Genomic DNA, 141429 nt, shown 5'->3' with positions numbered 1-141429 from the left:
CCTAGACGATATCACCAACAAGGATGCAACCGATTTCAATGATTTCCTCACCTCCCTTGGTTTCACTGCCCCTCCGCCCACCCCTACCCATGATAAGGGGCATACTCTAGATATCATCAGCTTCCTCGATCTGACGGAACACAAAACTTCTGTCGAAGAAGAGCGTTGGGAACATGTCCCCTGGTCTGATCACCTTCTTGGCTCCGTCTGCCTTCCCATTTTCATGTCCCATCTGGGCACTCCTCCCCGAGCCACAAACTATATCACCTACCACAAAAAAATCACGAGTGAACAGTTCTGGTCCCAATTTCTCAACCAACTCCCTCCTTCTCCGGACCATACCGACCCTGATTCCAACTGGCACAACTGGGTAACCCTTTCTGAATCCACTTACCACGCTCTCGCTCCTCTCTGTACTAAACCTATCTCCCACTCTCGCAAAGCTCCCTGGTATCTACCATATCATAGGGAACTGAAGCAGAAATGTCGAGCACTGGAGCGTAAATGGAAAAAATCGAAATCCCCTTCTGACAAACAATCCTGGAGAGACAATATCAAGTTCTACAACACGGTACTGACAAAAGCAAGAAAAAATTTCTATGGTGACAAAATCACCAGATCAAAAAACCAAACTAGTAACTGTTCAACATCTGGCGTAATCTAACCTCAAAAAATGACTCCTCCTCCCCCCTCTCTCCACCATCCGCTAACGACCTAGCCAAATTTTTCAACGATAAGATCATTACCATAAGAAGCTCTTTCCCCCCAACTATCTCCTACAATTCTCTACCTCCCAACAACTCCAACCCTATCCCAGCTGATAGATCCTGGACTGCCTTCGAAATAGCCTCCGAATCCCAGATCTCTAAACTTTGTCTCAAATTGAAATCCTGCAAATGTATCCTAGATCCTTTCCCATCCTATCTTTACGATAACATTCCTGCGCAGTCCATCTCCTACCTCACCTATCTTTTAAACACTGCCCTACTATCTGGCCTGTTCTCTACAGAAATGGGACACATTGCCTTATCCCCTCTTTTGAAAAAAGCTGATCTCGACCCTTCCTCACCATCGAACTACCGCCCCATAGCAAATATCCCCCTCCTAACCAAACTGCTTGAGTCCATAGTCGCTACCCAGCTATCTTCTTATCTAGAGAGATTCTCCATTCTCTCTCCCTATCAACATGGCTTTAGATCCAGCTTCAGCACCGAGTCCCTCCTTGTCTCCCTAATATCAAAGGTGCAACAACTACATTCTCGAAACAAATTCGCTGTTCTGTTACAATTTGACCTCTCTGCTGCTTTTGATGTCGTCCACCACGACATACTACTTTATCAACTTTCCGAGAAAGGAATTGATTCCACTGTTCTTAATTGGTTCTCTAACTTCCTTCGCTCTCGCTCCTACACTGTCAACTCTAATGGCACCATGCCCACTCCTTGGTCTCCTTCTTGCTGTGTCCCTCAGGGATCACCCCTATCCCCTATCCTTTTTAATATCTATTTGTTCTCATTGAAGCTCTTCCAGCTTTCCCCCCTTGAAACTATCTACACATACGCCGATGATATCCTTGTCCTTCTTGAAACAGACCAGAACCTCACCAACCTCCACGATAACATAACATCCTGCATAATGAGACTCCACTCCTGGTCCTTCTCGGTACAGATGAAATTAAATGAATCAAAAACAAAATTACTCTGGCTCGGCCCAAAGTTAGAACACCTGCCCACCCTCTTCGCACTACCCTCAGGCGCTGCCTTACACTTTGAGATCTCAAGCAAGGTCCTTGGCATCATTATCGATTCCTCTCTCTCTCTCAACGACCACCTCAACGACCACCTCAACTCCTTGACAAAATCATGCTTTTTCAGCCTCCACATGCTAAGGAAAGCAAGACCTTTCTTCCGCCAAAAACATTTTGCCGTCCTTGTCCAATCCATCATCCTCTCCAAACTTGACTATTGTAATGCCATTTACCTGTGCTTAACAAAAAAAAGCCTCCAAAGACTCCAGCTTATTCAGAACACGGCAGCCAAGCTGATCTTTGCAAAACGTAAATCTGACCACGTCTCCCCACTCCTGGCCAATCTTCACTGGCTCCCAGTGATTTCCAGAATCCAATTCAAATGCTCTTGCCTGGCTTTTAAGATTATTCTCGCCATCCTTCCTTCCCTAATCCCACTTTCCTTCAACTCCTCGTGCCCTGACTCCACCAGGACCGCCCATAAATTAAAACTATCCTTCCCCTCCCTACATGGTATTCTCCACGCAGGTAAACTGGGAAAATCACTTCTATTCAAAATCACAGGTCTCTGGAATGACCTTACTATCCCGCTGCGGAACCTGAGCTCCCTCCACTTATTCCGCAAGCAACTAAAAACTTAGCTCTTCTCTAACATGTAATTTCTTTTTTCCCTTACTTTACCACTTGATCTATAAACTTATGTAGACCTTTTCCTACCCTTTCTCATTTTTAAGTTCTTGTAAACCGTGCCGAGCTCTACTTCCATGGAGATGATGCGGTATATAAACTTAAAGTTTAGTTTAGTTTAGATTATATAATGTAAATTTGGTTCCTAAGGAACTGTAATGGGGAGAATAGGGAGGATTAATATTTTAGTGCAACCTGATTTAAGCATCTAACTTTAGGTGTCATTTATAGAATCAGGGCCTATATGTGTGTAAGTACTACTATTCTATAACACTCATATAGTCTATTAAAAGTCTTTTAAAAGTAGTATCAAGAAGGTCACGTGATGCACTGAGCGGAGGCAGACACGCGCTGCCTGGGCTCCCGAGTCCCGAATCGCGCGGTTGCCAGCCGCTAAAGGAACGCCGGAGGTCAGCGCTTTGAAGCGCACAGTGCACCCGCTGTATGGACAGATTTCTGTCCTCGCCCGCGCCGCAGATGTCTACTCGCATGCAAAAAAAGGACCGGGATCGAGCACAGAACGGCGGAGACAAAATGGCGCCGAGCAATCTCACCCCGGCAATACAACAAATAGCGCCGGAGGCGCTAACTGCACTCACCCAGGCGGTAACCACGGCTATGCAACCTAGTATTGACAAATTATCTGCACAACTTTTAAAATTGGAAAACCTGCTCACAGAGACAACTAGCAGAACAACTGCTTTGGAGACCAGAGTTTCAGGAATCGATGATATACAGAGATCCCAGGACACTGCAATACAGGACCTACAGACCCTGACCCAAAAGCAGGCGGAGAGACTGGAGGACCTGGAAAATAGATCACGTAGGTCCAACTTACGCTTTTTGGGTTTTCCAGAAACAGTTGCGGGTCCGAAGCTGCTACAAACCCTAGAAGTATGGCTGACAAATACCTTTTCCTTGCCAGAGAGCTTGGGACCTATCCGCCTAGAACGGGCACACCGCATGGGCAGGGAACAGGCCCGGGAGGCGAGACCTAGAATGGTCATAGCCAAGCTCTTAAATTATAATCATAAAGCGGAAATTCTGCGTAAATATAAACAACTCCGGGAGACCTTAAAATTTGAAGATTCGGAGGTCCGCATCTTTCAGGATTATTCCGCAGCCCTGACCGAACGCAGGAAGCAATTCTACCCGATTTGTTCTTCACTGGCAGAAAAGAAAATACGCTTCCTTTTTCTATATCCAGCCATTTTGCGAATACAACATCAGGGGCAGTGGAATGTTTTTGATGTAGCAGCGGAGGCAGCCCTCTATGTGAACACCCAGGTGCTCCCCCAGTCGGACCTTACCTGACTGAGAGAGGGGCTCAGGAATGCACATGCCTCCTTCTGATTGTGGACTTGTGAATCTGAAGTACTGGCACCTCTTTGGCCCCCCGAGTGGGGGGAAATGACACTTTCACCAGCATACTTCATATTTGGGTCTATGGTTTGCATTGATCTAAACTTACCTGTTCAGTTTTACGGTTTATGGGATAGTAGACTGTGGAGGGGCTATATCCTATTTGTTCTGGTTGTTTTCAGTATATTCTATGGTATAAGATAATATTCCTTTTGGGGGGCTCGGGGCCTGGTGTGGCATTAATTTGTGATCCTTCACACCTTTGGGACCGCTTCGGGGCGGACCTTTAGTTGTGACCACACACCATGCGACAGGGGGAAGGGAAGGGATGGGAGGGTGGGGAGGGCTGGGGTTGGAGGGGGTGGAGTCCTATGCTATTGTGGATGTATGTGAGTATGTTTAGAATGTTAGAGAGAGCGGGTCTGGCTGTTGCGATGAGAGTCCTGCCAGCCTTTCTGTTCATTGCATGGCGGGCACTCGGACAGGTCCTGAGTGCCACATGTCTACCCTGGGTGAGGCTGGGCACCTGGGGCAGTTTCTTGATAGACATGATACATTTTCTGCATTTAATTTCTCCTCTCTTAAACTATAGCTAATAATCTGAAGATAGTATCATGGAATGTATCTGGCATCACTTCCCCCATTAAGAGAACGAAAATTTTAACACAGCTGAAACGTCAAAATGTTGATATAGCCTGCCTACAGGAAACCCGCCTGACGGATACAGAACATCAGAAATTGAGGAGGTCATGGGTAGCTGCAGTTTATGCAGCCTCCTCCACACAAAAGCGAGCGGGGGTAGCAATCTTAATCCGTAAGACACTACCACACACAGTACAAGTGGTTGACATTGACCCTCAGGGCAGATATATTCTGATACAGGTGACAATAGGAACATATTCCTTTTACCTTATGAATGTCTATGCACCTAATATTTATGATCATTCTTTCTTTGAGGGCATTACAAAATTGCTTCTGGAGCGAGTCACAGATCCAGTTTTCGTGGCGGGAGATTTTAATCAAGTCATGGACCCGAGTTGTGATCGCTCTCTGCCAGGAAGCAATTCCAGTCAGTCCCAAAGAAGAGGCCTACCCTATCTTTGTGCGACTCTAGATTTAGTCGATCCCTGGAGATTATTACATACCACAGAACGAGATTATACACATCGCTCCAGAGCCCACAACACACAATCTAGAATCGATTACATTCTTACCACGAGTAGGGCGTTCTTGAATGTAGATGCAGCAGTCATAGGGCCGGCGGTAATTTCTGACCATGCGATGATTTGGATTGATGTGAATGTAGGATTTGGCATACGGGGCCCTGTACGCTGGCGCTTTCCTAGTTACCTATTCTCTGATGACCATTTCAGAACTTATTTAACATCTAAGTGGGAAGATTTTCTGGACTTTAATGGTCAGCATTGTACGAACCCGACGTTGTTTTGGAGCACAGCTAAGGTGGTACTCAGAGGAGATTGTATAGCGTATGTTATAGCGCGCAATCGCCGTCTGTCACGGGGCATTCTTCGGCTGGAAAAGGAATTAGCAACTGCCAAACGTCAATATACACAACACCCGACCCGAACTTCCAGGGAACACTTGATATCAGTAGAGACGACCCTTAATTCTTATATACACGAGCGCACAGTCAAAATGCTGTTGTATCAAAAATACCGCTATCATCGCTATGGCAACCGCGCTGGGAAGTTATTAGCACGGTTGACAACACAGGCTAGGGGTCCTCGTTATGTCATGGGTTTGAGGGATGATTTGGGACGTCCGCAGCATTCTTCTGCACAAATAGCACAGATTTTTCAATCTCACTTCCAGAAGATTTATGGTCGCCAGGACTCGGGAGATGAACCCCTTATTCGGGACTACCTAACAGATTCTGGTCTGTTGTCGCTCTCTGAAGCAGATATAGAGTTCCTTAATGCAGCCATTACCCCAAAGGAATTACAAAAAGCAATCCAGCAACAAAGAAATTTCTCTGCCCCAGGGCCGGACGGCTTTACGGCTGAGTTTTATAAGCTTTTAGCGGTACAGCTGGGCCCCGTCCTACGGGACTATTACGCTCAAGCAATACAAGATGAACACTTTCCCATAGAAGCGAACGAGGCTCTAATCACTTTGATATTGAAACCTGGAAAAGAAAGCACTGCTCCCGAGTCCTATCGTCCAATCTCTCTTTTAAATGTGGATATTAAAATTCTTTCTAAAATATTGGCTGATAGATTGGCAACTCTACTCCCGAATATCATTGCCCCGACACAGGTGGGATTTGTAAAGGGAAGACAGGCGGTGCATAATGTTCGCAAGGCACTATTATCCTTAGCGTACACTCAACATCATCATACCCCGATGCTACTCCTAAGTTTGGACGCGGCGCAGGCTTTTGACCAAGTTAATTGGACATATCTCTTTGAGGTGCTGAGCTTCATGGGAATATCGGGTTGGTTCGCCACAGCGTTACGCACGTTATATTCGGCACCACAGGCGAGACTCCTGGTTAATGACATTATCACGGATCCAATTTTCATTGAACGTGGTACCCGACAGGGCTGTCCCTTATCCCCTCTCTTATTTTTGTTATACTTGGAACCCTTTCTGCGTACAGTGTCCTTAGACCCTGATATTGTGGGAGTGGATTTTGGAGCTCATTCGCTGAAGGTGTTAGCTTTTGCAGATGATTTATTATTTATGCTCACCAATCCTGTTCACTCTGTTGAACATCTACTGCAGGCGCTAAATGAATTTAGATTTTATTCAGGCTTTACTTTGAACTACCAGAAATCTGTTGCTTTAGCTAGCCCGGTGACACTACAACAGACGTGGAGTGCTCACTTTCCTTTTACCTGGGCGGCAACCTCGATTCGTTACCTGGGGGTTTGGATTCCGCGAGACCTTAAGACTCTTTATGATAGTAATATCTCCCCGCTGCTACATGACACTCTGCAACACTTACAAAACTGGTCCACCTTCCCCCTTTCCGTAGCAGGCCGGGTGGCCCTCTTTAATATGGTGCTCTTCCCCAGATGGCTGTATCGTTTTCAGGTCCTACCGCTGCTTTTATCATACACTCACAATGCACGTCTCATCAAGGGTCTCCAAAGATTTCTCTGGGGGGGCAAACGACCCCGCATGCAATTTCTTAGGATGTGTTTGCCCAGGGACAGGGGGGGATATGGATTGTTAAATGTACGATGGTATGCTATGGCATGTCAGATGAGACACATTAATGACTGGTTTAGGGGGACATCTGATTTTTCTGCCACACCACTGGAGTTGTCTTTGTTGGCTCCGTACCATGTAAGTTACTTTTTGCATGTGGCGGACCCGAGGATACGTCCTTTGGTGTCATACTATCCGATATTTACGCCGGCACGGCGAACATGGAAATGGGTGTGTAAAACTGCTAAGTTGTCTTCTGGGGTCTCCATGTACTTACCCATTCAGGGCAATGGAGCCTTTCAGCCTGGATTACAAAATACCTCCTTTCAGAGGTGGAGTATGCAGGGACTTCAATATCTTTTCCACCTGTTTGGGGAGGAGGGGAGAATGGCACCTTTTGCGGAATTACGTCGGACTTTTGCTTTACAGCCCACTGACTTGTTTGCTTATTACCAGATCCGGCATTATGTACAGTCTCTACCGGAGGTCCACCTTACTGAGGATAATAGAGAGGCCCTTTCGGAACTCTACAGCCTTTCGGCGCAACAAAGAATTCCTCTTCGTTTTCACGTTGTGGGGGTACGGGATTGCCAACCTGGCCCTAACTTGGATATTTTAGCGACAACATGGGCAGAGGACTTGCAATGTACACTCACAGCCCATCAGTTACAACAGGTCTTGAAACATATCCAAAAGGTATCTCCTAATATTACCCACTGGGAACTGCAACTGAAAATTGTTTTAAGACTCTATATTCCGCTGGAACGTGCAGCCCGGATGGGGATCACACCGTCACACTCATGCCCGAAATGTGACCATGCTCATGCCTCTTTGGGTCATATGCTTTGGGCCTGTCCTAAAATTTTACAGTTTTGGAGGCACCTGGGACAATATATAACGCTGCTTTGGGGGAGGCGTTGGTTACCGCAACCGAGAGCATTGTTTGGATATTACAATATAACCGCACCTAAACCCAAGGGTATGACGGCTTTCATTACCAGAGCACTCTTGATGGGGAAGAAAGCCATTCTCACCAACTGGCTGTCTAGCAATCCTCCGACTTATGCCCACTGGAGATCCTTGATGATAATCCACGCAACGCTAGAGCGGAGACTAGTAGGAGACTTGGATCGTGGTCCGGGTCGTAAATTTCATCAGACCTGGGAGTGTTTCTGGCAGGATCTCACCCCACATGCACGTAGTAGACTTTTGAATATTTAAGTCGGACTTGGACTCTCAGGTTTTTGATCCGGCACTGGACTCCGGGGATGGGGAGGGATGGGTGGGAGGGGGATAGATGCATCATTGTTTACTGCACTATACTACTGATTGTGTTGAGTGCTTATTGTTGAAACAATAAAAAACATTTGAACATAAAAGTAGTATCAATAGACAGGTCAACAGCTTGTTAATTGCTACCTCATTTATTCATTTAATTCCTCCAAGCATATTCTCAATTTTCTCAATGTTTTCTTCAGAGACCTCAGTGATGTCACCCATACCTAGGGTTACCAGACATCCGGAAAAACCCAGACATGTCCTCTTCTTAGAGGACTGTCTGGGTGCCTGGACAGACTTTCCAAGCTCAGCAGTTTGTCCAGGTTTTGGAAAGCCTCAACAAGCTCCGGTCGCATCTGAGCATGCGTGGATGATGTCACACACAACCACGCATGCTCCAGGTCCTCCAGATGCGGCCAAAAGTTGTCAGGGAAGAAAGGAGGCTTTGTGGGGGGCGAGGCTGGGGGTGGAATGGGGCGGAGCTGGGGCAGAATGGGGTGGGGCTGGAGGTGAAGCAGGGTATGGCTGGGGCAGAACAGGGTGGGGCTGGAGGCAGAACAGGGCGGGGTCATGTGTCCGAGGTTTTCTGGAGTAAAATATGGTAACCCTACCCTTATCAGCTCCAAATTTCATTGCTGATAGGGATTTAATCATCCGATCGTCACTGGTCATACACTTACTTTTCTAATTTTAAACTTTAAGGATTTCTCCACTTAATCACTTTATTTAATATAAAGAAATCAAAAAGCCACTTAGCTTTGCTTTATCTTCAAATCTTATTGTAGAGAGAATTTCAATGAATCGTCATTGCTGAATCCCTATTTCTGAAGAAACATGAACAAATTGAGAGTATGCAAAGAGGAATTAAATAAATGAATGGACTATTCTAATATAAATAAAGAAGTGTGAAGGAGTGATTAAAGGCTGAAAACTAATCGCTTGAATAATAATAATGATAATAATAATAAATAAATAATGAATAATAAATAGTGGACGTCAGTATGAGCCTTTCATAGATCAATCGAAAATGTAGGCTCGGGCTATATCTCCAGAACATAAGTCCAAATGAGAGTTTTAGTCCATCTTAACCACTATTTAGTGCTGAAATAGAAAAAATGCCTAATAAACATTACCTTCATGGAAGAGGACCACTACAATATAAAAAATGATGAAAAAAATAATTAAAAATGTGTATGTGAAATGAAAAATAAAATTTTTTAAATAACATCAATAAACTCCCCAAAACATCACAATGTTGTAAAATCCTTAAAGTGCAAGTGCTTCAGAAAAATTTGTGCAAACGTGCTAAGAGAAACCTCATGAAGATATGTAAATTTAAAATTCAAAGTACTGCTAAAGTGAAAAAAATCAAAAATATTCCAATTCTAAAACATGCATGCACAAACTGAACCTAATTTTAGACACCCTGATAAGCAGGGTGCAAGCATGGTGCAGGGAGGAAGGTTTTATATTTGTTAGGAACTAGGTGACATTCTGGGAAAAGAGGAGCACTGGGAAGGAGGCCTAAGATTCTGGTTGGCCCAGGTACCTAAGGCCCCTCCCCATATTTTGCTTTATCTCTTAGGAGGGGTCTTAGATACCTGGGCTAATCAGAGCCTTAGGCCCCTCCCCAGTGCATGCCAAAATTCACCGGGAAGGGTAAGGCCCGCCATTTTGGAGTGGCGGACTTATCGACCGGAGGGTGTATGCATCCCTCCTGCTGGACTTTCATCTTTGAAGGTATGGGGGACTGTGTGTGGGGGCTGAGGGATGCTTGGGGTCTATCATTTAGAGGGAGTGTTGCCAACTGGGGGGCGTTCCGGGGGAGGGTGGTACCAGGAGGGAGTGGGCATCCATCCTGCTGAGGGATCTGTCGGAAAGGAGGGGGCCTCAGCGGTTCTGGCAGAGGGAGTCGGCATCCCTCCTGCCAGCCGACTTGGCGGGGAGGGTTTGAAGATTCCATGCTGGGGCTGCTCAGCTGATCATGACAGGGTGATTCCCTTGCAGCAGTTTTAAGTATAATTTTGTGTGGTTTTCATTTTTATACAAAGGAATAAAATTAGCCTTGTGGACACACAAAATGTATTAATTCATTTTTGGACCACCCTAATGTCTAGCCCTATGAATGGAAATGAGAGAGATCTTCTGACTGGAAGAGAAGTATTGCATAGGAGGAGTTTACATATGCAGGAAGTGTTTAACTCTGGGCATCTGGGGGCCTCAGCACCATTTTGTTTGAGTTTACAATGAATCCTAATATGAACGGAGTAGATCTCTGATGCAGCCGGTAGGTGAAACAGGGAATTCCTGTTGGATTTGAAGCTTTGGAATTTAACTCTGGAAGGTGTTAAACAGGAATCTGTGGAAGGTACAGATGTTGTGGAACCAGAATTCGGATTACAACTAAGTACTCTTTTTTGCATTTTGGATTTTTAAATCTAGAATTTGGACTCTGAATTTCATCATTGGTGAACATAGTTAAAGCCTGGTTTTCAAAGCTGTTTGTAAGAACTGAGCATGAACTGTGTATTGATGTTTGAACTGAAGTATGAACTGTAATATTTATGTAAACTGAAACATTGATATGAAGGGGATTTTTTTTCTGACCCATGAAGCTGAACTTAGGTCTTTTTTTTCTCTTCACATTATTTTTCTGAGCCACCTGTAATGCGTGTAAACATTTTACTGGTAGTCCCCAAAACACAATATTACAATAATCCAACTCAGCAAGAACTACAGTCTGAACTGCTTTCCTAAAATCATACTTTATCAAATATGATCAAAGCTGACTTAACATCCACAACTTAAAATAAGTTTTCTTAATTACACTCTGTACATGTGCCCTGAAATTGAGCTGAGAATTCAACAAAACATCTAAATAGGTCACACTTTCAGCAATTTTTACCTGACTATGTAGCACATTTATTGTCATCAGCCTGTTCTCATGACATTAACATGACTTTAGTTTTAACAACATTCAACATCAAGCTGTTATTAGTCATCCAATCCCTGACTAGTTCCAGAATTTCATTTATTCTAATTTCTGCTTGCAATAAAGTGCTTTCTGTAGGAAAGAAAAATTGAATATCATCTGCATATACCCTGTAGGATATACCATGATGCTTCATCAATTTACATAGTGGAGTCAAATATACACTGAACAACATTGCAAACAATGCAGATACCTGTGGCATTCCCACAGACATTATCCTAATGTGGGAAATATGCCCCTGCACACATACCTCTTGTTTTCGGTCTTTCAGGAATGATACAAACCAGTGTAACACAGTCCCCTGCATACCTCAGGCCGAACATCTTTTTAATCAAATATGATTTAAGGTGTCAAAGGCAGCAGAGATATCTAAGAATTAAATACCTGGTTCCTTTGTCAAACCCACACCTAATTTCATCTAACATTGTTATCAACAAAGACTCCGTACTATGTTCCTTACGGAAACCATATTGATGTTCATCCAACACCTTAAATTGAAACAGATGATCATTCAACTGACAATACACAATTTTTTCTACTATCTTTGTCAGAGTTGGTAAAACTGAAACAGGCCTAAAATTAGTGATCTGGTCTATCTCCAATTTAACATTCTTTATTACTAGCTTCACAGTCGCTTTTTTTCAATATCTCAGGTAGTGCCCCTTCTTTCAACATCAAATTCACCATCATTGTAACCAAAGATATAATTTTTGTTCCCAAATCTCTCAAAATCATGGGTGAACAGATATCCTGTGTAGAGACTGAAGGCTGACATAATTACAATGCATTAGAAAAAATTTTCTGATCAATCAACAAGGGTGTGAAGTAGTGCTGCCCAATTCAGGAAAAAAAAATTTCCGATTCAATTCAGCCTATTGAATTGGTTTTCGATTCGATTCGATTTTCCTTCCCAATTGGGTGTGTTTTTTTTTTTTGTTTTTTTTTCAAACATCCTGGTGGGTTTATTTTATAGTGACTCACTACTTACAAAGCAATGGTGTCATATTGTAATCACAGAACAGAAAATAAAATTAGTTTTTCTACCTTTTGTTGTCTGGTCATTATTCAAATTTTATTGGTCTCAGGCTCTGGTTGTCTTCTGATAACTTGCTTGCCAGGGTCTCCTTCTTTCTTCTTTCTCCTTGCTAACCATCCATCTTCTATCTCTGTCCTCCCCTTCCGCTTCCATTCCCTCCCCTGGAGGTCTGGCATCTTTCCTTTTTTTCGTCTCCCTCCACAGATCCACCTTTTCTCAACTACCCTTTCATCCAGCATCTCTCCCTCCTTCCCCACCACCCCAGGGTCCACCATCTCTCCCTTTCTTTTACCAACTACTCTCCTATCCAGTATCTCTATCCCCCCCCCCTCCACACCATCCCTTGTGTCCAACTTCTCTCACTTTCTGTTCCTTCCCTCCCTAAATCCCATTGTCCATCATCTCTCTCCCTCTCCTCTATTTTCAGACCCATTTCTTCCTCCCCAAAGTCCAGCATATGCATATCTCTTTGAACTCCCCCTTCCCTCCCTCCGTGTACTTCTACACCAGGGCCCCCTCCCCTGAAAGTCTGTCCCCCCTAAAGGCCTGCACTCTACCCCTAAAGGCCTGTTTCCCCCTTGAAGGCTTGTCCCCCCCTTAAAGGCCTGTCTCCCCCTTAAAGGCCTGTCCCCCCTTAAAGGTCTGCATCCCATCCCTGAAGGCCTGCCTGTCCCCCCTAAAGGCATATCCCTCCTGAAGGCCTGCCTGTCCCCCTTGAAGGCCTATCCCACCCCTGAAGGGCTGCCTGTCCCCCTTGAAGGCCTTTCCCCCCCAGAGGAGGGGCGGGACCGCGATGGATGAAACAGCTCCCAAGCCGTACAAAGATTGCTAGCACCGCGATCTTGTTTGCAGGCTGTTCCTCGAAGGTAAACAGTGCGGTGAGGCCAGGGGTGGAAGTCGGATGCCATGGGGGGTGAAAGTCGGATGCCATGGGAGGTGAAATTCGGACGCCAGGGGGGTGGAAGCCAGACGCCAGGGGGGGAAGCTGACAGCAGCACTTCCCGACTGACCCTCCCTCCTTGCCCTCTAAAGCAGGTGCAGCAGCGGCCGGCCAGCAAGAGCAGCGCTGCCGCTCCTGCTTCTAGGGCGAGGGAAGAGAGTCAGGCGAATCGGGAAGCCGATTTTTTTTTGTTTGTTTTGAACCGATTCGAATCGATTCACCCAAAGTGAATCGGTGAACCAATTTGAATCGTGAATCGGGCAGCACTAGTGTAAAGTACTTTTGTGCACGAAAGAGAAATGGGACTTGAGTGTGATAGTATGTGATGATCTTAAGGTGGCCAAACAGATTGAAAAGGCGACAACAGAAGCTAGAAGGATGCTTGAGTGCATAGGGAGAGGAATAGCCAGTAAGAAAAAGGAATTATTGATGCCACTGTATAAGACTGGTGAGACCTTATTTAGAATATTGTGTACAATTCTGGAGACTGCACCTTCAAAAAGATATAAACAGGATAGAGTCAGTCCAGAGGAAGGCAACTAAAATGGTTGATGGTCTATGTCATAAGGCTTATGGGGACAGACTTAAAGATCTCAATATGTATATTTTGGAGGAAAAGTGGGAGATATGATAGAGATGTTTAAATACCTACGTTTTTACCAGCCCACTGAGGCACTCTGATTAACTTGAAAATGCAAAAACGTGTATTTTAATAGCAATGTTCCACTATATCACACTTCTTTGTAATTTATCTTAACACACATGGGGAATCTCAGAACGCCACCTGTATAATGAAATGCAATACAATACAGTGTGGCAGCACTCGTCACTGGCTCACCCAGTCGTGTGAAACTAACTTAATCTATACTCTTTTTGAATTAAATTTTTACTTTTTATTTTATAAATATTTTTGAATGCTTTCCTATTTTTATAATTAATTTTTGCATTCAATCTGTTTAATAAATACTTTAAAAGTACCTTACGAATTCATATTGCTTCATATCCAATATTTTTCAAGGGTTTTCATTTAACTACTTTTCTATCATATTTTTCATTTACATCTCTATCATTTTCAAATTCATTTCCATATATTTTCATAAATTTTCATTTCCCTAAACATCAAACACTTAGCTTGTTTGTTCAATGTCGCTGTTACACTATGCCCCACCCTACGTGGCATTAAGGTGAGTCTCTTTCAATTGATAAAAAACTCCAGAGTGAGGCATAGAATGAGGTGAAGAGGTGAAAGGCTCAGGAGTAATCTAAGGAAATACTTTTATAGAAAGGGTGGTAGATGCGTGGAATAGTCTCCCAGTATTTCAGAAAGCTCTGAAAAGCCATTCTAGATTACATTCTTCTTCTATATTTATGTACTAGACTTACTTTATTGTAAACCATATCGAGCACCTTTTTGGCTGAAGATCCGGTCTATAAAATTAAGTTTTAGTTTAGTTTAGTTTATAGTGGAGATAAAGAATGTGTCTGAATTCAAGAAAATGTGGGACAGGCATATGGGATCTTTTAGGGAGAAGAGGAGATAGTGGATGCTGCGGATAGGCAGGTTGAATGGGCCATGTGGCCTTTATCTGCCATCATGTTTCTGTGTTTCTAGTGTGCAGCAGCATCTAAAAAAGCAAATAGAATGTTAAGAATTATCAAGAAAGGAATGGAAACCAAAAATGAAAATGTTATAATGCCTTTGTATCATTCTATAGTACAGCCACACCTCGAATATTGTGTGCAATTCTGGTTGTCGTATTTCAAAAAAGATGTGGAGGGGCATTTTCAATAGGACGTCTAAGTCCAACTATAGATGTTTCCTGCAAGACATCAAAAATCAGAGAAATGGCCTTTTTAAAAATAAAAAAATAAAAAATTACCTACTTAGATGTCTTTGGAAGTCAGGATGTTCAATCTTAGTATGTCTAATTTTGTTCGCCATTTTTTACCACAAAAACTTCTAAGTTCAAAATGTTCAAATCCAGATCATTTGGACATGGAAAGGGCCAGCATTGTAATATACTAATAGAGCAGTGGCACTGCTATGAACTTCACATAATAAGTGCCAGAAGTAAATCTCATCACAGCCCCCTTCTAATGGCACTGCTATGAACTTCACATAATAAGTGCCAGAAGTAAATCTCATCACAGCCCTCTTCTAATGTATGGTGAGCCCTCCAAAACTCCTCCCAAACCTTCTGTACCCACATGTCTACCAGCCCAATAACCCTTATGGCTGAAGGTGGCACCTATAAGGTAGTACAGTAGGATTTTGGTGAGCTTACACTTTCCACCATAAATGTAGTGGTTAGAGGCTTATAGGCCTGGGTCCTCCTCTCTATGGCTCATTAGCCCACCCACCAGGCTACTTAACACACCTGTGCAATGCTCTACTAGGATTTCCCATACCAGATGCTGCTGTTCTAGAGACAGGTACGTACTGTTACATTCAGTTGTTTTTTTTTTTTTGGGGGGGGGTGGGAGGGGGGTTAGTGACCACTGGGGGAATGTGAGAGAGTCATAACTTAATCCCTCCAGTGGTCATCTGGTCTGTTTGGGTACCGTTCTGGCACTTAGATGCTTTTAAAACAGGTCTAGCTCAGAACCCATCCAGGACATCTTGGGAAAGGTTCAATTATTACCACAAGATGTCCAAGTCTAATCATGCCCAAAGCTCACCCAGAATGTGCTTCCGACACACCCTCTTTAGTTTTGGATGCACAGTGGCTAGGATGCCTCACAAGATGTCCAGGAAAATGGTTTCGAAAATCAGTACTTGAATGTCCTAGTGATTAGGATGTCCAAGTGCCAATTTATACGTTTTTTGGATGTCTTAGTGTTTTGAAAATGACCCTAATTATGGAATTAGAAAAGATACAGAGAAGGGCAATACTGTTGAGTGCATTTTACCTCACATCTCCTTAATTGGAGACTCTTGGTAAAGGCAATATTGCCGAAACACTGCCAGTGTCGAGTCTGTACAACTAGCACCGTGGACTTAGTCAATAAAGCTTGCTTTGGATCATCCCTAGCTGTGTGGTTGATATCTTCTCCTCACGACTCCCACTTATGGATTGTTCTCGTTGTAGAGGCCTTCTTGGGCTTTTCTCTCCAGTGCTGTATATCAAAACATAGAAGAGACAATCCCTGCTCAAAAGAGCTTACAGTCTAGCCAAGACGGACAAACTGGACAAGAAGGTGCATTAATGCACAGTGCTCAGGTGGGGGAATTACAGAGGGAATGAAAAGACAGATATTGGTGCTTAGCAGATGGGTTGGAGTTTAGAATTGAAAACAATTTCAAAGAAGTGAGCTATGAGTCTGGATTTGAATACTGTTCCTGCAGTGATTCAGTAATAATGCCTGTGAGTAAAGTTGCCTTTAAAGGCAATGCACAGTAGGATCCATTCTCTGGTCTCATGCTGAGAACCAGAATCGGCCAGGGAAGAAGCAGCTCCCTGGGACAATAAAGGCATGGAGACAATTCTCGCAGTTGTTCTCTGACTGAATATCCTAGTCCTGTTCTGGGTTTGCAGAAAAGGGTTTCTGAAGGTGGGAGACCCTATCCCTGGCCCAGAAACTTTCAGATCGTTAGAATTCAGACACACCCCTCCCCCTTCCCCACACCCTCCCCCCGATTTTCTCCATAGGCTATAATACTTACAATTCCATGAAGTGCCCAAAAAAGCAAACAGGATGCTAGGAATTATTTTTAAAAGAATGGTTAAAACAACTAAGAATGTTATAATGGCCCAGTATCACTCCATGGTGTGACCTCATCTGGAGTATTGCATTCCATAGGCATCGGAACATGGGAGGCCACAGCCCAAAATTGCCAATTTTATGTGCCACTTTTATCCCTGGTGGTCGAGAGGTGCAGCAGGCAGGAGCGAGCTTTCCGGTTCCTGTCTCGCTGCTTTCCCAGTCGGTCGCTGCAGATTTCTTCTGCCGCTGAACGCCAATGAGCGGGAGAGCGCTTTGCTCCTGCTGGCCACTCAGCGGTTTCTTTGACTGGCTCCTGCAAATTCATGCATGTGTGACCAAGGCCAGGTGTTCTTGTAGGAATGAATGTTGAGAAACATACAGTGTGCTTTGGGTAGTTTAATTTTGTGGTTAACTATTATGTATTAACATAGTAACATAGTAGATGACGGCAGATAAGGACCCGAATGGTTCATCCAGTCTGCCCAACCTGATTCAATTTAAATTATTTTTATTTTTTATTTTTTTTCTTCTTAGCTATTTCTGGGCGAGAATCCAAAGCTTTACCCGGTACTGTGCTTGGGTTCCAACTGCCGAAATCTCTGTTAAGACTTACTCCAGCCCATCTACACCCTCCCAGCCATTGAAGCCCTCCCCTGCCCATCCTCCTCCAAACGGCCATGCACAGACACAGACTGTACAAGTCTGCCCAGTAACTGGCCTAGTTCAATCTTTAATATTATTTTCTGATTCTAAATCTTCTGTGTTCATCCCACGCTTCTTTGAACTCAGTCACAGTTTTACTCTCCACCACCTCTCTCGGGAGCGCATTCCAGGCATCCACCACCCTCTCCGTAAAGTAGAATTTCCTAACATTGCCCCTGAATCTACCACCCCTCAACCTCAAATTATGTCCTCTGGTTTTACCATTTTCCTTTCTCTGGAAAAGATTTTGTTCTACGTTAATACCCTTTAAGTATTTGAACGTCTGAATCATATCTCCCCTGTCTCTCCTTTCCTCTAGGGTATAAATATTCAGGGCTTCCAGTCTCTCCTCATATGTCTTCTGGCGCAAGCCTCCTATCATTTTCGTCGCCCTCCTCTGGACCGCCTCAAGTCTTCTTACGTCTTTCGCCAGATACGGTCTCCAAAACTGAACACAATACTCCAAGTGGGGCCTCACCAATGACCTGTACAGGGGCATCAACACCTTCTTCCTTCTACTGACTACGCCTCTCTTTATACAGCCCAGAATCCTTCTGGCAGCAGCCACTGCCTTGTCACACTGTTTTTTCGCCTTTAGATCTTCGGACACTATCACCCCAAGGTTCCTCTCCCCGTCCGTGCATATCAGCTTCTCTCCTCCCAGCATATACGGTTCCTTCCTATTATTAATCCCCAAATGCATTACTCTGCATTTCTTTGCATTGAATTTTAGTTGCCAGGCATTAGACCATTCCTCTAACTTTTGCAGATCCTTTTTCATATTTTCCACTCCCTCTTCGGTGTCTACTCTGTTACAAATCTTGGTATCATCTGCAAAAAGGCACACTTTTCCTTCTAACCCTTCAGCAATAAGATTCTATTGTGTGTGTATATATGAAAAATGAATGGAAAAAATGGTATTACAATTAGTACTATTATGGGGTGGGGTCTGGGGCGGAGCTTGGGCAGGGTCTGGGGGCAGAGCTTGTGGGCCCTCCCCCCAACAAAAAAGCGTTCTGCTGCCTATATTGCATTCAATTCTGGTCTCCTTATCTCAAGAAAGATATAGCGGTGCTAGAAAAGGTTCAAAGAGCGACCAAGATGATAAAGGGGATGGAACTCCTCTCATATGACGAAAGACTAAACTTCATAAATTTTGAAAAATGTCACATAGTAAATACAATTTAAGCTCTTTTATAGGGAAACCCTCAAATTCAAACACCTGGAGTCTGAAAGGTATACAAAGATTTTGTAATTTACACCCCCTCCCCCTTTATAAAACCATTCAGCCACGGCGGTAACAGCTCTGATGCTCCTAGAACTCCTGTGATTGTCAGAGCTGTTACCTCCATGGCCGGCACTAAAATCCGCACTACAGTTTTGTAAAAGGGGGGTTATTGAACAATAACTCAGTTACCTCCTTTGATAAGCTCACAATTTTTTTTATCAATTAGTTACACACAAATAATTAACTTTGAAAAGAAAATTAGAAACGATACAATCAATTAATTCCACTGAATTAGAACAAACAAAGTTCAACTTAATATATAGTCCACATTTGGGAGAACAAAGTAAGAAAATAAAGATCCCTCCCAGGAAAAAGGGTAAATTGTAATATAATTATAAAGAATAGAGCAGTAAACCTTGGCTAATTATTCATAGACATGAGTTATCCTGTACTTTCCTAAGTAGCATCAGAAATCCCTTTTCCTTCTAAGAAAAAAACGCAGCTGTTCTGGGTCAAAGAAAATATACTTATTGTCTTGATAATTAATTAAACATTTACAGGGAAACCTCAACTGAAAGGAGGTTCCCAAAGAAATAACTTTAGACCTATATTGCAAAAATTATTTCCTTCGAATTTGAGTCCATCTTGAAACATCCAGGAAAATGTAAATTTTTTCACCCAAATAGAAAATCTGTTTTGAATTAAAGTATAGTTTCAAAATCATGTCCTTGTCTTGAAGAAAAACGAAGGATACTATCAAAGTAGCACAACCCAGAGTTTCAATTACAGAGGATTTCAATACCTCCGAAATTCCTAACTGTGCTTGTTCTTCCTCTTCTTTCTTTTCCATCATAGTTCGTTAAGGAAATAAAGTTTTTGTATCGGGGGGATATTAGATTCCGGAATTTTCAAAATTGAGGTCAAAAGATCTTTAAAGATCTAATCTAATCTAATCCTTAGGTTTGTATACCGCATCATCTCCACGTTCGTAGAGCTTGACGCGGTTTACAGTAGGAGAAATAGGAAGGAACTACAACAGAGGGTTAGAGGTAGAAGTATGAAGAAAATTTACAGGACTTGGGATGCCAAGATATAAGAGTTTCCTTGATTCCTAAGTTGGAGGGAGACTTACATTTTTTGAGAAAAGCCAGGTCTCTCTTGAAGTCATATATTTAGGTATAAGAAAATTCAATAGCCTTAAATTCAAGCTCCTAGTTTGGTTTTCAAGATTTTTAATTTTCCGTAGATAAAAAGTTTTATCTGTAACTTGTTTATTAAAAGTTTAGACTTCTAGCATAGTTTGTTCAATCACTCCTATTTTCTGATTTTGCTGTTGAATCTGAGTTTCAATTTGACTCATTTTTATTGGAAGGCCAAGTGTTAGTGATATAACGTTGGTACATACCAAACGCAGGTTTTCTGTTGCTGACCAAAGAGAATCTAGGGTTACCACTGATGGCTTGAGAAGCGGCTTGAGTTGGACCAAATGAGACTGATCTTATTCCAGCCACTGAACTCCTTCGTGGCTCATGTCTCCTCCCGACTCACCACAGTTCTTCTTTGGGGCTCCTCCCTCAGTCAGCTTCAACAAGATTAAAGGCGTTGAAGCTTCTGCCTCTGAAGCTGCCAGCTGCAACGGGTTTTCCCTCCCTTCCACTCCCATGGAGCCCTCTAGTCGGAGATTTGTTGGAGTCTCATTTCCAGGTGCAGGGGGAGGGTCAGGTCCAGCTGGGCTCAGTGAGAATTCGCTGTTTAAGCTGAACCTTTCCTGCGGCTCTGCAGCAGGAGAAGCCCTTCACCGAGGCGACTGCAAACGATGTCATTACAATCTGACGCGGTGTAGTTGTAATAGACAGGGGTAGAGGGGTGATCATCTGCCTTCCCCTTCTTTTCAGCATCGAGGAAATAAAGCCAACGTAATGGTAGGAATTTTAAGACTCGCCGAAACAGGAGCTCACAAACACGCGTCCTGCTCTGTCGCCATCTTAGTTGTTCTCAACTCACAATTTTTTTTTTTATATTTACAACTCAGATTGGCAATAACGTCTGCCATATTAATATATAATTGCAAAGCTTCCTCTCTGAAATTCTTGCAATTTTATCTGATGCATTTATTCAAGACAACTCTGCCTCCCAATATTACAGTTTCTTCATTTCTAAGTTGCAATATCATAATCTGCCTTTGCAACATTTATGGAATGCTGAGTTTTTAGTCTCACTCAATGATTCCCAGTGGATGGTATTCTGTTACAAAATTAATAGACCACTAGTTTCTGCTCCCGTGCTACAGTCATTATTCTTCATCATGCACAAAGCTTTATGGCGTACCAAGGGGGGGGGGGGGTGGAGGAGGCGGTCCACCCCGTGTGCACGCCCCAAGGGGGTGCACAGCTGGCCACCCACCGGGGAATAGGCTGCTGCCGAGTTCTCCCTCCCTGCTTCTCTTCGCCACAGCCGACCAACTCTCACCGACCGACGTCAGTCGCTGCCTGGCTGGCCCGGAACGTCCTCTCCAACATTAGAATTGACGTCGGGCGGCAAGAGTTGGTCGGGTCCGCGGGGAAGAGAAGCAGGGTGAACTCAGCGCTGGCCTGTTCCCGATGGCCAGTGGCAGCCTTTCCCCGGCGGCAGTGGCAGCAGCAGGTTTCCCAATGGCGGTGGCATGGGGGAGGGCAGGGAGAAAGAAAAAAAGAAAGGGGGGGGAGACAGGGAGCCAGAAAGAAAGAAAGGGGGGGACAGGGAGCCAGAAAGAAAGAAAGGGGGCAGGGTGAAACAAAGAAAGAAAGAAAAAAAATGGGGCATGGGGAGAGAGAGAGAAAGACAGACATAGAGAAAAAAAGGGGGCATGGAGAGAGAAAGAAAGAAGTGTGAAAGAAAGAAAGAAATGGGGCACGGAGAGAGAGAGAGAGAGAGAGAGAAAGACAGACATACAGAAAGAAAGGGGGCATGGAGAGAGAAACAAAGAAGGGGGCAGGATGAAACAAAGAAAAAGTTGAGGGAGAGAATGAGGTCTAGAGGAGAGGAAGCATACAGGAGGCTGAAAGAAGGGAAGAAATATTGGATGCACAGTCAGAAGAATAAAGTGACTGATGAAATTACCAAACAAAGGTAGGAAAAATGATTTTATTTTCAATTTAGTGATCAAAATGTGTCCATTTTGAGAATTTATATATGCTGCCTATATTTTGCACTATGGGCCCCCTTTTACTAAACCGCAATAGCGTTTTTTAGCGCAGGGAGTCTATGAGCGTCGAGAGCAGCATGGGGCATTCAGCGCAGCTCCTTGCGCTAAAAAACGTTATCGCGGTTTAGTAAAAAGGGAGGGGGTATATTTGTCTATTTTTGTATAGTTGTTACTGAGGTGACATTGCATAAAGTCATCTGCCTTGACCTCTTTGAAAACCCGCGGAATATAAATGATAATTAACATTTTCTCTGCGTACAGTGTGCTTTGTGTTTTAAAAATTTTATTATTGGTAGATCATTTTGACTTGGCCACGAAGGTAAGGGGGAGGGAGGGAGGGGAGCTGCTGAAAGACATCTAGTAATCCTTGCAGGCTTGACTGTGCAGGGAATTATTTTTGTAAACTCATGTTTTGTTATGTGACTGACATTATTTAAACTTTAATTTCTATGAATGAATAGAATGAAAATGATATAAAATTACTTGCTTGTTTTTATGTGCATGTGCTGAAGGAAAGTGGAGAGAGAGTGGGCTGAGGACGCTGAAGGGAAATGGAGAAGAGAGAGTCAGGAGAAGATGCTGATTTATATACCGACAATTGTACAGAATATTGTTTCTTTTTATACTTTAATATAATAAGTTCAATATAAAACAATTCAAGGTTTGTGGGGATGGGGACCAAACTTACGGGGATTAGTCCAATAAAATGGTATTTTCTTATTTCTCATTATTTGTTTTATTTTTATTTGTTAATTTATAAAGTGGTGATTGTTATGTATCAGTTTTTTCAAATTTACATCTACTGTCTTTATATTTTGCACAGTATTAGAGGCATGTATTACTGTTTTTGTGGTGTTGCGGTGTTGCATTGTATGCAGAGTCTGGTTTCTTGGCAGTTCATTTTAACTTTTGTCTACATATTTCTATTTTTAGTTTGTGATTATTCCATATTGGGCGAGAGTGTATCTGTCTGTGTGTATGAAAGGGACATGGCTTTCTGATAGCATCGACTGTGCAGGATCAATTGACTGCGCAGGATCTGCCTTGTTTAGTTTTACAATGTATGTGTTGGTGTTCTAGTGCTCACTGCAGTGTTTAAGATGCTGCCTTTTCCTAGGAACACTCTTGTGCGATATGTGGATTGTTACTAAAAAAATCATATTTTTCATATAGATGGGGGTGTGTCAAAAAATGATGGGCCCCGGGTGTCACATATGCTAGGTATGCCACTGTGAACATCCATTAGACAAAATAATTTGCTAATAATTAGTTTGTTAATAACAATCTCCCCAACTTATGTTGGTCCTGTAATACAAGTTTAGGTGCATTGGAACACATTCTCATGTCCTAATTTGCAAAAATTTCTGGAATACGTTATGGGACAGAATTAAAACATTATTAAATGTTTATGTTTATTAAGAACTTTATATACCGCATAACAGCCCAAAAGGATCTAAGCGGTTTACAATACACAATTCATATTCATCAAGAAAAGAACTCCATTAAAAATAGAAAAGGAAAGATTAAGAGCAAAAGTTAAAAAAATTTTCAATAAAATATCATAGCAAATATATCAACAATAACAATTCTAATAATAAAACAATAAAACACAGATCACAGTCCCAAACTCTGTTCTAAGTTGAGAAAGCCAATTGGAAAAAATGTGCTTTTAAATGTCTTTTAAATTTTATATATGACTAGTATTTTAGCCCGTTACATTAACAGGTGCTAGAATATATGTCTGTCTGTCTTTCTTTCTGTGTCTCTCTCCCTCCCGCTGTTTTTCTTTTTGTCTGTCTCTCTCTCTGGCCCCCTTTGTCTGTCTGTCTTTCTGTGTCTCTCTCTGCCCCTGTGCCTTTCTTCTTTTCTTTCTGTCTGCCTTCCTCTCGCTGTCTGGCTTTCTTTCTATCCATCTGTCTCTCTCCCCCCCACACTTTCATGTGCAGCAGCCACAGCAGCATTCCCTCCCCCTCCATGTCTCTGTGCAGTAGCATTCCCTTCCCGCCACTACTTCCCTGTACAGCAGCATTTAGATCCCCACCTTCCCTGTGCAGCAGCCACAGCAGCACCAGCATTCCCTCCCACCCCACACCACTTCCCTGTACAGCAGCAGCGTTTCCCTTACCCCCCTTTCCCATGCCTTGGTCTTGACTGCTCCCTTAGTCCCTTGCCGCCCTCACCCTTCCCTTCCCGCAGTCCGACCATCTGCCGATTCCAGCAGCGTGTACAGCACTTTACACACGCTGCTTTGGAGCCTTTTACTGCCTTGATTTACTCTGGCACGTCCCTGATGACATCATCAGAGATGCGGCAGAGCAAATCAGGGCAGTAAAAGGCCCCGAAGCAGCGTGTGTAGAGTGCTGCACACGCTGCTGGAATCAGCTGGTTTTGAGTCGGGACCGCGGCTGGAGTGTTTAGGCTTCCCTTCCCGCGAGGTGTCACCACGGCTCCTCTCGATCCCGCCAGCGTCATAAGCCTTCTCAGACGCTGGTGCAGCTGGTGAGAGGAGCCGACACGGAGAGCAGGAAGTCCAGCGCTAGCGGCGAGTGGTAGGTGCTGGAAAGTAAGTCTGGGGACTCGCGCATGCGCACTCCTGCAAGGCCACGGACCTACATCTCACAGATCAGGGAAAACGGAAACACGCAGTTGAGTGAGCATGCGCGGCTAGTGTTTTATTATATAGGATTATTCTTTTCTCAAGTCTATGGAAAGATTATTCCATAACCGTGGAACTAAATAAAAAAATGCACAATCTCTAGTTAATGCAAGATGTGCCTTCGAAATATGAGGATCGACTACCCTATTGTCATTCAGAGATCGTAATAAACGCCTTGGGGGAGTGAAGAATAGCACCAAATTAAAAAGATATGAAGGTTGTAACTGGAATAATGCTCTATGTACATTCCTCACTTACATGTAACATCATGTCCTATAGATCGCTTTGTTTTGAAAAGCGTGTGTCATCTGAGCAATTGTATCACATCTTAATTGCTAGTGCTTTGGAAACAATTATAAAGGAATGAAAGGATAACAGTAAAGTTTCTTTTACTTTTTGGTGGAATCCCATATGTCTCATTCTCAAATATAAAACAAAAATTGCTGAAAAATCTGGATTGCTCAGCAAATTACATAAAGTGTGGGAACCTTTAGAAATGCAGAAAACAACTAAGCAATTACACTCTGTGGTTTGACTGCCAGTGATAGTTATCTTTGCATATCAATGCTAATGACATTGATGTTTGTAATCAAAAATGCTGTTTTATGGCCTACACTGTATGTATGTTTGTTCATGTTTTATATTTAAAAACGTTAATAGAGATGGTTTGAACTTATAAAATAAAATAGAGTGTAATCATTCTGTTCGTTTCAATGCTGTATACCGTCTTGAACTGAAAAGGTATGACGGGATATAAATAAAGCTATTATTATTACCTGTAAGGATTGTTCTCTGTAGACAGATCTTCCAGCCACTGAACTGGTAGGGACATAACAGCAACCCTGGTGGGATCTGCTTCACCAGTGGGATCACTGTAATGTCACAACCACTTGTGTGGCTGCAAGATCCTCTGTCCATGGAGAAAACTTCAGCCCTCAAAAGAGAACCTCATCTCATCTAGTTCGCTCAACCGCCTTCTGTGACGTGCTGTGGAACTATACCAGGACATATCAAATGTGCTCATTGCTGCACCTCATAAAAGTGATTATCAGCAGCTGCATTGGTCGGTTCATTTTCAAAAGAGAAAGGTGTCCAAAAGTGGCATAAATGGGCAGACAGACAATTTTCTCACCAAGCCCTTCCAATTCAATATTTTTTAAACCTATTTTTTAGACAAATATCTATGCTCATGAGCAGTAGGACATCTATATCTCAAGGGGATATGTTAGGGGGGGGCGGGCAGACTTCTTAATTGGACATTTTTTTCTGCCATAATCGAACATTTCAGAAGATGTCCAGGGCACAATTTGAATGTCTGAGGCTAGACCTGTTTTAAAAACAAATAAGGGAGAAAAAGGTGCCCAAACAGACCTGATGACCACTGGAGGAATGAAGGTATGATCCCCCTCCACACACACACGCATTCCCCCAGTGGTCACTGACCCCCCTCCCTCCTATCCCCCCAAGATGTGAAAGAAATAGTATACTCGTACCTCTCTCTAAGACAGCTTCAGATATTATGGCCAGTCCTAGTAGATCAGCAAATAGGTGTCTGGAGTAGCCTGGTAGTCAGTGCGGTGGTGCCCAGAGAAGGGGACCCAGGCCCATATCCCACCCTAACTAGTACACATGGTGGAAAGTGTGTGCCCACCAAAACCCTTCTGTACTGACATATACCTGCAGGCATAAGGGCTATTTGGGTGGTAGTCAGGTGAGTACAGTAGATTTTGGTGTAAATTTAGAGGGCTCCCCATACAATGTAAGGGAGTTTTAGTGAGATGGGTACCTGGAACTTTTTATGTGAAGTTCACTATAGTGCCCCCTAGGGTACCCCACTGCTCTGCTGGGATGTCTGTGTGACCAGTCTGCTAAAAATGCTGACCACTCCTACCTCCCAATGGCTTATTTTGTGTGTTTTGCATTTGGACATTTTGTTTGGGGTGTTTTTTTTATAAATCTTTATTCATTTTTAAAACTCACAATAAGTGTAACATAAAATACAATCATTTTATACTTTAACATCACTTAATATATCATCAAATTCAAACTCTCATCAAATATTCCCCCTCCCTTATACCCAACAATTATTCATAAGCAAAAGAAATCATGAAATATTCTCACCCCCCACCCCACCCTGGACGTGTGTGAACAAAAGGGGAAAAAAATAATATGTATTCTATGCAGTAATTTCAATCTTTCATCGAGCTGAGAATTATTTACAAGTTTTTTTTTTAAGTGCACTATGCTTAAATTAAATCTTAAAGTGCTAGAATATAATGCAACTATTTAACAAGAAGTCCAGCACTTATCTTTTTGCTGTAAACTTTAGCCGGTACTCTTGTTCAAAGGATTTAATTTAAGCACAGTGCACTTAAAAAAAAAACTTCTAAATAATTCTCAGCTTGACGAAAGATACCATCTCCCTGCTTTGACTTATTAATAATCATTGCAGGCATCTGAGAGCTAGAGAGATTTCAAAGAGAATATTTTGACCACAATTATTAGTCATAAGTCCTTTGAATTTGTTTTCTTTTTAAGTTTGAGGACTTAGTCCATTGTGACACATTGAGTAATTTCAATCTTTACAGTATCTTGTCAATGGCTCCCAAATAATCTGAAATTTCTTAAAATTTCCCTGCTGTATGGCAATTATCCTTTCCATTTTGATTTTTTGAAAATGGTCAAAAAAAGATAGACACACTAAAGATGAACATGTCTACTGTCTAGAAATGGTCATTTAAAAAAAAAAACCAAAACCCAAGAGAGACATTTTGCAGTTTCAAAAATGTGCATTTTCTTTACCTGATATTCAGACGCACTGCTGAAAACATATTGAAAATGGCCCTCTATCTGTTCCTTTCTCTAGAATCAGAAGGAGCACATTTAGATCATATATACATTCTTCCCTGATGATCAAAGATACCACAAACCACACCATGAAATGTCAGCCACATTGTTCTGAATGCACCTACTCCCAAATTAAACAGCACTGCACCCCTGTGATGGCAATGCCAGTGGGATATAATAAAAGTAATTCTATGAACTGGCACCCCAATTTAGGCACAAAGGGCCTGATTTTCTATAGTGCGCCTTACAATGCCTACATTGTAGGCGTGCAAGTGCGCGGTTGTCAGTCAACTGCTAGGCATGTGTTGTAGAATTTATTTATTTATTTATTCAATTTTCTATACCATTCTCCCAAGGGAGCTCAGAACGGTTTACATTAATTTATTCAGGTACTAAAGCATTTTCCCTGTCTGTCCCAGTGGGCTCACAATCTATGTAATGTACCTGGGGCAGTTTGTATAGGGTATGAAATGTAGGGTGTAGGCATTTTGCAGGCCTACATTTCACACATCTACCACGCACATCCAGAGGCGTATAGCAACATGTGAGCATGCACAAGGCAACTTCTGGTGTAAACCACGCCTACCCCTGCCATCATTAAGCACCTTTATACCCCTGAGGTAGGTGCATTAGTACAGCATGCCTAATTTTTTTAAAAATATGCTCTGCCATTGGCAAGTTAGGTGGCGGTTGCGCTCCTACCACCACCTAACTTTAGTGCGTGCTATAGAGAATCAGGTCCAAATAATGTGTCTAGTTTATAATAGCACTTACACACATGATTGGTGGCAACTAAATAAATAAATAAATAATATTTGGCAGTTTTATGCCTAAGTGCTTGGCACTATTTTATAAACAGTGCCATTTTCCATATGACGTCTAAATCCAATTTATGATATGAAATGAAATGAAAAGTGTTAAAAAAAGTGTGGAATAGCCTATAAGTTTTGTGGCTCCAAATCATTCTTTTCTTGGTTGGACTGAGAACTTTTCAGCAGCCTCTCGTACTTATAATTTCCTAAAGTGCTACCCAGAATGCAGTGTTTTACAGTGAGTGCCTGCTGTAGAGAGCTTATAGTCTAATTAAGACAAACATTCAGCTTTCAAACCTGGCAGAAACAAGCACATTATTTACGTAGCTCAAATCCTTTCTGTCAGATAGACAGCAATCAGTTCTGATCTGCAGCAGCATATCATCACCTTAGGCACTAAAAGTGGGTGCCACAGGGATTCATACTATCACTTGTTTTATTTCATATCTACCTTGAGCCTCTAGCAGAGCTGCTTTGGTTGATAGACACAAAATTTTACATCTGGGCCAATGATGTGCAGCTACTTACGCCCACTGAACCAGATCTACCCAAGTTTTTTTTTGTTTGGTTTTTTTTTCCCCAATTCTTTATTCATTTTTTCATCCTACATCAAGTACATAATATTACATCAATTGAATCATACACATCACTTGAAATTCTTTCTATTGTCATCTTAAATACATAAAATATCTTCCTCCCCCACCCACCCTTTTCACAGATATTATAATCAAAAAATAACATACATGTGCTATATTCATAGATATTGATTAAACCTATATTATAACTATATACCACCCCCTCCCATAATTATACTTATACTTTCAATGTAAAAAGGCGTCTAATCATTACAATAAGTTGTCAATGGCCCCCAAATCTTCTTAATATTATAATACCCAAGTTTTGAGTAAACTGCCTGCCTGTTTAACTACAACTCAGGAATAAGTAAAAACAACAACATCAACAAAAAAACCCAACAACAACAAACTCTGCCTAAACCCAAGTAAAATAGAGGTTCTGTGGGTTCCTCACACAACTGAATAGGTACCTGACTTCAAAATCCCTTTTAGGATGTATGAATTCCCCCTAAAATCACAGGTCAGAAATCTTGGGATACTGATAGACTCTCCATGCACTCTGATCCCGCAAATTCAAACAACTTTTAAAAATTGTCTTTGTCGCTTGCAGCAGCTACAAAATCTATCTCCATATATTGAAAAGATGAGTCTGACCTCAGAGGTCCATACCAAGATAACATCACAACTAGATTACGAGTCAAACCAAAAAGAGCTTGCATCTTCTCCAACTAATTCAGAATGTTGCAGCACCACCGATAGAAGGCTGCAACTAGTGTGACCACAATATCTTTCCTACAACATAAGAACATAAGCACACTAACAAGCAGGCAACCTTAACTGACAATTAACTAACAACTAACTAACTAAGGGGAGCTCAACTCTTCAGAGAAGCAGCATCGGGAAACCTCCTTCCTGCACTGATACTGCCAGGGAGCAAGAGACCTGCTCTGCCCTGCCCCCCCCCATCCACAGGGGAGCTCAACTCTTCAGAGAGGCAGCATCGGGAAACCTCCTTCCTGCACTGATACTGCCAGGGAGCAAGAGACCTGCTCTGCCCTGCCCCCCCCCCCCCCCCCCCCCCCATCCACAGGGGAGCTCAACTCTTCAGAGAGGCAGCATCGGGAAACCTCCTTCCTGCACTGATACTGCCAGGGAGCAAGAGACCTGCTCTGCCCTGCCCCCCCCCCCCCCATCCACAGGGGAGCTCAACTCTTCAGAGAGGCAGCATCGGGAAACCTCCTTCCTGCACTGATACTGCCAGGGAGCAAGAGACCTGCTCTGCCCTGCCCCCCCCCCCCCCCATCCACAGGGGAGCTCAACTCTTCAGAGAGGCAGCATCGGGAAACCTCCTTCATGCACTGATACTGCCAGGGAGCAAGAGACCTGCTCTGCCCTGCCCCCACCCCCCCACCCCCATCCACAGGGGAGCTCAACTCTTCAGAGAGGCAGCATCGGGAAACCTCCTTCCTGCACTGATACTGCCAGGGAGCAAGAGACCTGCTCTGCCCTGCCCCTCCCCCAATCCAGCGGGGAGCCCAACTTTCGAGGAGAGAAGCGGCAACGGGAAGCCGCCTTCCTGCACCGAGGGTACCTGATACCTGCGCTGTCCTGCCCCTCCCCTGATCCAGCGGAGAGCTCAACTCTTGAAACAGAAGCGACAAAACAGCACGTTCCTCTGCGAAGCACCCCAGCAGTGCACCAAACTGATTAATACTTGCATGTCTAACTATTCGCTAGATCCTAGTGCCTGCATGATTTAAGCTCCTGCATGCCCTAAGCTCTTACACAACTTGCCAACCAAAATATCTGCACGCTTAGTTATCCTAAGTCTGCCTTACCTTATAAGCACCTAAGTCTGTATATGCCAATTCTGTATATGCTTACTCTGTTTATGCAAAGACTGCTTACCTTATAATCATCTACGTCCACACCCAAGTCTCTCTACCAATCTGACAAGATCTCACATACCTATCCTACCTAAGTCTGTCTATACTGTCAAGATATACTAAGTCTGTTTTAGGTACAGTCTGTTTTAGGCAAAATCTGTCTTAGGTAAAGTCCTCACAGACAACCCAGTCTGTACCTCTTCTTATGCTGCCACTTACTCTCTTCCCTTACTCACTCTCTTAATCACTTCCCCACCCCAACCCCTCCTCCCCAGCTCCAACATGCACAACCCTACACAAAAGCTCTTAGCCTGTCTCTTCCTCTACCTACTAGGCTCTAGAAGTTGGATTTCAATAACTTTAGCCTTCGAACCCATCTCAACTTACTCTACATGGAATAGAATATTGGGGCCCGACAAACCTCTTCGCTCATTTCATTCCCTTCATAACTGTACAGAATCTGGCCCTTTCCCAATCTCAGTTGTCAACACCTCTCGCCATTCCTCCAGGCCAAGACCCAAAAGAATACGATCCCTAAAGAACCTACAAAATACTGAGCCCCCCCCCCTCCCCTAGAACAATTCATCTTCTCCGGGGCATACCTGAACATCCGCTCAGTCAGGAACAAATCCCAACTAATCAAAGACTGGCTAGAAGAAACCCACCTAGGCATTCTTCTTCTTACCGAAACTTGGTTAATTTCCGATCAGGATGCAATCATTAGGGAAATCCTCCCACCAGACTACAAAATCATTCCCCTATCTAGAAACTCTAAAAGAGGAGGCGGCCTAGCAATAATTCTAAAAGACCACTTTGATTTCTAAATCCTAGACTCCAAACTAACTAATGACCTGGAAATTCTCACATGCAAAATATCCAAAACTGACTGTAAAGACAACCTAATCGTCACTACATTCTATATACCCCCCAACAAATGGAACAAAGCAAAAGATGACTTCTATGAATTCCTCCTTACAAATTCGATAGCCGGCACCTACAATCTCCTTGCCGGTGATGTTAACTTACACCTCGAACAGGAAGAGAACTCCAATGTAGCTGACCTCTTCTCCTTCCTTACCTCACTAGGTTTCTCCAAGCCTCCCCCGACTTCCACCCATAGGAAAGGGCACCACCTCGACCTGATCACCTTTCTCTCCAATGTCCCTACCACCCCCAGCTTATGCCTCATAGGAGAAACATGGGCTAATACGCCTTGGTCAGACCACCTCCTTTGTAACTTCAAATTAACTTGGATCAAAAAACTACCTGAAATGAAAACTAGGACCAACCCTAAAAAGATGATCTGGTCAAGAGGCCAATTAAACCCAACAGACTTCTGGTCTCACTATAGCCCACCTTCCAGCCCCAACCCAGAACCTAATTTCATACGTGATTGGAATAATTTCAGCATTCAGACTCTAAACGAAATCGCACCACTGAAACTTCGCAAAAAAACTCTCCGTCCCTCAGACAACTGGTTCGATGCTGACCTTATAACTTTAAAACGAGAAGTACGTAAATTAGAAAGAACATGGCGCAAAACTGAGACAGATTATGCCAGACTCAACTGGCGACTAAAAGTCAAAGAATATAAATGAATCATCAAAGAAAAGCGCTCTAAACACTACTCCCAAATAATCAATACTCCCTCACTGAACAGCAAAGAACTTTTCAAAATAGTCAACTCACTATTCGATATTGACCAATTCAAACGCTCCAACTCAGACCTTCCACCCTCCGCCACTACCCTAGCCGACTATTTTACCAATGAAATTCACACTCTGAAATCGTCCCTCATAATCCCCAGCACAGACCTTACAATCAACCAACCGACCCTAGGACCTGATAGTTCAATAGCAGACATAACCTGGAACCACTTCGAAAGCCCAGACTGGAACCTATTCCTCAAGCTCTACTCCAAATATGCAAATTCAAACTGCCTACTGGATAGCTGTCCCCCCCTCCATCATGAAATCTGCCCCTCCCTCATTCAAAATTGAACTCCTCAACTGGATATCCTTTTGCTTGTTCACCGGCCATTTCCCAAAAGAACTCGGCCACATCCTTGTATCCCCGATTATAAAAAACCCCAAGGATTCTACCTCCTCGGCTTCCAATTACAGACCCATTGCCAACATACCGCTACTCCAAAAAATTACGGAAGGCCTAGTCAACCATGAACTCATGAACCACCTTGAGAAGTTCAACATTCTCCATGATTCCCAGTCTGGCTTCTGCCCAAATAACAGCACAGAAACTGTCTTAGCCTCTCTGACTAATTACCTCCTCCACTTATTCTCTCTGGGAAAAAGTGCCTTGATACTCCAGTTCGACCTGAGCAGTGCCTTTGACCTGGTTGACCATGACATTCTACTCAGATGCCTTGACTCCATCGGCATCTCCAGTCAGGTCCTAAACTGGTTCACAGGATTTCTAAAAAAACGCTCTTACCAAGTACACTTCAATGGGACCTTCTCCCAACCCTGGCACAATCCCTGCGGAGTTCCTCAGGGCTCCCCTCTTTCACCCTCTCTATTCAATGTCTACATGGCTTCACTAGGTCATATGCTATCCAACCTAAAACTAAAATCATATATCTACGCAGACGACATCACTATTATCATTCCCATTACCTCGCTTTCACAAGAGATTGAACAATTCACCTCATCCATCCTCACCAAGATAGAACAATGGGCCACTCAATTCAAATTAAAGCTGAACCCAGAAAAAACCAAAATTTTCCTGGCCAGTCCCAACAACAAGCTAACAAACACCTCCCTGAAACTTAACGGGTTAGACTACCCAATTAACCCCACAATCAAAATCCTTGGAGTCATCCTGGACCGCTGCCTTACTTTCGAAGCCCACACCAATGCTCAGATTAAAAAATGTTTTGGTACCCTCTGGAAACTCCGCACCATCAAACACTACTTTGACTTCTTCTCCTTCCGATTACTGGTCCAATCACTAATCCTGAGCATCCTAGACTACTGTAATATCATCTACCTAGGTTCATTTAAAAAAATCATCAAACGCTTAAGACTCGTTCAGAATGCAGCCGTTCGACTCATCTATAATCTCAAAAAATCTGACCATATAAGTCCCTTCTACAAAAAACTGCACTGGCTGCCTATGGAGGCGAGGATTATCTTCAAATTTGCTTGCCTCTGCTTCAAAACCCTAACAGGCTCGTCCCCAATCTACCTATCAGATCACTTTGTCCATCCGGGCCCCACCCGCACACGTAACGCCCACTTGTTTGCCTTCCCGTCCCTAAAGTGCTGCATCTACAAGAGATTCCTCAACAGATCCCTTGCGTTCCAGGCATGCAAATGGAACAAATGTCTATCCACTCTCATCTCTAATTCTCCCTCCTACCAAACTTTCAGGAAGTCAATCAAAACTTATCTCTTTGACAAATATCTCTGACTCCCGCCCTCCTTGTAACTCTACTTTTAACTATGCCTTGTACATCCCACCTTCCTGCACCTCCCACCTACCTGCCTTCTCCCTACCTGCACCTCCCACCTACCTGCACCCGACTTCCTAAGCCACGCCGATTGACTTGTTTATAACCTCTCTATCTCCTTCTTGCCTGCTCCCGACTCGCTAAGTTATATTGATTGATTGACTTATTTGTAAATTTCGCTGTAGATGTACAGTCTCTTTTCATGTAAACCGCTCTGAACTATTCTGGTACTGCGGTATACAAAAATAAAGTTATTATTATTATTACTCTATCTCCCAGACCAAGAACTAACTAGCTACCTCTATCCCTCCAACCTCAACACTTTCTGACAACACCTAACAGCCCCCATCCTAACAAATATTTAAAAAAAACCCCAAAAAACAACTTTTGTAAATGGCAGGTAGAACTAGAAGCAGCAAGACTTCTATCAATACAGGCCGTCCAGTCACCGAAAGTACCCAGGGGATGGCTACGGTCTTCGTACAGATGGAAGGGAAGCCAGGACGGAGGGCAGAGGTCTCTGTACAGACCGAGGCCATCCCCTCAAAGATGTCTACAGTCTCCACACAGATGGAAGGAATGGATCAGCCAGATGAAAGCCTTTTGCTAGAGCTGAGGGGCCTGAGAGAGGAGGTTCAGCACTTAAGATGTATCCGAGACGACGAGACCTTCATCGACGGAGTCATCCAGGAACTGTCTCAGATCGCCGAACAGGAACCTGACAAGACCATCCTAGAGACACCCAAAGCATCCAAACCTGCAAACTTGAGACCAACTGTCAGAATACAGGAAGTGGCTGGGGACGCTGATTCCTGGCAGCTGGTGACTTCCTCCACAGGAAAACGCAGAAGACCTTATTCTGTCTCTTTCTCTCACATACAGGGCGGCTCTACATCGACACCACAAATCACCCTGAGGAACAGATACCAGCTGCTACAGGAAGGTCCTGACAACGAGGAACAGGAAGTTGTTCAGCAGACGGTTCCAGTTCCGGAGTCAACAGATCGGCCCACCCCTAAGAAGCGCAGAGTGGTGGTCATCGGGGATTCGCTGCTGAGGGGCACCGAGGGTCCAATTTGTAGATCAGACCTGCAATCAAGAGAGGTCTGCTGTTTGCCAGGGGCCAGGATCCGGGATGTAACCGCTTGCCTGGACAGACTCATCAAGCCCCGTGACCACTTCCCCATGATTCTCATCCACGTCGGAACCAACGACACCGCCAGGAGCACCCTGGAGAGCATACCTGAAGACTTCAGAGCCCTGGGTGAGAAGCTGAGGAGGATGGATGCGCAGGTGGTCTTCTCCTCGATCCTCCCAGTAAGGGGCAAGAGCAGTGCCAGGGAGAATCGCATCCAGAAGGCAAACGACTGGCTTGCAGGGATGGTGCAAGGAGATGAACTTTGGGTTCTTGCACCATGGAGAGGCATTGCAAGGACTACAGGGACCAGACGGGTTACACCTGACCAGAAGAGGGAAGAACGTCCTTGGATACCGTTTAGCCCGCCTACTACACAGGGCTTTAAATTAGGTAAGTTGGGGGAGGGTACGGGCACAAACAACCTACCTGGCGATCTTAGCTGCCAAAACTTTTTTGAGACTAAGGTAACTAAACACGGATCTGGGTCAGGGGAGAGTATACACACTTTCGAGTCTGGGGTTGGCTTACATTATAATTCTGGGTCACATTGTAATTCTGGGTCTAAGGGAAGTACACATTGTAATTCTGGGTCTAGGGGGAGTACACATTGTAATTCTGGGTCTAGAGGGAGTACACATTGTAATTCTGGGTCCAGCGAGAGAACACACATTGCAAATTGTACTAAAGGAGTTCAAGTAGCCCAAGCGGGAATACCCCCACAGGATACACACATTTCCGAGTCTGGGATAGGAACACACTGTAGTTCTGGGTCTGGGGAGTCCGGGATAGGTGCACATTGTAACTCTGGGTTTAGGGAAAGTACAAAACATGCGAATAATGCTAAAGGTGTCCAAGTAGCTCAAGCGGGAACATCCCCACTGAGACGTAACAAGCATACAACATGGAGGGCTATGTACGTAAACGCCCACAGTCTGGGAAACAAGATCCTGGAATTAGAAACAGAAATGAGGAATGCCGACCTGGATGTGGTGGCGATATCTGAGACCTGGCTCACCGACTCCCACGGGTGGGACATGGTCATACCGGGTTACAACTTGCTTCGCCGAGACAGGGAGGGCAAAATGGGAGGAGGTGTAGCATTATATACTAAAGATGACATTAAAGTCACCAGAATCACAGATGTACGGTACACTGGGGAATCTCTTTGGGTAAATTTGGCCAGAGGGAAGGACAAATGCCTGTATCTTGGCGTAGTATACAGACCCCCAAGACAACAGGATGACCAAGATATGGAATTAATCGGAGATATAGAGAATATCACCTTGCGTGGGGACATAGTATTGTTAGGTGACTTCAACATGCCTGATGTGGATTGGGTCACGCTTTCCTCTGCTTCAGGCAGCAGCAGGAGGCTATTAAACTCCTTGAAGGGAGCAAGACTAAGGCAACTGGTGTTGGAACCAACAAGGGATCAGGCAATCCTAGACCTGATACTTACTAATGGAGAAAGTGTCACAGAGGTCTCGGTGGGCGACACATTGGCCTCCAGCGACCACAGCATGGTATGGTTCAATCTCAGGAAAAGTTTCACTAAATCTACCACACTGACCAAGGTCCTTAAATTCAAGGACACAAACTTCAAAGACATGGAGAACTTCGTTCACCAGGCGCTACAAAGCCAAGCAGAAACCGATAACGTGGAAGAAATGTGGTCAACTATGAAAGCCACCATACAGGAAGCAACAAACCGCTATGTTAAATCGGTAAGTAAACGGAGTAGCAATAAAAAGCCACAGTGGTTCTCTGCAGAGATCTCGGATCTCATCAAGGAGAAGAAAAAAGCATTCATCTCGTACAAACAATCAGGGAAACAGGACTCTAGGGAAGTCTATCTGGCCAAGTCAAAAGCCGTCAAAACAGCAGTTAGGGAGGCCAAATTCCACATGGAGGAGTCTCTAGCGAAGAACATCCAGAAAGAAGATAAATCTTTCTTCAGGTATATCAGTGACAGAAATAAGAACTCAGGCGGGATAGTACGTCTTAGGAAACCAGACGGAGACTATGTAGAAGCGGACTCGGAAAAAGCCCAACTGTTAAATGAATACTTCTGCTCAGTCTTCACCCATGAGACGCCAAGACACGGCCCTCAGCTACAGACAAGGGTTGACGCAGATGACCCGTTTAGTAATTTCGAGTTTATACCCAGCGGTGTGTACTGCGAGCTGTCAAAGCTTAAGGTTAACAAGGCAATGGGGCCTGACGACCTACACCCCAGGGTGCTCAGGGAGTTGTGTGATGTCTTGGAGGAACCGCTATCCGCGCTCTTCAATCTCTCTCTTAGTACGGGTAACGTCCCGTTGGACTGGAAGACGGCTAACATCATTCCACTCCACAAGAAAGGCTCCAAGATAGAGACAGCAAACTACAGACCGGTGAGTCTCACATCAATAGTGTGCAAACTAATGGAAACTAATCAAACGCCAATTGGATACGATCCTGAACGTCAACATGGATTTACTAAAGGGAGATCCTGCCAATCCAACCTGATCAGCCTCTTTGACTGGGTGACGAGGAAGCTGGATGTTGGGGAGTCCATAGACATCGTATACCTAGACTTCAATAAAGTATTCGATAGCGTACCACACCACAGGTTGCTGAGCAAGATGAGTTCTATAGGATTGGGCGACACATTGACGAAATGGGTTGGGAACTGGCTTTTAGGTAGGCTTCAGAGGATAGTAGTGAACAGCACCCCCTCCGAAATGATGGAGGTAATCAGTGGAGTGCCACAGGGCTCGGTCCTGGGCCCGATCCTATTCAACATCTTTATAAGAGACTTGGCAGAAGGGCTGTGAGGTAAAATAACATTATTCGCCGATGACGCCAAACTAAGCAATGTAGTGGGCAAAAGCACAACAGACATAAATTCAATGTCCGACAACATGATGCACGACCTACTCCTACTGGAGCGCTGGTCTAGGTCCTGGCAACTCAGCTTCAATGCCAAAAAATGCAAAGTCATGCACCTGGGCAGCCAAAATCCATGCAAGACTTACACCCTTAATGGCGAGATCCTAACAAGAACTGAAGCAGAACAAGACTTAGGGGTGATCGTCAGTGAGAACATGAAGACTGCCAATCAAGTGGAGCAAGATTCATCCAAGGCAAGGCAAATCATAGGTTGCATATGCAGGAGTTTCGTCAGCCGTAAGCCTGAAGTCATTATGCCATTGTATAGATCCATGATGAGGCCCCACCTGGAATACTGTGTGCAATTCTGGAGGCCGCATTACCGTAAGGATGTGTTGAGACTGGAGTCGGTCCAGAGAATGGCCACCCGGATGGTCTCGGGACTCAAGGATCTCCCGTACGAGGAACGGCTGGATAAGTTGCAGCTGTACTCACTCGAGGAACGCAGAGAGAGGGGTGACATGATCGAGACATTCAAGTATCTCACGGGCCGCATCGAGGTGGAAGAAGATATCTTCTTTTTCAAGGGTCCGGCGGCAACAAGGGGGCATCCGTGGAAAATCAGGGGCGGGAAACTGCACGGGGACACCAGGAAATTCTTTTTCACTGAAAGGGTGGTTGATCGCTGGAATAGTCTTCCACTTCAGGTTATTGAGGCCAGCAGCGTGCCTGATTTTAAGGCCAAATGGGATAGACACGTGGGATCTATTCACAGAGAAAAGTAGAGGAGGGTCATTGGGGTGGGCAGACTAGATGGGCCGTGGCCCTTATCTGCTGTCTATTTCTATGTTTCTATGTAATGCCTCTGCTGGGTCAGACCTGAGGTCCATCGTGCCCAGCAGTCCGCTCATGCGGCGGCCTAACAGGTCCAGGCTTGTGCAGTAATCCTCTATCTATACCCCTCTATCCCCTTTTCCAGCAGGAAATTGTCCAATCCTTTCTTGAACCCCAGTATTGTACTCTGCCCTATTACGCCCTCTGGAAGCGCATTCCAGGTATCCACCACACGTTGGGTAAAGAAGAACTTCCTAGCATTCGTTTTGAATCTGTCCCCTTTCAACTTTTCCGAATGCCCTCTTGTTCTTTTATTTTTTTAAAGTTTGAAGAATCTGTCCCTCTTTACTCTCTCTATGCCCTTCATGATCTTGTAAGTCTCTATCATATCTCCTCTAAGTGTTCTCTTCTCCAGGGAAAAGAGTCCCAGTTTTCCCAATCTCTCAGCGTATGAAAGGTTTTCCAAACCTTTTATCAGACGTGTCGCTCTCCTCTGAACCCTCTCGAGTATCGCCATATCCTTCTTAAGGTACGGCGACCAATATTGGACGCAGTACTCCAGATGCGGACGCACCATCGCCCGATACAACGGCAGGATAACTTCTTTCGTTCTGGTTGTATAAGAACTACACTGGCAACAAGCATCTTTAAAAGGCTACATTTAAAAGTCTGTGTTTGATTTTCGAGGTCCTCAGACAAAATGGGTCAGAGTACTTAAAGAATAAGTTAGTCCTCTACATATCTTTGAGACCTCTAAGGTTCTCACATGGAGCATTGCTAGCTGTACCCTTGTCAAAAGAAATTGCACAATGTGATATCCAGAGGGAGGAGCTTGGGCATGCCAAAACTCAAAACTACCTGAAAGCCTGACTCTTCTAAGCCTTTAATACAGGTGGCGATTGACTCTCCACTCACCCTGCCCCTGGGCTAGCTTACTACACACCCTCTGACTTTGGGCCAGTTCCTTATATCTTATCCAACTGTAAGCATAACTTGCCTTCAGTTCATCGTGTTTATATATCTCAATCACACTCACCCCCTCATTTACTTATTGAGATGTTTCATTGCATTGTACGAACAGCTTTAGCATATCTGTGTTATTTAAATATTTTAATGCATACCTATTAAGGCGTTTCATCTGCATTGTGCTGGTACTGTTGAGTATTATACAGTACCTTTGTTATATAAATATTCTTCCATGCTGCCTACTAAGGTCTTATTCATATTCTGATAACATTTTTGGAGTTCCTTTCCAATTTTATTGTTGATATTATTATTAAGCATTGTAAACTGTCCTGATCTGATAGGGCAGTATATCAGTTTTTTCATAAATAATATTTCTGTCATATGACTGTTTTCCACTGCTGTTAAATGTTTATATTTCTGACACTGTTTCTTTTTATTCCTATTATTAGGACCCTATTATTAGGGTTCAATTTGCCATCTCAGGTTTATCTAATTGATTGTATTCATGCTTATATTTGAATATTTTACTATTGTTATACTGTCAAGAAAATTGTGAGTCTTATGTTAAGCTGTACCTACTTTGGGTGAATGTGTTCATAAAGTTGGTTAATAAATCCTAATAAATAAATTCACGGCAAACAAGATTCCATGAAAATGCATTACAGAAGAATAGTCATACCCTGATAATGTAGCCTCAATAAAGGTTTGACACCTGTGATGTGCAGCTGCCAACTTACATTCTTCTTAAAGAGCAGTAAACCAGATGGCTGAAAGAGAAATTGCTCCTCAACAGACCAGAGTTATAAGGTTCAATTGGTACCACAATGAAACATAAGCTCATTTTGTGCACCTCCCAGAACTAAGCCAGTCCAGTTGCCACGCACTACACTCCAGCCTGGTACATGTCATACAACTCATCCCTTGCACTTCCCAGCACTGAGCCAGTCCAGTTACCACGCACTACGCTTCAGCCTGGCACATGTCATGCAACTCATCCCTTGCACCACCCAGCACTGAGCCAGTCCAGTTGCCACGCACTACGCTCTCCAGCCTGGCACATGTCATGCAACTCATCCCTTGCACCACCCAGCAATGAGCCAGTCCAGGTGCCACGCACTACGCTCTCCAGCCTGGCACATGTCATGCAACTCATCCTTTGCACCACCCAGCAATGAGCCAGTCCAGTTGCCACGCACTACGCTCTCCAGCCTGGCACATGTCATGCAACTCATCCCTTGCACCACCCAGTAATGAGCCAGACCAGTTGCCACGCACTACGCTCTCCAGCCTGGCACATGACACGAAGCCCTCTAGCACCAGCCTAGACACACGAGAAGCCCGTTTTTCCAGTAGGAATTACATTTCCAAGCAAAGCATCATGTGGTTGAAAATACCTCCAGACCTGTGCTGAGATGTGTTTGATGGGGTGTGGAAGGGTAAATATCTACGTGAGTCACAGTATATGCAAAGGTGTGAAGCTTAGCTGGAGAGACATCTCATAGGCAGTTATCATCATCCAAAAGCTGGAGAGCAACTCGGTGCCCTTTCTCAAATCCATACATCACCAGAAGGCTCACAGCGGACAAACTCACAACTGGAAAAGCTGGCTGCATTGTTCCCACACCTCGAAGAGGACAGTGACAGGATAATTCCTGGAAGCTTATCTAAGCTGCCCCAGCATCACTTGGTAAGAGATGCTTCTCAGGGCTGGGGGAGAGAGAAGATATATAAATATATGACAGAGGGGGGAAGGGACAATAGGTCTAATGGACACTCTCAAGACTGAGGAACAGGCTATAAATGCATACTGAAGGCACTCTAATTCATAGTACCTCAGAGACGGATTGAAATATTGTATAGAATTTTGCTCTTCTTTTATTACTTGTGACATAAACTTGCTCGTGAAAGCTTAGAGCAGGGGAAGGGTGTACAGGTTACCTCATGACTGGACATTTATCTTTACTAAAGCAGAGAGAAAAAAAAATACAATGTCAATAATTCCCACCCTGTTGAGGTCCTCTTAGTTTTAAAGAGCTGCTTAGCAGGGGTGGACACTGGAAAGTCAGGGTGAGCAGCCGAAAAAGTTTCATTTTCTTTAGTTTCTTTAGTTTAGGAATTTATGTTTAGATTAGGTTGGGTTTTTTTAAGTTCCAGGGCTATGAAATACTTTTTCTGAAGAGGGAACGCTTTATACAGCACAGAAAAAAAAATTGGCAGGAGGGGGGATCAATATTCAACCAGCAGCAGTGAGTGTTTTTCTGACTACCGTTGGCATTATTCCCAGATATTCAATGCTGGGCCACTTCTGGGTTTCAGCACTGAATATCCTGTTTATTTATATATTGAGATTTAATAACCACCTTTATGAAGAGATTCACCCAAGGCATGTACAGCAGGTATAATTCAACACAAAACTTACAATTTTGTTAACAGCATAACAATAGTAAAAAGACCAAATATGTTTATGTTTATTAAAAATCTTTATATGCTGCTTAATTACAAAGCAGGTTCAAAGCAGTTAACAAAACAATAAAATTATTAAAATTATAAAATTATTAATTATTAAAAAGAACATTAAAATAGGAAAAGGTAAAAGAGAAAGACAGTGGCTTAGTAAGGGGGATGCGGCTCAGTAAGGGGGATGTGTGGGGTGGGGGCGGTCCGCCCTGGGCACAGTCTTCCTTGGGGCACTGACATCCCTCCTGCTCTCCACTTCCCCTTCCCACTCCTCCCCTGCCATGCGTGTGCCCCTTCCCTTACACCTGTACCTTTTTAACTTTGGTGCGAGCAGCCACGAACTTGCTGCCCGTGTCGACTTTGGTGCTCTCTCTGACGGGAAGGAAGTAACGTCAGAAAGCCGAAGCTGACGTGGACAGCAAGTTTGTGGCTGCTCATGCCGAAGATAAAAAGATGTGGGGAAAGGGGCACGCGTACGTGGCGGGGGGGCAGGGAAGAGGGCCGGAAGAAGAGCGCCACTGCCCCGGGCGCCATTCACCCTTGCTATGCCACTGGAGAGAGAGAAAAAAAATCACAATATGCAAAATAACAGAACCCTAACTTACTTACAAATGTATCAATCTATAAATAAAATCATAAAATAAATTAATATTACTACAACTACTATTTATTATTTCTACTAGTCTTTAAGCCCGTTACATTAACGGGTGCTAGAATAGATGTGTGTGTCTTTCTTTCTTTCTTTCTCTCTCTCTCCCCTTGGCCGCTTTCTGTCTCTCTCTTTCCTCGGCTGTCAACCATCACCCCTTGCCTGTTCCACCTATCCAGCAGTAGTCCTTCTCCCTTCCTTTTACCTCCCCCTGTCCAGCAGCATTCCTTACCTGCTCCCCCTGTCCCTCTTCCCTGCTCCCCCTGTGCAGCAGCACTTCTTCCCTGCTCCCCAGTCACTCTTTCCTGCTCCCCCTGTCCAGCAGCACTTCTTCCCTGCTCCTCTGTTCCTCTTCCCTGCTCCCCTGTTCCTCTTCCCTGCTCTCCCTGTCCAGCAGCACTCCTTATTTTCTCCCCCTGACCTTCTTCCCTGCTCCCCCTGCCCAGCAGCACTCCTTACTTTCTCCCCCTGACCCTCTTCCCTGCTCCCCCTGTCCAGCAGCACTCCTTACCTGCTCTCCCTGTCCAGCATGCGGCTCCTCTTCTTTAAAACAGCTTACCGGCTGTAACATTTGTTTCCTGTGTGTCTCTCTCTCCTTAGTGTTTTGTTATTTTTTTCAATCTGTCTCTTTAGCCCCCTGTCCTTCTGTGAGTGTCTGTGTGTCTCTCTCTCCTTGTCCTCTGTGTTTTGTGATTTTTTCAATATGTCTCTTTAGCCCCCTGTCCTTCTGTGAGTGTTTGTGTGTCTCTGTCCTTGTCCACTGTTGTTTGTTTGTTTTTTTAAATCTCTGTTTAGCTCCTGATCCCCTGTTCGCGGATCTGAGTGTAGGGCTGTTTTGTAGGGCCGGGTCTGTCGGCGCCGTGTAAGGCAGAAGCGGGAGGCTGGACCTCAGCACCGGCCGGGCAGCTCGCACCGCCGGCCCCCAGGAGCTCCCGGCCGGCGGCGGCGTGCCATGGTGCAGGAAGAACAGAGATTGGATCAGGGAGCACGGCACTGTGAGAGCCGGGTGAGAGCTGCTACCCTCAGCTGTTGTTTTTTTTTTGTTGTTTTTGTAGTTGAAAGCCGCTGCCGCAATTAGGGTTCGCCGGCCGCCAGCGCTCAGCCGCACCGTGAGAGCTGGGTGAGAGCGGCGACCCCCAGCTGTGTATTTTTTTTTTTTTTTAAATTTGAAAGCCGCCGCTGCAGTTCCTCTCTCGATCCTGGTGCAGTTCGAGAGAGGAGCCGGTACCATGCAGTGAGAGCCGGGGGTGAGGAAGGCCGCCGCAGCTGTGTAACTTTTTTTTTTTAATTTGAAAGCCGCCGCAGAACTATGCACAGTGAGAGGCGGGGCCGCGCATGCGCACTCGTGTTTCCGTGACGGATCAGGGAACACGACTTTCGAGTGCGCATGCGCGGCCTAGCATTTTATTATATTAGATAGCACTGAAAGGTGTATGCAGCGCTGTGCATTTTAACATACAATAGACAGTCCCTGCTCAGAAGAGCTTACAATCTTATTTAGGCAGGACATTTCAGGGTTGGGGAGGTTATAGTGGGTAAAGGTACCTGACAGCAGTGAGGGGGAGTTAAGAGTTGAAAGCAGTTTCAAAAAAGTGGGCCTTTAGCTGGGATTTGAACACTACCAGGGACGGAGCGCGACATATTGATTCAGGCAACCTGTTCCAGGCATACGGCGCCGCAAGAAAGAAGACTGAAACCCTGAATTAAAGTCCCTTCATTGTAAAGAAAAGGCCCACTGAAAATAAAAGGCCTTCAAATGTCTTTTAAAATTGAATAATGACTCCTCCTTCCTCAACTCTATTGGAAAACTATACCATAAAACTGGAACCCTGTACTGGTCATGCAAACAGAAAGATGGTACCTTAACTCATATGATACTCTTCTGTAAACATCTTAAATTGTATTGGACAAAAGTGTGGGATACCATATGTGCCTTCTTAAATCTTAGTGAACCCCCTTCACATCAAGATACTAATAATTGGCTACTTTGGCATTTCCACTTTACTCTCTGACTCTCACACTAGACTCCTCAATTTATAGCTTTACCTAGCAATAAAAAACATTTTTCACAACTGGAAAGACTTTACTAAAGTAGATTTTGGTGCTTGGTGGAATACTGTCTGCATAACTAATAAATATGAAAAAGTAATGGCTGAAAAACATAATATAGCTCATTATGTCAAAATGTAGAACCCTTTACAAAAGTACTGTGAAACTATCTTGATATTTTTCTTAGTTACAAATATGGCAAAAATATTGATGTATACTCTAATCCTTTGATTAGGCATTACTGAAAATATAGGAAATCATAACTCTTTACAATCTTCTCTGAGGGATCTGTACTACCTCCATGCACTCTCATCCAACACATCACATGTCATTACTGAAAGCAATGTTGTTATTTGAGTGTGTTATATTACATATGATATGCTGATGGGTCATTTCCTTGTTTAAATATATGTTATAATTGTTATTTGATAATAATCTCAATAAACTATTTTGAACAAAAAACAAACAAACTGGAACCAAATAGAAAAATGCACAATTCCTTGTTGAAGAAAGATAGGCTCTAGATACATGAGGTATAGCTACTCTATTATCATTGAATGATCTTAATAGTCATCTAGGGGCATATGATGGGTTACATTACATTAGTGATTTCTATTCTGCCATTACCTTGCGGTTCAAGGCGGATTACATAAGAATTTTCATGAAGTTACAAAATATATATGCGGATTACATAAGAATTGTCGAGAAATTAAGGTAATACAAGTTGGGTAATTTGAACATTTAGATTTGATAGGAGTAGATAGTGTGGTAGGTAGAGCTTGGGAAGGAACTGGTCATGTCAAATAGGTTTTATGTATTTTTTGAAGAATAGAGTTTTAGTTTCTTTTTTGAAGGTTTTGTAGTCTGTGGTAGAAGACAGCAGATTGGTGATTTGTCTGTCTAGTTTTGCTGCTCTGGTGGCCATTAGGTTGTCATATAGTTTTCTTCGTTTGACATTTTTGGTTGGAGGGTGTGTGAATAGTGAGTGGGTTCTCTTGTATCTGGTTGAGGTGGCTTGAATTAGTCAGTTGTTCCAGCAGGTTGGGCTGTCTCCATTAATAGCTTTGAATAGTAGGCAATAGAATTTGAAGAGTACTCTTGCTTGTATTGGGAGTCAGTGTGAGTCGTGGTATGCCTCTGTGATGTGGTCATATTTTTTCAATGAGTAGATTAGTCTTAGGGCTGTATTTTGTATTGTTTGTAGTTGCTTTATCATGGCCGATGGGCAGGGGAGGTATAATATGTTGCAATAATCTGTTAGTCTAAGGATAAGAGATTGTACCAAAAGTTGGAATTGTTTCCTATTGAAGAATTTTCAAATTTGTCTTAGGTTTCTCATAGTTGCGAATGATGTTTTTATTATTTTGTTGATTTGTGGTTGCATGGTACAGCCTCTGTCAATCAGTACTCCAAGAAGTTTTAGCATGGGTTGAATGGGGTATGAGATTGAGTTTATTACTAGGTTTGTTAAGGTTGGAGTTTTGCTGTTTTCTAGGAGGATGAAGTTTGTTTTGTAAGAGTTAAGTTTTAGTTTGTGTTCTGTCATCCATGTTGCTACTGTTTCGAGTGTTCTGTGTATTGTGCCTGTCATGGTGGGCTCTGGGTGGTCAAAGGGGAGGAGAATGGTGATGTCATCTGCATAGCTGTATGAGGTTATGCCATGTTTGTCTAGGCAGGAGCTGAGGGAAGCTATGTATAGATTGAATAGTGTGGGAGACAGAGGTGATCCCTGGGGAATTCCGCAGGGGTTGAACCATTTTTATGATTTTTCTTTCTTTGTTTTAACCCTGTAGGTTCTGGATTGTAGGAAGCCTTTAAACCATGAGAGTACCTTGCCTGAGATTCCTATGGAGTCAAGTGCTTGTAGGAGGATGTCATGGTCTAGCTAGCAGGTCGAAGGCTGCAGAGAGATCTAGTTGTATGATCAGGATTTTCGTGCCTGTACTGAGATGTTGTCTAGCTGTGTCCATGAGTGTTCCTAGTAGGGTCTAAGTGCTGTAGTTGGTTCTGAAGCCAGACTGTGTGGGGTGGAGTAAGTTGTGGTTTTCTAGGTATGAGGTTAAGGTTTTATTTACGAGGCCTTCCATCAGCTTGACGTACAGTGGGATTGAGGCTATGGGTCTGTAGTTGGATGGTGGGTCCATTGTTGCTTTGGGGTCTTTTAGTATCAGAGTTATGATGATTTCACTGAAGTCTTTTGGGAAAAGTCCATCTGTGAGCAAAAATTGTATCCATTGTAGGAGCAGGGAGCGGAAAAGTGTTTTCAATAGGTATGGGGGGCAGTGGTTAAGGTCACAGGCTGCGTGGCTGTATTTATTATATAATTTGTTGAAGTCTGACCATTGTATGGGTGAGAAGTGGGACCAGGTTCTGTCTGCTGCAACTGATTCTTTCTCTGTGGGGGGATTTGAGATCTTTTCTATGTGTGTGGGAATTCCATTGAACGTGGCTCTGATGTTTGCGATCTTGTTTTTGAAGTATGTGGCTAAAAGGGTGGCTGAGGGAGGGGGGAGTTGCTGTTGGCTAGATAGGGTGTGGTATCTATGAGATCTTTTAGTAGCTGGAATAGCTTTTTTATGTCTTGGGGTCCTTCTCCTATTTGCTTTGTGTAGTATGTATTTCTTTTTTCTTTCAGTTTTTGTTTGTATTTTTGGTTCATTATTCTCCATGCTGTTTTTGTGGATTCCTGGCTGCTTTTTCTCCATTTTCTTTCTAGTTGTCTGCATTACCTTTTGAGTAGGAGTAGTTCGTTGTCGAACCATTTGTCTGATTTTCTGTGGATTCTGGTTTTGGGTTATTCTGGGGCTAGTTCGTCCAAGGTTGCTGTACTTAGCTCCATTGTGATATGAAGTCTTTGGGAGTATAGTCTTGGATTATGGTATCTGCTTTTGTCCAGAATATGGTGGGATTGATATGTTTGTGTGAGTTGTAAGTTATTGTAATTCAAATAATGCCTTATGAGCTAACATCAAATTCTTGAACTTGATCCTATATTCTATCAGAAGCCAATGAAATTTCTAATATAAAGGAGTCACATGATCCCGAATATGCAATTTACCTAGTAATTGAAAACAGCATTTTGAAAAGTCTGTAAACGTTTTAGTTGTCCAGCCTTTATTCCAGCATACACTAGCTTACTTTAATCCAATTTAGATAGCACAAAAGCATGAAGGAATTTTCATCTAATAAATTTTGAATAGCTCTAAGCTGTCTCAATGCACCAAACCCTTTAGCAATCCCTGAAGAAACTTGTTCCTCAAAATTTAAATGACAATCAGTCATGATTCCCAGATATCTAAAATTGTTTACCATCTTAATACAATTATAATCTAAAGATAGCTTCAATTGTGGTGTCACTCTATCTCCTGAAATATAACACACCACTGTTTTTTGACATATAAATATAATGAGTGAGGTGGAGTTAAAATCAGTAAATTTAAAATAGCAGGACTACCATGAAACAGTTTCAAAAATATATTTATTAACAGGACTGAAATTCAAATAAGAGAGATATAATGCATACTAAAAGGGAGACATAATACTTATAAAGCTTCTAATAAGCACAAATCAGAACATTCAAATAACATAGCTATGATGTTAATGCTTTTCTGTAATATAGCCAAGGGGTCAAATGCGGACATTAAATGGGGACAAGATGGGTGGCACAGAGTGCTTTGGGGTAAACAGATGGGAGGCTGAACTCAAAGCAAGTTGTTTATACCAGTGGTCCCCAACCTTGTCTTGGAGGACCACCAGGCCAATCGGGTTTTCAGGCTAGCCCTAATGAATATGAATGAGAGAGATTTGCATATAATGGAAGTGACAGGCATGCAAATCTGCTCCATGCATATTCATTAGGGTTATCCTGAAAACCCGATTGGCCTGGTGGTCCTCCAGGACAGGTTTGGAGACCACTGGTTTATACAGTTAAACAAAGTTTAAGGAACTGATTTACCCACCTTTTACTAAGCTGCGGTAGAAGTTTCTATCAAAGCCCAAAGTGCTAAATACTCCTACGCTGCTCAGACACTCATAGAATTTCTATGAGCGTCAGAGCAGCATTGGAGCATTTAGCACCCCAGGCCACGGCTTAGTAAAAGAGGGCCTTAGTTAGTATGTGTGATAAGTTATTCCAGAAGCAGAATGAGTGTATAGTCAATCACCCTATGCACGAGTATTAAAGGCTTGGGTAAAGAGCCAAGCTTTCACCTGTTTCCTGAAGTAGAGGTGGTCTGGAGTTAGACATAGTCCATTTGGGAGTAAATTCCAGATCATGGGGGCCACTCCTGAGAAAGCTCACTGGCGGGTATCATATCGTACAATTTATTTTGATGAGGGTACAAATAATGATGCTTCTTGAGAGAACCTCAGAGTTCTTGATGGTAACCCCCACCACCTAAAACTTGCCTTCCATCGTTGGCAGTGGCAGCCTTCACAACCCGCTGGTCTGACCAGCATTGGGCTCTTCCTCTCTGCCAGGCTCTGCCTACTTCTGCTTCCGTGAAGGCAGGGCCCGGCAGAAAGGAAGGCCCAATGCTGGCAGAGCAGCAAGTTGTGAAGGCTTGTGGCTGTGACTGATGCTGCTGGAAGGGGAAAACACAAGCTCTGGGAGCACCCCCTTATGGGCTGTACCCAGGGCAGACCACCTCCCTTGGAATGCCACTGCTGATAGGGATGGCTGCTTGCTTATTTCAGGAAAGCTGTATTCTTAAGAAATGTGATCCTGGTTTGGCTGACTCAGGCTTAATGCAGCCTAATTATTAGTTAAAAATAGTTAAAAGCTGACATGTAGCTTCATGGTAAGCCAACTTAGGGTTAGGCACAACTAAGTAATTTGTATCCAATGCGGGCAAAGTCCAAATAGGCATATGCAGTGAGGGCCAGTAATTTTGCAATTACCTCAACTAAATCATGGACTAACGACCTTTTGTGTACAGGGTAAAGGCATGGACAGTACACCTACTGCATGCTAAGGACTTGATTCAGTAGATGGCGCTCAAATTTGGGCATGGAAAAAAAATTAGCATTGATTGCTATTCTATAAACAGCACTAAGAGGTGGGTGTCATTTATAGAATAGCACTTAGGAATGGGATCTGTGTCAGTTTTTGGCCCAATGAGTTACACCAACTAAACCCTGGTGTAAATTTAGGTGTGAATCCCCTGGATTGTATAATACTGCATGCAACTTTAGTGAACGTTCCTGACCTGCCTATGCCCCTCCTGTGGCTATGCCCCCTTTTCATTTGCACACTAAACATTTAGAGGCAGATTCTATAAACGGTGTCCCAATTGTAGACAGTGGAAGGCTTCTTACTGCTGTCTAACCAGCCAATTGGGACACATGTTTGTTTGGTTTTTAAAAAACTCCAAGGCAGGCCACCTTCACTGTAGGCATCTGTAGCGGGTGCAAGGAGACATGTTGGAACACTTAAGCTCACCCATGGCTGGGCGTGGGTGTGGGTTCATCCAGAAGTGGCTGTGGGTGAGCTTAAGTGTCCCTAGGCATCTCCCTAGGGCTGCAATAGATGCCCGAAATGTAGGCCAGCAAAATACTGGCCCACATTTCAAATAGATGTGGCCGCTGAGCTGATCACAAGGAAATCTACCTGCTGCGATCAGCTGAGCAGCCGCGGCAGAGAAACCTCTGCGAAGCCCCCCAGCAGGAGGGATGCCCACTCCCTCCTGCTGCCAAACCCCCACCCTACCATTGAAGCATCCAAGCAGGATTGGAGGAATGCCCATTCCCTCATGCTGCCCCCCACCAAACCTCCAATACTCCATGAAGAAAACCCCCCAACACCCCGCAAAGGCTGCATGCCCCCCACCCCCATCCCTAACTCTACCCCCACCCTCCATACCTTGTATGTGAAAGTCTGGCTAGAGGGCACTGGGAAGGGGAAAGCCCTTCATTCTGAGCACACGGCCCTATAGGCAGGAGGGAGTGGTCTTCCTTCCTGCCGATTTGGCATCCAAAGATACGGGGGTTGTCGGGGGATGTGGGGAGATGGGTACACTAATAAAACATGCTGGACAAACATGCGCCGACAATCGCGCGCAGGACTTATACGTGCCAGATTAAAACAGTTACAGTAGGTGCTCCAAGGGTGTGTGTGTGGGGGGGGGGAACTTTCCCATTAAACTTAGAACTCGTGTTCCCTTTGGGGGGGTTGGAGGGGGTAAAACCCCCATTACAAAGGAAACTGCCATTTCACCTCGTTTTGGGGGTAATTGGCAGTATCCTCTGTAATGGTGGGGGGGGGGGGTCCCTCCCCACACACCTCTCAACGTACCTCTCAACGGGAGTATGAACACTTCTAAGTTTTGGAGGGAGACCCCCCCACCCCCTCAGAGCGCATACAGTAACTGTTTTAATCCGGCACACATAAATCCTGCCGGCACACATAAATCCTGCGCGTCATTGTCAGCGCGCCATTGTCGGCGCATGCTTGTCTCACACGGTTATGACGGGTCACCAGGGAGATGTCAGGGGATATGGGGAGATGTTGGGGGATGTCCTATTTGGGTGGTGGGAGAGGGTCTTGACCACTGGGGGAGTAAGAGAGTGTCATGCCTTAAACCCTCCAGTGGTCTTCTTGTCAGTATGGGCACCTTTGGGGAACTTAGACACAACTAAAACAGATCTAACTTCCTGTGTCTAAGTTCTGCCTAAGAAAGCTTCAGTTATTCCTTCAGGACATCCAGGTCTAAGCCTGCCCAAAGCCTGCCCATAACACACCTCTCAACACGCTCCTGTGAGCTCTGGATGCACAGTGGCTTAGAAGTGCTGCTGAATGTCTAGAAAGTTGGTTTTGATTACCAGAACTTGGACATCACTGCTATTAGGACATCCAAGTGCTGACTTAGGTGGGTTTTTGGACGTTGATTATGCCACCCTTAGTATCCCATTCAAAAATCAATTTTTATTCTAGTTGCCACAAGCATTTCAGAAAATTACCCTTCCAAACAGACAAGGGAATAAGGTCCAGTACCAGCAATTCAGATCCAGAAATTTATGATGAAATGACAAACAGTGAGACTCCACTGTAAGACAACTTCTGTGTTTTATCAGATGCGTTCTCAAAGATCTGTAAGTTTGCTATACAAATAACAAATGACAAGGGCGGGCATTCCAGCAAAGAAAGCCCATGAGCCCAACTTTTTTTAATGGGGGGGGGAGGATCGTTACTTTTTGTTTGGTTGAGTAGGATGTCTACTCAACTAATCAAACTGCATCAAGCAAAAAATAAGCAAAAAAAACCAGGGCTATAAAGTTGGGGATTCACTGAATCTCTTGAAAGCCCTCACCGCATGCCACTGGCGCTGCACATATTTTACAAACTACGCCTAACTATAGGTGCAGTTTATAGAATAGCGCTAATAGCACAGATCTTTTTGATGCCAATAATTTAGATGACAAATAGAAATTAAACCCCACCCCCCACCCCCAATTGCATGCACTAATTTGTAGAATAGGCACACTTACACTTGTGAAGACATTACAAATTGATATTAAGGCACATACCGTAGGTGCTAGGCACTGTTCTATAAAATTGGTTCACTAGTTGCGTGGCAAGTAACAGCAGATAGGCTGTACCAGTGGGCGGAGCATAGGTGTGTCATGGACAGAGCAACTCATGCACCTTATAGAATAGTATCAGATGCGCGTGTTGCAAGGTATGCTTAAGCATGCCAGCTTGTACCGACCATTGACCTGGCATAAGCTGCTATGCCTAAGTTTCAGCGTGCCAAAGAAGCTTTCCACTACTATTCTATAATGGGTTAGGTGCCCCTTAACATGTTATAGAATTGGCATTAAACCCACTTCTTTATCATGCATTTAAGCATCACTGTATCTAAATGCCCCCATAGTTTTTGTCTGACATGCAATAAAAACAACTCCGTTTACAGTCACCAAAGATGAACCATCAGTTTATAAAGTGTCAGTAAACAACGTGCACCTACAGTTCCAAAATGTCAGCAGCATATCAATGTTTGCAGCCCAGACTCTGAGCACATCTCCACCTCAAGGGATAATCTTAGCCATTAATCAGATTTTTTAATTTAAGCCAAAACAAAATGTTCTAAAGAATTCAAAGTACTTCTAGATCAGCCATGAATCCTTCTGTTCTTTCTTTCTTTGCTTAATTTTTTTATACCATCCTCCCAAAAGAACCCAGAACAGGTTACAAAGTCCACATACATAATATCATGAATCAACAACAAAATAATACAAAACTAATAGGGCTCCTTTTACAAAGCCGCGCTAGCGGGGTTAACGCGCACGATGTTCTATCACGCGTTAACCCCCGCGCTGGCCTAAAAACTACCGCCTGCTCAAGGGAGGTGGTAGCAGCTAGTGCGGCCGGTGGTTTAGCGCGCGGTATTACGCGCATTAAACCACTAGCGCGGCTTGATAAAAGGAGCCCATACTCTCGCACGAATTTAAAATTGAATTTTCACATCTTACAAAGTACTGAAGACCCATTCGTGTAACAACAATTAAAAGGGTCAAAATCCACATTTACAGGCAGTTTCTAAGTACAAAGATTAGTTTTCACAGCTTTCCGGAAACTTAGCAGCCCCTGTAATGTCATATGCTCAAACCAAATTGGCATTGGCAGGGGACATCAATGCACTACTACCAAAACATGAGAAACAAAAAGCGTAAAAAATTACAAGACCAATTGTTAATATCAAAGCATTCATAAATCAGTGTCTGCATTTAAACCATCAGGCTCAAAAGGTACATAAACAAAATATATCTTTTTATTCTAATTATAAAAATACTTAAGAAACATCACCCTGTCATTAACGCACTGCAGCACAAACCGGATTATGACAAAGACACATGAATCAAAGAAGGAATGATGAAAATGTTGACAGCGTGACCACAATCAGATTAACAATTGGCAGACTATGTAATTGTCTAGAGTGGCAAAAAGGAGCTCCCATAAAAATAAAATGATATGTCCTGACAGCCACACAAGCGCCAAGAACCATCAGACCAACAGAAAGGTTGGGCAGTTTTCAAAGACCTCATTTACCCAGCTAAATAATATAGAAAAAGTCAATGTGTCTATATGAATCTTCTGAGGACTCGACGTCAGTTTTGTGTGTGCCAAGTTGTTCACATTATAAATGGTGTTTCACCTTTAGTGACTGCAGACTTTGAGCTGTTTAATTGCACTATGGAAAAGACAGTGGTCTGGCTGTTTATCACTAGGGGCTGAATTCTATATATGGCGCCCAGTGCTGAAAAAAGGGCTATTCCATACGCCATGCTTAATGTTAGGTGCAGATTATAGAATAGTGCTTATGCCCAGGAAACTTGACTAAATTTAGGCACGTCACTTAACTAAATCACAGCTCTTGATATGACTAGATAAAAATAAATATTTGTATATTTGTAAAGTGCTCGGACCATATAACCAATAATTTAGTGGTAACATCAAACTGTGGCTATTATAGGGACCATCATCGCCTTTACAGTCCCTGACCCAACCATTAGAAATTATTGACGATAATAGGTTAAAAAAACCACTTATCTGAAATGGCTGGATAGTTGGAAACTCGATAACCACAGCTGTGATAAAGTGCCAGTGCTCAAACGTGCATTCAATTTGACTAAATAGCCAGGGATTTTAACATGGCTATTTAGTCAAATTGAACGCACTTTTGAGCACTGGCACTTTATCACAGCTGTGGTTATCGAGTTTCCAACTATCCAGCCATTTCAGATAAGTGGTTTTTTTTACCTATTATCGTCAATAATTTCTAATGGTTGGGTCAGGGACTGTAAAGGCGATGATGGTCCCTATAATAGCCACAGTTTGATGTTACCACTAAATTATTGGTTATATGGTCCGAGCACTTTACAAATATACAAATATTTATTTTTATCTAGTCATATCAAGAACTGTGATTTAGTTAAGTGATTTGATATATTCATCACAGATTCACATTTGCAATCTCCCTAGATTTGTGAAATAAATTTAGGCACGGCCATTTGCAGCAATGAAAATGTGGTGCAAATGCTTACACACCAGGCGCAGAGGTCTTAATACTTTAATTATGTGAATAATTTAAAGGAATGCCTCTGATCTGTCCATTCACTGTCCATTTTCACCCTTTTTTTAACTTGTGCATAAAGTTTAGGAGTGGATTCTGCGCCTAAAGTTACATATGTAACCCTTAATTAATTCTAATTAATGCTGAAAATTGCTTTTTAAAAAATGGCAATTATTGGCATTAATTAGCTTGTTATTCAATTAAATTGTGTGTGCAATTTGAGAACGCAACCAAAATTGTGCACACAATTTTTGGCACTTTAAGAATTAGGTTGTTGTTTTGTATAATAGAATTAGGGACCGAGTTGACCTTCACAGCCATTCCCCCAGACCCAACTGCCCTCTCTGATATGCTAGCACATAAACTGGCACCATGTATCTGGAAAAATATAGCAGTTCCTAAAATGATACAATTGCAGTCCTATAATTATTTTCACATCCTATATAAACATTCAGGGAAGTACAAACCAGAATAACAGCTCCCTCTAGCAACGTTACACAACTCCACTCACACTTGCAAGCAATAAATCACTTCTATTCTACTCCAGGTATCAAAAAACTACCTGGCAGTCTTGTACAGCTGTGGCTTGGGACAGATGCAGCATTGATCCTTGAGGCGATGTTGAAGTGGTAGAAGCCTGGAATGCCCTCCCGAGGGAGGTAGTGGAGACAAAAATGGAGAGAGAATTCAAAAAGGCATGGGATGAACACAGAATATCTAATTAGAAAATGAATGGTATTTTTTAAAAAGTCCAACTTAAATGGCTGCATGTGTGCAGATGTGTCATGTGGCAACTCCGGTTGTGAAGAGCTAAGGCCAGTGCTGGGGAGACTCATACGATCTGTATCCCATAAATGGCAATTCAGTTTAGGATAGGCTTTAAGGGAAACTGCAGTATTTAGAATGTGAGGATAGCAGAGGATAGGCTTTTACAGTCTATGTCCCACAAATGACAAGCTGTATTTGGATAGGTTGGCGTGAGTTGTGACAGCAACTCAAATAGTTGGAACGTAAAGACAGTGCCAGGCAGACTTCTATGTTCTATGTCCTAGATACGCCAAAGAAATAACATCATCAGGTATTTTATATTCCACTCATTGTTGGTTCAATCATGAACTAATAATGAGTGTGATCATAGGTCCCGGTACAGGGGGAGGCATAGGTGCCATGGCACCCCCAAAATTTTACTCCCCATGATGCCTTTCTTCACTTACCTTACATCTGCCATGGTTAAGGCTGGCTTCTGTCCCCTCTATAATAGAAAGTTTAGAGATTGCAGGAAACAGCAGGCCTTGACCCTGCACAAAACTATTTTTGTGATGTATTCAATATGGATTATAGAGTTGCCACCCCAGGGGAGCATGATAAGAGAATAAATACCTCATGGGCAGAACAGGGAAGAAGAGAAATTATGAAGATGAAGGGAGATTTGAATGATGCACACCACAGGCAGAGGGGTCAGAAGAGAAAGAGAGGGATGTTAAAGAAGAGGGAGAGGGGAGGGGAAGGGAGAGTTACTGAAGCCCATGAGGGGTTGAGAGGGAGGAAATGAGAGAGATGCTGGACACCAAAGGGGGGTTGAATGCTGGACACCACAGGTAGAGGGGGGAAGGAAGGTTACAGATGCTAGAGAGAGGTAGAGGATAAGCGAGGAGAAGATGCTGGAGATTGTAGGGGTTTGAGAGGGAGGGAAGGAGAAAGATGCTGGAGACCATGGAGGGTGGAAGGAGAATGGAAAGAGAGAGATGGTGGAGACTAAGGGATAGGGGGGGAGTGAAATGTTGGACACCACAGAGTTTGAGAGGAAAAGTGAAGGAAACAAATCCTGAAGGATAGGGTAGAGATGTTGAAGAGCTCAAAAGATGCTGGAGACTATGGGGTGTTGAAAGGGAGAGGGTGGGAAGGAGAGAGATGCCAGAGACCATGGCACAGATGGTCAAGTTTAGCAGCCAAATTGAGCTGCACAAATAGCTGATCTACCTTTGGCTGCTATAATTTAGCCAGCCAGTGCTTAAAATCAACTTAGCTGGCTAAGTTTGAGTCAGCCATAAATAAACCGGATATTTATGTCAGTCACTGGAAATGACCCAGGCTCATTGCCATCTGCAGGAGTTAGCTGGCTGCCTTCTGTGGTTTAAATATATCAGACCCCATGTGTCTCAGTTCACCTTTGTCCCACATACCAAGGCTGTAGCAGTGAATCTTCAGATGCAGAAATCTATTTGGTTCTATGCTGCACATGTGAATACAGGGTCCCTTAGGCACCACATCACTGCAGAATTAAAATGGGTGTAAATAGTGAAGTCTAAGTTATTTAGCCAGAATTTGTCTTTTTCTTTTTTGTTTAAGAGTTTTAAGTAATTTGGAAATCTTTGTCTATATTATTTTTTGCATAACTCATAATTATACAGTATGTATGGTTTTATGAGGGTTTTTCCATATTCTACCTTGGGAAAGACAGAAAGAACATAAATAAACTTTATAAACTATGAGCCCAATATTCAGACTGTAGGAGGCAATCCAGTCACCTCCCACAGTCGATGGTGATCCTGGATATTCAGTGCTGGGACTGTATCCAGCCATTGGCATTGAATTTCTGGGGTAAAGCTCATCAGTGCGGACTTAGCCAGCCAAGCTGATATTCATTGGCTGGCCAGTTAAAGTTTAGAGGCCAAAGATAGACCTGCCTTTTAGGCCTTAGCCTTCCTTAACCAGCAAAGCACTGAATTTTGGTTGTAACCCATAGTCGGTCACTGGACAATCCATTGAAACAGATATTTAGTGGAAGATAGCCAGCTATCTCCCATTGAATATCTGTAGATAGCTAGTTGGCTGGCTCTGACTGTGATCTTGAAAACTGCTCTAAGGATTTTGATTAAATGGGGTCAATTTTCAGTGCGAGAAAGTGATTTAGCTAGGTCTGGAGTTTGGCAAAATTCATTTGGGGGGGTGTCAAATGGGATTTTTCCAATGTTCCCGCCTTCCCCTGCAACCCATTAGTCAGACAAGGAAGCTTAGCTAGCCAATAGACTGCAGGAAAAACAGAACTGAAGGTTGCTAAGAAGGTTGATAAGGCACTCTCTCTGTAGCTACAGCATCTGCCTCTCCCAACAGCCCACTGGTAAGACATTCCTAAGGAAAATTAGTCAGCCAATAGGCTGCAGGGAAAAACAGAATAGAAGTTTGCTAAGCAAAGAATAATGTATGTATCATAACCTAATGCTCCTGTCTACTCTGCAACTTATTGCCTGCCTAAGGAAGAAAACCTGCAGTGTAGCTAAGGGGGTCTGAGAAAACAGAGGCTGAGGAAAAAGATATGAAATGTAAAAGGGAGAACAACAGTGGCGTTGTAAAGGTGAGCGGTGCCTGGGGTGGTGGTGCTCCTCACCCGCTCTCTTGTCCACCCTACCTGCTGCACACACGCCCCCCTCCCTTTCCCCTTCCCTTTTTAACTTCTCCGGCTTGAGCTGCATGCCCACATCAGTGTCGGCTTGCCCTTTGACGTCACTTCCCAGGCATGGATCCCGAAAGTGACGTAAGAGAGAGCACTGATGCCGTTGTGGACAGCAACCTCGTGCCGGGGAAGTAAAAAAGGTACGGGGAAGGCAAGAGGCATGCGCGCATGCAAAGGAGAGAAGGGGCAGAGAGGAAGGATCCTAAGGAATTCCCTTAGTCTGAAAAAGAATCTTCTCGTCACTGCATTGATTTGGTCTTTATAGGTTAAGGGTGAGTCAAGAATGATGCCCAGTACCTTGGAAGTTCTGAAGTGAGTTATACATATTCATTGTGGATATCCTGAAAACTAGACCAGCTAGGGCCTTGGTCTTCACTCACAGTCTTCGAAGGCTACCAATGGGTCAGTTTTTTAGGATATTCCTAATCAATATGCATGAGAGAAATTGCATAGTACACATACAAATCTCCTTCTTGCATATTTCTCAAGGATAAAAGACAAAGGAGACACATGAGACACAGATTCCCACAATAGCCCACATCAACCACACAAAAGAGAACCAATGATGAGATTTCAACTGAGCCAGTAGAATTGTCTTCCAGTTTATTAAAAAATGCCCATCAGTGCTATTTTTCAGAGGTGTCAGTCAGTTATTTCATTCAATAAATTTTAGACTAAAAATAGATGTTCTTAAATAAGATAAATGATCAGTCTAAAAAAATAGGGATTGTTCCTTATATTATTGCAAACTGACTGAAGAAACATTTGTATTTCCCACTATATTTGTGCATTTGCCACATGGTTTTGTTTCTTGATCTATTCTTTGAAGAGATTTTTCTCTTCTTTTGCAAATTCTTTTGCTTCCTTACCAATATGTACTGTTGCTTTCTTACTTATTCCTTCTACTCATCAGAATGCTTGTCCAGGTTTGATGATGGAGCCTAATTCTGGATATTTGCATTCATACTTCAGTACTTTTTGTATATTTGGGTCTGTTGATGCTGTTAAGTTGATTTTAATGTCTTTGATAGCATCTCTGTATGTGTAATTATTTCTGTGAGGCTCAATCATCCAATTGCTTGAGGAATGTACATTCTCAGCATATACTGGTTCTTATATATTACCACATGGACATGGAGGAGTTTTTCTTATTCATACGCAGGACCATTTTAACCACTGGGCACATTTCTATGGATGGGCCACCTGCTCCAGGGGTGCAGTTTCCTTACCCCTCTTCCCCCAGCCAAGCTGATTCCAGCTGGGAAAAAAAAACCAGTATAAAGGCATGGAGTGACTGCTCTGCTGGTCCTGCATCTTCTGACATGAACTTCCTGTTTCTGAAAGACAGAATTGGCAGAGCCATCAGTTGTGCAGCCCAGACAGTGGCTTCACACCTTTAGGTGGCTTTTTTTTCTCACTGGAAAGCAGTGGAGATTGGGGGTAAGGAAACTGTTGGACCAGGGTTGATAAGGGAGGAGAGGACAATGCTGGATCAAAGTGGGCCTTGTGATCAGGATCCCTTTTACCTATGGGTCTCTTGTTAAGATGGGCATGGGGTAACTAACACACCACATACCCTGGCCCATGAATGAGTTTGTCCTGTCATGATATGTGTAAAACAAACCCATTTGGAGACATTACCCCTTACGATCTTTGTTGCCTCAGGAGCAGCAAAAAATCCAGGAGAAGCACTGTCTAAGGCAGGGGTGAACAACTACATTCCTTGAGGACAACAATTAATTTGGGTTTTCAAGATTTCTACAATGAATATGTATGAGATTTAAAAACCATACTCTTCAAGAAATTCCTGAAACAATCCTGACATGATCCACTCTTTACAACTCTTGAAATGACAAATGATCTACTCTTTACAGCTCTAGAAAGGACAAATGTTCTTCCATTGTACAACCTGAAAAACAACAAATGATCTTCTTTAGTTTCCCTTTCTTCCTAAATTTCTACCTACTCCTCTCCACTTTTTACCATTCAAATACTGACAAATGTTCTACTCTTTACAACTTTAGTAATGACAAATGGTCTTCCATTGTAACCCCCCTTTCATAAATCTTTTGTAATCCGCCTTGAACCGCAAGGTAATGGCGGACTAGAAATCTCTAATGTAATGTAATATAATGAGATCTATCTGCATGCAATGGAAGCAGTACATGCAATCCATGCATAGTCATTGTGGAAATCTTGAAAACCCAAATTAATTGTTGCCCTCAAGGACCATGATTGCTCACCCCTGCTCTAAGTAAAGTGTAATAGATTTCACCATCTTCAGAAAAAAGAGTTTTTCCTCAAAGGGCACAGAAATTATGGGATGTTTTGCCAAAAGAGCACCTTAATCAGAAAGGTATAGCATGAGGAAAAGGTTCTATCTTTATTAAGTAAGAGTTAGAGTGTCTACATTAAATTTATTTTAGAAATAACTTGAAAAATGTTGATGGAAAATATATTAGTAGGTACCTAGGAAAAGTACAATCCAGGACCTTTTACCAATTACCAAAATTGAGGTCAGGAAGAAAATGTTTTTCACTTTTGCACAGTTGATTACAGATGCGCAGTGTTTTTCTTACCTTCCGGTGACCTTATAAAGAGAACTATGAGGCAACCATAAGAAAGTTAGACTCAGCCAAATCAACAATGTAAGTCTATATCCATGTACACCTAGTATGCACCATACAAATATTTTTTAATAATTACAGTAGCACCAAGGGACTCTAGTACTCAATTGCTGCTTTGGTTTCCTTTGGTTGTTGATGAGATATTACCCTTGTTTCCTCTTCACTTCGACACAGCAGATGAAACACCATGAAGCAGCTCTTGGCTTTGCTCTCCTTATATTACCTGCTCAGCATAGCAGATGCCCTGAAAATAGGAGCCTTCAACATCAAATCTTTTGGAGACTCCAAGATGGACAACCTTAACACAGCTAATCTCATTGTCAACGTAAGTACCAGTCTCTGAGCCATATCAACACAATTCACTGTGACAAGTTGCTCAGAAATAACTGAGCAGGCTGCATTTAGCTGCCATATAGCAATATTACAATTTTCCAAAGGCTGGCCATGCCTTTTACCATTCCCTCCAATTTCCTAGCATTTTGGTAGACTATCCAGAATTTTCAGTAGCTAAGAGTACATCTGACCTATTTGAATTGCTATAAAAAGCCAGCAGGAAAAATAAGCTCTCTCAGCAAGTAGCTGTCCCATACTCTTCCCTTTACACTTCTACATGCAGAGTTTCCTTATGAGCTGCATCATGGTTCACACGCAGAGATATAGATTTGGTCCTTCGGTACCCAGGTAACTGAAACCTTCCTGAAAACTACAATTTTTGTTCCTCTTTAGGCAACTGGCCAGGTCTGCACTATCACTTGGCACACACAAGGCTGGCTTAACTATTAGGCAAACTAGGTGATCTCTTTGGGAAGGCAGAGTCTGAGGGGGTGACAAACAATCAAAGTAAAACAATAGATCCTGACTGACAACTCAGAAATTATCAGCATATATTTTCACCCACAAAGAGGGTGAGAAATTTTCAAAAAGCCCATTTGCCTAGGTGAAAATCTTATGGAAATTACACTCATTACATATGTATATACAAAACAAAGTTTAATATTTATAAGTTTGATATCACTATGCAGAGTGGAGGAGTGGCCTAGTGGTTAGAGCAGCTGCCTCAGCACCCTGAGATTGTAAGTTCAATTTCCACTGCAGCTCCATGTGACTCTAGGCAAGTCACTTAAACTTCATTGCCAGAGGTGCAAAATAAGTACCTGTCTAAAATATGTAAACCACCATAAGGCGTATGGGGCAGACTTAAAGATCTCAATATGAAGACTCTGGAGGAAAAGCAGGAGAGAGGCGATATGATAGAGATATTCAAATACAATCAGCAAAAAATTGTTATTAGTCTAGTGGTGGGGATACCCCATGAAAGTACATTTATAATAGGTGGAGAAAAAGCCTCAACTTATCAACAATATACGGATGGCAACCCAATGAGTTCTTAAGCCAGTCCTGCTCTGTATCAAAGGCAAAAAACTCCACACGTTTCAAAATGTAATTTTTCAAAATGGGACCAAAGCTACCACTGTGACCAGGGAGCCAGAAAAAGAACAAAACAGTTCACTTATCTTCTGACGATGGCACAAACAACAGAGAGTAGATCTTCCTGCTATAGCACTTCTCACGCTGACACAAGACAAGGAACTAGATGTCACCAACAAGGCTCTTGTTTCGCCGAACAACGGCTGCATCAAGGCAATCACATTCTCTCCTGCTCCATCCACACATCGCTCAGAATTGCGCTTGAATTTATACTTCCGGGTTCATAGGGGTCAGTGCCAAAAAACTTTATTTACTGGAACAAACGATCTCATCATCAGTAGAAGGCACACCATTCTACTTTCTGATTAAGTCCATTAGGCCAGATAGTTTTCAAAAAAAGAAAATAGACTGCTGTTCACTTTGATATAACAATCTTTTCACATCCCCACGACGAGCTGTAAGGGGAATATGATGTAATACAAAGCACCTAAATTCCTCAAAAGAGTGATTTTTTTCAACACAATGTCTTGTGAATATATCTACCTGTCTTTTGTGTGAAATGTTAGAACGATGTTCAAACAGCCTTGTTTTAAGACTGCAGTATGTCCTATGTAGCACAGATCACAAGGGCAGAGTATTGCATAAACTACTCCAATACTTTCACAAGTAACAAACTGGGTCATCCTGATACATTTTCTTCTGGGTATACAAATTTGGTCTCCCTCATTTAATAAAGAACAAGCAGTGCACTGGTTACACCGAAAAAGTCCAACCCTCCCTCTTTTCTTCTTTGTCCACACATCCGCAGGGCACAGCAAATCTTTAAAATTTCTATTCCGAGCGAATGCAATTTTACAGTCCAAATCTTGACAGTTTTGCTTAGTTTGCAGCATGGGCCATAAAGATTTAATCTTTCTATCAAGCCGCTATGATATGCCAGAATATCGAAGAACACATGCTATAGAATCACTCTTGTCATTCTTTGATCTATATTGTAACAATTGTTCCCAAGCACTAAACCTCGCCCTTTTATAGGCTTTAGAGATAACAGACTTTGGGTATCTTCGCTGTTCATATTTACTGTGTAACAATTGTGTATTATTCACAAAATCTTCAGTAGAATGACATATTCTTCTATACCAGAAGAATTGTGACACCGGCAAGTTGTTCTTCAGCATGATAGGGTTGCCGCCCGTATATTGTTGATAAGTTGAGGCTTTTTCTCCACCTATTATAAATGTACTTTCATGGGGTATCCCCACCACTAGGCTAATAACAATTTTTTGCTGATTGTATTTATATTTTGTTATTGCGACTTGGATTCTTTAGAGATATTTAAATACCTACATGCCATATATGTGCATGAGCCAAGTCTCTTTCATTTGAAAGGAAACTCCAGAATGAGAGGGCATAGGATGAAGTTAAAAGGTGAAAGGCTCAGGAATAATCTAAGAAAATACTTTTTTACAGAAGGGGTGATAGATGCATGGAATAGGCTCCTGGTAGAGGTTTGGAGACAAAGACTGTGTCTGAATTTAAGAAAACGTGGGACAGACACATGGGATGTCTTAGGGAGAGGAGGAAGAGCAAATAGGAAGTAGGTGGGACTGGCAGAGAGAAAGATCCAATGCCAGCAAGAGCAGCGAGTTGTGAAGGCTGTGCTGCCAACAGAAATGGGAGGTGACAAAGAAGGAGAGAGGAAGGGAGGTAGGTACCCTTCAGGGGGAGGGGATAAGGAGAAAAGTGCTGCATCCAATGGGGAGGCAGAGAAAGATGGAGAGGGCGGGAAGGAGAAGAAAGACCATGGGAGGGAGAGAAGAGAGATGCTAGACCATGGGGAAGGGAGGGAGGAAGAGAAAGGGAAGAAAGAAAAGAGATGCTAAACCATGGAGGGGAAGGGAGAGATGACAGGGCATGGGGGCATGAAAGGGAAGAAGACAGATTCCAGACAAAGGGGAAAGGAGGAAGGGAGGAGATGCCAGAGCATGGAGAGGGAGGGAGGGAGAGAAGGAAGGTAAGGAGAGGAGGGGGATGCCAGGGCATGGGAGGGAAGGGAAGGAGACAGGGATGCTAGACCATGGGGTGGGGTGGGGTGGGAAGAAAAAAAAAAGGAGAAGAGAGAGATGCCTCAACATGGGGAAGGGGGTAGAGAGAGAAAAAAAAATGGAGAGGGGGTTAAGTTGTAATGAATCATGTATAAAGGAGAGAAGGGGTACAGAATAGACAGTCTATGGACAGGGTATAGAAAGAAGGATGATGCCATATGGAAGGGGGAGAGGTGGTAGGGAGAGGATAGACAGTGGATGGAAGAGAGAGAGAGGATTGACAGTGGATGGAAGGGTCAGAGAGAGAAAGCAGACAGTGGATGGAAGGGACAGAGAAAGAGAGGGGGCAGATGTTGCATGGAAGGGAGAGAGGACAGACATTGGATGGAAAGAAGAGAGTGAAGAGAAGATGATTAAAGCAGAAACAACAAAATGTAGAAAAAAAGATTTTTTGTTGCTTTAGAATAAAGTAGTATTATAGCTGTATTGATAAATGTTTATAAATAGAAAATGGATATAAGGTCATCTTTTTATTGGACTAACAACTTTCAGAGACCAAAACCCACTTCCTCAGGTCGGGACAGGATACAGTAACAGCATTTTCCATTTTTTATTTTATTTCTATTTGTTAATATGTAAAGCCATAAATTATCTGTGAGGGAAGACAATTCTAGAGAGAGAGGACAAGAGAAGGACAGCAGAAGCATCTCCAAGAGCAAACAGAGCGGGACATTAGCCGTGCACTGCAGATAGCTTCACAGAGGGAAAGCGCCATCAAGAATATTTCCAAGAAACAGGAAGATCTGAAGATTCAATGCTAATGAACTGAGTATATTTATTTATTAAATTTATTTATTTATTTTTGGATTAAATTATTGTTTATATGTTTGATTTATTAATTAATTGAATGAATGTGGTAGTTATTATGAACTTACTAAGTATGATATGGATGTATGTGTTATTTGTTGTGTATTTTATGGCTCTATAATACTGTTTAAATTCAAGGAAAAGATGCACTTTTACGGTAAAAATTCCATATTTTGTAGGGTGTTAATTATATTCTGCATGCCAAAAAATATATATGATTTAGGTGCAAAGTTATGTAAAACTAATGAGAGAAGAGTTTATCATTCCTCCTACAATCTCTATTTAGTGTAATGTAGCATTGTTTCAGGATTTAAATTTTTATTAATATTATATGAGTATTAGGAAATGAATTGGGAGCCCCTCCTACTGGTTAACTTCTATCTGGTTTTTTGCTTATGAATATATATTTGTTTTTATAGGATTAAATAATTGTTTTATTAATTAACTGAAGGAATATTGCAATTTTTAATGAATTTATTATGTATGCTAGAGTATATTGGGGTATAGTCCTAGTAACATTAATAGACATTTCTGCTGGAAGAGATTCCAAATGGTTTTAGGTCTGGGGGGTTTGTTTTAATTTTTAGATGGTCTAAATGAATTATTTGTTATTACAGAATAAGGTAGTTTAGGATAATATACAATGCATAATCTATTCTGTATAAGTTTAACTGAACAACATAGATGAGGTGATAACTTGCTTTTAAAATTTATTGTATGGTAAAATTTTATGGGGATTAAATTTAAATTTTTCATATCAATTGATACATGGAGGGTTAATTTAGGGATGAATTTAGGGTGCTTGAGGGAGGACAGTAGTCACCAGTCTATATGTTTCCATACAAGCTTTCATGTTATATGCTGGGATGGGTATGGGGAGGGAGTGGGGGGAATTTTAGATTTGGGTCCTGGATGTGTGTGAAAATATTATTTTTATATTCAACCAAAAGGAAATTAGGGGTTCATTTTTTAACATGTATTAATCAAATAAAATTCCTTTAAAATTCTATTCCTTGAATGTTATTAGACTCAATCACCCCATCAAGAAGAAAAAGATTCTTAATTTTCTGAAAAAGCAACAAGCAGACATTTATTTCATACAAGAGACCCATTTATCAGCAATCGAGGCAGCCAAATTAGAAGGGGGTGGATAAAACATTGCTTTTTTGTACCAGCAACAGGGAAAAAGGTGGGTGTGGCAATCCTGGATAATAAGATTTCTGCTACATTTGATAACTTTTGGGCTGATCCCATGGGTAGATGGCTCCATGTTAATATGACTTCAGGAAAAGATACCCTGATGCTTTTTAATATTTATGCACCAAATATAAATCAGGCAGAATTCTTTAAGAAACTCCAACAAATAATTCTGTCACTGGCTACGACTAATTTAATCGTAGCTGGAGACTTTCAATGCTGTCATTGATCCAATAATGGATAAACAACCGAGTAGACAACTAAAATCATTAGGTCTGGATAATCTTATACATACATGTGGATTAAAGGATATATGGCGGATTTTTCATTTTAATGCACAAGAATTTTTGTTTTGCTCCCAAATTCATAAATCATTTTCAAGAATTGATTATTTTTTTGTTTCAGATCATTTAATTCAGCAGGTTACAAAAGCCAACATAGATCCGATCATTTTGCCGGATCATGCTGGAATTTGGATAGAATATCAGTTCACTGAAGAAGATTCTAATAAATCTGTGTGGAAGTTTAATAATACACTGCTTGCAGACTCAAACTTTCTTGAGGAAATTCAAATAAAAATGAAACTCTATGGCAGGGCTGCCCAAGTCCGGTCCTCGAGATCTACTGGCAGGCCAGGTTTTCAGGATTTCTACAATGAAAATGCATGAGAGAGATTGGCATACCAAGAAGGCAGTGCAGGCAAATCTTTCTCATGCATATTCATTGTGGATATCATGAAAACCTGGCCTGCCAGTAGATCTTGAGGACCAGACTTGGGCAGCCCTGCTCTATGGGATGCGTTTAAGGCAACTATAAGAGGGCAGATCATTTCATATTCGGCGCATATTAGGAAATTACTTAGATTAGAGTTTTCCAATTTAGAACAAATTATTACTGCTTTAGAATCACAATTGGCTTTAAAATGGGAACAAGATACTTTGAATGCCCTGATGAAGGCTAAATATAAATATAATGAGATTTGCTCACAATTGGCTAGGAAAGATTTTTGTCAACAAGTGGTGTATTATGGAAAATCGAATAAAGTGGGAAGAGTATTGGCTAATTATCTTAAAGCAAAAAAAAAAAAAAAGAAGGGTATAGATTGCGGCTATTAAAGATGGAAAAGAAAAAGTTTATACCCACATTTTAGATGTTTTAAATCAATTTCTGGATTATTATAAAGCTTTATATTCTTCTGAGCTATATTCAAATAAAGAGAATGAAGGAAGAGAATTTTTAAATTTAATTAATGGGCCAAAAATTCCAAAGCATATAAAAGAAAAACTTGAGGTGCCTATATCAATTACAGAACTCCAGTCAGCACTGAAGTCTCTCATAGCTGGATCCGCTCAGGGTAGTGATGGATTCACAGTGGAGTTTTTCAAATCTTTTCAAACTATACTCACCTTTTCAAATTACCTCACCTTTTTAAATTATATCAATTACAATTGACGAAGGGTCAGATATCAGGTACTATGGCAGAAGCTTTAACAATTGTTTTGCCAAAGCCAAACAGAGATCCCATGTTGGTTTCAAACTACAGGCCTATATCTTTAATTAATGTGGATGGTAAGATTCTGGCTAAAGTATTGGCTCTGAGATTAGCTAAGGCTCTACCAAACAGGATTTGTTGCTCAAGGACATTTTTCAAATAACACCAGATTGGCACTTCATATGCTAAATTTAGCAAAAACAATAGACAATCCAGCCTTCTCTGTTTCTTTGGATGCGAAGAAGGCCTTCTGTTCCAATACAACAATCTGCATGTCAATCCCTATGGTTAAACTCCAAGATACAAATCGGTGAGTCTAAAATCCTCTGGAAACATTGGTTGCAGGCAGGCATACATACTCTAGAAGATGTAATTTCAAATGGAAAAATGGTTAATTTATTACAATTACAATCATTTGGCATATCAAAGTCTCAAGGATATAAATGGTTGCAGTTGAAACAGGTTATTCAGAAAGGGTTCCTTGACTGGCACAACTTAAAAAATTAGTACAGCTTGCCAGGTTTATGTTTCCAGACAGATTTTCAAGGGCATCAGGCCGCTAAGTGGTACAAATTAATATCTGAATATTTGGACAAAAAACCTAAAACAAGCTTAAAAGTTATTTGGAGTATGCTATGCAATGGCCACAATTGGGACTTGGAAAATGAGATGTACAGCATCAGCATCTATGAGACAAACTTGGTTCTTTTTGTTATATGGATTTTTTTTGGACCCCAGTTCATTTACAAAAGTTGGATAGTTCAAAGTCTAATAGATGCTGGCACTGGCACTTTGGATCATCTGTTATTTTATTGTCCCTTGATACTCAATTTCTGGAAATCAATATGGGGGAAAATTAATATGGTACTCGGTGTCTCTATACCATTGTCCTATGATGTGGTCCTATTCGGGACATTGTTGAAATCTAATAGACGCTCATAAAAGTAGACTTCTTCTGATTATGACTGGAGTGGCCATGCAATTGATAACCAGAAACTGGAAGAACTGGGATAGATTAAATTTTTCTTTTTGGTGGGAAACACTCTGTTTGTATTACAGGTATAAAAGAATGAATGCAGAACAAATTGGAAATAATAAAAAGTTTAAAGAAATATGGGGTCCATTAGAGGCATTTGTTAAACAAAAGACTGATTAATTGATTAACCTTTAATTCCTAGATGATTTCTAAACACATTCAGAGAGGGAGGGAGGGAGTAAGGTACTTTGTTTAGTATTTGTTTGAATATAAGTGACCATGTTACCCCACTGCTACAAAAAGCCCACTGGTTGTCTGTAACACATAGGATTACTTATAAAATTGCTATCTTGATCTTTTTTCCCAACCTACCCACCCCCTCCCCCCTAACCTACCCCCCTCTCTTCTCCTAACTTCATTCTACCTCCTTGCTCCTAATATTGTTCAATTGTTTTCGAACCACTATTGCTTGCCTCTAATATTGTTCAATTGTTTTTAAACCACTTGTAATTTTTTGTTAATCTAATGTAAACCGCCTAGAACTCCTTGGGTATGGCGGTATACAAAAATAAAGTTATTATTATTATTATTATTATTAAAACATTGCAGACCAACATCCCAGCATTTATAGACAGACTTTTGATCCCATACGACCCCCCCAGAGCTCTAAGATCTATTTCACAGTATACCCTTAATGTTCCATCTTTAAAAACAATTGGTACACGTCGAACCTTAAGCTTTTCTGTGACCGCTCCTATGACTTGGAATTCTCTTCCCTTATACTTAAGAACCGAATAAAACTTACAAAAATTTAAAAGCAGCTTAAAGTGCTTTCTTTTTAAAGATGCCTTCAGCTGACCATATGATTCTTAATAATGTTGAATGGCTACATTCACCACCGGGGAAACTGTCCACAATTTACTTCTTTCTACTTCTCATTCTTATCTTCCCATCTCCCTTTTGTATTTATCTTAATTGTTTTTCTCTCTTTCTATAACGATTGTATTTCTCCCCTCTTCCCTATTTGTTCCTAGGGGCTCTACAGTTCCATCTACCCAGTATGTACTTGTAATTGGTCATGTACATCTTACTTGTCAAATCACTAGTAGATTTCTTATCATGGCCAAGTATGTTCAGTATATGTAATATTTATTTATTTGTTTATACGTTATATTTTAATATTTTGTAAATCGTTTTGCATTTTGAACAAGCGTTTAATCAAAAACTGGAATAAACTTGAAACTTGAAACCGGAAACTATTATATGTTTTATCTGACTGTATATTTGTTTGCACTTTATATAAGTTCAGAAAATTAATAAAGATTTACACACATATATATATATATATATATATATATATATATATATATATATATATATATGTGTGTGTAAATCTTTATATATATATATATATATATATATATATGTAAATCTTTATATATATATATATATATATATATATATATATAAATATTTATAAAGCCATGATTGTTATTTGTCAGTTTTTTTTCAAATTTACATCTGATATCTTTATATTTTGCACAGTATTAGGGGGCATGCATCACTGCTTCTGTTCTGTAGTATTGCATTGTATGCAGAGTCCGGCTTCTTGGCAGTTCAGTTTAATTTTTGTCTACATATTAGTTTGTGAATATTTATTCCATATTGGGCGAGTGTGTAATCTGTGATCTGTGTGTATGAAATGGACATGGTTTTCTGTTATCATTGACCGTGCAGGATCAATCTGTACTAATTTGAATTGTTTAGTTTTACAATGGATATATTGATATTCTAATGCTCATTGCAGTATTTAAGATGCTGCATTTTCCTAAGTACATCCTTGTTGTCTAACTCGTGGATTATTACTAAAAAAAAATTTTTTTAATATAGAGAAGGGTGTGTCAAATATACTAGGTATGTCACTCAAGAGGAGGAGCTCTGGAAGGGAGATTTGCTGGGACAAAGAGATACTGGACTGTTGACAAAATCAGTATTTTCAAATATTATGTATCATTATTTGGAGTTGTATGTGCATCAGCTTTGTAGACAGATCTTAAATGTGGGGGGAGTGGCTGAACCGTAAGTGAGGGAGGCATGAAACTTTTGCCCTGCCCCTGTATTCTGCTCCCCACACCTATCTTCACCCTACTCTCCATGTACCCCCAAGTACCTGAGCTGTTGGGAATCTCCAAGCTTTACCAGTAGAAGAAGTTCTCTGTTGGCAGCCTGACAGATGGTGGCATTTTCCATGAGCTGCCGCCATCATGCTGCCCTTCCAAACACACATGCTCAGTTTTCATGCATACAAGGAAACCAAGCATGCACAGGAGCCCAGTGCAACAATGGCATCCTATGGGAAGTGCCACTGTGCCAGGATGTCAGTGGAGAACCCCTTCTGCTGGTGGGGATTGGGGTATCCTGCAGATGGTGCTGCAATTTTGGAATAAGGATGAACCCAAAGTGGGGGAGGGGCTACTGATATGCATACATCCATTTATGTGCTAGAATACTATTCTGTGCTTGTATGCTGTTGATATTGCAAATAATAGTAGTTCAGCACATGAATGGATGTTTGTGCATGCAGCTTCAGGTGCTGATACAATTTTCATGTACGCTAAATATAGCAGGTGCTAGTAAAGACCTGCATGCAAGTTTCAAGTTTATTAGGATTTTATATACCGCCTATCAAGGTTATCTAAGCGGTTTTTACAATCAGGTACTCAAGCATTTTTCCCTCTCTGTCCTGGTGGGCTCACTATCTATCTAACGTACCTGGGAATATGGAGGATTAAGTGACATGCCCAGGGTCACAAGGAGCAGCGCGGGGTTTGAACCCACAACCCCAGGGTGCTGAGGCTGTAGGCTGTAGATCCAACCACTGCGCCACACACTCCTCGCTGTAGATCCAACCACTGCGCCACACACTCCATGCACATGCATCTGGTATGCTCTCCTGTGCTTGAACACATTTTTTTACACAGCTAATTTGCATCTGATTTATTTATTGTATTAGGGAGCAATTTATTTCATTTTACAGTTCATTAGAAAATTCTACACCAAGCTTTAATGCAGAACCCTAATTCATGCATTTTGCAACAGCCCCAAGAATCATCACATGCAGTTGAAGAAATCCCCTGAAAAGCATCCATTCGAATATCTACCTCTGGGAGCTGACCAAAATGGCGGCGATGTAGAGGAGCTGCGAGAGACGATTTCAACAAGTTCCTAATCTGCGTTTTTCAAATACCTTACACGGATGCCTCCTAAGAGGAAAGGGGTGCTTAGGGCTTCTGCCTCGTCGGCCCTGATGTCCACCCCGATTCAGCAGACGATGGACCGTTTCTTCGCGCCTTCTCCGGCGCTCACACAGGCTGGAGTGGAGAGCTCGGCGTTGGGCGGGGACGGGAGGGAGTCACTGGCCCTTTCGGGCACTGAAACATCGTTGTCTCCTTCAGCTCCCACGACGCCTCCGTGTCCGGCTACAGCCGAAACGCTGTGGCGAGAGACACACGCTTCCGGAAGTGAAAGCGTGGGGTCTCCCGGCGAGGGCTCAGCGTTGTCGGCGGGACGGCAGAGGGAATCAACAGCAGAGAGAGGGGATTTTTCCCTCTCTCAAACGGAGGTTTCTTTGAACAGCATCTGGCAATTGTTGCAGAGGATGGAAGAGAAAATTGAAAAATCAACTGATGAGGTAACAAAATTAAATGATAAACTGGAAATTTTGACTGGGTCAGTTGAATCTATGAAAATGGAGTTTACAGGCCAAGCCAAGCAAATGCAGGGGGACATACAACAATTGCAACAATTTAAATTGGCTTCAATTAAAGACAGCTCTACCATTCATAAGAAATTAGAACAATTTGAAAATTTTAATAGGCGTTTGAACCTCCGCTTTCTAAATTTTCCTCAAACTTCTGGAATGTTACCTATTGATTTGTTGAAAAGATACTTCATTGAGAATTTGGAAATTTCTTCTAACTGTATTCCTCCAATTAACAAAATTTATTACCTACCAAATAAAAAGTTGTCTGACGGAAATGGAAAGACAAATGGAAATGAGATTGGGAAAGTAAGAGAAGGAGAGACAAATGTGATAGATTTTGCAAATGTGACGGCTTTATTGGAACAAACGATAACATCTGAAATGGACAGAGCAACATTATTAGTATCATTTGTATTTGAACAGGATGTGAATATGATTATGAAATTGTTTTTCAAAAATTCCCAAAAATTATTTGGGGGTCGGAAAATATGGATATATCCTGACGTAGCTAAGACTACACAAGAACGGAGGAAAGAGTTTCTTGCAATGCGACAACAGACTATAAATATTGGAGCAACATTTTTATTGGTGTATCCCTGCAAATGCCTGGTTAGGTACTTAGGTGTTAAATATGTTTTTTTCTCTCCTAACCATCTGAAGGAATTTCTAGATGTTAAGCAGATCATTAAGGATTAAAGATCATGGGATAATAATAGTAATGGGCGCTAGATACATTATGCCTTTCTTCTTTGCTTTATTCCTTTAATTTCTCTCTAATTTTAGTTTTGGTCATCCCCTGTTTATTGTGGTCTAAGAAGGGGTTTATCAGTATGATTTTTGTTGTAAAAGTATTATTGTGTTAAAAATTTTTCTTCCCTGTATTCAATGTAACAAGAACTAATTCTTGTAAAATAAGATTGTATAATTATATAAATAAAAAATGACAAAAAAAAAAAAAAAAAAGAAAAGCATCCATTCCACTAGAGTGCCAGGTGATAATCTCCAGGACTCACAAATATATCCCATGTCTAATAAAAAAGGCCTTAACTGAAAGAGAAGTCACAACTGTGAAGTAAAGCACGTCTGTCAGGCTAACACCTTCTCTTTGTCCACGTCTCTGCAGATCATTCTAAGGTATGACATAATTCTGATCCAGGAGGTCCGAGACAGTGATCTGAGTGCTGTGAAAAAGCTGATGGACCATCTCAGTAGGTACTGTCTCCTCAGAGAATCTTAAGAATGTTATGAACAATAATAATAATTTTTTTGCTGCCTCTTCTAAACAAACAGGACCTTGTCACAACACAAAGCTTATAGCTTCCAAGTTTTATTTATACTAATATTTTATTTATTTTTCACATTTATAACCTGCCTACAACTAAGTGGCCTATAGTATGAACATACACAGTAAAAGAAAAACAAAAACAGCACAAATTCATTTTACGGCATAATATATCTTTTGCATGGATTCTTTCAGTCTTGATATACTGCCAAATGGCATGCCTTCACAGCGGATTACTAGATAGATAAAGCCAGAATAGTAGTAAAGAATAGGAGCTGTGAATTCCGTGTCCTGATATATGTCTCTCTCCTTAATGAGGGTATTTAATTCACAAAAACATCTGAGAAAAGGAATGTTTTCAAGCCTTTCTTAAATGTCCGAAAGAAGTCTCTAGCCTTAGATGAGATAGTAAAGAATCTACACTAAAGATCGAATCATGAATGGAACACAAAAAATGTATCAGAAGGAAGAGTTGACATTATCACTGAGCCGGGGGTGGTAGTCCAGCAATGGTCCTATCAAATCCCAGTAGTTCAACAGTTTCTGACATGCTGGAGCTTGGTGTTATTGAGGAATCTACGAATTGGCCATCTCCCATTGTACTAGTGCCAAAGCTGGATGGCAACATCCACTTCTGTATTGACTTCAGGAAGGTGAATGCTGTCTCCAAACTAGAAGCTTACCCTATGCCAGTGTTTCTCAACTACATTGAATTTGCATAAATTTGATTTGCATACATTGCCTCCATTATATGCAAATTTCTTTCATGCATATTCATTGTGGATATCTTGAAAACCTGACTGGCAAGGGGATACTCCAGGACCGAGTTGAGAAACACTGCCCTATGCCAAGAGTGGATAAGCTGATGAGGGAGAAGCCCAATTTATCTTAAACTTTAGACCTGACCAAAGGATACTGGCAGGTGCCTCTTATGCCAGATATCACAGAGAAATGGCTTTTTCTACACCTCAAGGCCTGTTCCAGTTCATAGTACTTTTCCTTTGCTGTGGGCAATAAAATCCCTTAGGTAACTAGGGATGATTATTCTGGTAAAACTTTCAGACTTGTACCAATACAGTACCTGGACTGATGCTGAATTTACTAATATTACTAGAGAGAAGGTGGCTGTAGTTAAAAAATGGTTCTTTTGTCCCACTATTTATACCTGTAACAAATGTTGATAATATAGTTCTTATAGAAGAACCTCAAGGTGGTGGACCATATGTTAAATATCTCTGAAAGGAATGGAGAGCACATAATCCACTGGAAGCATTGAAGGGTTCCTAGGGCAGAGGTGGAAAGAGACTTTGTTGTCATGAAAGTTACGATATTGCACGCTTGCTAAGTAATCTTAAGAACTAGCTTTTTAATACAAATAATTATACTTCATTAGATTATGAAGGAGAGTTGGCTGTTTCACTTTCCTTGAAGTATAAATTATTATTAGAAAATCTGGTGGCAATTTCATATGATACTATTTTATTTGGTATGTCAATGAGAGTTAAGCGTCAAATATTATCTAATAATAATAAACTCTAATTCATCATGACAGGGATTGCCATTCAACATATTATGAAAAATTGGAAAAATTGTGATCGTTTAAATGATACCTTTTGGTGGAATTCCTTATGTCACATTTACAAAATGGAATGTATTTTGGCCATACAGCAGGGGCATTTAAAGAAATTTAGGATGATTTGGGGACCATTAGAAAAATACTGTAATGATTGATAATATTTTTCTTTTCCTATGCTGATTGTACACATTCAGGGGGAGGGAGGGGGAGGATGGGATATTTAAGGTCTTTGAATGAGGAAATGATGATAGGGGAGGGAGGGTAATTGTTTTTGAAGGAATTTTGTAAGAGTTTTAAGTGATGTTAAATGAATTTGATTGTATATTTATATATTGTATCATACTTATTGAAAGTTTCAAAATGAATAAAGATAAATTTTTTAAAAAAGTATAAATTGCACACTGAGAGGAGAAAATTACCTATGTTCCTAATAGTATTTGAATCAGTTTCAGACAGTGGAGAGAGGTGACTCTGTGTGATGCATATTCCTGAACTAAGTTCCCTCTCTTGAATTATATCACACAGTACTTAAATTGAGATTGCACTAATCTAATCTAATAAAACCTTACCCGTGATGCGCTGATAAAATGGCGTGATCCCTGCCACCGTGATTTCTGTTCCGTGGCTGTATTCTATTTGGGACGCTTGCGGCAGCTTGCCGCTCATGCCCCGGCTTCCAATGTCTTCAGGCGCAAGCGCCGGCTTCAGGCGTGTGCAGGGATCTCAACAGCGGTGGCGGTTTGTTAGCTGGCACAGAGGAATGGAAGGAGGGTGTCGTGTAGTGGCGGTTTGTCTCCTGTAAGCTAGAGGAACGGCAGGAAGGTGTCGTGCGGGTGCTACAAGGTAAAAATTACCATGCTGTTAAAAATTCTGCTACTGTTCAGGGAAGTGGAGGGGGAGAGAGAAAGGGGGCTGCTTTGGGGAGACGGGTGTGCTAGGGGCAGACAGCAATCATACTTTGCTCCAGGGGGTAGGAGAAGACAGAAGGGGGCCACGGAGAGACAGTCAGGGAGAGGGAAAGGGGGATGATTTGGGGAGATGGGTGTGCTAGGGGGCAGACAGCAATCATGCTTTGCTCTGGGGGGGAGAAGACAGAAAGGAGCCACGGAGAGACAGTCAGAGAGAGGGAAAGGGGTGTGCTAGGGAGCAGACAGAAATCATGCTTTGTTCTGGGGGGAGAAGACAGAAGGGGGCCACGGAGAGACAGTCAAGGATAGGGAAAGGGGGCTGCTTCGGGGGGAGGGGTGTGCTGGGTTAGATAGATTTGCTGTGGCGGGGGAAGACAGAAGGAGGCCACAGAGAGACAGTCAGGGAGAGGGAAAGGGGGCTGCTTTGGGGAGATGGGTGTGCTAGGGGGCAGACAGCAATCATGCTTTGCTCTGGGGGGAGAAGACAGAAGGGGGTCACGGAGAGACAGGGAGTGGGAAAGGGGACTGCTTTGGGGGGAAGGGTGTGCTGGGGCAGATAGCTTTGCTGTGGGGGGGGAAGACAGAAGGGGGCCACGGAGAGACAATCAGGGAGAGGGAAAGGGGGCTGCTTTGGGGTGAGGGGCGTGCTGGGGGGCAGACAGCTTTGCTCTGGGGGAAGACAGAAGAGGGCTACGGAGAGACAGTCAGAGAGAGGGAAAGGGGGCTGCTTTGGAGGGAGAGTTATGCTGGGGGGCAGACAGCTTTGCTCTGGGGGGGAAAGAAAGAAGGGGGCCACGGAGAGACAGTCAGGGATGGCACAACAGAAAAATATAGGCAATCAAGGGGCCAGAGAGAGAAACAGAGAGACATACAGAAAGAAAGACAGGGGGCCAGGGAGAGAGACAGACAAAAGGAAAAACTAACAGACAGGCAGCAACCAAGGAGAGAGAGGCAAAGAAAAAAAGACATACAGACATCCAGCGTCCAAGGAGAGAAAGAGAGAAATAAATTTTAAAAAACCCAGACAGCAGCCAAGGAGAGAGAGAGAAAGAAAAAATGACAGACAAAAAGAAATACAGACAGACAGCGTCGAAGTAGAGAAAGAGAAAAAAAAAGACAGCCAGATAGCATCCAAGGAGAGAGAGAGAGAGAGAAAGAAAAAAAAAGTCAGACAGCGGCAGAGGAGAGAGAGAAAGAAAGAATGACAGACAGACAGGGGGCCAGAGAGACAGACAGAAAGAAAGACTGACAGACAGATTCCAAGGAGAGAGAGAGAAAGAAAAAAATACAGACAGACAGCGGACAAGGAGAGACAGAGAAAGAGAAAAAAAAAACCCAGACAGAAAGACAGCGGCCAAGGAGAAAGAGACAAAGGAAAAAAAACCCAGACAGACAGACAGCAGCCAAGGAGAGAGAGAGAGAGAAAGAAAGAATGACAGACAGACAGGGGACCAGATAGACAGACAGACAGATAGACAGTCAGCGTCCAAGGAGAGAGAGACAAAGAAAAAACCCCAGACAAACAGACATCTACTCTAGCACTCATTAATGTAACGGGCTTAAACACTAGTAATTTAATATAACATAAAATCTATTTCTAGACCGCATTACCTTTAAGTTCTATGTGGTTTACAAAAAATTAAACTAAAAATACAAACAAATAATGAATAAAAAATTAAGATCCCAAGAATTTTGAAAATATATGTTTCAACTGTTTTCTAAAGTGAAAATAGGAAACAGAAGAAAATAGCAAAGATTTGAAGTCCTTATCCCAACTTGCAGCCTGATATGAAAGCATGCGATCAAGATATCTCTTAAGTTTACAACCCTTCAGCGATGGAAAAGTCAGCAAGGCTTTAGAGCTTTGAGAATATTTTTGACTTGAGAAGCAAAATAAATCAGTCATATAAGAAGGGGCTTCACCAGCTACTACTCTAATAGATACAGCCTAACTTGAAAATGACCCACACTTCAACCGGCAGCCAGTGCAGCTCTCAGTAGAAATGAGTAACATGATCAAACCTTTAAAACCATAAATAAGTCTGACAACAGTGTGTTGAATAATTTTCAGTTTGGAAAGATTTTTCTTAATACTAGCTAAGTAAACAATGTTGTAGTTGTCCAAATGGCTTAGTACTAAAGACTGTACCAACAATTTAAATGCCGAAAAATCAAAATAAGCTCTAAGTGTGCATAATTTCCAAAGAATATGGAAGCCTTTGCGGACTACAATAGCAACTTGATTACACATGGTTGGGTTTTGGTCAAGGGTAATACCCAAAATCTTAACAATAGAGTGAATCGGATATTGTACGATTTTTAGAGAGATAGAAGTCTCTAAATTATTCTGACTAGAAGTGGCAAGCAATTTTTTTTTTCAGAATTAATCTTTAATCTAAATTCTGTCATCCCTCAATTAAATCAAAAACTTCCTCAATAATATGTGTGATGTTAGCAACTAAAGAAGGACAAGGAATTATGATGGTAATATCGTCCGCATAGCTGAACAATTTTAAACCCAAATTACTTAATTTAGTACCCAGAGAAGAAAGGTAAACATTAATCAAAAGCTGGGAGAGTAGTGAGCCCTGAGAGACCCCACAAGGATTCTGCCACTCATGAGAACAAACATTATCCATTCTAACTTGATAAGTACGAGAAGATTTTTAAAAACCTGAAACCAAGCATAGGCGTTATTTCGTACCCCATGGGAGTCTAAGCATTCTAATAATTTGGTATGATCAACAAAGTCAAATGCACTGCTTAAATCTGGGCTAAGCATCATTTTCCTATTGTTCTACCCCACCTGCTTTCCTAATTTTATTGTAGTTCCTCCCCCCTTCCCTCTTAATCATGTCTATGTTAAATACTGTCCTTCAATGTAAGTGTTATTAGATTGTAAGCCACCTATAAGGATCCCCAATAGGCGAGATAGTAAATAAATAAAAACTTGAAAAAAAAAAAAAACCCAAAAATTGAAACTTGAAGTTACACAACTTAGCAGAGTATTCAGTCTACATATTACTGCAAAGTAGTAAGAGATATGCATCGCAAATGTAGACAAGTAGCTTCCTCCACTGGGAGAATTGTGATCTGGTACAAATAAAACAGATCATCACAGATAGTGGAGACATGATACCGTTCAATGAGCTGAAGACACAATATGGTCTTGGAGACAGAAATGTGTTTCTGTATCTCTAGTTACACAGCTATGGGCATGATAGTTTGAATGTTGTTTGTGCATTTATTGGTAGCCAGTGAAGTTTGCAATAGTACTCTGATATGGTATCATATTGTTTTACACTAAAAATTAGTCTTATTACTGTGTTCTGTATCATTTGAAGTTTGCGCATTAGTGGGGTGCCTAGACATGTGTAGAGAAAGAGTTGCAGTAGTCCAGCTGTGACAAGACAGGCATTTGAACCAGGATAGCAAAGTGGTGGTTGTAGAAGTAGGGTCTAATCCAGTGTTTTTCAACTTCTTCAAGCCAAGTACCCCCTAAGTCTAACAAATATCAACCAAATACCCCTGCCCAAGCTCCGCCCCAGACTCCACCCCCATAATAATAATACTAATTGTAATGCAATTTCTTCCATCCATTTTTCATATACACACAATATAATCTTATTAATACATAATGGTAAGCACAAAATAAAAAAAACACAAAGCACTCTCTATGCAGAGAAAATGTTAATTATCATTTATATTCGGGGGGGTCAAGGCAGATGACTAAAATATGCAATGTCACCTCAGTAACAACTATAGAAAAATAGACAAATATAGTGCAAAATATGGACAGTAGATATAAATTCTCAAAACTAACACATTTCGATCACTAAATTGAAAATAAAATAATTTTTCCTATCTTTGTTGTCTGGTGATTTCATAAGTCTGTGGTTGCACTTCCTTCTGACTATGCATCCAATATTTCTTTCTTTCTGCCTCCTGCACGCTTCTCCTCTGGACCTCATTCCCTTCCCCAACCAACATCTCTCTCTGTCCCTCCATAAGTCCAACTTTTCTTCCTCTCTCCTCCACCCCTATTGACATGTCTCCCTCTCTCTCTTTCACTGTCCAGGAATCTCTCCCACCCCCTGTAGTGCCACATCCAACATTTCTTCCCCTCTCATCCCCCAGGTCATGTACAACATTTTTCACCACTGCTCACAAGCCCCATGCCCATTTCTCCTTCTATCACCCCTCTCCATCACTATGTCCAGCAATCCTCCCCTTGCATCCCCTTCAATCTGTCCCTTTGTTCTCTCTCCACCACCATATCCAACAATTCTACCTCGCAATGCCTTCAGAGATTTTAATGAGAGCTTCTTTTATGTCATCGCTTAGTGTGATCAGAAGAAAGATGTCGTCAGCATATGATAGTAGATATTCTCTCTTGTTGAAGGTGAGGGTACCCAGTGAGCTCATGAATAAATTGAAGAGTATGGGGGATAGGGGGGATCCAAGAATGATCTCCAACATTAGAAGAAGTTGACATCCTTCCACATGCAGTATTCTCTGTTTGTCAGGAACTCTTTAACCAATTGAGGATAGATCCCATCAGACCTAGTTTATTCAGTTTAGATAGTAATAGGTTGTGGTTGACTGAGTTGAAGGCAGCAGAGATGTCGAATTGTAGAAGAGCAGATTGTTGTCCTATGCTCAGCATCTGCTTTATTTTTGTAGTTAAGGTTAATAGCAGTAGTTCTGTACTGTGATGGGCTCGGAAGCCGAATTGTGAGGAGTGGAGGCAAGACAATTTGTCTATATATGAGGGAGTACTGAAAAGTTCTCAGCTCAACTAACTTCTTAAATTCAGAGCATTAATTTGCCACTGTAGCTGAAAAGAGCGTTATTTTATTTTGCAAAGTACCAATTTGCAGAATCGTAATGCTATGTTTTGACATTGTACTGCCCTTTATTGGCTTCCTGTCCTTTTTTGAAATGCAGCTCTTCCTCTCTTCCCCTTTCGTACTAGTACATCAATGTGTCTCGGTCTATGTATCCCTGATTTTATATTTTTAATGTACACTGCTTAGAAGCTTGATAAGTGGAATATCAAATTTTAATAAAACTTGAAACTTGATCATTGATTGAACCATGTCAATGAAAAGTGTGGAATTTTCAAGTGTGGCATTCCGAGCCGGCATGAAGTTCCTATTCCTGAAGAAGAAAACTCCAAAAGAAATCCATGCATGTATGATGCAAACATTGAGTGACAAATGCCCATCATACTCACAGTAAAGAAATGTGCAAACTTTCAGAGTGGAGATTTGGAGACTGAAGCTGCAGCAAGGTCTGGGAGGCCTCAAACGGTGTCAACTCCTGAAATTGTTGACCATGTCCATGACCTGATTTTGGCAGATTGGCGAATATCAGCTAAAACAATTGCTGAGACACTATAAATATCAATGAAGCATGTTGGGTATAATCACAACCAGCTGGGTATGCAGAAACTGTCAGCCAAATGGATGCCCAAAAGTTTGAATGCTGACAAGAAACAACATTGAGTGGACACTTCCAAGTTGATTTTGCAGGATTTTCAGCGAGCTGGTGCCAATTTTTTGAAACAACTAGTTACTACTGATTAAACATGGTTATACCACTATGATTCTGAGACAAAACAACAGTCCATGCAATGGCAGCACTCAGGTTCTCCAAAGCCAAGGAAATTCAAGACCCAGAAATTAGCAGGAAAGGTCATGGCCACAGTGTTTTGGGATTAGGAAGGTGTTGTAATGACTATTTTCCAAGGGGCCAAACAGTTAATGCAGAATACTACTGTAACTTGTTGTGCCGATTAAAGGAGGCATTGAAAGAAAAAAGGAGAGGAAAGCTGCGGAAAGGAATTCTCATTATGCAAAACAATTCACCTGCTTACAAGGCTGGCAAATTAATGGATATTTTGACACAGTTGATGTTTCAATGCATAGACCATCCACCCTACTCTCCAGATCTTGCTCCATCTGACTATTTTCTGTTTCCTAACCTTAAAAATAGTTTAAAAGGGTGACAATTTTTGAACAATTCAGAGGCAATTTCAGCAGCGGAGCAGTATTTCAGTGATCAGACATCAAAGTATTTTTTTGGAAGAGTTTCAGAAACTTCAGACACAATATGCCAAGTATGTTGAACTTAGGGGTGAATATGTGGAATAACTTGTAAGTTTCATGGCTTCACATCATTCCCTTCTTGGCTGGGCTGAGTACTTTTCAGCACTCACCCCCACCCCCAATATGTGCTGAGTTGTTTACAGACTAGGGTTTCAAGTGGTTTGGTTAGTAATGGAATACCCACTAAGATTCTGAAGTTGGAAGGAATGGATAGGTCAGCTCCTTGGGTTTTAGGGATCAGAGTGAGTGCAACGCAGTCCATTTGTTCTGGTAATTGGCCAGGCATTAGTAAGTTATTGAATAGGGAGACTAGCCAATAAATAAGAGAGTCAGGGATGTGGGGGCAGCTGTCCAGTATACTGCTTCAAGTGGATTATCTTTTTAGTCGTGAGGAAAGTACCTCTGAAGAGAGAGAGGTTCAAAGCTACTCCAGATTTGGTCTGCTATGCAGGAGTCAGTGGTTTTGGGCTCAAGATGGGTTTCTGGATCTGTGATGTTGGTTAATTTGTTTATTTCATTCTGTACACCCTTGATTTTGTTAAAAGAAGTCTACTAGCTCCTGGCTTAGGGGATGTGGTGATATTGCGCATTAATTGGAATAGTTTCTTGATGTCAAAGGTTTTGTTGTCAATTTCCAATGCAAAGTACGCTCTTTTTTGTTTCATTTACATGTTGCTTTTATATTTTTAAAGCAGACTTCCATGATAGTTTGAGGTCATGGGAGTGACTTTTTTTTGCCATTTTCTTTCTGCATTTGCCTTGAATATCCAGGTTTAATTCAGCCGCGAGAGTCAGCAGCTTAAAAACTACTGACTACTATAGGCTGGATATCAGACCCCAAATTATTGTCCTGGATGTCTCCAGAGCCTCCTTACTTTTGGCAACAGAGAGGGGTTGTGCATTAGCTCAAGCAATTGGATCATATCTAGGCAAGAGGAAGCCCACAACAAAAACAAACCTTTATAGGAATTTGGGGGGATTATATCAATAAACTCCAGCCATGGATCAGAAACAGAGTTCTAAATTATCTCACAAGTGGTGAAGCGGAGGAGGATTTCCAGACTTCTGAGGGAGGAGAGGTGGGTGGATGGTTCACAACTTCAAAATGTCAATGACAGTGGATAATGGTTGAGGGGTAAGGAAGGTTTTTGGGAGCTAGGTGGGGCAAAAGATGGGAGGGTTAATGCAAGAAGACTGGAGGATGAGTCCTGAGCATGGATAACATGCAACATGGGCCAAAGAATTTATGTCCACATTGGTACAGTAAGGAAATTATTTGATATCTCCATAACTCAGGAAAGGAGGGGGAAAGGTAAATTGGGTAGATACTGTATTTAAAAGGGATGATAGTTAAGGTTAACAGAGCTGCCATGTTTTGATTACTAAATTCTGTTGTTTTCCTTTTGATGAATAAAGAAACTTGAATTACAATAAACTTAGAATAGGTGCATTATGGGATTTTTCACAGAGGTGCTCTGAGATAAAATTATTCTTTTAAAGGATATTAATCGAAACCGGCTGCATTGGTGCAAATTTGGCAGGTACTTCTATCCCTGTAGTTTGCTCCAGTGATTAAAGCTAAAGTTTTCAGGAACAAATTGATTGACCCAGGAAGAATTCCATCCAATGCTCCTGTCTTTTCTGCACTCACGTTTCCATCTGAAAATATGCATGTAATTTTGATTAGGCAAAACTACATATCTGCAACCTTTGCACCTCCTCTCCCTGTGGTACTTCTGTGCCAGTCACAAGTTTAACAATATTCAAAGCCCTGACATTCAGGGGAAGACTGCATTTTGACTCTTAAAGGTCAAAATCAGGCTCACATTTTTTTTTTTTTTTTTTTTTAGTTATAGTTGAGGGTGAGTTACATTCAGGTACTCCAGGCATTTTCCTGTCTCTGGAGAGTTTACAATTTGAGTTTATACCTGAGACAAAGGAAGGTTGAGTGACTTGCCCATGATCACAAGAAACTGTAGTATGATTTCAGCCCAGTGTTCCTGATTCTCAGCCCACTGTTCTAACCTTAGACTCAACATCCAACCCCCCCCCCCAAAAAAAAAAAAAAAAAAAAAACAACAACCATGCACTCCTGTCAACCCCAAAGATTGCTCCTTTCCTATTTGCTCTCAGGTGAAACAGTTTGTTTTAGAAGGAGGAAAAAGCCTCAGATTCAAGTCTGTCACTGACACTTTTGCATGCGAGCAGGCTATTTAAACACAGAGATACCTCATTGGTATAAAAAAATCCTCCTCCTGTCAAACTCCTCCGATTTGAGCAATTTTACAATTTACATATATAAACAAATACTATATAAATATGATGTTTTAAAATACTTATATAGACCTGTGTGCACAGTTACTATTCAAATTCTGTACTTAACTGAAATCCAAGTAGACCATAGTCCCAAAGGCAATTTAGCCCAAACCAGGATTGATGATCTTCTTTATTTGTGCATAATATTTAAGTCTATAATCTTCCATGGGTAACTATGGTCAATAATCTTCTTTGCTTAATGCAAACTGCTATAGTGCAAACGAAACCCGAAGCCGACGGTGGCCAACCAGCATTTCTCTGAAGCTGTGTCAGGGCATAAAGGCAATTGTTGAATGATCAGGTACTCCTAAGTTTGTGACATTGTATTTTCTCACTAAACATTAGACTCCCCTTCCGTTCCTCAGGTCCTTGGCCCATTCAGAAAATGGCAAAAAAAACCCTTAGGGCTCCTTTTACTAAACAGCGTTAGAGATTTTTAGCACAGTCTGGTGAAGTAAATGCTCTGATGCTCATAGAATTCCTATGAGCATTAGAGCATTTACTTCACCAGCCTGCGCTAAAAACTCTAGTGCCATTTAATAAAACCCAGCATTAGTGAATCAGACTCTTTCATGTTATTCTTCTGCTTTAATATCCAGCAGCACTTAAACTTCTTCAAGATATATCTCACTGGCTGTTCCCCTACCTGTAACAGAGGACACCTTCCCTCCCCACCTTTCCCTATGAGTAGGAGAGAGATACCTCTTCATAATTCTTCCCCTACCAGCAGAAGGGGTGCCTTCCCATTACCCTTCCTTGCCATATGAAAACTGATACCCATGAGCATCCCAAGCCAGAATTCCGGCCACAGCAACCCCCCCCCCCCCAGCATGCCCGCTCTGCTCATTGCATCACTGCCAAGCAGGGGAGACAATGGACAGGATGCAGTTTTGGTACCCACTCTTCCCTTTTGCCCTGTATAGCCACACCAACCACACTTAGCTTGGTACAGCCCTTGTGGCACCTCTTAATTTTTACTCTTGCCTGCAGAACAATGGTGTTTCCCCCTTGTTCTTCCCCTGCCGCTTTTCTTCTCTCCCACCCCTAAAGAATGAAAAGCCTCTATTACATTTCTCATCCCTCCCAACTAACAAAGAAGCAATGCTGTTCTCTCCCATGACCCTCCTGGCATCAACCCATCAGCAGGAGACCTAAGTCTCTCTCCTTTTACCTATTCTATCCACTAGCAGGATCCTATCTGTCCCATCCTATCAGTAGAAGTAAAATATATCTTCCACACTCTTCCCCTACTGACCCCAAAATGGCACCACCTTGACTCTCCCCTTCTCTTCCCTAGCAGGTGAGCAATGTCTGCCCCTACACCCCTCACCAACAGGAAAGCTGTGCCTCTTTTCCCCACCCTCCACCCACCATGGTGATTTTGGTCTGTTTTACAAGGGAAGTAGTAAATGAAATATTATTTTTCTGTCCTCTCTAGTGTATCTGAGCACAGCTATTCCTATGAGATCAGTGATCCCTTGGGACGTGACAATTACAAGGAACAGTATCTCTTCATTTATAAGTGAGTAAAACACATTTTTTTTAGTGCTCAGAAGTCCTGTTAGGTTATGGGGTGTGGAACTCAGTCGGGTACACACTTTTGCCACATGTGTGTTTTACTCAGGGATGATATGATAGAGGTAGAGGAAAAGTCCATAGTCTGTTATTAAGACAGGGGGGAAGCTTCTGCTTGCCCTGGATCGGTAGCATGGAATGTTGCTACTCTTTGGGTTTTGGCCAGGTACTAGTGACCTGGATTGGCCACCGTGAGAACAGGCTTCTGGGCTTGGTGGACCATTGGTCTGACCCAGTAAGGCTATTCTTATGTTCTTATAAAATACTCTTTCCAAAAATACAAGGTCTAGACTCCAGGGGGCATGCAAGGAAACTACTAAGTAGAAAATATAAAACAAATCAGAGAATATATTTCTTCGTTCATCGTGTAATTAAATTCTGGAATTCATTGCCAGAGAATGTGGTACCTTAGCATGGTTTTAAAAAGGTTTGGATAAGTTTCTGAAAGAAAAGTCCATAAGTTTCAATATCTTCTGAGTGGTGAACAGAACATTTATTTATATATAAAATAATTTTAGAAAATAAATAGAAGAAAAGATAAGAATTTCTTAACTAATAGGAAAGTGTGAAAGAAAGATTACTGGTAAATGCCATATTGCTGGGATCCTTAGGCCTACCAGTGGTCTAAGTTGCACTAAATATCTAGTAAAGATGTTCTATAATCAAATTGAGAAGGCACTGTTAAATAAAATTGTTTTAAATTTGATTTAATGAGCCATTATTAAGATAGTCTTGGAAAAACAGCATAAAATCAATTTTACCCTTATGGGATCTTGCCTGGTACTTGTAACCTGGATTGGCCACTGTTGGAAACAGGATACTGGGCTTGATGGATCTCCAGTCCCAATATAGCAATGCTTATGTACTTGTATCTTATCTTATCATTTGATGGTTTATCTGAAGTGAGTTGCTGGTCTCAGTTGAATTTCCAGCGTGGAGGTGCCAATACCACTACAACCACCCACAGTTTGACACTAATTGGGATGGGATGAACACAGAGGATCTCTAATAAGAAAATAATGGGTATACATTGAAGGAACTAAGGCCAGTACTGGGTAGGCTTACACGGTCTGTGTCCCGTATATAGACATTCAGTTGAGGACGGGCTGGGGAGGGTTTCGATGGCTGGGATGGTTAAGATGGGTTGGAGTGAGCTTTGATGGAGACTCCAGTAGATAGAACCTAAGCACACTACCGGGCAGGGTTCTGGGTTTCTGGCCCAGAAATATCTAAAAAGGACCATTTAAATTAAATTAATTTATGGAGCATGTTGGGCAGACTGGATGGACCTGCCGTCATTTACTATGTTACTATTGTTGATAATCCCAGCAAAAAGGTCAGATTGCTCTGGCATGAAGACTGCTTTTCCTTCCTACTTCTGAAAGTAACACCCTAGAGCAGGAGTCTCAAAGTCCCTCCTCGAGGGCCGGAATCCAGTCGGGTTTTCAGGATTTCCCCAATGAATATGCATGAGATCTATTTGCATGCACTGCTTTCATTGTATGCTAATAGATCTCATGCATATTCATTGGGGAAATTCTGAAAACCCGACTGGATTCTGGCCCTCGAGGAGGGATTTTGAGACCCCTGCCTTAGAGCAAATGTAGAGACATACTGTCAAGGAAGTGAGGAAAAGGTAGTAAAACTGTTTTCTTCCCTGACTAGTTCAACCACAGTTGCAGTTGTATACATTTGTGTCACGATCTAAGAAAAGGTACCAAGTCTTAGTGCACACTTACTTGAGAAACAAGGCAACAATGTAAGTTGGGTTCTATTTGTAACTAAAAGATTTTTTTGCATATCAGATTCAACAATTTGTGTAGTGTATACCTATGCTGTTTATTTTGGCTCACTTACTTAATAACTCCAATAGCTTCATCATAATACGACCTGTGAAAAGGTACCAAGTCTTAGTTTCTACACCTGGTTTCATATAGCAAGTTATGAACTTTGACTCCGCCCACAAGCTCTTGGCCTTTTCACTCCCAAAGGGGACCGCCGCCGCTGACGACTCCGCCCACAAGCTCTTGGTAGCCTTCCCTATAAAACCACCTCCTTTGCGGCGCACGCCAAAGGAGCGCACCTAAGGAGCAGGTTCTGCTCCTTTATGCGCTCCTTCATGCAGCGACTTCACACACCTCTCCATTACTGCCCCTATTACCTTCTAAGCTATTTTATAAGTTCAATTCTCCTTCTCTCTTAAATATTTTCCTCACTTACAACTTTAGCTACACGGCTCTCTCATACTCCCCTATCTTTTCCTCTTTTTCCCTTCCTTACAATAACACTACTCGAATGTCTTCCATCCTGGTTATATGGGGTCATCGACCCCCCCCCTCGACCTTTAACTAACAATCGACCTAGGTGTTTTACCACTATTACTACTACTACAATTCCCTCAACCTTCCAGTCACCATCACAACAAATGTTTAAAATTAACATAGGTCTCCTAAACGTGCGTTCCATCAAAAACAAACATCATTTAATTCATGACTTAATCCTTGAATACAATTTCCATATCCTCTGTTTAACTGAGACCTGGCTCTCCCAGGGGGAGGAGGCTTATTTGACCCAAGCCTGTCCTAACAACTACAAAGTTAAATCCCAACTTTGATCACATAAAAAAGGAGGTGGTCTTGCAGTTATCTATCATAATTCCATCCCTTTCCATTCTGATATTTCCATCTCATGTAACAACCACCCTGTGGAAACTCAATTTTCCATAAAACAACCCCATTCCCTCAATTTCCTTCTTACTTATCTCCCCCCCCCCCCCAGTTACAAAATCAGCTTTAGCTACACTCATGTCTACCATCACGGACTTCAATATCTCTTATTCCAACCCCCTTATCCTCGGAGATTTCAATATTCATTTCAATCTTCCTAATCACCACAAAACAGCTGAATTCCTGACCTTAATATCAGATCTATCCCTAACTCCTCTATTTGCCTTGCCCACTCATTCTGCTGGACACACTATAGACATGATATTCAGCCCAACTTCTATCAGCCATCTCTTTCAAGATTTTCTAACCCATCCTCTCCCTTGGTCTGATCATGTCCTTATAAACTTTCAACTAAATTCACCCACACAACCATTTTCTCCCCATAAAAACACCTACATCACTAGAAATCTCAATAAAATCACCTCTTCTACAATTCAGGACTCCTTTAAAATAAACCTACAAGATTTCACTAATCTTCCAATAGAAGAACAATTTTCTCTTTGGACCACTTCAACAAAATCCTTAATGGACTCCATTGCCCCCCCTCAGGAAAGATTTTTAAAATCACAACCAAACAGAAAACCATGGTACAATGACCAACTCGTTTTCCTCCATCGACACCTCCGGTCTACAGAGCATAAATGGCGGAAATCTCAATCAAACAATTCTCTCATGTTATACAAGGAAAAAGCTACCCAATATAAAAATGCCATACACAAGCAAAAAAAGAATATTACTCTAAATACATCACCACAACTCACAACTCTTCAGCACTTTTTAGTATAGTTCAATCACTATCCCCCTACTCTAACAAGAAACCTCCCCTATTACCCATACAACCACCTGCTTCTGAGCTTGCCCTCTTCTTCGATAATAAAGTTAAAGAGATCAGATCACATCTCAGTCAATCTATCCACATTCCCCCTCAAGATGTCATCAACAAGTCGACTCTTCTATCTTTTAGTACCTGTAATAACTTTATTCCTCCCTCTCTAGCAAACCTTCAGAAAACACTTCATTCTACAAATGCATCTAACAATTCAATAGAAAGTATCCCCCCCTTAATTCTCAAAAAATTCTTCCCTCTCCTTGGGCCATTTCTTTTGGAAATGGTGACTAACAGTTTGTCTAATAGTTTTGTTCCAAAAGCCTGGAAATCGGCTCTTTACCCAAAATTAAAAAATCCCAACTCAGACCCAACTTCATTATCAAACTTCCGCCCAATTGCTAATCTGCCTCTCATCTCTAAAATAATGGAAAAATTCATATACAACCAACTAGCCGATTTCATTGACAAAACCAATGCCTTACACCCCAATCAAACTGGTTTTCGCTCATCTTATTCCACGGAACTATCATTACTAGGACTTCTCTCTACTATATACTATTTCCTTGATCATCGAAAATCTGTTCTCCTTATCTCTCTCGATCTTTCTGCCGTCTTTGACACTGTTGACCACTCTCTCCTCCTCGACCGCCTTAGAGATTGTGGTATTACTGACCAAGCACTCTCATGGTTCGCTTCATACTTTACCGATCGTTGTTTTAATGTTTAATCAAACAACAAAACTTCTTCACCTATATTTCAAACCTACAGTGTTCCACAGGGTTCTATTCTATCCCCTCTGCTATTTAATATATTCATGTCCCCTCTTCTCACTTTAGCACAATCTATAGGTTTCACAATTTTTGCCTACGCAGATGATATCCAAATACTTCACCCCATAGATTCCACAAACATCGCCGATATACAAGAAATTAATTCAAAATTAGATAAAATAAGTGATTGGCTCTTTGCTAACAAACTCTCCCTCAACATTAATAAATCTTGTGGTATTCTCTTCTCAACCAATCCTAAAGAAACAGTAACAAGAAAAATCTACCTTAAATCTCAGCCTGTAAAAATGGAAACAAAAATAAAATTATTAGGGGTCATCATAGACAAAGATTTAACATTTCACGATCATATCAGTTCAGTAGTAAAAACTTGCTTCTACAAACTACGACTTATTCAATTTTTAACCTCCATCCTTGAAACCGAAGCAATCACAACCCTAGTTCATTCCCTAGTCATTTCGCACCTTGATTATTGTAATTATCTTTACAATGGAATTCCTAAAAAAGAAACCCGACGTCGTCAGCTCATCCAAAACACTGCAATAAAACTTATATATAAACTAGGGAAATATGACCACGTCACTCCTCTTTTGAAAGAAGCGCATTGGCTACCCATTACACATCGTATCACTTATAAAACTCTTATGTTGGTCTTTAAAATCAAATCTTCCCATCAACCATCCTTTCTTGACAAACTTCTTATTCCATTTTGCCCATCACGGACCCTTAGATCTGCTGACCAAAATTTACTATCCGTTCCCTCTATAAAGAAATTCTTCTATACTAGAAAAAACAATTTTTCTGTAGTAGCTCCTACTTTATGGAACTCTCTGCCTTCCCAACTTCGTCAGGAAAAACTCATTGATAAATTTAAGACTAATCTGAAAACCTTCTTATTTCAAGATGCTTTTTACTACTGATGATTCTTCTTTCACCATTCACCTAACCGCTTTAATGAAGCGCCCCCCCTTCCCTCTGTTCCTTCCTTCCCCCTCCTTCTCACATTCAAAACTGTGGTTTGTTTGATTTTTCTTCTTCTTTCTCATCACTTTTTATGTAACTTTTCCCCTTCCCCCCTTGTTAATCTCACTTTTATATCTGTCATTGTCAAATGTCTTTAATGTTCACTCTTCCCTTTACTCTTTCTCTTTTATTAATTTTATAATCTATAAATATAATTTTACCCTGATTTTAACTTTTATTGTAAACCGGCTAGGTACTTGTTGATGGTCGGTATATTAAAAACTAATAAACTTGAAACTTGCATAAGTCTTTTCTAGCATATCATTAAATTTGGCTTTAAACTGAGGAAGAGGGGAAAGCCGACAGTCAATCTGACACATCGGACAAAAGTATCAAATAAGGATACTGAGCAAGGACATTGTAAAAGAGGGCTCGGGACTGAGTGGGAATTTTTGGAAAAAGGACCTAAGGAAGCAATACAAGGGCCCAGGGCCAAGGACATTGAGCAAGGACTTTGTAAAAAAGGGATCGGGGCTGAATGGGAATTTTTGGGAAAAGGACCTAAGGACGCAATGCAGAGGACCAGGGCCAAGGACATTGAACAAGGGCACTGTAAAAGAGGGCTCAGGGCGATAAGCGATAAGAAGGCATCATTCAAAAAATGGAAAAAGGACCAGACAGAGGACAACCAAAAGGAGCATAAAAGACACCAAAAGGAGTATCACCGAGTGGTTAGGAAAGCAAAAAGAGAATATGAAGAGAGACTGGCAGGGGAAGCAACAAACTTCAAATCATTCTTCAGGTACGTCAAGGGGAAGCAACCAGCTAGGGAGGAAGTGGGACCCTTGGATGATGGAGACAGAAAGGGAGTGGTAAAGGAGGAAAAGGAGATAGCGGACAGGTTAAATGAGTTCTTCACGTCAGTTTTCACAAGGGAGGACACAACCAACATTCCGGAACCCGAGGAGATTGTAAAAGGAGATCAGGATGAAATTCTGGTCCAACTAGAGGTGAGCAAGGTGGATGTCCTCAGGCAGATAGACAGGCTAAAGAGCGACAAATCGCCAGGTTCGGACGGCCAGGGTACTCAAGGAACTAAGGGCAGGTCATGCCTCACAAACTTATTATACTTCTTTGAGGGGGTAAACAGCCAGGTGGATAGAGGGGAATCCATAGACATCATTTAACTTGACTTCCAAAAGGCCTTCGACAAGATACCACACGAAAGACTGCTAAGGAAGCTAAGGAACCACGGGGTGCAAGGGGTGGTCCACCGATGGATCAAAAACTGGCTGGCGGACAGGAAACAGAGGGTTGGAGTGAAGGGCCATTACTCAGAGTGGCAATGGGTCACAAGCGGAGTTCCGCAGAGGTCGGTGCTGGGACCGCTCCTGTTCAATATATTTATTAACGACCTGGAGGTGGGAACAAAATGTGAGGTTATTAAATTTGCAGATGACACTAAACTATACAGCAGGGTCAAAATCATGGAGGACTGCGAAGACCTCCAAAAACATCTGACAACGCTGGAAGAGTGGGCCAAAAAGTGGCAAATGAGCTTCAACATAGCGAAATGCAAGGTCATGCATGTTGGGAAAAAGAACCCGATGTTCACTTACAAGATGGGGGGATCACCGCTAGGGGTGAACAACCTTGAAAGAGACCTGGGAGTGATGGTAGACACAACATTGAAGGCGTCGGCGCAGTGTGCCACAGCCTCAAGGAAAGCAAACAAAATGTTGGGTATCATTAAGAAAGGTATCACGACCAGGACGAAGGAAGTCATCCTGCCACTGTATCGTGCAATGGTGCGCCCGCACCTGGAGTACTGTGTCCAGTACTGGTCGCCGTACCTCAATAAAGACATGGCGGTACTTGAGAGAGTCCAGAGAAGAGCAACTAAGCTAATAAAGGGTATGGGGGACCTCTCATATACTGACAAACTGAAAAAGCTGAGGCTTTTCTCCCTGGAAAAGCGACGACTCAGGGGAGACATGATAGAAACCTTCAAGATCAAGAAGGGCATAGAAAACGTGGACAGGGACAGATTTTTCAAACTAAGGGGAACCACAAGTACAAGGGGGCACTCAGAGAAATTGAAAGGGGAAAGGTTTAGAACAAACGCCAGGAAGTTCTTTTTCACTCAGAGGGTGGTGGATACATGGAACGCGCTACCGGAGGATGTGATAAACAGGAGCACGCTACAGGGCTTCAAAGAGGGTCTGGACAGGTACCTGGAGGACAAAGGGATTGAGGGGTACAGATAGGAGTAGAGGTAAGGTTATAGGGACAGTATTAGAGGTAAATTATAAAATTAGTCAGAGACCACTGTTCAAGCAGTGGGCCTGATGGGCTGCCGCGGGAGCGGACCGGTGGGCGAGATGGACCTCTGGTCTGCCTCAGCGGTGGCAACTTCTTATGTTCTTATGTTCTTAAATTACTCGTTCTTAGGTACATTTTGCAGTTTTCATCATAATTTTAAAAAAATTCTGTTGGTCTTGATAAACAGAAGTTCTAGATTTTCAGGCTAAATTCCAAAACTGATGTATTCATTAATCATTATTTAGAGTACAGCCGAGGAATCTATGAAGATCAGCGTGCCTGATGGAACAGGATGTTATCCAAAAACTAAGGACTCCTTTTATTATGGTGCTCTAGCGGTTTTAGCGCGTGCTTAGCGTGTGCTACAATGGCACATGTGCTAGATGCTAACGCCTCCATAGAGCTTGCATTAGTATTTTTTGTTTAGTGCGGGGTTTGCGCACGCTAATCTTCGGTACGCGCTAAAAACACTAGCACACCTTAGTAAAAGGAGCCCTAAATCTCCAGCACAAGGTTACTGAATGACTAGACCTACGGAATGATTATTAGAATATAGCTGACTGACCAATGGATTTGGAAGAGTGCAAGGCCAGCCGAAGGGAGACTGTAGGAGCTGTGCCTAGTCCTGAGCACATGGTAGCAGAGTTCTGAGCACATGGCAGAACAGTGAGCGGAGAGTGTGCTAGCAGGAAGCAGCAGAGAGAGGAGCAGAGAAGGCGGTGCTAGCAGGGGAAGAGGCGAGAGCTAACTCCGCCCACCCCTGACATCACCAGCCAAACTCCCCCCATAAAAGGGGACGAGCCAACGGCGCGCAGCCGTTCGGCGCGCGGCAAAGGCGCTCGCCTTAGCGAGAGCGCCTTTGCGAAGAGCCTTAAGAAGAGCCAAACTACATAAGACAATGATACCTTAGGGCAACAAGCGGACCTCTCAAACACACTATCCCTTCACCCTAATCGTACAGGCTCTCATACTAACTCACAGACAGCAACCCTCTCAGACATCTCAAACTCTCAGTCTCTCAGACACCCTTATCTTTCAAGCACTAGATACCCCAATCTTCCAACTCTCAGACACCCTAACTTTCAAAATCTCACACCTGCTCACAGACAGATTTTTCTAATTTTCCTAATTCTCTTCCTTACTGACAGGCAGACCTCAATTACAACTCAGCAATGGCAGGGAGGACAAGAAGCGCGAAGTCTACAAGACCAGTATTCCAGTCGCTATGGGGATCCAGGAAGCGACCACGGACTGCGTGCAGAAGGAGGAAGACCCAGGACGGTGGACAGAGGTCTCTGTGCAGACCGAGACCATCCCCCAGCGCTACACTACAGTCTCTACACAGCCAGAGGAGGCTGCGCAGCTGGATGGAGATCTCATGCAGGAACTAAGGAGCCTCAGGGAGGAGGTAATACACCTGAGAAGCATCCGAGAGGACAAGGCCTACATCGACGGAGTCGTCCAGGAGCTGTCCCAAATCACCGAGCAGGCCCATGACAAGTCCATCCTCGAGACGCCCAAATCATCAGCTTTGAAACCAACAATTGGGATACAGGAAATGGTTAGCGGCACTGACTCCTGGCAGCTGGTGACCTCCTCCACGGGCAAACATAGGAGACCCCACCCCCCTTTTTCAATCTCTTCATCTTCTCCTTCTCCTTACACACAGGGCAGCTATACATCAACCCCTCAACTCGCCCTGCGGAACAGATTCCAGATTCTTCAGGAAGGAACTGCCGATGAGGAACAGGAGCAGGCCCAACACACAGCTCCATCTCCAGGGACAACTGACCGGCTCCCCCCAAAGAAGCGCAGAGTAATAGTCATCGGGGATTCCATGCTGAGCGGCACCGAGGGACCAATTTGCAGACCGGATATGTAATCTAGGGAGGTCTGCTGTCTGCCTGGAGCCAGGATACGAGATGTCACCGCCAGTCTGGATAGACTACTCATGCCCCGTGACCACTTTCCTATGCTTCTTGTCCACATAGGAACCAACGACACTGCCAGGAACACACCGGAGACCATCACCAGAGACTTTGGAGCACTGGGTGAGAGGCTGAAGCGGACAGGAGCGCAGGTGGTTTTCTCATCGATCCTCCCAGTTAGAGGCAAGGGAAGAGCCAGAGATGAACGTATCCTGAGGACGAACGAGTGGCTACAGGGATGGTGCCGGGATATGAACTTCGGATTCCTAAACCATGGGGAAGCGCTACAAGGACTTCAGAGACCAGACGGACTCCATCTGACCAGTAGGGGTAAGAACGTCTTCGGACACCGACTAGCCCGCCTGCTTCACAGGGCTTTAAACTAGGTAAGTCGGGGGAGGGTACCCATTCACATATTAGTGCAGAAAGGAATTATCCTGATGAGGTGAGTCGAAACTCCGCTTCCATGTCCAAGGTAAGTACCCACATTGCAAACAGTTCTATGGGAGTCACACCGACTCGGGTAGGATACACCTCACAGGGACTTAGCAAACACAAGATATGGAGGGCCATGTATGTCAATGCACACAGTTTAGGTAACAAAATTCTAGAATTGGAGGCTGAAATAAGGAATGCCGACCTAGATGTGGTGGCAATATCTGAAACTTGGTTCACGGACTCACATGGGTGGGATATGGCTATACCGGGCTACAATCTACTTCGTCAGGACAGAGAGGGCAGGTTAGGAGGGGGGGTAGCTCTATACATTAAAGAGGACATCAAAACCACCAGGATCAAGTACACCGGGGAGTCCCTCTGGGTAAACCTGGCAAGAAGCAGAGAAAAATGCCTGTATCTAGGTGTGGTATACAGACCCCCAAGACAACTGGAAGACATGGACACAGAATTAATTGAAGAAATAGAGAATATCACTCTACGAGGAGAAGCTGTACTGCTAGGGGACTTCAATATGCCTGATGCAGACTGGAACTCATTTTCAGCGACAACCAGCGGTAGCAGGAGGCTCTTAACCTCCATAAAGGGAGCACGTATCAAACAAATGGTAATGGAGCCCACTAGGGCCCAGGCGATCCTCGACCTGGTACTCACCAACGGGGAAAGCGTCTCAGAGGTCTCAGTAGGAGATACGCTAGCCTCCAGCGACCACAACATAGTATGGTTCATCCTTAGGAAAGGCTTCCCTAGATCAAACACGAAAACAAAGGTACTCAATTTCCGGGGCACAGACTTCGCACGCATGGGAGATTTCGTCCATCAGACGCTGCAGGACCAAGCGGAGACCGATGATGTAGAAGCTAAGTGGTTAACACTGAAATCAACCATACATGAAGCAACTAGCCGCTTCATAAAATTAGTAAATAAACAACAAAGAAACAATAAACCCCAATGGTTCACCGCAGAGATCTCGCACCTCATTAAGGAGAAGAAAAAAGCGTTTCTCTCCTACAAGCGCACGGAGAAAAGAGAGGCAAAAGTAGAATATAGGACCAGATCTACAGCGGTCAAAATGGCAGTTAGGGAGGCAAAACTTCGAGTGGAAGAAATTCTGGCAAAAAACATTAAAAAGGGGGACAAATCCTTCTTCAGGTATATTAGTGACAGAAAAAGGAACACAGGCGGGATAGTACGCCTTAGAAGACCGGACGGAAGTTACGTGGAAGCAGATTCCGATAAAGCCGAACTACTGAATGAATACTTCTGCTCTGTCTTCACCTGTGAGGCACCGGGACACAGTCCGCAGTTGAAGGCAACACAAAGCACAGAAGACCCGTTTCAGAATTTTGAGTTCACACAAGGTGAAGTTTACAGTGAACTGGCAAGACTCAAGGTGAACAAAGCCATGGGACCAGACAATTTGCACCCAAGAGTGCTCAGAGAATTGAGCGATGTCCTGGCAAAACCGTTGGCTGAGCTATTCAATCTCTCACTAAGTAAGGGGAAAGTTCCCCTGGACTGGAAATTAGCTAATGTTGTTCCTCTGCATAAAAAGGGTTGCAGGGCAGAGGCTGCGAATTATAGACCGGTGAGTCTCACATCAATAGTGTGCAAACTCATGGAAACACTAATTAAAAGCAAATTGGACACGATCTTGAATGAAGGGAATCTTCGGGATCCCAGTCAGCATGGATTCACCAAGGGTAGGTCCTGCCAATCCAATCTCATCAGCTTCTTTGACTGGGTAACAAGAAAGTTGGACTTGGGAGAGTCTTTGGACGTCGTGTACCTGGACTTCAGTAAAGCTTTTGACAGTGTCCCACACCGCAGGCTGCTAAGCAAGATGGAATCGATGGGGTTAGGAGAGACACTAACTGCATGGGTCAATGATTGGCTGAGTGGCAGACTTCAGAGGGTGGTGGTTAATGGTACCCTCTCTAAAACATCGGAGCTGACCAGTGGAGTGCCGCAGGGCTCGGTCCTGGGTCCACTCCTTTTCAACATATTCATAGGGGATCTGACTCAAGGGCTTCAAGGTAAAATAACACTATTCGCCGATGATGCCAAACTATGTAATATAGTAAGTGAATGCAGTTTACAGAATTATATGGCGCAGGACCTGCTTACATTGGAAAGTTGGTCCTCAACCTGGCAGCTAGGCTTCAATGCTAAGAAATGTAAGGTCATGCACCTCGGAAGCAGAAATCCATGCAGGACATACTTCTTGAACGGAGAAACTTTAACTAGGACTTCAGCAGAATGAGATTTAGGAGTAATCATCAGTGCAGACATGAAAATGGCCAATCAAATGGAGAAGGCTTCATCTAAGGCAAGGCAGATATTGGGTTGTATCAATAGAAGTTTCGTCAGCCGAAAGCCTGAAGTCATAATGCCGTTGTACAGGGCCATGGCGAGACCTCATCTGGAGTACTGTGTGCAATTCTGGAGGCCACATTACAGTAAAGATGTGCGCAGAATTGAATCGGTTCAACGGACGGCCACCAGGATGATCTCGGGGCTCAAGGGTCTCTCGTACGAAGAGAGACTGAACAAATTGCAGCTCTACACTCTTGAGGAACGTAGGGAGAGGGGAGACATGATCGAAACATTTAAGTACCTCATGGGACGTGTCGAAGAGGAAGATGATATTTTCTTTCTCAAGGGACCCTCGGCCACAAGAGGGCACCCGCTCAAACTCAGGGGCGGAAAATTTCATGGCGACACCAGAAAGTATTTCATCACAGAGAGAGTGGTTGATCATTGGAACAAGCTTCCAGTGCAGGTGATCGAGGCAGACAGCGTGCCAGACTTTAAGAATAAATGGGATACCCATGTGGGATCCCTACGAGGATCAAGATAAGGAAATTGGGTCATTAGGGCATAGACAGGGGGTGGGTAAGCAGAGTGGGCAGACTTGATGGGCTGTAGCCCTTTTCTGCTGTCATCTTCTATGTTTCTATGTTTCTAAATGTTGTTAATGAAAACAGAGGCTACATTACCCAGTAGTGTGGGCCTAAGTGAAAACCAGGTGCAGATAGCACACTAGAACCCATGAACTGTGTGACCTTCTATTACCAACTGATTGGTACAGAGTGTACAGGGGAATTTGTTTCCTGATCATTTGCAAAACAAGCCTAAACCTAAACCCTAGCCCAATAATAATATAATTTGGGTTGTCATGCTCTAGCCATGTTCTTAATTCCTATGAGCGTCGGAGCAGCATCAGAGAATTCAGCATGCTGGCCCACACTAAAAACCTCTAGCGTGGCTTCAAAAAAGGAGCCCAAAATTAGGTTTAAATTATTTTACTAAAATTTGGTACCTTTATCAATTTTAAATCAGACTCTGATATTACTTATAAAAATTATAACATTTTGTAACCCATATGACTAAAACCAGTTGTTTCTGTATTTTGGCGATCAAAATTTCCAGTAAACCAAATTTAAAAACTAACAATTGATATTTGCATTAATAAACTGTTGTCAAACTTTAATTTTTCTTGCAATTTTGAATCTTCAATTGTTGAATTATATTGTTAATTGAAACAGTATATCTCTGGCAAATGAAATGATAGAAAGATGTGGTTTGTTGTATTTGAATCAGCATCTTCTGGATTACTTAGTCAGCTGAATAACTCAATTTCTAAGACTTGGTCCCTTTTCTTGGATTATGACACATTTCTGCTCTATCCAAGAGGCTATAGCAAAGTAGACTCCTAGCTTTAACCCCAAAAATAATGACTTCAGTACAATTGCTGTGTCATAGGAGCTTGCTTCATTGTGAAGTAGACGTACTTTTACAAATTAGTATGCAATCAGATTTTGATATAGAACACGCTCTGTTCACAGAAAACACAAAAAATTTACAGTTACAGATTCCAGAAGGGAGATTTTTTTCGTCAGTCCTGGCTTTCTGCCAACCTCATCCTGGTGCATTATGGGACCTGCAACACTGATTTCAATAGATAGAATCATGGACTACAAATACTACAAATACTACAGTGCTTTGAGATGTAATTTTTAAACCAGGACTGGCCATAAAGTCTCCCTTCTGGAATGGGTAACCTGGTCACCCTAGGTATCAGCTCTCAAACAGTGTAACTAAATCAGCCTCAGACGAGCCTTTCTGATGCAATGAAAAACAAGGCCCTCCAACAGTGTCCAGTCTACATAGTAACTCTAAGATCTGATCAAAATAATGCTAACCCACAGAATTCTAGGGTCAATACCTTTATCTCAGATCAGGGTCATTATACAAGGTTCAGTCCAAACTGGTAAATAAGTTCTATTATTGCACTCAGCAGAGGTTAATTGCATGGGTTGGTTGCAAAAGTCGTTTTGATCTGTCCCAACCTCTAGGGTCTTCAGTCAGGACCCTCCAAAAAGTTGGTATAATTCATTAGTTTTACTAGTCATGCCTCTCAACACAGCTCCGGATTATCTTTAAAGCTGTGGCTCAAACAAAGCTGTGGTTTCAACCAACAATACTGCTGGAAGACTCAATGACTCGGTGGTAGTGCTGAGTGCTGTCAAGCTGGGTGTTTGGTTTGCACTCTATAGAAAGCAAAAGTTGCCAAAGATATGTTACTGAAGTAAATTTGATTCCTCTCCACTACAGGACAGAAATGGTGGAGATAAAAGAATATTACCATTACCACGATAATCACGGGTACTCAGGGACTGATGTCTTCAGTCGTGAACCCTTTGTGCTGAAGGTGTATTGTCCTATCACAGGTAAGGACCTGTCATTTGTAACACCATGGCAGCAGGTACACATCCCGTGAGCAAGGCTCCTGACTATTTGTGTCCTCTGAACCTTTGACTCCAGTTCATGGCCTCAGCCTCAAAAATTGTTCCTTTCTGGATTACTGACTTTGTTTATGTGTATGCTATATTATCCCAGGACAAGCAAGCAGCATATTCTTAACGCATGGGTGACGTCACCGACGGAGCCCCGGTACGGACACTTTTAACTAGAAAGTTCTAGTTGGCCGCACCGCACATGCGCAAGTGCCTTCCCGCCCGACAGAGGAGTGCGTGGTCCCCAGTTTCTTCGTTTCCGCGGAGCGAAGAAGACGCATGTGTTTTCAACGGCTGTTGAAAAATCTGATTTTTGCCTTCCCGCTCGCAAAATTTTCTTCTTTTTTGTTCTTTTTCCCTTCGGGTGTCTTTTCTGTTAAAAAAAAAAACACAAATAAACTTTGCTTCTTCTTTTTTCTTTATTTTTCAGGCCGGCCCCGGCGGGGCCTGTTGCCACCATACAGGCCTCCGGTTTTGATTTTGCGGAGGCCGTGTTTCCCTTCATGCCCCCTCAGCCAGGCTTTAAGAAGTGCCAGAGGTGTGCACGCCCGATCTCTCTCACTGACCCGCACAATTGGTTCCTACAGTGCCTGGGTCCAGAGCATCGGGCTGACACCTGCACCCGCTGTGCTACTCTTAAAAAACGTACATTAAAAAATAGACAGATCCAACAGAATATCCTTTTCGGTACCGGATCTGCCATGGAATCGGCCGCGCCGTCGACGGCACTGCAAAAGTCGGCACCGACTTCTTCGACGACGCCTGATCCTTCCTCGGGGTCGCTAGCACCAGGTAAGCCGGCTAAGAAGCCTTCCACTTCCCTTGAGCGCCCTCCTGCCACAGCGGCGACGCCGGTCCTCCTGACATCACGCCGGCCCCGCAAACGCTCCGCCCCGATTTCGGTGAGTGCCTCGTCATCGGCCTCCTCATCGCCGGGGCATGGAGCGGCACCTATGATACGGAAAAAGAAAAAAGCGGTACCGGTGCCTCCCCTGAACGACCGCATTGCGGCCATACTCCAAAGCCAATTGCAGGAGCAACTACAGCAGCAACTCCAACATCTGTTGCCAGCAATGTTGGCCCCACTCCTTCCGGTACCGGACCGGCCCGAGCCTCGCACCATACCACCGGTGTTGACCCCATCGGTACCGTTGAACACGTCCATGCCGGTGCTCGCAGCTGAACCACTCAATCCTCCCTTGCAACCACGCTCTGATGCCGACCCTCCCCGACATCAAGACCGACACCGGTCCCCCCGAGACCAGGACCGGCACCGGTCTTCCTCCCCTGGTACCGTCTCGATGCGCTCTGGCAAATCTCTCTCTAAGACTCGCCACGCTGAGCCATCCACACCACCGTCCCGTCCTGCTCACACCGACGTCAGGGACCCGGACTTATGGGAAGAATCCCCACCCGGTACCGATGATGAGGCTTCATCAACGGATGAGGAACCCTCGATGGTCAATACCGGTTCCAAACCTGAACAGTCCTCATTCACTAAATTTCTGAGGGAGATGTCGGCGGCTCTTTCTATCCCATTGGAATCCGACTCTAAGAAGTCCCAGGCTTTTCTCGACGCCTTAGACTTCGAACAACCCCCCAAAGAATTTTTAAAGTTACCCGTCCACGACATCTTATTGGAAACTTTTTACAAAAATTGGGAAAACCCTCTCACGGTATCGGGAGCCCCTCGAAAACTGGATAGTTTGTACAGGGTCATCCCTATCCCGGGGTTCGACAAACCTCAACTACCCCATGAATCTCTTCTAGTGGAGTCCACCTTAAAGAAAACCCAGGGCTCCAGTGTTTATGCCTCCACCCCTCCTGGCAGAGAGGGCAGAACGATGGATAAATTTGGCAAGCGCCTTTATCAAAATTCAATGCTTGCCAACAGGGCTAATAATTACACCTTCCACTTCTCTTTCTACATGAAGCATCTGGTGCAACAACTCTCCTCCTTACAAAAATACATCCCTGAACATAAGGTTCCTGTTTTTCAACAACAAATTTCCAGTCTACTCCAACTCCGGAAATTCATGGTACGCTCCATTTATGACTCTTTTGAGTTAACCTCTCGAGCATCTGCCATGGCTGTGGCCATGAGGCGCCTGGCCTGGCTGAAAGTTTCTGACCTCGACATTAATCACCAAGACCGCCTGGCTAACGCACCTTGTCTTGGTGATGAACTCTTCGGGGAGTCCCTGGACTCAACCACCCAGAAACTCTCGGCGCACGAGACCAGGTGGGATACTCTGATAAAACCTAAGAAGAAGACTCCACCTGCTCGCCCCTACAGACAGCAGTCTTCCTACCAACGCAGGTTCTCGACCAGACCTCTCAACCCGCCTCAACAACAGCCTCGCCGACCTCGGCAACAGCATCAAACTCAGGCTCGCTCACAGTCTCACCAACCTGCCAAGCCTCTCCCTCCGTCAAAGCCATCTCAGCCCTTTTGACTCCTTTCTCCAGGGCATAGCCAGTCTCCCACCATCATTGCCTCTTCCTCAACCGATCAGAGGACGCCTTCAACTCTTCCTCAGCCGTTGGGAGGTCATCACATCAGACCTGTGGGTCCTCAACATCATTCGGCTACTCTCTAAACTTCCAGACTCTTCCACCAGACAATTCTCCCATAGAGTCTGTTTCTCACTCCTCCCAATCCCTTCTCATCCTGAGGGAGGTCTAATCCCTCCTTCTTCTCAATGCCATCGAAGAGGTACCCCCAGCCCAAAGGGGTCTGGGATTCCTGGTTCCCAAGAAGACAGGAGACCTCCGTCCCATCCTCGATCTCCGGGACCTCAACAAGTGTCTGGTCAAGGAAAAGTCCAGAATGCTCTCCCTTGCCACGCTTTACCCTCTTCTCTCTCAACACGACTGGCTATGTTCCCTAGACCTCAAAGAGGCCTACACTCACATTCCAATCCATCTGACTTCACATCGCTACCTTCGATTTCAGGTACAGCACCGTCACTATCAGTACAAAGTGCTACCCTTTGGCCTCGCATCATCGCCCAGGGTGTTCACCAAGTGCCTCATTGTGGTGGCGGCCTTTCTCAGGTCCCACAACCTCCAGGTGTTCCCCTACTTGGACGATTGGTTAGTGAAAGCACCTACGTCTCCTCTTGTGCTACAAGCCACTCAGCACACCATCTCCTTCCTCCACCTCCTGGGGTTCGAGATCAACTACCCCAAGTCGCATCTGCTTCCCACACAGCGACTTCAGTTTATTGGAGCCGTCCTCGACACCACTCTGATGAGGGCGTTTCTCCCCTCAGACCGCCAACGGACCCTGCTCCACCTCTGCCGTCAGGTGCTCCTTCGTCGCTCCATTCCAGCTCGGCAAATGATGGTCCTCCTGGGCCACATGGCCTCGACGGTCCATGTGCTTCCTCTGGCGTGACTCCACCTCAGGACACCTCAATGGACGCTGGCCAACCAATGGTCACAGACCACGGATGCTCTTTCTCATCCCATCTCTGTGACATCGTCTCTTCAGCAATCTCTTCACTGGTGGTTGAACTCCTCAAATCTTTCCAGGGGTCTACTCTTTCATCTACCCCCTCACTCCATGACCATAACCACAGATGCCTGGGGAGCTCACCTGGGAGATCTTCGCACCCAGGGACTCTGGACCCATCAGGAACGTCAGCATCACATCAACTTCCTGGAACTCAGGGCCATGTTCTATGCTCTCAAGGCCTTCCAGCACCTTCTCTACCCTCAGGTTCTTCTCCTGTGCACAGACAACCAAGTCGCCATGTATTACATAAACAAGCAAGGCGGCACCGGATCTCCCCTCCTCTGTCAGGAGGCCATCCGCATCTGCACCTGAGCCATGGCCCACAGTCTCTTCCTCAAGGCTGTCTATATCCAGGGCGAACAGAACTCCCTGGCCGACAATCTCAGCCGCATCCTTCATCCTCACGAGTGGACTCTGGATCCTCGCACACTCCGCTCCATCTTTGCTTGCTGGGGCACTCCTCAGGTGGACCTCTTTGCAGCTCCTCACAACCATCAGCTGCCCCAGTTCTGTTCCAGACTCTTCTCTCCTCATCGTCTGGCCCCGGATGCATTCCTGCTCGACTGGACGGATCGGTTCCTCTATGCCTTTCCTCCACTGCCTCTGATGTTGCGGACGTTATTCAAACTCCGCAGGGACAGAGCCACCGTGATTCTCATTGCTCCTCGATGGCCTCACCAACACTGATTCTCCCTCCTGCTCCAGCTCAGCTCCAGGGAGCCCATTCCTCTTCCTGTGTTTCCTACTCTATTTATTCAGCAGCATCAGTCTCTACTACATCCCAATCTGTCCTCGCTCCACCTGACAGCTTGGTTTCTCTCGGGCTGACCTCTCCAGAGAATCTGTCTCAGCCTGTCCGTCGCATTTTGGATGCCTCCAGGAAACCGGCCACCCTGCAATGTTACCATCAGAAGTGGACCAGGTTCTCCTCTTGGTGTCTGCTGCATCACAACGATCCCACCTCATTGGCGGTGGAAACTGTACTGGATTATTTGCTCTCTCTATCCGATGCTGGCCTCAAGTCCACCTCAATCAGAGTCCACCTCAGTGCCATCACTGCGTTTCATGAGCCTATCCTCGGAAAACCGCTTACGGCTCATCCCCTGGTTTCCCGGTTCATGAGAGGCCTCTTCAATGTCAAACCACCTCTGAAGCCTCCTCCAGTCGTCTGGGACCTGAATGTGGTTTTATCAGCCCTCATGAAACCTCCGTTTGAGCCTCTTGCCACTACTTCACTCAAATTTCTGACATGGAAGGTGCTTTTCCTCATTGCCATCACCTCTGCCAGGAGGGTTAGTGAGCTGCATGCACTGGTTGCCAACCCACCTTTCACTGTTTTTCACCATGACAAGGTGGTTCTGCGTACCCATCCTAAATTCCTTCCCAAGGTGGTCTTGGACTTCCACCTCAACCAATCCATTGTGTTGCTTGTCTTTTTCCCTAAGCCACATTCTCATCCTGGGGAACAGGCGTTACACACGCTGGACTGTAAGCGTGCCCTTGCATACTACCTTCACCGTACCAGGGCTCACCGCTCGTCCCCTCAGCTCTTTTTATCCTTCGACCCTAACCGTCTAGGTCGCCCTGTCTCTAAACGGACGCTTTCCAATTGGCTTGCTGCCTGCATTGCGTCCTGTTATGATCGGGCCGGTCTCTCACTGGAAGGTGCTGTCACGGCTCACAAGGTCAGAGCTATGGCTGCTTCTGTGGCTTTCCTCCGTTCCACGCCCATCGAGGAAATCTGCAAGGCTGCCACTTGGTCCTCAGTTCACACGTTCACTACTCACTACTATCTGGATGCCTTCTCCAGACGGGATGGACACTTCGGCCAATCTGTGTTACATAATTTATTTTCCTAATGGCCAACCATCCCTCCTCCCTCTCTGTTAGCTTAGAGGTCACCCATGCATTAAGAATATGCTGCCTGCTTGTCCTGGGATAAAGCACAGTTACTTACCGTAACAGGTGTTATCCAGGGACAGCAGGCAGATATTCTTACTTCCCACCCACCTCCCCGGGTTGGCTTCTTAGCTGGCTTATCTTAACTGGGGACCATGCACTCCTCCGTCGGGCGGGAAGGCACTCGCGCATGCGCGGTGCGGCCAACTAGAACTTTCTAGTTAAAAGTGTCCGTACCGGGGTTCCGTCGGTGACGTCACCCATGCGTTAAGAATATCTGCCTGCTGTCCCTGGATAACACCTGTTACGGTAAGTAACTGTGCTTTCTGTGACTTTGGGATACTTTAAATTCTGTAATTTGAGGGTTTCTTTCTATGAATGTTATACTATTGATACGGAGAATCCATTCTTGATGGATTTATTGCATAGGCTCTATTCTGAGGATCTGTGTTTTCTTTGATTGCTGTAGTTTGAAGGTCTGCAGTACAATGTGTGCCAAAATCACTCAGGGTAAATTCTGATATTCAAAAATTTAAAAAGGTGCTTATTACAACCCTATTTTTAGAGACTTTTATAAAAAATGAAAAATGGTTTATGCTACTTTCTTAAGAATGCATTTTAAAGTATGGCCTATTTATTGCTGTAATGTCTAAAAATTATGGATGTACTAGGTCAGGGGTAGGTAATTCCGGTCCTCGAGAGCCGGAGCCAGGTCAGGTTTTCAGGATATCCACAATACCGTATTTTCACGTAGATAACGCGCACCCGTGTAAAACGCGCACACGGGTATAGCGCGCGAAAAACACAAATTTATGTACAGAAATTTTTATATACCGCGCATGCTGCCCGACTCTCCTTTCGCCCACCCCGACTCTCCTCTGGCCACCCCGACTCTCCTTTCGCCCGCCCCGACTCTCCTCTCCCCCTTGAAGTCCTGTCCCCACCCTGAAAGCCTGATGCCCCCCCGACGTACGATTCACCCCCCCCCACAGGACCGCTCGCACCCCCACCCCGAAGGACCACTTGCACGCACCCGCACCCCCACCCCGAAGGACCGCTTGCACGCACTCCCACCCGCACCCGCACCCCCACCCTGAAGGACTGCTCGCACCCCCACAGCCTCCCGATCCCCCCATCATGTAGAAGCTCCTACTGGTGTCCTGCTGCTTCCTCTTCGCGGTCCCGACTCCCCGACACGATTGGGGCAAGAGGGAGCTCAAGCCCTCTTGCCCCAGCCAACCGCGGCACCCCCAACACGATCGGGGCAAGAGGGAGCTCAAGCCCTCTTGCCCCCCCCACTCCCCGACACGATCGGGGCAAAAGGGAGCCCAAGCCCTCTTGCCCCGCCGACTCCCCAACTCCCCGACAATATCAGGCCAGGAGGGAGCCCAAGTCCTCCTGGCCCTGGCGACCCCCCCCCCGCTAGTTGTTCAGGCCAGGAGGGAGCCCAAACCCTCCTGGCCACGGCGACCCCCTACTCCCACCCCGCACTACATTACGGGCAGGAGGGATCCCAGGCCCTCCTGCCCTCGACGCAAATCCCCCTCCCCCCAACGACCGCCCCCCCAAGAACCTCCGACCGCCCCCCCAGCCGACCCACGACCCCCCTGGCCGACCCCCACGACACCCCCCACTCTCCTTCCCCGTACCTTTGTGTAGTTGGCCGGACAGATGGGAGCCAAACCCGCCTGTCCGGCAGGCAGCCAACGACGGAATGAGGCCGGATTGGCCCATCCGTCCCAAAGCTCCGCCTACTGGTGGGGCCTAAGGGGCCTGGGCCAATCAGAATAGGCCCGGGAGCCTTAGGTCCGTCCTGGGGGCGGGGCCTTGGGTACATGGTCGGGTTGGGCCCATGTGCCTCAGGCCCCGCCCCCAGGTGGGACCTAAGGCTCCCGGGCCTATTCTGATTGGCCCAGGCGCCTTAGGCCCCACCAGTAGGCAGAGCTTTGGGACGGATGGGTCAATCCGGCCTCATTCCGTCGTTGGCTGCCTGCCGGACAGGTGAGTTTGACTCCCGTCTGTCTGGCCAACTACACAAAGGTATGGGGAAGGGGTGTGGGGGTGTCGTGGGGGTCGGCCAGGGGGGTCGCGGGTCGGCTGGGGGGGGGTCGGAGGTTCTTGGGGGGGGCGGTCGTTGGGAGGAGGGGGATTTGCGTCAAGGGCAGGAGGGCCTGGGATCCCTCCTGCCCGTAATGTAGTGCAGGGTGGGGGTAGGGGGTCGCCGTGGCCAGACAGACGGGGGGGGTCGCCAGGGCCAGGAGGACTTGGGCTCCCTCCTGGCCCGATATTGTCGGGAAGTTGGGGAGTCGGCGGTGCAGGAGGGCTTGGGCTCCCTTTTGCCCTGATCGTGTCGGGGAGTCGGGGGGGGGGGGGGCAAGAGGGCTTGAGCTCCCTCTTGCCCCGATCATGTCGGGTGTCTGGACCGCCAAGAGGAAGCAGCAGGACTAGTAGGAGCTTCTACATGATGGGGGGGGGTCGGGAGGCTGTGGGGGTGCGAGCGGTCCTTCAGGATGGGGGTGCGGGTGCGGGTGGGAGTGCGTGCGAGTGGTCCTTCGGGGTGCGGGTGCATGCGAGCGGTCCTTCGGGGTGGGGGTGCAAGCGGTCCTGCGGGGGGGGGGGGGGTGAATCGGACGTCGGGGGGGGAACTATGTAAAAAAAAAATTGTACAACGCGCTCACGCGTATAACACGCAAGGGTATGCGCGGTATGTAAAAACCACGTATAACGCGCGCGTTATATGCGAGAAAATACGGTAAATATGCATGAGTTAGATTTGCATCTCAAGGAAGCAGTGCATGCACATCCATCTCATACATTATCATTGTGGATATTCTGAAAACCTGACCTGGTTCCGGCTCTCGAGGACCGGAATGGCCTAACCCTGTACTAGGTGAGCTGCTTAGTTATAAGCAGGGTACAAGTTTTTAAATAAAAATAAATAAATAAAATATGAGGCTCTATGCATCACTGGGTGCTGTATTCTGAGGATCTGGTGTGGGTTAAATAGGTATATAAAGCAAAGGATTGGATGCTGTATTCCAAGTGTTTGTACTACTGTAGGTGCTGGAATCTGAGAACTATATGCCAGCTATCTGTGATACTATGGTGCTGTACTCTGAATGTCTGTGGTAAGTGCTGTGTTTGAAAAGTCTGTGGGGTATTGTGGATACTGTAAATCAAGGATCTATGGTACTGTAGATGCTGTGCTACATAAGAACTGTTTGGATTATTTTTGTATGGTTGTTTTCCCCTCTTTTGGGGTATTTTGTTCACATAAGAACTGCCCAGTAACCTGTTTTCAACAGTGACCAGTCCAGGTCACAAGTACCTAGTAGAGTCCCAAAAGTAGCAAGTTTCCATGTTTTACTGTGTAATTTTATTGAGTGACCCCTAGTCTTTTTACTTTTTGAAAGGTGAACAATTTATTCTACTCCACTCAGTATTTGTTACATCTCTCCTTGGCAGTCTCTTCTCCAAGCTGAAGAGCCCTAACTTCTTTAGCCTTTTCTCATATGAGAGATGATCCATTCCCTTAATTATTTTGGTTGCTCTTCTCTGCACCCTTTCTAATTCTGCAATATCTTTTTTGAGATGCAGCAACCAGAATTGCACACGATACTTAAAGTGAGGTTGCACCATGGAACAACAGAGACACATTTATGATATTCTTTGTTTTCCTCTCTATTCCTTTCCTAATAATTCCAAACATTTTATTTGCTTTTATTGGCCACCACCACACACTGAACAGATTTCACCATATTGTCTATGACGACCCCTAAATCCATTTCCTTGCTGGTGGCTCCTAATGGGGAACCTAGCATCAAGTAGATATGATTTGGCTTATTTTTCCCCAATTTGAACCACTTTGCCATTGTCCACATTATCCCTCTCCCTTTACAACACCGCAAAAGCAGTTTTTAGCACTGGCTGGTGCGCTGAATGCTGTGTGTTGCTCTGATGCTCATAAGAGTTCCCATGAGCATCGGAGCAGTGCATAGCATTCAGCACACCTACCGGCACTAATAACTGCTTTCGCATTTCTGTAAAATGGGGTGGGGGGGGAGGTTAATTTTATCTGCCATTTGGATGTCCAGTCCTCCAGTTCCCAAGGTCCTCTTGCAATTTCTTGTAGACTGCATGAGATCTAACAGCTTTGAATAATTATGTGTCATCTACAAATCTGATGGTCATACTAGTTTCCATTTCCAGATTACTACAGATCCTTGCACCACTCCACTGTTTTCTATCTTTTAACCCGTTCCTAGTTCACAAAAGAAAATTGCCTCCTGACCACAGCTTTTTAATTTTGTCAGGAGACTCTCATGAGGGTCTTTGTCAAAAGCTTTCTGAGAATCTAGATAACCTACATCAATTTGCTCACCTTTATCCATATGTTTATTCATCCCTACACAAAATGTAACACATTGGTGAGGTAAGACTTCTCTTGGCTTAATCTATGTTGGCTCTGACCCATTAAATCATGTTTGTCTGTGTTTAATAATTCTGTTCTTTATAATTTTATTTTAAAATTTATACATCGCCTAAACCTAGGCAGTTTACAAAATAATAATAATTTTTATTATTATTATGCCCAGCACTAACAAGGGTCTCTATTGGCAGCATTTGAGTCACAATGATTTTATCTCTTTTGTAGTTGTTTCTGAGTTTGTTTTGGTTCCCCTGCATGCAGCACCTAAAGATGCACTGAGGGAAATGGATGCCCTCTATGATGTCTATGAAGATGTCTTAGGGAAATGGGACACTGATGTAAGTACTGTATGACACACAAAAACATAGTGGGAACAGACAATGAACACTCCACAAAATAAAAAAATAAAAACAGACACACACACTAGAGAGCTGCTGCCAGTCCAGTGTGAAATATATACCCACACACACTTAAAGCCAGACTGAGTCAGACATCCATCCACCAAACCCAGCATCCTGTCTCTGACAATGGCCAGCCCAGGTTACACAAGTACCCAGCATATCCCAAAAAGTAGATCAATTTTACATGGCTCAGTTCCAGGGATGAACAATGGCTCTCCCAAATCTATCTGGCTAATAGACATTTCCTCTAGGAACTCTTCCACTGTTTGTCACCTTGAACAAATTCTCTGGCAACAGATTCTACAGCTTATGTTCAAATAATTTTTATTGAAGTCAAGATAACAAAGGTAATACAAACTCTTACAATTTTCAAAGTAGAATTCAACCATACCCCCACCCCCCAATCCCGACCCCCACCCATCCATCCCCAGAGTCATTCTCTAGACAGCAAAACAATGAACCAACAATGTGGATGTTAACAAAATACACCTACGAGCATCATGAAATATCAAGAGTTCAAAAGGCGACTCCGCGCCAAAGGAGTCATAGGGCTCCTTTTACTAAGCCATGTTAGGGCTTTAACACGTGGAATAGTGCACGCTACATTGCTGCGCGCACTAGACCTTAACACCAGCATTGAGCTGCCTTAGTTCTAGAAGCGTAGTGCGCAGTATAGCACGCGATAATTTCCTGCATGCGCTAAAAACGCTAGCGCACCTTAGTATAAGGAGCCCATAGTGTTCCAAAAAGGTTCCCACGCCTTTTGAAATAAGCGCCCCCAAGGGGAGGAGCTCTCCACAATGTCTCTGCGTTCCCACATCAGGAAGGTGATCACTCGAGTCCTCCACAGAGAAAGATCAGGTGCCTCCACATCCAGCCATTTCAGAAGAATACACTTCAGAGCTATCGCTATTGTCCATTTAAGAAAAGTGGAAGTACCCCACTGTCAGGGATGGTAGCTGAGAAGAACACCAAAAAGTAACAAAGGAGAATGACGTATTCTTATTTTCCAAATATGTTCAATAAAAGTGAAGACGCGGTCAGATTCTACAGCTTAAACATGCACTGCTTAGAAAGTGTAGATGATTAGTTTTCAATCTGCTGGGCATAACTTTCATGTAATTGACTCAGATTTTTTGTATTTAACTGTTCCACTCATAATTTTGTAAACTTTCATATACTATACCTCTCAGTTTTTTAAATACAAACTAAATATTCCTAACCTGGTTAGCTTCTCTTCATATGAGAAGTGTGTTTATCATTTTTATTGCCCTTCTCTGAACCTTTTCAGCATTGGGGCCTCTAGTCATTCATCCCAGAACATAAAAATTCACTATGTCTCACTAAGTCATTCAACTCAGTCAATCTCTCCACCATCAATATTCACCCAATAATTATTGCAGATGCCAGTTTTTCCCTTCAGTGAGTAAGAAAGCTTCTCAACCATGACAATCTCAGTAACTTGCTTATAGCAGTAAGTAGGTTTGGGAATTCCTTTCCAAAAGGTGGCTATAGTTCAACAAATTGCAAGGAGTAATTAGTTAGATCATAGATAAACTTCATAAGAAAAATTCATATCCACCACCCTATGGTGTAAAAGCCACATCTCTATCTAGGATCCTCTGATTTTCTTCCCCTAGCCTCCAGAACTGTGTCACTCTAAGGACAGAAGCACTATGGGGCTCATAATCAAAACAGAAATACGTCTAAAAACCCGCCCAAATCAGCACTTGGATAATCTAAAAGACAGGTTGTCCAAATGCCGATAATTGAAACAGTTTTTTAGACATATCCACAGACTTTTTAGGCCTCTGAATCTTGCTGTGCGCCTAGAGCTGAAAAGAGTGTTTTAGGAAGAGTAGTGAGGGTGGGATTTGGGTGGGACGTGGGCTGACCTAAACTTAGTCATACTGCAGGGATAATTGAAAGTTTTACAAGGCTGCCTGTACGGAACTTATATTTGTGACTTAGGCAATCTAAACCAGGTCTAAGTGCCCAGAAGGAATCCAAGGTGCCCAGATAACCACTACAGACACAAAGTACAGACCTTCAAACACTCCCCCAGTGATCACTGAGCCCCTCACATCACCATAAAAATCAGAATAAAAAAGTACATACCTGTCCCCGGAACATCAGCACCTGGCAAAGGAAAGCCTAGTAGAGCTGCACAGAGGTGGCTTAAGTAGTCTGGGGGTAGGGTGGGCTAGTGAACCATAGAGAGGAGGACCTAGACCCATAAGCCATACTAACCACTGCATTTATGGTGAGAAAGAAATGTGAGCCCACCAAAACCCTACTGTACTGCCATATAGGTGCCACCTGCAGCCATAAGGCCTTTTGGAGTTGTAGATAGGAGGGTATAGTAAGTTTTGTGGGTGTTTGGGGGGGCTCACCATGATCTATAAGGGAGTTGTGGTGAAATGTTGATGTGGCACCCTTTTTGTGAGGTTCTTCAAAATTCAGCTTCACTGCCTGACTAGACTCTACCCCCTGCCAGCCTGTCTTTTACCAAGTTTATTAAGCAAATGGGGCAGGATCTTCCAATTAGGATGGAGTCTGAAACAGAACCCACTACAAATTCAGAGAGGCACTCGACTAAAAGGAGTTGCCCAAACACTGCCTGAAGGTTCCTCTACACAACCTTATGAAAAAGACTTTGCTCGTAAACTGGGAATCCCCTCTTCATATACCAGTTGCTCCAAAGAGGTTGAATTCCCTTTACAAACTTTAATAATAACTTTATTCTTATATACCGCCAACAATCTTGCGACTTCTAGGCGGTTTACAATGAAGAGAAACTGTACAGACAGCGAATTACAGAGTATAGCATTGAACATCAAGTGATAGTAACAGGAGAGTTACAGGGCTGTGTATTACATAGTTTCACAATGAGTAGCATTATACAGTCGACGATATTCAGAGCATAAGTAGGAGAAGAGAAAGGAGATTGCGCTTTGAGTTACAAAGGTGCAAGGCTGCGAAGGTGAAAAAGATGTTGATGAGAAGTAAGTTGTTAACTTGGTACATTTGAATGAAGGACGGGCACCAGTGGGAAAAACTGGTAACAATTAAAGATAGAAATTTTGGCAGAAGAGGGTAGACGGACTCCTTGGGATGGGAGGAGGCTCTGATTTTAGGGGAGAAGTCTGGTTAGGTTATAAATTTCTTAAACAATGTGGTTTTTAGTTCTTTCCTAAAGATACTATATGATTCTCTGGCGGCATAAGTGAAGTAGCCTGTCCAAGTTTGCAGTCTACCTGCTTGGAATTTGAATGTTCTATCAAAGAAGGTGCGATATCTACAGCCTATGATATTTGGGTAGGTAAAGAGGTTACGGTTTCTGGTAGGCCTAATAGAGGAGTGGAATTCGAAGTGAGGTAGTAGGTAGCTGGGGGCCTGTCCCCAGATTAGTTTATAGCAGAGGCAGGAGAATTTGAATAGAATTCGTGCTTCAATTGGTAACCAATGAAGGAGTTTGTAGAATGGACTAACATGATCGCTCTTCTTTAGTCCGAATATTAGACGGATGACCGTATTTTGAACTATTCTCAGTTTTCTCACATTTTTTTTAGATATTCCCAAGTAGACAATGTTACAGTAGTCCAGGGTGGATAAAATCAGTGATTGTACCAATATTCTGAAGGATAGCGGGTCGAAGTATTTTTTTATGGTTTTCAGTTTCCAAAGGATGAAGAAGCATTTTTTAGTCACCGAGTTTATGTGCTCGGTCAGGGACAGGTGGGTATCCAGGGTGACTCCCAGTATTTTTATGGTTTTTAGTATTGGGTGATCATGGCCGTTTACATATATTGTAGTTGCGGAGATTTTCTCGTTTGGGCTAGCAAGGAAAATCTTTGTCTTTTCTGAGTTTAATTTCAGTTTGAAATTTAAAGTCCATTTTTCTATTTCGAGCATGATGGAGGAGATATGTTTTGAGTTGGTTGAGGTCACATTTGTTATTGGTATTAATATGGAGATGTCGTCTGTGTATATATAATAAGTTAGGTTAAGCTTTTGTAAAAGGTGGCCTAGAGAAGAGATGTATATATTGAACAAGGTGGGAGATAGGGGGGATCCTTGTGGGACTCCCGAGGGGCTTTTCCAGGGTTCAGAGTAATTTCCTTCATGGACCACTTGATAAGATCGTTTGGTTAGGAAACCTTTAGTCTGCCCCTGGGTTCCACAAACCATAGCTACCACATCAGTCATTAGTAGTGGAATCCGTCTTAAAGAGAGCGCACAGCTCTAGAACCTATACTAATGCTACCCCTGGCAAAGAGGGCAGTATGCTAGATAAGTTTGGTCACAGGGTGTTCCAGGGCTCCATGCTCATGAGCAAAATCCTGAATTACACCTTGCATATGTCCTTCTACATGAAGGCTCTTGTCCAGAGGATGTCCAGTTATGACAAGTACATTCCTTCTAGACATCTCTCAACTTATTGGCATCTCAAGCATGATCTCCTGGAAACCAGGAAATAGTTTCCAAGGTTTATTTAAAATTTGATGAAACGTTTATAAAAAAATTTCAAAGTGATTTACAACAATAAAATAGGCATATAAATATTTAAGTGACAAACATATGAGAGACTGACATAAACCATAACCAACTTGAAATTATAGGTAAAAGGGTTGAACTACAATTTTGTTAAAAAGAGAACAAATAAGGGAAAAACATTAAGGGGAGGGATTGAGGGGTAGCCTAAAAAAGCTGATTTGAAAACATCACATAATAATGATAATGTAGGGTGATGTTTATCTGTTGTTTAGGTCTTATTTATTTATCAAAAGCGTCAGTGTAAAGGAAGCTCTTGAGGGAACCTATAAATCTTTATAATACTGTTTCTTCTCTAAGATGATTTGGTAGATAATTCCATTGTTGGGGAGTTGTATAACTGAGAAGATTTTGGAACGCCTTGTATTTATGACTTTTAAAGAAGGGATAGTAAGGAATTGCTGATTAGTAGATCTTAGTGACTCGCTCTGCATATGGTGCCTTTGATGTAGCCTCTTACACCTCAGCAGTGTCCATAGCTATGCACAGACAAGCTTGGCTCAGAATCTCAGATCTTGATGCTAATATTCAAGACTGTCTTTCCAACATACCCTGCATGGATGATGACTTGTTTGGTGACCATATAGAGACCACTCAAAAGATAAAAAGACATGCTGACTGTATGACCACTCTTTCCTCCTTGAAAGTGCAACAGTCTCAGCAACCTAAGCACTTTTCAAGCTCCTACAGGTGCTCTTCATACTATTCCAGAAATAAATACAGTTAGCCTCCTGCGTCTACACAAACATCTACTCAAAAACACCCGAGGCAACACAAGTAACAGAAAACTTCTGCGCCTACTCAACCTAAGCAGCAGCAGACTTTTCTACTCCCTCCTAGAGAGCTTAGCTGGTGTTTCTCAGTCCACACATCAGACTCTTCCAATAGGAGGCAGGCTCATCCATTACCAACAGTGCTGGACCCTCATAACATCAGATCAATGGGTTCTTCAAGTGGTGAGCCAAAGATATGCCCTTCATCTACAGAAGAAACCACCAAACTACCCTCCAATAAAGTCTCATTTCAACTCCCAACAAAGAACCCTCTTTCACCAGGAACACTCAGACCTCCTCCAGCACAACACAATAGAAAAGGTTCCACTGCTGGAGAAGTGCAAGGGGTTCTATTCGAGGTACTTCCTTATCCCAAAAAGTCTGGAGGTATTCATCCAATTCTAGACCTCAGAGCACTAAACAAGTACCTGGTGAAGGAGAAGTTTTGGATGATCTCTCTGGGAATCCTGTTACCTCCTTTAGAAAAGTCAGATTGGCTATATTCTCTAGATCTCAAAGAAACATACACACATTTCTATTCTCCCTGCTCATAGAAAATACCTTCACTTTTGTCTGTGAACACACCATTTACAATACAAAGTACTTCCATTTGGACTGGCATCAGCACCCAGAGTGTTCATCATGTGCTTGGTAGTGGTGGCAGCGATACTTCGCTCATACAGTTTCCTCATTTTTCCTTACCTGGACGACTGGTTGATCAAAGCCTCCACACCCCAACAGGCTTAACAGGCTTTGCATGCTACAATTCAACTTCTCGAATGTCTGGGATCTACAGTCAATTATCCCAAATCCCACCTAAAGCCCACTTAGACTTTGGAGTTTATTGAGGTTCCTCTGGACATAAACCCGACATGTGTATTCCTCACTCAGCAGAGACTCGCCATACTACTTCAGCTTTGCCAGGAATTCTCTTCTTAACACCACCTGACGGCACATCACATGTTATGACTTCTAGGTCACATGGCCTTCACAATACATGTGATCCCATTTGCCTGTATGCACCTCAGACATCCTTAGTTGGCATTATCCTCCTAGTTGTCTCAAGCAACTGGTCTTCTGTCCCAGCGCTTCTCAGTGACACCGAAATTCAAGACTCACTTCTGTGGTGGATGTCTCCAGCTAATCTCTCCAGAGGTCTTCTGAGGTCTCCAGCTAATCTCTCCAGAGGTCACACTTAGACGGGTCTCCACACGCAGTGATCTTGGAGCTCTGCAGAGAAATGTTTTCATATCAACCTCCTGGAACTATAAGCAATTCGCAGTGCTCAGCATTGTCTCCTCAATCAAGTAGTACTGGTTCGCACAGACAACCAAGTAGCCATGCACTACATGAACAATCAGGGTGAAAAAGATCTCACCACCTCTACCAAGAGACCATCCAAATCTGGTCCTGAGCCATTGCCCGCAACATTTTCCTGAAAGCAGTCTACCTAGCAGGAAAACAATGTTTTGGCTGACAAATTGAACAGAATTCTGCAACTATGTGAATGGTTGCTCAACACCATCTTATGACAGATATTTGTGGCTTGGAGACCCATTTGCTTCCTTCTATAATCACAAGCTCCTTCTTTTCTGTTCCAGGCTCCACACTCCCAATCTCCTGGAAATGAATGCTTTTCTCCTTAACTGGTGAGACATATTCCTCTACGCATTTCACTCTAGTCAGGATAACACTACTCAAGCTTCACCTGGAACCAGTCACCATGATACTCATTCCACCTCAGTGGCCACATCAACCTTGGTTCCCTCTCCTCCTACAAATGAGCAAACAGGAACCAATTACTCTGCAAATCTTTCCAGCACTGCTGACACAGAACGAGGGCTGTCTATGTTCTTTAGCTCTCACAGTGTGGTATCTCTCTCCCAACCAGTAGAAACTCTTTCCCTGTCTGCACCAGTGTCAGCAATCATTGAAGCTTCCAGGAAGCCTTCCATGCAGCGATGTTTCTGCTTCAAGTGGACTCACTTTTTTTGTGCTGTAGTGGCAAATCCCTGGATCCAGTAACCTGTCCTGTTCCATCCATACTGGATTATCTCCTGCACCTCTCTCTGTTTTATAGACTAATTCAGTGAGAGTTAATCTCGGTGCTAGAAGTGTTTTTCACACACCACTGGACAACAAGCCCTTAGCAGTGCATCCTCTGATTTCCAGATTCATGAAGGGCTTTACAATATCAAGCCACCTCTGAAACCTACTCCAACAACTTAGAACCTTAATGTGGTCCTTTCATCACTCATGAAGCATCCATTTGAACCACTGTCTGCTTCATCTCTCAAGCACCTCACTTGAAAAGTTGTCTTCCTCATTGCTCTCATGTCAGCACACCAAGACAGTGAACTTCAGGTGCTAGTAGCTGATCCACCTTATACTACATTTTATCCTGAAAATGTGGTTCTTCAAACTCATCCAAAATTCCTTACAAAAGTTGTTTCAGTTTCATCTCAACCAGTCCATCAATCTTCTGGTGGTTTTTTTCAGAGCCACTTGCTCACCCTAGTGAGGCAGACTTCACACATTGGACTTCAAATGTGATCTAGCTTCCTACTTGGACCAAACCAAGCTTCACAGAATTTCTAGTCAGCTATTTCTCATTTGACCCAAACAAACAGGGAATTCCTGTAACCAAGAGAACAATCTCCACATGCTGCTATGCTTGGACTGGTCTGATGCTAGAGGGTCGTGTAACCACACATAAGGTGCAAGCCATGGCTTCAGTAGCCCATCTACACTCCACTCCTATTGAGGACATCTATAAAGCAGCCACTTGGCCTCAGTTCATATGTTCACAACCTGCTATTGTTTGGAAAATCATATCAGACAGAATAGTCAGTTCAGCCACAAAGTTCTACTAAGTTTACTCTCTAATTAGAAGCCAATTTCCTTCCAACCCTCTTTGTTAGCTGGAGAGTTTCCACATGAAAGGACATGCTGCTTGCTTATCCTGGGATAAAGCACAGTTACTTACCTGTAACTGGTGTTATCCAGGGACAGCAGGCAGATATTCTCACTTTCCCTTATTGGCTTCTTAGTTTTGTTACTTAACTAATGGTGCTGCAAGCTGGCAGTGGGCGGGAAGGCACCCACGCATGAGTGGTATGGACAGTCTTTTGATTTCTTAATGTGACAGATTACTTTGGACAGTCCATGCTGGGTTCCATGGATGATGTCACCCATATGTGAGAATATCTGCCTGCTGTCCCTGGATAACACCTGTTACAGGTAAGTAACTGTGTGCTGTACTCACAGTGTGCTTCAACAGCACCCCCTCAGGATCATTCCTAGATTCAGGTGAAAGAACCTGTTGGTCCCCCAGCTCTGAAAGGAGCCTCCTGGGCAGCTCTGTTGGTCCCCCCAATATATATGGCATCCTTTGTTTACTCCCTGTTTGTTTTTTTTGTTTTTTAATTATCCCCAGCTGTTTTTACATTTTGTAAACCGTTTTGATTTGACTTTTTTTTGTCAGTAATGGTGGTATATCAAATAAAATAACTACAGTATAAGGTGAAAGTATTAAAGGATAGGATTTCCTTCCCTTTCCCTCAGGAACTAACACAAAACCTAAATGAATTCAACTCTCTCACACCTCTTTCAATGTATTCTGTCTTCTCCACAGCACTGGTTGCTATGAGAAAGGAATGTTTGCCAGCCTTCTCTAGTCACATGCATATGTCATCATTAAAAAAAACAGGAAAAAACTCATAATTCAACAGCCAGTCTGATTAAAACACAAATTATACTCATCAAAACCCAGTCTATAGAAATTTTATGTTCAGATTCCTCAGCTCTAAACCCAGACTTCCCAGAAGATTCCCATAAACTTTGAACCTTAATGCAACTTAGTAAATAGCCTCTTCTGTATGTCAGAATCTCTGCCATGACATGCTTCTATTGAGGAATTGAAGAGTTTGTAGAAATTCCACATTTCTCTTTTTCTAGAATATTCTGTTCCTTGGTGACTTTAACTGTGCCTGCTCCTACCTCTCTGAGAATGACTGGCAGCATATCCGTCTGCGCAACAGTGAAGAATTTGAGTGGCTAATACCTGACACTGCTGACACCACCGTCACCCACACACACTGTGCTTACGACAGGTGAGAGGAGAGCACACAGAGTGGGTCAGAGAAGACTTCTACCGTATGTATTCAGCCAATAATATAATTTGCCCTAGTCTCTATCTTAACATTTTCTGTCCCTGATATATGCCCATATCAGGACTCCCTGCTTCAGTGATCAGATTTGTTTAGACTCAGAGAGTTCAAATATTCTCTGACACTGATCAAGAGGCCTATGCTCTCTCTCTTAAGACTTGACTGTGGGGTTTTGGGGAATTATGTGAAATGCTTCTCAGCTTTCTGGTAGCATCATACACAAGCTTAGAGTGATATGGGGTCTAAAACTATGCCAGGGTACACCTGGCGGGGCCTCCGCGTGTGCGGATCGCCGGACTTGATTGACCTAGGGCCTGTTCCGGAGATGGCACTTCTTATGCTCTTAAGTTTAGGCACACATCTTCCCCTTATTTTTTAAGGTCAGATTCTCCAGCATTAACAGCCCTCTGAGATAAACTAGAACTCCTGTGGAATCAGCAGATCTCAGGCACCCTTCCTTGACTATGTCAGACATGATTGGCTCTGCCAGACCTTGAAAAGAATGACATATCCAAGTGGTACTTTCAACCTGTACCTCCTGTTTTAGGCTATTGTGTAACCAGGCATTTCTTTCTGGGATATCTTGCAGGATTGTGGTTAGTGGATCTGAACTTCACGACGCAATTGTGCCTGAGTCTGCAATTGTGTATGATTTTCAAGAGGAATACAGTCTGTCAACAGAGGAGGTCAGTTATCTAATAATCTCTTCAGATTATATCTATCAAGGCTATACTGTGTATGACATGTTACAAAGTACTTTGTCTTCAGTTGATGAAATCACCTGAACACATGGAGAATTTTGTACTGGTAGGATGGTTGAACATTCATCTGCTAGTTTCCTGCATAAAATACTATGTTCAATTCAATATAATAAATTGTCCCAGCACGTCAATATTTCAAAATCTCAATTCCTTAACATAGTATTTACTGTGATGAGGGGTATGTTAATTCCATATACCATATTTTCACTTATGTACACTCAGATGGTGACTCATTTCACATGGGGAAACATCTCATGATTCATCAAACTCATCACTGGTTTTATATATGACTTACAACTCATTGCTCATAATTTTACAAATTTTTAACAATTTTCTGGTTGCTTACTCAGCTATAATACTTTTACTTAAACAAACCTAACTTAAAAGAACCCGTAGCCAACATAGGCATGTTTCACAACAAAATTCTCTGCTTCAGAGTCTTGTCCTATAACCAGTGGCGTACCAAGGGGGGGCGGGGGGGAGGTCCGCCCCGGGTACCAAGCCCTGAGGGGGTGCTCCCGGTCCGGTCCAGTTACCCCCCCCCCTGCGCCGGGTGTCGCGTCTGGAAACAGCCTGCAGCAAGATCGCGATGCCAGAGATCTTTGCCTGCTTCGACTGTTTCCTCCGCCACGGTCCTGCCCCTCCTCTGATGTCAGAGGAGGGGCGGGACCGCGGCGGAGGAAACAGCCGAAGCAGGCAAAGATCTCTGGCATCGCGCGATCTTGTTGCAGGCTGTTTCCCCAGGGCAGTAGCGTACCAAGGGGGGCGAGGGGGAGGTCCATCCCGGGTGCCGCCTTAGGGGGGGGTGCACAGCTGGCCCGGTCCCTATCGCGCTCCTACCCTCACAGCGAAAGCAGCATCGGCGCCATTATCGAAAAAGGTAATGGCGCCAGGCCTTGGAGCACCAAGGCAGACCGCTTCTCCCCCCTCCCAGCCGAAACCCCGCTGACCATCCTATCTCTCTCCCCCCCCAAGTGAACCTTTCTGACCCTCCCAGCGAAAGCAGCAAACCTCCCTCCAGTAGCGTCGGCTTTATCCTCCCTCTGCCGCATCACTGATGACGTCATCAGTAACGCGGCAGAGGGAGGAGAAAGCCGCGAAGGAGGTTTGCTGCTCTCGCTGGGAAGGTCGGAAAGGTTCACGGGGGGGGGGGAGATAGGAGGGTCAGCGGGGGTTCGGCTGGGAGGGGGGAGAAGCGGACTGCCTCGGTGCTCCATTACCTTCTTCGGGCAGCAGCAGCGTTTACAATTCGCTGCTGTTGCCGGCTTCAGGCCTTGTTCTCTGCCGGGTCCTGCCTACTTCCAGTTTTCATGAAGACAGGACCCGACAGAGAGGAAGGCCTGAAGCGGGCAACATCAGTGAATTGTGAATGCTGCTGCTGCCCGATGAAGTTCAGGACATCAGGACATCGGGGAAGGAGCAGGGAGAAATCGGCTGCTGGCTTGGGGGTGAGGGTAGGGAAAGAATCGTGGAAGTAGAGAAATCGGCACGATGGTTTTGTGCAGGCTAGGGGGAGAGAGAAAGAAAGGAAAAAATAAAGAGGGGGGCCAGGGGGAGAGAGAAAGAAAGGCAGAAAGAAAGAGGGGGACCAAGGGGAGAGAAAGAAAGGCAGAAATAAAGAGGGGGACGAAGGGGAGAGAAAGAAAGGCAGAAATAAAGAGGGGGTCAAGGGGGAGAGAAAGAAAGGCAGAAAGAAAGAGGAGGGCCAGGGGGAGAGAGAAAGAAAGGCAGAAAGAAAGAGGGGGACCAAGGGGAGAGAAAGAAAGGCAGAAATAAAGAGGGGGGTCAAGGGGGAGAGAAAGAAAGGCAGAAAGAAAGAGGGGGGCCAGGAGGAGAGAGAAAGAAAGGCAGAAATAAAGAGGGGAGCCAGGGGGAGAGAGAAAGAAGAAGGATCAGAAGAAGGACCAGAGACTCATGAAATCACCAGACAAAAAAGTAGGAAAAATGATTTTATTTTTAACTTAGTGATCAAAATGTGTCCGTTTTGAAAATTTATATCTGCTGTCTATATTTTGCACTATGGCCCCCTTTTACTAAACCGCAATAGAGTTTTTTAGCGCAGGGAGCCTATGAGCGTCGAGAGCAGCGTGGGGCATTCAGCGCAGCTCCCTACGCTAAAAACCGCTATCGCAGTTTAGTAAAAAGGGAGGGGGAATATTTGTCTATTTTTGTATAGTTGTTACTGAGGTGACATTGCATAAAGTCATCTGCCTTGACCTCTTTGAAAACCCGCGGAATATAAATGATAATTAACATTTTCTCTGCGTACAGCGTGCTTTGTGTTTTTAAAATTTTATTGTTGGTAGATCATTTTGACTTGGCCACAAAGGTAAGGGGGAGGGAGGGAGGGGAACTGCTGAAAGACATCTAATAATCCTTGCAGGCTTGACTGCAGGGAATTATTTTTGTAAAATCATGTTTTGTTATGTGACTGGCATTATCTAGACTTTAATTTCTATGAATGAATAGAATGAAAATGATATAAAATTACTTGCTTGTTTTTATGTGCGTGCGCTGAAGGAAAGTGGAGAAAGAGTGGGCTGAGGATGCTAAAGGGAAATGGGGAAGAGAGTGGGGAGAAGACGCTGATTTATAAATTGACAATTGTACAGAATATTGTTTCTTTTTATACTTTAATATAAACAATTCAAGGCTTGTGTGGATGGAATCAGGTGGTTTGCGGGGATGGGGACCGAGCTTACGGGGATTAGTCCAATAAAATTGTATTTTTTTATATCTCATTATTTGTTTTATTTTTATTTGTTAATTTATAAAGTGGTGATTGTTATGTATCAGTTTTTTCAAATTTACATCTACTGTCTTTATATTTTGCACTGTATTAGAGGACATGTGTTACTGTTTTTTGTGGTGTTGCATTGTATCCAGGGTCTGGTTTCTTGGCGGATCAGTTTAACTTTTGTCTACATATTTCTATTTTTAGTTTGTGATTATTCCATTTTGGGCGAGGGTGTATCTCTGTTCTGTGTGTATGAAAAAGACATAGTTTTCAGTTGGCATTGACTACAGGACCAATTGACTGTGCGGGATCTGGCTTGTTTAGTTTTACAATGTATGTGTTGGTGTTCTAGTGCTCACTGCAGTGTTTAAGATGCAGCCTTTTCCTAGGTACACTCTTGTGGTGCGATATGTAGATTGGTACTAAAAATCATATTTTTCATATAGATGGGGGGGGGTGTCAAAAAATGATGGGCCCTGGGTGCCACATACCCTAAGTACGCCACTGCCTGCAACTACTCCATATGTACTTCTAATGTCATGACAATTTAGACATAATTTATGTTTTGTTATGTTTGGAATAATGGTTAAATATATGAGGTTCAATAAAAGAAAATTTTCACTGCCTGTTTCTATTCTGACCATTTATTCCATTTCATGGTTATTGCAAAAAAAAAAAAAAAAATTTTTTTTACATGGGGGGGGGGGGGGGGTGTCAAAAAATGATGGGCCCCGGGTGCCACATACCCTAGGTACGCCACTGCCTATAACAACCCATTAAATATTTTCTTTATTCAGATTTTATCATCATTCCCTCCCCCCAAAAAAAACAAACAAACAAAAAACCAACAACAACCCCAAAACAATTTCTTACCTACTGTGCTCAATGGCAACACAACCCTTGGAAGGTCTTATTACTTAAACATGTTGACTAGACTCTGCTTCTCATGTATCCTTTTGCACTTTGTACTGAAATTAAGAGTCTCAGGCTTGCTCTTGCTACTACAGCTGTTCAGGGCTGGAATTAAAACTTTAGCACCCATAGGCATGACCCAAAGGTGAGGACATGAACCCTCCTATGGAGCTCAGAGAACCAATAAGGGCTCCCTGGAAAACGGGAGTGGGGGTGATAGGTCTAAGTGCCATAGTGGTACCTTTGAAGTCACACCAGTAGACAGCATCAGTGTAAGTGGGAGATTGCTCCTATTTGGTCTTAGTCATTTGCATTTTTAACTTTTGGTGGCCTAGGTAGTTACCGATGTTGCCTGTCCCTAAGTCCTGGTCTGATGACGTTTCATGGTTATTACAAAACAAAAAAATCTTTCAGTAGGCTGATAATGCTCATTTGCACCTGAAATCCCAAGACATTTGGACTGTTAGCACAGCTTGTCTTTTCGATTACTGTAGTTACACATCTACAGGTTCAGCTGAGAAACTTCTGCATAGACTGCAAATGGTTTCAAAACACAGCAGCTAAGGTTGTCACCTACAAATCAGAGTGGGATCATAAGAACATAAGAACTGCCATCTCCGGATCAGACCTTCGGTCCATCAAGTCCGGCGATCCGCACACGCGGAGGCCCTGCCAGGTGTACACCTGGCGTAATTTATAGGCAACACCATTGTTTATTTCCATGCATTGGCTGCCTATAGAATTTTGTATTTGGTTCAAGTTATCATGCCTTATTTATTGATCTTTTTCATGGGTGAGATCCATAGATCTGTATCATTCAGTCCTCTCAGACCAGTAACTGTCCACTTACCCATATGTTTCATTTATCTGCTTAATGCACTAGATATTTCTCCACCACTGTCTCAGTTGCCCCTGGGACTTAAAAATATATGGGTCAGTATTCAAATTCCATGATCAGTGTTGGATTTAAATTATTCACAGATATTTAGTGCTGCTATTCAGAAAGCATATGGCTTTGAATATTTTGATAGAGCAGGAAGAGCTACCACTATCTGGACAGTGATGATATTCATACAGTTGTCCCAATAGTTAACTGTATGTGGCTAGTTATATGGCTAGAGGTCTGAATATCACTGTTCTCTGTCAACTTCACTCACATACTGCCCTAGAACTATCTGAATTATGTTGAGACAATCTCTCAGGATATTCAGGTGCACTATCTGTACCATGCAATTCTGACCTCTCTATTGCCTCATTCCATGCACCATGTGATACTTCTTTCTGTCTCTTCTTATCCCACACACCAGTGTTTCTCAACCTTTTCAAGCCAAGTACCCCACTAAGCCTAACAAAAACCAATCAAGTACCCCCACCCAAGCTACACTCCAGACCTGCCCAAACTTCACTACTATAATAATAATACTAATTGTAATGCAATTTATTTCATCCATTTTTCATATACACACAATATAATAATACATAATGGTAACTACAAAATTGTGGTTAAAAAAACACAAAGCACACAGAGAAAATGTTAATTATCATTTATATTCGGGGGGATTCAAAGAGGTCAAGGCAGATGACTTTAAAATATGCAACATCACCTCAGTAACAACTATAGGAAAACAAACAAATATAGTGCAAAATATAGACAGAAGATATAAATTCTCAACACTGACACATTTTGATCACTAAATTGAAAATAAAATCATTTTTCCTATCTTTGTTGTCTGGCGATTTCATGAGTCTCTGGTTACACTTCCTTCTGACTGTGCATCCAATATTTCTTCCCTTCTTTCTGCCTCCTGCATGCATCCTCTCCTCCAGTCCTCATTCCATTCCCCAACTAACATCTCTGTCTGTCCCCTCCACTGAAGCCACTGATTTTTCCCTGCTCCGACACTCTCCATTCCTACCCCCTGCCGCAACAGCTACCCAACATACTCTTCAAACCCCAACAGCCACCCAACATGCTCCATTCTTACCCCCCTGCCACCGCAACAGTCACCTGATACATTCCATTTAAACTCCCACCCCCTCTGCTGCCACCGCAACAGGAACGGGGATGGCTTGTGTCACTGCACGCGCCTGGCCCGTTGTTGCAGCGGCAGGGGGGTAGGAATGGAGCATATCGGGTGGCTGTTGTGGCGGCAGGGTGGGTTTGGAATGGAGTGTGGTGGGTGGCAGGGTCGGTTTCGGGGGTGGGGCAGGGAGGAGGTGGCCAGTCCACATACACCCAACAGGCGGACCGCCTACCACAGGTTGAGGAACACTGCCATTCACCATGTGATACAGACCTCTCTCTGCTCTTCTCTTCCTATGCACCATGTGATAACTAATGTTTTCTGATGTTTCTGTCTCTTCTCATCTTGCCTATCACATGATGATGACCTGTTACCTTTCTGCTGTTTCTATAGGCACTGGCAATCAGCGATCACTTTCCTGTAGAAGTGGAGCTAAAGTGTACCTGGTGACATTTTTTTTGATGCAACTCTGAAGCCTTGCTCTACAGCTGTAAAGTCTCCAACTTTCTCTCTCTTAAGAATGTTCAATGTGTTAGTCTAGATCAGTGGTTCTCAACCAGTGTGTCAGGACACACTGGTTATCCTCAAGAGGTAGGAGGTATGTCACAAAAAAATTGATATAGGCAGTAAGCCTGTGTTTCCTTTACAACCATCAGTGCCTGCAAGCTGGAAAGAATAGCAATCTTGAAAGTAAGGTTCTTGAAATCCCGGTATCTAGTCCCTATTTCTGGTTCCCCACTACCTCCAATATCTGCTGCCTCCAGTCCCAACTGAAAATGTTGCAGGTCTGATGTCCATAGATTCTGAGTAGCATATTTGTGGGGTTTTGTGTTGCTTCACAATATCTGGCAGTGGAGGGATTTTGTGAAGTAACACTAGAATTTGAATATATGTTTTAATGTATAACAAGTAAAATATCTGGGACTGATGTGTTGCATTCAGCTTTTTGATATGGGACAGTTAAACAATAAAATATTTAATTGTGCTTTGTTTAGTTGTGAATTTGTGTTCAGTGTGTCATATACATGAACATCTGTCAGGTATGTCACAGCAGAAGAAAGGTTGAGAACCATTGCTCTAGATTTGTTAATTTTGAAGCAGATTGCTTTTTTTTTTTTTTTGTATTGCTACAACTTGAAGAGACAATCCAATAATGGATCTCAACACTGTGCGCTTAGCAATTTCCTTTTCCCAAGTTTGGTCCTGCCATCCCCATCTGTTCATGACACAATCAGCCCTGGAAAGTGGAATCATAGATGCTAGAAGCCATTCTGATCCTAAACTGCAGAGAGGTTCGTCTCTCTAGTGCACAGGTGTCGAAGTCGGTCCTTGAGGGCCGCAATCCAGTCGGGTTTTCAGAATTTCCCCAATGAATATGCATTGAAAGCAGTGCATGCACCTAGATCTCATGCATATTCATTGGGGAAATCTTGAAAACCCGACTGGATTGCGGCCCTCGAGGACCGACTTCGACACCCCTGCTCTAGTGTGTCGCTATTTTTCTAAATCTAACCCAAGCCTGTAGTCATTATCATCTGATAATTATTTGAGTATGTGAAATGAGCTGGTGTTTCAGCTCGTTTCCCCTCCCCAGCATCTGCCAGATCTCTTGTAATTTAATAACATCTGTAGGGGTGTTTCCTTATTTGCACCTGAAGGTTAGGCCTCTCTGACATCATCAAGCCTGAACCATTGTCTGCAAGAAATCTTTTCAGCGTGAACTTTGCAAGAAGAGAGAAAGAAGAACACATCTTTGCTGTTTCTGCCTGATGCATTCTGGGTATGTACCAGAATGGTATTCTAGCCAAGGACATTCATCTATGTCTTCATAATTAGACTGTGTGATTCTTGTGGGAGGTATACTCCTATCCTGTTCTTATCTGTCCAACGGTGCCTGTGTCTCCCAGCCTGTATGAGACCTTACACAGAAAGGCTATTCATCTAAGTTCTGTTTCTGGATTGGTCCGAGGAAGTCATCTGACGAGGTCCAAGTGAAAAGTTGCTAATTATAATTAGTCTGTGTCGGGATGCGAGGAAGCTCACATCTTACCACAGGTGTCCTGCACGTATCGCTTTCTTAATAATTAGACCTTAACAGTTACCTCGTGTGACTCTCTGCCTGAGAGAGAGTGAATCGGACCTTAAACAGCTCTGAATTCCATCACTTCAAGGAAACTTGGCTGCCAATAAATTATAGCTGTACCAGTGGCTGACGAACACTCGTTCCTGTAACCAAAGGATTTTCTACGTCTACTAAGATAAAAAGAAACGATTTCCATTTCACCTAAGTTTCGGCGGAGGCCTAATCAGATGATGTTAGGCCTAGGGCCCGGGGGTAAATAAACTTAGCATACATGTCTCCTCAAGTCTGTTTTCCTAACCTCCTTAACCTTAGTATTACCTTGACAACATCAAATGCTTAACCTTAGTATTACCTTGACAACATCAAATGCTTTACTGACTTCAGTTGCAATGCGTACTGCTCAAATAACATCAGTAAGGACAGACCTGAGTGTCACCAAAACAGAGAACAAAAGAACAAGACCAACCGTTTACTAGTCCCTGCAACACCTCATTAATAACCTCAAAAGGACAGTAACGCCAGATGGGACCTGAATGTTATCCAAACAAAGAAACTGGCCAGAGGGGTAACTGAAAGTCAGCATGCTATCGACATGAATCCACAAGTCTGTTTATCTGACAATCTGACATTTTGACCTGAATGTTGCCTACATCACATCAAAGAAAGAGTGAAACCAGATAAGAAGCCAGTTTACTGTAACACCTCCTTATGACATTCTGATCTATGTGTTGTCAAAACAAATAACAAAGGACCAGTACCAACTGTCTTACTAAGAGGGCAGCAGTTTTTCTCTATAAAAGAGAAGAACTCAGCCCATAGAATTTGAATCCAGTTACGTTGCAACAAGGGACAGCCCGGGTTCGGTTCTCCTTTCCTATCAATCGCTTTGGGTTCCAGATTGTGAGGGATAGTGATGTCCGGAAATACGGTGATGTTATTCTATTTTAATATTTATCTATGCATGTAATAAAGTGTTATTGTTTAAGCTTTATATTGTCTGGGTGCCTTTCTGAGGGTTACTGATCATTCCATTGGGCAGAAATAAGTGGCAGAACAAATTGGTACCAGAAGTGGGGTTGATCGATGTGGTCAAAAAGGCACCAGATGAAACATGGGGTTGAGGGGCAGGCCCCCAACCTCTCCATTCCGGGTTGGGATGACAGCATTTATAAATTAGTAGCCACTGAGTGGTCTGTCGAGGCAGGATTATGTGAATCCTGGACTTTTGGAAGTGGGGATCCACATGAATTATGTGCCTCTTTACAAAAGGTGAAAATTACAAAAGGAAAAGAGCGAGAGGGAATTTCTAGACGAGGATGGATGATTTTAGCAGCATGGAGGAAGTTGCATGAAGCTAAACATGAGTTACAATCAAAGTTAGGGGAGCTGGAAAAGAAAATGTGTGAGCAACAGAATGCCATCACAATGCTACAATGTCAAAATAAATTGTTAATGGATAAGGTGGACACCTATCAAAATGTAGCCGAAAAGGCAGCCGTGCGTTGTGCTCAATATAAATACAAAAAACGGAGGGGGAAAATAAGTGCCAAAAAAGTTAGGACTTTGCTTTCCCATCCTCCGGATGATTGGGATCCAGATAAATGGGATGGGGATATTTGGGATTCCAATTCTAATACCAGTGAGGAGGATATATGTAATGAAGGAAAACAGGCAGAAAGCTTAGAAGCAAAACCAGTAAGAAGACGAAGATTACAGGGAAATCTGCAGACAGGAGAAAATCTAACTAGAAATGATGTTATGGAGGACTTTACTCAGCAAGAAGTCATGGATATTATGGCACGCTTTACACAGCGGCCCGGGGAGCCACTAATACAATGGGTAATTCGGGTACAGGAGTTGGGCGCAGCAGGGATTATGTTAGATGCCACAGATGCCCCTAAATTTGTTCGAATTAGTCAAGAAGCAGCAGTACAAGATGCGCTACGGGAGGATCCCGATCCGACAAATTACAACCAATGGTCTCTATTAGAAGTAATTGGTAAGGGTGTCACGAGGCGATATCCCCTTGAATCTGACTGGCCTTCCAATGATAAAGTTTGGTATACATTGAAAGATGCACAAATGAGAATTAAGGAAGAGGCTATGAAGGTAGCTTTAGTAATAGGTCACGCTGACACATATATGTCATTACCTTTTACTGTATCCATGAGAAATAAAATTATCAGGTATGCTGCACCGGCATACAAACAGGTAATTATGACTCTGTTGATCAATCAAACAGACAGGTCTATTTTGGAAGTCTTGGAAGCGGTCCGACAGTTAGGAGATCTGGGAGACTGGGGACCTCAAACTACTTTTGATAAAAAGAGGGAAGGACAATCCAATTCAAACAGGGCTAATCGAGTATCCCGAAGGGATATGTTTTTGGCATTAATAAAAGATGGGGTGAAGAGGGAAGAAATAGATGGGAAAGATACCGGGACTTTATGGAAAATGTACAAAAGCAGAGGATTAGGAAAGAAATCTATGTCTCAAGCCCAAGTAAGCAAGAGTGAGGATATAACGGTGCCAACTGCTCCTCCAGAGGAAACTACTTCCACTCTTTATCCTGATTTAAAAGGGTGGAAGTGGTGGGAGGATCAATGATATGAATGCCAAGCCTCAGTGTTTGCCTGGACCAAATTAGAACAGCGTCCACATGTCGAGGTAAATATCTATTGGAAATCTGGGGAGCAAAAGGTACAAGCTCTAGTGGACACTGGGGCGGAGGCATCTATTATATATGGGAACCCTAAAAAATTTCGGGGCCCTAGAATACAAATATCAGGATTGGGGGGGAAAATTATACAAGCAGTACAGACAAAACTGAGATTAAAAATTGGACAATTACCAATCCGGGAGTATACTGTACTGATCACTGAGATTCCCGAGTATATAATAGGGATAGATATCCTGAAAGGACTAACCTTACAGCTTTCTGATGGAATTTATAGTTTTGGCAAATCACCAGCCATTCCTATAAGATCAGTAGTGGTGGGAAAATTACCTGTTCCAATAGTAGTACCAATCTCCACAAAAATTGTAAACATGAAACAATATCGCATTCCGGGAGGGCATGAAGAAATTACCAATACAATACAGGATTTGGTGAAAGCGGGAGTAATAAAAACAGTTACCTCCGCCTTCAATAATCCTGTATGGCCCGTCCATAAGGCGGATGGAAGTTGGAGAATGACAGTAGATTACCGAGAATTGAATAAACACACGCCACCTTTAAGTGCCGCTGTTCCCGATATGATAACACTGGTTGAACAAATTCAATCACGAACTGGTACTTGGTATGCAGTTATTGATTTAGCCAATGCATTTTTCTCTATTCCTATAGTGGAGCAATGTCAGGAACAATTTGCATTCACTTGGCAAGGGAGACAATATACATTTACCAGACTACCACAAGGGTATTTACATAGTCCCACTTTCTGTCACAAGATTATAGCAGAGCATTTAGATAACTGTACCTTACCTGAAGGAGTAGAACTATCACACTATATTGATGACATTTTAATCCAGGGTAATACAGAAAAGGAAGTTGCAGATGCTTTGGCATTGGTAGTAGAAACAATGAGACAGGCTGGGTGGGAAATAAATCCAAAGAAAGTGCAGGGACCAGCACAAACAGTGGTATTTTTAGGAATTAAATGGTCAAAAGGGTGTCGAGAAGTGATAGAGAAAGTTAAACAGAAAATTGTAAACTTCCCTTCTCCCCAAAGTAAGAAACAAACCCAGGCCTTTATTGGCCTTTTTGGATTCTGGAGGCAACATATTCCACACTTGGGGCAAATCCTGTCTCCTCTGTACAAAATCACAAGGAAAAAATATGATTTTGTCTGGACTGAACTCGAAGAGCAGGCTTTCCAGAGAGCAAAGGAAGCTATTCAGCAAGCCATGAATTTGTGGCCATTAAAGGAGGGTCCAGTAGAATTGCAAGTGAGTGTACAGGAGCGATATGCTAATTGGAGCCTATGGCAAAAGCAAGCTGGACGACGAGTGCCTTTGGGATTCTGGAATAGGACTCTCCCAGAAACTGGGACCCGATACACACCCTTTGAAAGACAGCTGTTAGCATGCTACTGGGCTTTGGTAGCAACAGAACAATTGACCATAGGACACGAAGTAATGATACGACCAGAAATACCCATTATGACATGGATCATGAGTGACCCAAAAACTCATCGTATTGGACATGCCCAGGAACAGAGTATCATAAAATGGAAATGGTACATCCAACAGAGGGCTAAGTCAGGCCTACATGGAGTAACGATGCTGCATGAAAAAGTATTTAATGTGCCCACAGAAGATACCCCATTGCAAGTGGACGACATATGTGAAAGTCCCATTCGGTGGGGAAAGACATATCAAGAACTAACTGAGACACAACAACAGCATACCTGGTTTACAGATGGTTCCTCCAAATACCAGGGTCAACTGAGACATTGGAAGGGCGTGTCCTTTAATCCAGTCACAAAGCAACTGCTAACAACCACTGGAAAAGGAGAGAGCTCACAATATGCTGAACTATATGCAGTGTGGCAGGCCATACGGCTAGAACAAGGACAACAATGCCATATCTTTACTGATTCATGGGCAGTAGCAAATGGAATGACAACTTGGATGATGAAATGGAAAAAGGACAATTGGACAATTCATAATAAAGAAGTCTGGGGAGCCAGACTTTGGCAAGATATTCTGGAATGGGCCAATACTACCGTAATAACAGTGTACCATGTAGATGCACATGTGGTGAAAGATACGCTTGACACTGTTTTCAACTCTGTTGCAGATAGCGCATCCAAACTCACTGAAACAGAGTTGGCAGAAGAACAAAACTCTTCCACCCCGCACGTTGTGGTCATGGAAACAGATGTTGCTTCCGAAATGGCCATGGCAACATGGGCACATCAAAAGTCCGGACACCTTGGAGAGAAGGGAACTATTAGGTGGGCACATGATAGAGGAATACATTGTACTGTAGATATGGTAAAGACAGTAATCAGTAATTGTCATTTATGTAAACTAGCTCTCACATCAGCACAGCAGATGCCCCCAATTTTTGGGAAAATAGCCAGAGGCAGGCTACCAGGTCAGATTTGGCAAATAGATTATATAGGCCCTCTACCATTGTCTAAAGGATGTCAATATGTGTGTACCATGGTAGATACCTATTCAGGGTTGTTAGTGGCTTATCCTTGCCGGAAAGCCAATCAAGAAAACACAATTAGAGCATTAGGATTAATTACCTTATATTACGGACACCCTCTAGAAATACAGTCAGACAGGGGGACTCATTTTACAGGTAATATGATTAGGGATTGGATCAATGATAACAATGTTCAATGGAGACTACATGTAGCCTATCATCCACAAGCCTCAGGACTGATAGAAAGAATGAATGGATTATTAAAAACCCAATTAAAGAGATTAGGATATCAGTCATTGCGTAGGTGGAGGGAACATTTAACTGAAGCCTTACAAATTTTGAACAATAGACCCATAGCTTCACATACTACACCCCTGAATAGGATGCTGTATTCCACACTTGAAGCAAGTGACAAAATTTGTACCCTCCAGTTTTGGACTGTTAGACCAGGAGTACAGCTTCCTATAAGGGCCACTGATGGATCTGCTGGACTAGATGTATATTGCCCTAATGAATGCAAATTAGATCCACAAATAGTGAAACCTATTCAAACTGGTTTGGGGGTGCTTATTCCAAAGGGATATTATGGACAGATTTGTCCGCAATCAAGTTTGGCTCTTAAAGGTGTAACTATAATGGGGGGTGTCATTGATTCAGACTATCGGGGCGAAATTGGAATATTGTTATTAAACCTTGGAAAAGAAGCTATCATTCTCCAAAAGGGGGATCGTGTTGCACAATTGATAACTATTGCAATTAAAATGGAAGCTCCACAGTTAATTGATAAACCCCTGCACCATTATGGCCGAAGTGAACCAGGCTTTGGGGCAGCTAATGTAATTAAAGCTGGTATGAGAATCTGGTGGAAGAAACCACTCCAACCAATAGTAGGAGCCACCGTAATAGCTGCAGGGAAAGATAGTATTGTACAAATACTAGTGGATGGTTATGAACGTCCAATCTTCGCTCCTCGAGACCAATGTTTTAGGAGAGAATAAAGATTCTTTTTCTTTCCACAGGACCTAACATGGAAGTGTATCACCATTCTATCTTTGGTATGGTACGGACAAACTGCAATAATGCCAGTGAAGAGTGACCGTCCAACCACTGTCGTCATGATCCAGTGGAAAAATGCTACCTCAATGAGAAAACAAGATAATTTCACATGCAGCGAAAACTCCCTGTGTAACATTTGGAATTTTACATTTTCTCCTTCCCCTGTCATTCGATATGACACAGATACCGGATTCACTAAATATTATAAAACTCCTTTTTGGGTGATGAATGCCTCTGTAATTAGCATTACCATTCGAAATCACACTGGGATCCAATGTACTAACTATACTTTCCCCCAAAATATAGTTAGTAAACAAGTGGCTCGAGATATCATACAAACACAAAAGTTTACTAGCACTACATTTTGGAATTTATCCTTACCCATTAACAGGGCACAGGGACTAATTTGTAGGAATGCAACCAAAATTGAAAACCGCACTGACATGGTAATTATTATGACATTTATCCATACTAATCCTATTTCATTAAATGCCTCTTTAGTAAGAAATATTAGAGAATGCAAAAATACCAGTTTAGAACATAAGGAAATGATATATGAATGGAAAATTAATTTTCCTATTCTACCCAAATGTAGGACCCGAAGATGGCTGGATCAACCATTAGGGGGGGGCGGGAACTACATTAGGTATTGTAAATACTATTGATTCTGAAATACTGGCTGGCAAACAAGCATCTTTTGGCTCCGGAGTAGCGGATGTATTTAGATGGGAAGGTAAATGGATGCCAAATACTGTACATAATCATGAACTAACCCTACGATATGATCAGTTAATGTTACATGTTGTTAATGATACTATAATACAGCAATATACTTTAGATAGTAATGTTTCTTCAGCCTTACATTGAACTATTTGTGAGATTCGTGTTTTGTCTTTTATACAACAAAGAATTAATTTTATCCAGCAGTTACAATTACGAAATACCTCATTGATTTTTGTATTATTTAATAAAACCACGCCCTTAGATAGAACATGGTGGAATTTTAATATAAAACAATGTTCTGATTTCTCCTGTGAAGGGTTGCTTACGTTATTTGATGTAAGGAACTCTACCATAATGTGTCCTTTCACTGTGATGCCTTTGGTATTAGGACCCCAATTATGGTTTCCTACTTACTATGGGCAACAAATAGATGAACAGAACAAAACATACGTGTTAAAAAATTGTAAACAAATTCAACATGGACAAGTTTGTCCATCTTCTTATGCGATCTATGAACCATGTTCTCTACAACATACCTACAATCTGTGCCAATGGACCGTTCAACCTCAAGGTTACACTTTTATACAAGAAATATTACATAAATATGTCTGTGTTGCTAGCAGTACTGTTAAACTTGTGATTCCTGCTATTCAAGCTCCCTTTTCAGTATGTTTACAGAATGTTAGTGTGTTGCAGTGGGCAAATAATGCAACTTATCATTTTTATGAACCCTGGATATCAAATGTAAATGTTAATCTTTCTTTTGCCGATGTACTTACTCCAATTATTTTATTACCCTCTGTAAAGAAAGCCATGCAAAATATAGCAATCCTACATAAAGCAAATCAGCAACGTAACCTTACCTTGCTACAGCATAAAATAGATACTGAATTTTTAAATACTAACTTGCATTCAGTGGCAGATCATATCGAAGCTACTACTGCACACCATTGGTGGGATGCTTTTACCGGGTGGAGTGCTACAGCAAGAAAAGTGTTTCTTCATCCCTTAATCTATATTTGTTTAGTTATCCTTATGTTAACATTTCTTAATTGTGGATTTACCTATTGTGTATACAAACGAACACTCTCTCCCTCTATTCGGATGACTTCTTATTCGGAAATACAAACTTGAGGATCCAGGGGTGGAATGTTAGGCCTAGGGCCCGGGGGTAAATAAACTTAGCATACATGTCTCCTCAAGTCTGTTTTCCTAACCTCCTTAACCTTAGTATTACCTTGACAACATCAAATGCTTAACCTTAGTATTACCTTGACAACATCAAATGCTTTACTGACTTCAGTTGCAATGCGTACTGCTCAAATAACATCAGTAAGGACAGACCTGAGTGTCACCAAAACAGAGAACAAAAGAACAAGACCAACCGTTTACTAGTCCCTGCAACACCTCATTAATAACCTCAAAAGGACAGTAACGCCAGATGGGACCTGAATGTTATCCAAACAAAGAAACTGGCCAGAGGGGTAACTGAAAGTCAGCATGCTATCGACATGAATCCACAAGTCTGTTTATCTGACAATCTGACATTTTGACCTGAATGTTGCCTACATCACATCAAAGAAAGAGTGAAACCAGATAAGAAGCCAGTTTACTGTAACACCTCCTTATGACATTCTGATCTATGTGTTGTCAAAACAAATAACAAAGGACCAGTACCAACTGTCTTACTAAGAGGGCAGCAGTTTTTCTCTATAAAAGAGAAGAACTCAGCCCATAGAATTTGAATCCAGTTACGTTGCAACAAGGGACAGCCCGGGTTCGGTTCTCCTTTCCTATCAATCGCTTTGGGTTCCAGATTGTGAGGGATAGTGATGTCCGGAAATACGGTGATGTTATTCTATTTTAATATTTATCTATGCATGTAATAAAGTGTTATTGTTTAAGCTTTATATTGTCTGGGTGCCTTTCTGAGGGTTACTGATCATTCCATTGGGCAGAAATAAGTGGCAGAACAGATGGTGAGAATAAGGAACTTATTATCTTATCAGCTGGGGCTAGATAAGTGTATCCGATTGTGATATAGGATAAGGTTTGTAAAGCTACCTTGGTGATAACTGTAATCAATTGCTGCTAATCAGGGATTATTATTATTATAAGGAATTGTTTAGTGTGTGTAAGAATTAGTTTTACTTAGTTATCTAACAAGTGTATTATGATAATTATGTACTAAGTTTCATATATGTAAATCAGATATTTTGTGAACAATATTTAGATATTGCAGCTGGCTTGTGAATTATATTTTTCTATTTTCATAATTAAAGTATTTCTCATTAGCCTGGGTCTTGTGTCGTGTAAACAGGCAAGAAAGCTGAACCTGGCAGAGTTTATAGTTTTCCCTAGACAAAACTAACAGACACGTAACTTGTTTATGTAACTGATTAGTGTACCATAAATCTTGCTACACATCTACTGCAATCAAGAATTTAAAGAGGCTCCATTCACCAAAATGTTGCTGTACCTGAAATTAATTCATGCATCACTATATTATATATGTTTAGAAAACTTATAAAGACTTATTGGTATTTGAAAATTATTGATGTGAAATATTTTGATGCAATTGTTATTTCTTGTTTATAATTCTATGTACTCCACCTTGAACCTAATTTAGGGAGTTGGCAGATTATAAATCCTATATAGCATAACTATAAACACCAGCACAATTGTGCTCTGACTGACAGCCAGAGCCCAAGTATGAAATTAAATTAGCTTGAGGTGGGGCAGAGAGAGAGACTTTAGGGAAGGGACACTTCAGCCCATCTCCAAAAACCTCATTAAATAACTGCTACACCCACAGAGCAAGGTTAAAATCACATCAGCTTTTCTCAATAATTCAAGAGGAGTTAAATTAAAATATAATTTCTGTCCCCAGAGCATTTAGAATCTAAGTTTATGCCTGAAGCAATGAAGGATTTGCTCAAGATCATGAGGAGCTATACTGGGATTTGACCCGTTTCTGGAATTCTCAGTCACTGCGCTAAACATTAAGCTCCTCCTTCTCTCTTCATACTCAAAGAAGTTAAAAATGTCAAAATCTTATAGGAACACAAGGTGGCTGATGTGCTGAAAGTGTGTCTATAGAGAAAATGCTTCTAGTACTTGGCCTCTATAGTCTATTGGCAATGACTTTACTAGCCATGAAAGCTTTATCTTCATCAGCTTTACCTACTCCTTTATTGGCTTTCATTGCATGGTACCTTTGCATCAACCCCAAAAAGGTAGCAACTCACCTATACCTTTAGCTCTCATCTTCCCATTTTACATTACATTGTGCTTGTTAACCACAAGTTCAATGCGGTTTACAAAAGACTATTAATGATAAGTATAGTACAAATGAATTAATTAATCAGATACTTGGAAAATAGATAAGTCATCAGCTGTGCTCTAAAATGTTTATAAGAATAATCTGTGAGCAATAATGCTCGAAATTCTTTGTCGTGAAAGGCTGCTTAGTACGCTAGTATATGATCAAGACATTTTTTACTTCTACAGACTTGGACAGAAGAAAAATTAAACAAAGGATGAGTTTTTCTGCTGTGTTTATATGAAGCTAAGGATAATCTTTTGACCAAATAAGGAGCTGATCCATACAGTACTTTGTAGCAAAAACAACCCAGCTTAAACAGCACCCAAGCTTCCAAAGGAAGCCAATATAATTCACAGTAATAGAATGTGACATGGTCATATTTCTTCAGGCCGAAGATCAGCCTGACCGCTGTATTAGTATCAGTCTCCCTAATTCTTTCTTAGTGATTGTCCATCAGCGCCTTATTGAAATACACTTTGAAAACAAAGAGCAGAATATTTATACTAAATGAAATACACCCTATATGAGAGGCTGCTGAAAAGTTCTCAGCCAAACCAAAAGAATGATGTGGAGCCATGAAACTTACAAGTTATTCCATGCTTTTCTTGACACTTTTCATTTCATTTCATATTATATCATTGAAACAAAAAGTGTCAAGAAAAGCATGGAATAACTTGTATGTTTCATGGCTTCACATCATTCTATTTTTGGTTGGGCTGAGAACTTTTCAGCTGCTCCTTGTAACTTATCACCTTGGCTATATGGTAAGCTGTACTATTGAAAAGCATTAGTACCATATCTGTTTTAATACCTGCTTATTAGGTATTTCTTTAGTATAATGCTGACATTGTATTAAATCTGTCATTTGAATGTTCTTCCAGGCTATTATGATATATTGTTTGTACTGTACTGACATATCATATTTGTATTATATAATTCTTCTACAGTATTAGGTTTCAATTTGTTGTTTCCAGGTTTACCTCATTGATTGTATTTATGCTTATACTTGGTCAGTTTACTATTCTTATGAAGTTAATAAAATTGTAAGTTTTGCTGTGCATTGCCTTGGGTGAATCTTTTCATAGAGATGATTTATAAATTCCAATAAAAAAAAAAATAATACCCCCCCCCCCCCCCCCCGATATTCAGCCAGTGGCTGTCAGC

The 141429-nt window shown here is 42.9% G+C and overlaps 2 protein-coding genes across 2 annotated transcripts; both read left to right on the top strand.

Annotated features, from left to right (window-relative positions):
• The first annotated feature begins 61582 nt into the window (after nucleotides 1-61582).
• LOC117368840 (deoxyribonuclease-1-like) lies at nucleotides 61583-128370 on the top strand. Its single transcript, XM_033962583.1, has 8 exons — nucleotides 61583-61720; nucleotides 74287-74375; nucleotides 86794-86877; nucleotides 101560-101675; nucleotides 111815-111927; nucleotides 121275-121429; nucleotides 122076-122172; nucleotides 128314-128370. The coding sequence occupies exons 1-8, from the start codon at nucleotides 61583-61585 to the stop codon at nucleotides 128368-128370; spliced, it is 849 nt and encodes a 282-aa protein (XP_033818474.1).
• A 3468-nt stretch (nucleotides 128371-131838) lies between these two features.
• On the top strand, nucleotides 131839-136822 carry LOC117368838. The gene is made up of 2 exons (XM_033962582.1): nucleotides 131839-131851; nucleotides 132651-136822. The coding sequence occupies exons 1-2, from the start codon at nucleotides 131839-131841 to the stop codon at nucleotides 136157-136159; spliced, it is 3522 nt and encodes a 1173-aa protein (XP_033818473.1). The 3' UTR covers nucleotides 136160-136822.
• The last annotated feature ends 4607 nt before the right edge of the window (nucleotides 136823-141429 follow it).

The sequence above is a fragment of the Geotrypetes seraphini genome, chromosome 11 (assembly GCF_902459505.1).
Source record: "Geotrypetes seraphini chromosome 11, aGeoSer1.1, whole genome shotgun sequence".
NCBI classification, from domain to species: Eukaryota; Metazoa; Chordata; class Amphibia; order Gymnophiona; family Dermophiidae; genus Geotrypetes; species Geotrypetes seraphini.
Note: the sequence above shows the minus strand (reverse complement) of the source record. Positions and strands in the feature narration are given on the sequence as shown.

Excerpts from the sequence above, each read along its gene's own strand:
- LOC117368840 (XM_033962583.1), top strand. The coding sequence starts at position 61,583 with ATGAAGCAGCTCTTGGCTTTGCTCTCCTTATATTACCTGCTCAGCATA. Across the intron at positions 86,878-101,559 it reads CAGTATCTCTTCATTTATAA|GACAGAAATGGTGGAGATAA; the intron begins GTGAGTAAAACA and ends TCTCCACTACAG. Across the intron at positions 111,928-121,274 it reads TAGGGAAATGGGACACTGAT|AATATTCTGTTCCTTGGTGA; the intron begins GTAAGTACTGTA and ends CTCTTTTTCTAG.